The 144,179-nt window shown below is 44.8% G+C and overlaps 3 protein-coding genes across 7 annotated transcripts in view; 2 read left to right on the top strand and 1 right to left on the bottom strand.

Moving 5' to 3' along the window:
* Positions 1 to 22,145: 22,145 nt before the first annotated feature.
* On the bottom strand, positions 22,146 to 104,986 carry mrpl2 (mitochondrial ribosomal protein L2). The gene is made up of 8 exons (XM_084320148.1): positions 104,923 to 104,986; positions 104,451 to 104,539; positions 100,500 to 100,665; positions 98,778 to 98,919; positions 74,123 to 74,238; positions 44,767 to 44,877; positions 28,995 to 29,068; positions 22,146 to 24,967 (listed from the first exon to the last, which is right to left on the bottom strand). The coding sequence occupies exons 2-8, from the start codon at positions 104,520 to 104,522 to the stop codon at positions 24,758 to 24,760; spliced, it is 891 nt and encodes a 296-aa protein (XP_084176274.1). The 5' UTR covers positions 104,523 to 104,539; positions 104,923 to 104,986; the 3' UTR covers positions 22,146 to 24,757.
* Positions 104,987 to 105,020: 34 nt separating this feature from the next.
* Positions 105,021 to 108,041, top strand: zw10 (zw10 kinetochore protein). Its single transcript, XM_084319862.1, has one exon. It carries the CDS (start codon positions 105,150 to 105,152, stop codon positions 107,454 to 107,456), a length of 2,307 nt encoding a protein of 768 aa, XP_084175988.1. The 5' UTR covers positions 105,021 to 105,149; the 3' UTR covers positions 107,457 to 108,041.
* A 27,493-nt stretch (positions 108,042 to 135,534) lies between these two features.
* klc1b (kinesin light chain 1b) overlaps positions 135,535 to 144,179 on the top strand; it is an 84,024-nt gene continuing 75,379 nt past the window's right edge. For all 5 annotated transcript variants that reach the window (XM_084320885.1, XM_084320887.1, XM_084320886.1 and 2 more), the window contains exon 1: positions 135,535 to 135,596. The gene's annotated coding sequence lies outside the window, so the exon portion shown is untranslated. The remainder of the gene's footprint in view (positions 135,597 to 144,179) is intronic.

Consider the following 144,179-nt stretch of genomic DNA (forward strand, 5'->3'; position numbering starts at 1 on the left):
AAGGTTCCGACTGCTTGTAGGACAGCTGGAGGGGGGGGGGGGTTAGAGAGTCACTGGCTCGATCCCGTCTGGCCGAGGGTATCTTGGGAGAGTCCACAGTTGTGCGACACGGTGCCCAACGATCCTCGATCCACAGATGAATGCAGTTGGACCCTCTGTGGCCGGCGTCCTCCGGTCCACGACGGAGAGACGTGAGGCGACCTCACTGTGCAGAGCGCCGTCTCACCTGTCGTCCTCTCCGGGGGGGGTATTTCCAACACACCGCAGTGTTGGCCTTTATCCATAGAATAATCAAAGTACTCAAAGCATAATCCAAGCCGGGGAAGGCTAGCCGTCGTCGGTAGAATAATCCAATATACAGGTCCACTCGCTCTTTGGCCTGGAGCTCCTCGGGTGCAGCTTCACGTGGGGTCAACCACCCTGGATAAGCGTCCAGCTGATGCCCGAAACGATGGGGGTGCTGATTACTATAGAACTCTTACCGCACGAGGCACTATATATGAATAAACTATTATTAGCTTAATAGAATACGTCCAACTCGACGATATAGTGCCAAATATGACTATTCAAATATTAATATACACGATGTCTCAATGCCGATACTGGGCCGAATTGGCCTTACTGCCCACACGTGGTTCGCGGGGAGGCTTTTGCGTCTGTCACTCTGTTGGAGGGTAAGGAACTGGACTAAAAGAAAGTTCTACTTTAATAGCGCAGTATATATACGCACTATGAACAAATAGTACCATTAGTGGTGCGGTAGACATATTTCTACGCGGAACTAGGACTTGTCCATACATGTTGAGCGGTACGATTGAACTTGGTCTGAGGGGTATGGCGACCTGGCACCAAGGTCTCGTCCAATGGTAGAATGGAGACTATTATGGGATGTTCAGTAGACTAGAAGGGATATTCAATGCATATTGTACAAGGAATATACAAGGGATATCAGGGGATATACAAATACAATTAAATATATATATATAAATAAATATATATATTCGGTTTAATCTGATCCTTCAGAACACCCGCCCCCTAATTGGTCCCAACCTAATTAGTTAAGCAGAGACAGATTAACCGCACTGTCTACCACTCAAGGGTTCGCTGTAAGGGTCAGTCAACTCACAAAGTCATAGGGTCATGGTCATCATCGATTGTGTCTGGGAGTCGGGGCAGTTCTATGAGCCTCGCCACAGGACGGGTGTAAGTGCGTCCTTGGACGAGTACTTCAGCTGTTCGGACCTTGCCATCGGCACCGGTGATCACTTTGCTTACGCGGCCAGCCGGCCACATAGCTCTGGGTAGTGACTGGTCAATAATCATGACGACTGTTCCTTCCGTCAAATTGTCTCTCTCTTTTACCCACTTCTGGCGGGTCTGTAGAGACGGTAGGTAGTGCAGTAGGAAACTGCTCCAAAACTTGTCGGCTAATACTTGGCTGTACCTCCACATTCGTCGGCCGTTCGCTTCTTCAGGCCGGTACATTGTCTGGGGTAACGCGGGATCTAGCCGCCCCATCAGGAGGGTGTTGGGGGTGACTGGGTCGACATCTGCTACATCACTGGAGACGTAACCGAGGGGCTTTGAGTTCAATACTCCCTCAATCTCCGTGAGGACTGTCATTAGGACTTCTTCCGCCACAGTCTGGGCCCCAAGTACTGCGTACAGGGCTGTCTTTATAGAACGTACTTCTCGTTCCCAAGTTCCACCGAAGTGGGGTGCGTTTGGGGGGTTGAATTGGAAGTCAATCTGGGCTGGAGCGAGGTGGGTCTTAAGTTCTGGGCCCATAGCTTGGAAGCTCTCCCTCAGCTCTCTTTCTCCGCCTTTGAAGTTTGTCCCGTGATCGGACAATAATGTAGACGGTTTTCCTTTCCGTGATGTGAATCTTCGGAAGGCCATAAGGAATGAGTCTGTGCTCATGGTCGGAAGGAGCTCGATATGTATCGCTCTGGTGGTCATGCATTTGAATACAATACCCCACCGCTTCTCGGTGCCTCTTCCTTTCTTTATGTGCAGCGGGCCAAAACAGTCCATGCCTGTTGAGTGGAATGGCTTGTCGCCGAGTCGGAGGCGACATGGAGGTAGGTCAGCCATCCGTGGTATGCTGGGCTGCGCGCGCCACTTTCGGCAGTCTAGACAGGTTCGCTGGAAGCGTTGCACCGCCTCTCTTCCTTGAAGTATCCAGTAACGACGTCTGATCTCCGCGAAGACTCTCTCTGCTCCTGTGTGGTGTACATCCTCGTCGTATTTCTTTATAATCAGCTCTGTGACCTTGTGTCGGCTGTTCAATACGATCGGGTACTTAATGTCATCCGGTAAATTGGGGGCTCTCCGCAGGCGACCACCCACTCTGATGAGGGTATGTGTGTCACTCTCGGGGGCCAGATGAATCAATCTGCTGTCTGATGGGACGGGCTTTCCTCCCTGTAGACAGTCTAGTTCATCGGGGAACGAGTCTCTCTGGGCTCGTTGCAGTAGAAGCAGTTCTGCTTCCTCGTAGTCAGCTGCTGACATATCAGCGGGGGACTGAATCTCTGGGTGGTGCCGCAGGAATGTCCGTTGCTGCGCACTCTCTATGGTAATGCAATCGTCTATGTTGGGGTCTGCGGAGACAACAGTGCTCAATCCACAGAACATAGGTTTCTTATTCTCAGCCTCCTCGTCACTTGCTTCCCTCGGGGTGGGCGTGGGCCAATCTCCTTCCGGGAGCTTGAGGAATGCTGGTCCGTCACTGTAGATGTTACGACGGGTTAAGTCATCTAGGGACATTCCCCGGGTGATGACGTCAGCTGGGTTGTGTTTTGTATCAACATAGCGCCAGTTTGCTTCTCCGGTTAACTCTCCGGTTAACTCTTGAATCTCAGTGACTCTGACTCCCACGAAGACTTTGTATTTGCATGAATCCGATTTGATCCAGGCGAGTACTGTCGTGGAATCTGACCACAGGATTGTTCTATGCACCGGAATGGTGAGCTCACGTTGGATGAGCGTGGCTAGATGCGCTCCTGCGAGGGATGCGCAGAGCTCTAGACGTGGGATAGACTGTTGCTTGCGTGGGGCTATTCTCGAGCGGGCGAGGATGAATGCTGTGTAGATCTCTCCCCCCTCTTCTTGGGCCCGCAAGTAGGCTACTGATCCGTAGGCGACCTCGGAGGCGTCACTGAAGACGTGTATATCCATTTTACATGTCTCTGGCCTCACCGTGGGTGGGAAGTAGCTTCGGCGTATATTAACGCCTGGGAGTGAGTGGAGTTCCATCTCCCACTCTCTCCAGGTGGATGCAAGGTGTGCGGGAATGGGGTCGTCCCAGCCCTGGTCCTTGTCCCACAATGCTCGTACAATCATCTTTGCCCTGGTGGTGTACGGTAGTATACATCCTAACGGGTCATATTGTCGGGCGAGTGTTCTGTACACACTCCGTCTGGTGGTCGGTACTGCCGTCGACCTTCCCTGCTCCGTGGTCAGGGGTTTGTGTCTATAGTGGAGCGAATCTGTTTTGAAGCGCCACACTAGTCCTAGTGTCATCTCTTGGGCTTCTCCTGGGATTGTGGCCATCCAGGTCTCGCTGCTCGCTGCCTTGTCCTCGGAGGAGAGGCTGCGCAGTACGTGCGGATCGCTGCTGGCCCACTGCCTGAGATCAAAGCCGCCTTTGATCAGAGAGGCGCGGAGTTTAAGTAGGAGAGCCTCGGCTTCTTCCTGGGTCGAAACGCTTTGTAGACAGTTATCTACGTAGAAGCTGTTCTTCACACTGTGTCGGACCTCTTCGTCCGCTGCTGGGTCCTCTGCGACATGTCTCTGTAGTGCAAATGTAGCACAGCATGGGCTGCATGTAGTTCCGAAAGGGAGGACTTCCCATTGGTAGATGGCTGGGTGCTCATCTCCTGGCCTCTCTCTCCATAGGAACCGCAACAGGGGCTTGTCCTCCTCTACTAATCTCACCTGCAGGAACATCCCTTTGATATCCCCGCTGATAGCCACCTTGTCCTGGCGGAAGCGGAGTAGTACGCCTAGTAGGGAGGGGCCGAGTGTAGGACCGGGCAATAGCTCTTTATTCAGATTTTGGGATCCGATCTGGTAGCTGCAGTTAAACACGATGCGGTCTTTGCCGTTGTGATGAACCTTGTGGTGGGGCACGTACCACGATTCAGTCGTCTGGTCGGCCTCTTTAATGTCAATCTTTGTGACGTGTCCCGCTGTGATGAGCTTCTCAATCTCAGCGCGGTATACACTTTCTTGGGCGGGGTCCTTGGCTAAGCGCCGCTCTGTGTTTAGTAGGTACCGCTCTGTGGCGTCTTTCTTTGCGTGAAAGGTAGGCATCCCTTCCCGCCGCAGGAGTGGCGTGGCGTATCTCAACACGCCGCTGACTGGGACTCTCTTTGTTCCCGTCTCGAGGAGATTAATGGCGTAGATGTCGTCTTTAGAGCGAATGTCTTTCTTTTCGTTCTTAAAGGGCATTTGTTCTAAGGTCCATAGCCTCTCTACATGCTGCAGGAGTGCGGTGTCTCCCTCTGTGACTCGGGAGTGGAGACAGCTAGTGGCTGTGGTTCGGTTGAGAGATTTGGCGAGTGGGCCTTGGAGAGTCCATCCTAGGCGGGTCTCGACTGCTGCAGGACAGCCTCTGGGTCCGGTATGAACCCGGTCTATCGGGACAATGAGGTCTGCATGGTCGGAGCCTATCAACAGTGTCGGGGTAGCACCGTCTATGAGTGGGATCGGTAGCTTGCGTAGATGTACATATTTCTCCATCAGCTTGGCTACGGGGTATGTGTACCGCGACAGTCCTATTTCTTGGCTGGTGAAAGCGTCTGTAATCCTGTACCGTCGCTCGGGCTGGCCGCTTGCTGCGATAGAGAATGAGACATTCTCGCCCTTTATCGTTTTCAAATCTCTTCTTATTGTCCGAATTGTCATTTGGTTTTCGCTCCCCCGCAGCCCTAGCTGGGCCGCAGCAGACGCGAGCAGAAGGGTCTTCTCTGACCCATCATCAAGGACGGCATAAGTGTCCATGACTTTATTCTGGTAGCTCAATGTCACACGGACTACCTTTAAGAGCACTCTGGCTCCGCTGCTGCTGGCGGGGTCGATGTACATGACGCTTGCTTTGCTGCTTGATGGTGCGGGTGGAGGCCGCCGTCTGTTACTGTCGTGGAGTATGTCCAGATGGGCTCCATCGCACCGACTGCACTTTTTCTTTAAGCGGCATTCGGCTGCCATGTGTGATCGCGCACAGCGAAAACAGCGTCTGTTGGACTTTATCCATTGACTCGCTTCCTCCGCATTCATCTTGGGGAATGAGTCACATTGTGACAGCCAGTGTTCTTTCTCACAGTAGGGGCACACTATCTTCCACTTCTCCTTTCTTGAGGGGGTACTGTGGCTCCTACTGCTTGGCACTGACTCCGATTGGTGCATGACAGTCACCGATCTTCTTCCATCATTTAGTCTCCTGGTTCCTTCTCTGGAGCCAGGGGTGCTCCGTCCGAATGTATCTAGCCGTAAGCTGCTGACTTCTCTCGCCAGGAAGTGGGCTAGATCGAGGAGGTTCGGTTCGGGGCCATTAGGGTCTCGGTGGTCTCTCTGCCGCCTAAAGCGCTCCTGTCGGGCGGGCGGTAGCTTCTCCAAGATCCTCTCTACATTTGAGTTGGCGTATAGTTCATGCCTACCCTTTTCCCTCTGCGCTCCCAGCATCCCTACCAGGGACTGCACTCTGATGGACAGGTCGTCCAGTGCTCTATTGTCTGTTGCTGGGGGTAGGCGGTCGATGTGCCTGATCTCCTGGATCACGTAATCCCATATACGTCCATATCTCTGGTCCAACGCTACCAGCGCTGCGGTGTATGGGGTCGTGGAAGTGGCGTAGGCGAGCGCTATGTTGTGCGCGCGGGGTACCTTTAAATGCTTCAGTAGTATCGCGTATTTATGGCGTTCATCAATGACATCCACCAACATTGTCTCCAGACACATGCGGAGCTCCGTATACTGGGCCCGGTTCTCCTGGGTGAAGTCTGGTACCATAGGTGTGCCAATGTATGACGCGGATTGTTGATACATCGGCGAGCGTTGGGGGAGAGGCCTCCTAGGCGAGTCTCCTCCTGCTCCTTGGCGTGGGCTGGTACCGGCTGTGTACCATGGCCCGCTGGTCCAGGTGCTGTTCCTCGGTGCGGGTCGTGCGTCGTGCTCACCCGTGAATAGCGTCGGGGGTCTGTAGCGCAGCTCCGCGGGGGTATAGCCTGGGCTGTACTGGACCTCCTGGTCCGGTAGAGTACTGTGCTGTCGTCGGGCGTGGTTCTCCTCCTCTTCCTCTTCGTCTTCCGTTAGGTCATCCAGGGCTTGTAGTCTCTGATTTAGCCTCTCCGCAGTGTATGCTGCTCCTTCCCGGTGGCTGGGTCTCGCTTGGACCGGTTGGGGAAGGGGGTCTGCGGGGGGTATAGACCTCGTCTGTTGGTCAAGTTCAGGGTCGCTTACTCGGCTAGGGGATGCCGCCCTGGAGTGATGTCTAGACGAGTTCCTGGAGCCTCTGGTGGAGGGAGGGGGTGTTGTCCTTCTGATCAGCTGTTCTATTAGTTGCGCTTGTGCTCTGTTGCGCTCGGCTTCGCGCTTGGTGAGATCCGATTCTCTCTGGGCACCGGTGGCGGCGCGCTGGGCGTCGGCCCGGTCTCTTGCCATATTCTCTTCCATCTGAATGCGTCTTATTTCCAGGCGTATGTGCTCTTCTTCGCTCCGTTGCTGTATCTGCAATCGATCGCGTTCACCCTGGAGTCTATCGCGTTCAGTAGAGGCTTTCAGGCTGACGAGGAATGCCTGCTGTAGTGTCCTCTCTGCCTCGCTGGGAGAAGACGGTTGTATAGGGGAGCCGTCCCTTGGGGTACTCCGTGCGGAGTCTTGGAGCTCTATCTCCACGGTGCTCTCCTCATCTTCTTCCGTGCCGAGTTCTCTCTCGGTAGTGTTGTCTTCCTCCCGGGACTCGTCGGGGACTACTTCTTCGGTATTGGCGGGGTGTAAAGTCATGTCTGGTTCCCCCTGGTCCCCACCGTGAGCTTGGTCAGTTACATTAGAACCCATAGGGGCCTCTATGGTCGGGGTAGCCTGGTCGTTAGGGTTAGACATAATTTTACTTTCTAGTTTTACCGCGTTTACTGTTGGTAGAAGACTAGGTTGTTGACTGACAGCGTAAGCCTCTAGGTACTGAGGGAGCTGTCGTTTGCGCCGCGGGCGTTGTTGGTTAGGAGGATCGTTTCGTGGAGTGTTCATCATAGGCCATTTTAATATTAATAACACTATATTAATATTACACTGATTACCATCCGGCTCGAAGGACCAATTGTAACTGAGGGGTACAATTCCCTGACTGTATGGTTAGATATGATACTTACTACCACTACCTCTTGTACTTTAGACTCTGGCCACCCAGTACTAGGTATGAATATGTTGAACACTCCCACCTGATAAACGGATCCAACACAAATGTACCAAATCGAAAGTTTGAGTTTTAATACATAGCAAAAGGTATGTACAACGATCACTTAATTACATTTATGATTTGAAATAGTATGCACTTTTATGGCAAATGAGTATTCGTAGGTAGATCAATATCGAATGTCCAATCTCTGATTGCGCAGGAAGCAAATATACAACCTGGAATATTTAGGGAACAATAGCGATGATACTTGAATGATTATATAGCTGGATACACTAGGGGAAGGTTCCGACTGCTTGTAGGACAGCTGGAGGGGGGGGGGGGGGTTAGAGAGTCACTGGCTGGATCCCGTCTGGCCGAGGGTATCTTGGGAGAGTCCACAGTTGTGCGACACGGTGCCCAACGATCCTCGATCCACAGATGAATGCAGTTGGACCCTCTGTGGCCGGCGTCCTCCGGTCCACGACGGAGAGACGTGAGGCGACCTCACTGTGCAGAGCGCCGTCTCACCTGTCGTCCTCTCCGGGGGGGGTATTTCCAACACACCGCAGTGTTGGCCTTTATCCATAGAATAATCAAAGTACTCAAAGCATAATCCAAGCCGGGGAAGGCTAGCCGTCGTCGGTAGAATAATCCAATATACAGGTCCACTCGCTCTTTGGCCTGGAGCTCCTCGGGTGCAGCTTCACGTGGGGTCAACCACCCTGGATAAGCGTCCAGCTGATGCCCGAAACGATGGGGGTGCTGATTACTATAGAACTCTTACCGCACGAGGCACTATATATGAATAAACTATTATTAGCTTAATAGAATACGTCCAACTCGACGATATAGTGCCAAATATGACTATTCAAATATTAATATACACGATGTCTCAATGCCGATACTGGGCCGAATTGGCCTTACTGCCCACACGTGGTTCGCGGGGAGGCTTTTGCGTCTGTCACTCTGTTGGAGGGTAAGGAACTGGACTAAAAGAAAGTTCTACTTTAATAGCGCAGTATATATACGCACTATGAACAAATAGTACCATTAGACATATTCCTACGCGGAACTAGGACTTGTCCATACATGTTGAGCGGTACGATTGAACTTGGTCTGAGGGGTATGGCGACCTGGCACCAAGGTCTCGTCCAATGGTAGAATGGAGACTATTATGGGATGTTCAGTAGACTAGAAGGGATATTCAATGCATATTGTACAAGGAATATACAAGGGATATCAGGGGATATACAAATACAATTAAATATATATATATAAATAAATATATATATTCGGTTTAATCTGATCCTTCAGAACATCGTGCAACTGTGAATACCTTTGAATTTTCTCTGCGATACTTGTACAATGGGCGTTTCGCAGAGGACCAGTTCTTCAGAGTTAATATGGGATTTTCCTATGGGTAAAATGTGCACAAATTGTATAAAAAAAAAGAAAGAAAACAGCCATTTACCATTTCAAGAATAAGAATATAATTCTTTGTAATATAATTCTGTCTTTTGACAATAAAATCCCATAATTAACTCTGAAGAACTGGCGAAACGCTTGATGTACAAGGCACATCAGTCAGCTAAAGCCGTTTTGAGCAGTGTTGACCAGCAGTTTATAAAATAATATTTAAAATGTTTATTAGCAACGCCGAGCTTTCAAACCATTGCGTTTCTCTGTCCGAAACTCCCGTGCAACTGTGTACCTTTGAATTTTCTCTGCGATACTTGTACAACGAGCGTTTCACAGAGGACCAGTTCTTCAGAGTTAATATGGGATTTTCCTATGGGTAAAATGTGCACAAATTGTAAAAAAGAAAGAAAACAGCCATTTACCATTTCAAGAATAAGAATATAATTCTTTGTAATATAATTCTGTCTTTTGACAATAAAATCCCATAATTAACTCTGAAGAACTGGCGAAACGCTCGATGTACAAGGCGCATCAGTCAGCTAAAGCCATTTTGAGCAGTGTTGACCAGCAGTTTATAAAATAATATTTAAAATGTTTATTAGCAACGCCGAGCTTTCAAACCATTGCGTTTCTCTGTCCGAAACTCTCGTGCAACTGTGAGTACATTTGAATTTTCTCTGCGATACTTATACAACAAGCGGGATTTTCCTATGGGTAAAATGTGCACAAATTGTAAAAAAGAAAAACAGCCATTTACCATTTCAAGAATAAGAATATAATTCTTTGTAATATAATTATTTGTAATAATTCTGTCTTTTGACAATAAAATCCCATAATTAACTCTGAAGAACTGGCGAAACGCTCGTCGTACAAGGCGCATCAGTCAGCTAAAGCCGTTTTGAGCAGTGTTGACCAGCAGTTTATAAAATAATATTTAAAATGTTTATTAGCAATGCCGAGCTTTCAAACCATTGCGTTTCTCTGTCCGAAACCCTTGTGCAACTGTGAGTACCTTTGAATTTTCTCTGCGATACTTGTACAATGAGCGTTTCGCAGAGGACCAGTTCTTCAGAGTTAATATGGGATTTTCCTATGGGTAAAATGTGCACAAATTGTAAAAAAAAAAAAGAAAAAAAAAAAAAAAACAGCCATTTACCATTTCAAGAATAAGAATATAATTCTTTGTAATATAATTCAGTCTTTTGACAATAAAATCCCATAATTAACTCTGAAGAACTGGCGAAACGCTCGATGTACAAGGCGCATCAGTCAGCTAAAGCCGTTTTGAGCAGTGTTGACCAGCAGTTTATAAAATAATATTTTAAATGTTTATTAGCAACTCAGAGCTTTCAAACCATTGCGTTTCTCTGTTCAAAACTCTCGTGCAACTGTGAATACCTTTGAATTTTCTCTGCGATACTTGTACAACGAGCGTTTCGCAGAGGACCAGTTCTTCAGAGTTAATATGGGATTTTCCTATGGGTAAAATGTGCACAAATTGTATAAAAAAAAAGAAGGAAAACAGCCATTTACCATTTCAAGAATAAGAATATAATTCTTTGTAATATAATTCTGTCTTTTGACAATAAAATCCCATAATTAACTCTGAAGAACTGGCGAAACGCTCGATGTACAAGGCACATCAGTCAGCTAAAGCCGTTTTGAGCAGTGTTGACCAGCAGTTTATAAAATAATATTTAAAATGTTTATTAGCAACGCTGAGCTTTCAAACCATTGCGTTTCTCTGTCCGAAACTCTCGTGCAACTGTGAGTACCTTTGAATTTTCTCTGCGATACTTGTACAACGAGCGGGATTTTCCTATGGGTAAAATGTGCACAAATTGTAAAAAAGAAAACAGCCATTTACCATTTCAAGAATAAGAATATAATTCTTTGTAATATAATTTTTTGTAATAATTCTGTCTTTTGACAATAAAATCCCATAATTAACTCTGAAGAACTGGCGAAACGCTCGTCGTACAAGGCGTATCAGTCAGCTAAAGCCGTTTTGAGCAGTGTTGACCAGCAGTTTATAAAATAATATTTAAAATGTTTATTAGCAATGCCGAGCTTTTAAACCATTGCGTTTCTCTGTCCGAAACTCTCGTGCAACTGTGAGTACCTTTGAATTTTCTCTGCGATACTTGTACAATGAGCGTTTCGCAGACGACCAGTTCTTCAGAGTTAATATGGGATTTTCCTATGGGTAAAATCATGTGCACAAATTGTAAAAAAAAAAAAAAAAAAAAAAAAAAAGAAAACAGCCATTTACCATTTCAAGAATAAGAATATAATTCTTTGTAATATAATTCAGTCTTTTGACAATAAAATCCCATAATTAACTCTGAAGAACTGGCGAAACGCTCGATGTACAAGGCGCATCAGTCAGCTAAAGCCGTTTTGAGCAGTGTTGACCAGCAGTTTATAAAATAATATTTTAAATGTTTATTAGCAACGCAGAGCTTTCAAACCATTGCGTTTCTCTGTTCAAAACTCTCGTGCAACTGTGAATACCTTTGAATTTTCTCTGCGATACTTGTACAACGGGCGTTTCGCAGAGGACCAGTTCTTCAGAGTTAATATGGGATTTTCCTATGGGTAAAATGTGCACAAATTGTATAAAAAAAAAAGAAAGAAAACAGCCATTTACCATTTCAAGAATAAGAATATAATTCTTTGTAATATAATTCTGTCTTTTGACAATAAAATCCCATAATTAACTGGCGAAATGCTCGATGTACAAGGCGCATCAGTCAGCTAAAGCCGTTTTGAGCAGTGTTGACCAGCAGTTTATAAAATAATATTTAAAATGTTTATTAGCAACGCCGAGCTTTCAAACCATTGCGTTTCTGTTATGGTTTGTAACCGACCTCAAACGCAACGGCACAGACAGGTAGTTCAGAGTTAGCCAAATACTAGGGCGTATTTATTTACAGAGTCAAAAAAAGGGTAAAGTACTATTATCAAACAAACAGGGAGACTGCCTTCGGCAGAGTCATCTGCGGCTCTGCAGAATCCTCCTGGTGATAGCGGTGGGGAATTGGCATGTGACGTTGTAGCGGCTCTGCAGATACTCCCAGCTTTAACTCAAGGTGGAAAACGGAGAGAGAGAGAGGTATCAGAAACAGTCCAACGAAACACAGAGGCAGTGTGGTTCCCTCCTCCCTTAGCTGTGTCCAGAACCAATTGACAGTGACAGTCTTCAGTGTTCCCCACAACACACAACTTAGCTGAGTCAGTGCAAACAAAACGAAATCTTCAGTGTCTCTTCTAAAACACACAATCAGAATAATCCAGAACCAATTGACAGTGACAGTCTTCAGTGTTCCCCACAACACACAACTTAGCTGAGTCAGTGCAAACAAAACGAAATCGTCAGTTCTCTTCTAAAACACACAATCAGAATAATCCAGAGGGGTTTGGTTTCACTCACCCAAGCGCAACGCGTAAAGCGGGTAAAACGAGGCACAGCTCCAAACGGGGAACAAGGTTCTCAACAGCGGTTCTCCACAGAAAGGTCCTGGAGAGAAAGTAGACCAGGAACAGCAACGGGGAAAAAGCAGGCAAATGCAGTTGTATTCCAGAACGACCCGACAACGATAGAAGGAAGGTCCAGGTATATAAAGCCCTCTGGGGCGCTAATCACAAACTATGACAGCTGCGTGATGAAAGTGGCAATCGCTCAAAAAGCGTGTGGCGGGGAATGCACCAATCAGCACCGTACCTCAGGAGAGCGTGTGGCGGGGAACGAACCAAACCTCACAGTACCCCCCCCTCCACGGGAGCCACCCGGCGACCAGCCCGACCCGGCTCGCCCGGATGGGCACGATGGAAGTCGGTGATTAGGCCGGGATCCACGATGAGCTGGCGGGAGACCCAGCTCCGTTCCTCCGGGCCGTACCCCTCCCAGTCCACCAGGTACTGGAACCCCCGACCCCGCCGTCGAACGCCCATCAACCGGCGGACCTGCCACTGGGGGTGACCGTCCACCATCACGGGAGGAGGTGGTTCCGGAGCAGGAGGCATCAGGGGACAGAGAGAGACAGGCTTAACCCGGGATACATGGAAAACGGGGTGAATGTGCATGGACGCAGGAAGCTTAAGACTCACCGCCACCGGACTGAGTACCTTCAGAACCTCAAAAGGACAGACGAACCGGGGGTTAAGCTTCTTGGCCGAGGACCGAAGCGGAAGGTCCCTTGCGGAAAGCCACACCCTCTACCCAGGGTGGTACGTCGGCGCAGGGACCCGGTGCCGGTCAGCCCCACGACTGGCGAGCTCCGATGACCGGAGCAGCGCAGTCCTGGTGATCTCCCAGACCCGACGGCACCGGTCGAGGTGGTCCTGTACGGAGGGAACTTCCACCTCCGACTCCTGTGCAGGGAAAAGAGGAGGTTGGTAGCCCAGGGATACCTCAAAAGGTGAGAGGCCGGTGGCAGAACTGACCATGGAGTTGATGGAGTACTCGACCCAGGGAAGGAAACGGCTCCAAGAAGCGGGTTTCTCGGCAGCCACACACCGAAGAGCAGACTCCACACTCTGGTTCATCCTCTCCGTTTGTCCGTTAGTCTGGGGATGATAACCAGAGGAAAGACTGACCGTTGCCCCCAATCCCTTGCAAAAAGCCCGCCATACCTGGGAAGTGAACTGGGGCCCCCGGTCCGAGACGACGTCCTGGGGAAACCCATGGAAGCGAAACACGTGGCGTGTCTGGAGGTCCGCCGTCTCGGCCGCCGAGGGAAGCTTGGGAAGGGCCACGAGGTGAACCCCCTTGCTGAACCGATCCACCACGGTCAGTAGGCACGTGTTCCCCTGGGAAGAAGGAAGACCCGTGACGAAGTCCAACGCCACATGGGACCAAGGGCGGCTCGGAATGGGAAGCGGCTGCAATAGCCCGGAGGGTGCCTGGTGGGAGGCCTTGCTGCGGGCGCAGACTGCGCAGGCCAGTACGAACTCCTTGACGTCGTTCCTCATGGTGGGCCACCAGAATCGACGAGCCAGGAAGGAGAACGTGCGATGAACGCCTGGGTGGCAGGCGAACCGGCTGGTATGGCCCCACTGGAGGACCCGGGACCGGACTGAGTCGGGGACGAAGAGACGATGAACCGGTACATTGCCTGGAGCGCGATGGAAGCGTAGGGCACGCCTTACCACCCCCTCGATGCCCAAGGTGACTACTCCTACCACCCTGGCCTCTGGGAGGATGGGAGTCGGGTCCTCAGTGGTAGGAGCCCCCTTGGAGTGTAACCGGGACAGGGAGTCGGCCTTCGTGTTGCGGGAACCAGGGCGAAACGTCAGCGAGAAGTCGAACCGACTGAGGAAGCTGGCCCATCTTGCCTGCCGGCCATTGAGGCGCTTGGAAGCACGGATGTACGTCAGGTTCTTGTGGTCCGTCCAAATGGTAAATGGCTCCTCGGCCCCCTCTAGCCAATGACGCCACTCCTCCAAGGCAGCCACAACCGCCAGCAGCTCCCGATTGCCGATGTCGTAGTTCTTCTCGGCAGGGAGGAAACTACGCGAGTAGAAGGCGCACGGATGTACCTTCTGGTCCGTTGCCGACCGCTGGGATAAGATAGCTCCTAGTCCAGTATCCGAGGCGTCCACCTCTACGATGAACTGTCTCTTGGGGTCTGGATGGAGCTAGACCGGGGCGGAAGTGAACCTCTTCTTGAGGGAGCGGAACGCAGCACACGCTGCTGAGGACCAGTCGAACGGCAGGGCGGGAGAGGTCAGCCTGGTAAGTGGTTCCGCCACCTGACTGTAGTTCCGGATGAATCTTCGGTAGAAGTTGGCGAACCCGAGGAAGCTCTGTAACTCCTTCCGAGAGGTGGGTTCCGGCCACTCCTCCACGGCCCGGATCTTGCGAGGGTCAGCTCGGGTCAAGCCTCTCTCCACGATGAAGCCCAGGTAATCGACAGAGTCGGAGTGGAATCGGCACTTCTCTGCCTTGACGAAGAGCTGATTGTGGAGCAGGCGCTCCAGCACACGGCGGACATGCTGGATGTGTTCCTCAAGGGTCTTGGAGAAAATGAGGATGTCGTCTAGGTATACTACCACAAACTCCTCCAGCATGTCACGAAGGACGTCGTTCATGAGCGCCTGGAATACCGCCGGAGCGTTGGTGAGGCCGAACGGCATTACCAGGTACTCGTAGTGGCCCCTGGGAGTCTTGAAGGCGGTCCTCCACTCATCGCCCTCTCAGATACGGACCAGATGGTAGGCACTCCGGAGGTCCAGCTTGGTAAAGACGGTAGCCTGGGTGAGAGGCTCGAAGGTGGAGTTCATGAGAGGAAGAGGGTACTTGTTCTTAATGGTGATCTCGTTGAGCTGGCGATAGTCGATGCAGGGTCGAAGGTCTCCGTCCTTCTTCCCAACAAAGAAGAAACCAGCCGCCACAGGGGAGGAGGAAGGCCGAATGAGTCCTGCTTCCAAGGACTCAGAGATATATTGATCCATCGCTGCCTTCTCAGGGACGGTCAGACTGTAGAGGCGGCTGCCGGGAAGGGGAGCCCCTGAGCAGAGGTCAATGGCACAGTCGTAAGGCCGGTGAGGCGGAAGGGCCTGAGCCCTGGACTTACTGAAAACCTCCTCGAGGTCGTGGTACTCGGGGGGTATGGTCGAGAGGTCCGGAGGCGGCTCACAAACGGATCTCCGGGGCGAGGGACAGGACGCCGCCTGAAGACACTGGGCATGACAGGAGGAGCTCCACCCCCTGATGGTACCGGAGGACCAGGCGATGTGGGGCTCGTGCAGCGCGAGCCAGGGCCGGCCCAGGACTACTGGGACAAGAGGGGATCTGGTGATAAAAAACTGGAGTCTCTCAACGTGGTTACCAGCAATGGTGAGCAGGACAGGACAGGTGCGTTGAGTGATGTCAGCCAGGCGGTGTTGGTCCAATGCGAACACCTCCAATGGCCTCACGAGGTCCTCTAGTGGAATGTTGGCCCGGGTAGCAAACTCGAAGTCTAGGAAACTCTCGTCAGCACCCGAGTCAATGAGTGCCTGCACCGTGGCCCGTTGGTCCGCCCAGGCCAGGGTGACGCTCATCAGACGGCTAGGTGGTGCACGGCTCTGGGAACGAGAAAAACGGCTCACCAGGATCTCCCGGGGTCCCGGCGAGCATGGTCTTTTGGCCGGGTGGGGCAGTTGGAGATACGGTGTCCATCCCGACCGCAGTAGAGGCAAAGGCCGGACCTGAACCTTGCCTCCCGTTCAGCTTGGCTAAGATGTGAACGTCCCAGCTGCATGGGTTCCTCCCCGGGCACCGAACGGGAGGGGAAGGAACCACCAGTTGTGTTAGGAGCAGGGCGGACCGCAGTACCGTCACGAGTACGGGGGGTCTGGGGAACCTCTGGAGGTCCCGGTCGGGTTCTCTCACGTCTTCTCTCCTGGAGGCGTCCGTCGATGCGAATGGCGAGGCTGAATAGGTCCTCGAGGGACTCAGGTTCCTCACGGGTCGCGAGCTGGTCCCTGACAGCGTCGTTGAGCCCCCTCATGAAGGTGAGACGAAGCGCTTGATCGTTCCAACTGCTCTCCGTTGCCGCCAGTCTGAACTCCAGCACGTAGTCAGTGACCCCGCCACTGCCCTGCCGGAAGGTGCCCAACCGAGCTCCAGGGTGCTGGCCACGGGCTGGGTGGTGGAAAACCCTGCAGAGCTCAGCCACGAAGTCTGGGTAGGAAAAACAGAAATCAGCCCCCATTGCCCAGGAGGCAGTAACCCACTGTGCTGCCCGGCCTGAGAGCAGGTTAGTCATGTAAGCCACTCTGGCTCCCCTTGAAGTGAATCGGCTGGGTTGATGACGAAAAACCAACTCACATTGCATGATGAATGTGGCACAATCCTCGAAGTTACCATTGAACAACCGTGGTTCGGAGAGACGGGGCTCCCGAGGTGCGGGATCGGGAGGCGCGGGGCCTGCCACAGCTGCGGGTGATGCTCCGGCCGAGGCTCCTGTAGTAGGTGGGGTTACAAGCAAGGTGTTAACGGCTTCACTCAGCGCTTGTAATTGGTGGAGAATATTAGTCTGCTGATTACCCTGGGCTGTCTGCAGGCTAGCCAGAGAGCCAAGGGACTCCTGAATAGGCAGGACCTGGTCTCGGAGCTCCTGTACAGCAGCCGCAGCCGCACCAAGCTGTAGGCTGTGGTCGTTGATTAATTCAATCTGGACCGCCAACGCTGTTCTGACCCTGTCTGTGTCGGCTGAGGTCGTCATGGTCGGGTCGTAATGTTATGGTTTGTAACCGACCTCAAACTCAACGGCACAGACAGGTAGTTCAGAGTTAGCCAAATACTAGGGCGTATTTATTTACAGAGTCAAAAAAAGGGTAAAGTACTATTATCAAACAAACAGGGAGACTGCCTTCGGCAGAGTCATCTGCGGCTCTGCAGAATCCTCCTGGTGATAGCGGTGGGGAATTGGCATGTGACGATGTAGAGGCTCTGCAGATACTCCCAGCTTTAACTCAAGGTGGAAAACGGAGAGAGAGAGAGGTATCAGAAACAGTCCAACGAAACACAGAGGCAGTGTGGTTCCCTCCTCCCTTAGCTGTGTCCAGAACCAATTGACAGTGACAGTCTTCAGTGTTCCCCACAACACACAACTTAGCTGAGTCAGTGCAAACAAAACGAAATCTTCAGTGTCTCTTCTAAAACACACAATCAGAATAATCCAGAACCAATTGACAGTGACAGTCTTCAGTGTTCCCCACAACACACAACTTAGCTGAGTCAGTGGAAACAAAATGAAATCTTCAGTGTCTCTTCTAAAACACACAATCAGAATAATCCAGAGGGGTTTGGTTCCACTCACCCAAGCGCAACGCGTAAAGCGGGTAAAACGAGGCGCAGCTCCAAACGGGGAACAAGGTTCTCAACAGCGGTTCTCCACAGAAAGGTCCTGGAGAGAAAGTAGACCAGGAACAGCAACAGGGAAAAAGCAGGCAAATGCAGTTGTATTCCAGAACGACCCGACAACGATAGAAGGAAGGTCCAGGTATATAAAGCCCTCTGGGGCGCCTAAATATTAAAGGCAACCAACTTGTGTCTAACCACGCCCAACTTGCGTCTAGCCACGCCCCCGCGGCGACGCGGCAGCAGCAGAGCGGAGCTCGGCCGCGGAGCTCCGTCGCGGCAGCATTATATGCCAGTAACCGCCCCTTATTCAGTATCCAGAAATAGCTCAATTGGCAACGCTGCATGGCTGTGGATCCTACGGCTCGTTGCTGGCTAGTTCGATTCCCTTCAATTTTTTTTTAACGTGCATTCGCATTCTTTCGCCGTTAAGTTTAGGCATAACTATAAGCATTGTTTCGGAGTTGGTTAAGGTTAGGCATTGTTTCGGAGTTGCTTAAGGTTAGAAGGGTTAAGTTTAGGCGCTGTTAAGGAGCTGGTTAAGGTTAGAGTTTGACTTAGAGAATGGCAATATTTTTTAACGTGCATTCATTTCGCCGGTTAAGTTTAGGCATTGTTTCGGAGTTGGTTAAGGTTAGGCATTGTTTCGGAGTTGCTTAAGGTTAGAAGGGTTAAGTTTAGGCGCTGTTAAGGAGCTGGTTAAGGTTAGAGTTTGACTTAGAGAATGGCAATAGACAGCCTATTTCCGCGCTGCAGCGCGAGGCAATAGACAGCCTATTTCCGCGCTGCCGCTCTCTCGCGCTGCCGTGGTCACATGGGCGTATTGGCCAATCAGAGAAACGCTAAACACAAGTTGGTTGCCTAAAATATTCACGCCTCTGGGGCGCTAATCACAAACTATGACAGCTGCGTGATGAAAGTGGCAATCGCTCAAAAAGCGTGTGGCGGGGAATGCACCAATCAGCACCGTACCTCAGGAGAGCGTGTGGCGGGGAACGAACCAAACCTCACAGTTTCTCTGTCCGAAACTCTCGTGCAACTGTGAGTACCTTTGAATTTTCTCTGCGATACTTGTACAACGAGCGGGATTTTCCTATGGGTAAAATGTGCACAAATTGTAAAAAAGAAAACAGCCATTTACCATTTCAAGAATAAGAATATAATTCTTTGTAATTCTTTGTATATAATTCTTTGTAATAATTCTGTCTTTTGACAATAAATGCCGGCTTACCTCATTTGTGCGTTTGGACTGTTGTTTTTAATGTACAATAGCCTACATGCATTTTTGAAGTCCAGCTCCAGTATACTTCCTGGCAGAAGCTCACACTTTGGTTTCCTGTCGTGATTAATCACGTCATCCAATAGTATTTGACAGGAAACTATTGTATGAGCTTCCTCCAGAAGTATACTGGAGCTGGGGACTATACAGTTATCATTGTAAATTGACAGTTATTTTGCCAAATTATTTATAATTATATAATATAATAATTATTATTATTATTCAATAATTTTGTTGGCAAGTCTGAAAAGTAATGCAAAAGACTTGCCAACAAAATTATTGAAAAATTATTATTATTATATTATATAATTTGGCAAAATAACAGTACATTTACAATGATAGACATGCATAACTCTATAGTCCCCAGCTCCAGTATACTTCTGGAGGAAGCTCATACAATAGTTTCATGTCAAAATACAATAGGATGACGTGATTAATCACGACAGGAAACCAAAGTGTGACCTTCAGGAAGTGTACTGGAGCTGGACTACAAAAATACATGTAGGCTATTGTAAATACACAATACATTGTTGTAATATATATACAACAAAATAATGTGATATCACAGTAATTTCTTACAATTTGATGTTGTGAAGTCACAATACATTGTTGTAATATATATACAACAAAATAATGTGATATCACAGTAATTTCTTACAGTAAGAAGTTGTGAAATTACAACAATGTATTGTACTACCATTACTGTGAAATTACAACACATTGCTGTGAAGCCATTCACAGTAAATTATTGTGAATCTTACTGTAAAAGTCATGCAACACATTGCCAGTAAGTAATGATATCACAGTAATTTCTTACAGTAAGAAGTTGTGAAATTACAACAATGTATTGTACTACCATTACTGTGAAATTACAACACATTGCTGTGAAGCCATTCACAGTAAATTATTGTGAATCATACTGTAAAAGTCATGCAACACATTGCCAGTAAGTAATGTGATATCACAGTAATTTCTTACAGTAAGAAGTTGTGAAATTACAACAATGTATTGTACTACCATTACTGTGAAATTACAACACATTGCTGTGAAGCCATTCACAGTAAATTATTGTGAATCTTACTGTAAAAGTCATGCAAAATATTGCCAGTAAGCTATTGAAACTTTACGGTGACAAATCTTACAGTGTGCTCTTTCCATGTGAATAAAAAGAAACCATGCCAGTTCAGGTTCAAGATAGAAACCATGCCTCTTGACCACATTATTGTCGCCCTATAGCCGAATTCAACCAACAATAATTAATAATCGTGCAGGATCAGTCTCATCGACCTGTATAGACCATTGTCTTCTGTGCTAGAGACAAGGCATACAGAGGCTGCATTAGCGAAGTTTATGGAATTATTTACAGATGTCTGTGATGACAAACATGCTCCTGTAAAGAAGCTCTCCGTCAGAGCAATCAAAACACCCTGGCTGGATCCTGAATTGAAAAACTGCATGAAAGAAAGAGACAGACTGAAAAAAAGTAGCTATTGTATTAGATAATCCAGAAGATTGGCAAATTTACCGCTCATTGAGAAACAAAATTACCAAAATGAATAGGCAGAAGAAAAAACATTATTATCAAACCAGATTGGAGGAGTGTAAAGGGGACAGTAAGAGACTATGGAAAACATTGAATGAAGCTATGGGTAGAAATAAAATGGGCAAAACGCCATAATTTATTTAGTCAGATGGTATATTCATGACATTGCAACCCATTTCAACAACTACTTTGTTTCTAAGGTAAACACAATTAGAAATCAAATGTTGCCAATGAGTGGTAAGCTGTCACTCTGTAATTAAAAAACATATTATGTATGACAAGAAATGCCGATTTAAATTCAGGAGCACAAGTCCAAATGATATTGAAAAGCTCCTCCTAACTTAAACCAGATAAACCCTGCGGTATTGATAATCTGAATGGAAAACTGGTACAAATGTCTGCACATTTTGTGGCTAAGCCACTATCCCATATATTTAATTTATGTTTTGAAGAGAGGGTCTTTCCTCAGCCTTGGAAAATAGCAAAAGTAACTCCACTACCAAAGAACTGTAAAGAGCCATTTACAGGTTCAAACAGTAGGCCCATTAGTATTTTACCAGTAATAGGTAAGTTATTGGAAGGAATTGTTTTCAAGCAGATTCAAAAGTATTTCAACGAAAACAACATTAATTCTGATTTCCAGCATGCATACAAAGTAGGATACTCTACAGGAACTGCTTTAACATCTCTTACAGATAGCTGGCTACAACTGATCGATAGGAAGTTAGTTGTGGATACAGTGCTCTTGGATTTCAGTGCAGCTTTCGACATCATAGATCATGACTTATTATTATTGAAATTATACACATATGGGTTTGAAGACACTGCCATGGACTGGATGAGAAGCTATTTGTCTAATAGACAACAATGTGTTCAATTTAATGGTTCCATGTCAAATATGGTAACACTCCAGTGTGGTATTCCCCAAGGAAGTTGTCTTGGACCCCTCCTTTACTCTATATTTGTAAACAATATGCCTTATGTATTGAAAAGTGCAGGTATGGCGATTTATGCTGATGATACAACTATTATGCAATAAGATACTTCAGAGTGAATTATTTATGATTTCGAATTAGATAACTGAAAACAGACTCAAATTAAATGTAGCAAAAACTAAATGTCTTATACTCGTATGGAAGCAAATGAGTGCCAGAAGTATTTGAATTTAATCAGACACCGCATTTATAGCATTGAAAATAATAACTTTGAAAACATGTATCTGAATTTGAAAACATGCATCTGAATTTTTTCAGACACCGCATTTTTGTATCTGAATTTTTTCAGACACCGCATTTATAGTTTCAGACACCGAATTTATAGCATTGAAAATAAATACTTTGAAAATCATGTATCTGAATTTCTTTGCTCCGAATTTACCTATGCGAAATAAAAATGCAGTGTTAACACATTGAGTGCCAGCAGGGGGCGCCAGATTTAGCGCTTGAGTGCCAGCCTTTTTGGACAGATTTTCCGATATTTCATGATTTTCGCTGAGCTATTTCTATATTCTATATTATGGCTATGTGTCTAATACGCCCGTCGCTTATCAATGACTTGCTTGCAGTCAACATGTACGAAACGGATTGTTTTTTCATCTGTACATTTCCGTTTTATACCGTTTTGAAAAACTGATGTTTTTGAAAATTCCCAGAAAAAAAAAAGATTCTGTGATAATAGCTCTTTAGTTAGTGGAATACACAAAACACGTTGTCATTTTTCGGCCTATTTATGAATAGTTTTCAAATAAACGCTAGATTATCGATAGCATATGTGTACTTATGCACGCTAGAGAAGCGGGCTGAAAAATCGATTATCTATTTCCTGGTCAGCGCTAACGTCATACACGCACACATACACGTTGAGATATTATGTATTATGTGAAAAATACATCTGATTACCCCAAGACTGGTAACATAGATTCCTTACCTCACATAAGATGTTCTGCAAAAAGATTATTCCAATTCCTGATCGCCATTCCAAATATCGACCGCGTTTATTGATCCAACATTAGGTACTCGAAACACATATTCCACGCTGTTCTGAGGGTCCACAATGAATCCGATCGGCTCGGGTTACATGCCTGAGAAGTAAAATGTGGAATCCGGATAATTTTTTTCTCATACATTTTCATTGAGTCCAATCCAATGGGTGCATTACCATCCAGGAGACGATAGGGGCGGTATTTTCCCTGTTCGAGCTCATAGACAGTCCCAATGGTAACGTGAGGCTAGATTGATGAAAAATGAATGGATATCACTAATAAAAGCAATAACGATTAAATAACGAGATTTCTCATCATAGGCACTCAAAGTGTTAATGTCCATAGGTAGTGTGTTCCATAACTTTGGTGCATATTGAGAAGGCTGCATCCCCGATTCTCTGATTGAAAACTTTATTAACAGACTGCCGAATGGGTACAATACAGTATGGTGGCTCAATGCACACCTGGGGATGCAGACCAGAGAAAGACTTTCGTGTTGTTTACATCAGGGTCCCCCATTTTCAATTCATCATGATATACAAATATACAGTACTGTTTAAGAGACAGAGATCCTAAAAGAAAATATACATATATGTAAAGTTGTCATTTGATGCCCGAGACATAAAATCACAGTTTTTCACATTAGGATCTACATCAGGGTCCCCCATTTTCAATTCATCATGATATACAAATATACAGTACTGTTTAAGAGACAGAGATCCTAAAAGAAAATATATACATATATGTAACGGTTGTCATTTGATGCCCGAGACATAAAATCAGTTTTTCACATTAGGATCTAAAATCCCAACAGGCCACCTTGACCAAAGTCAATACCTTACCTGGCACTCTCTCAATTGCTCCACCCATCTGGTACTCCAAACAGGCTTTGGATAAATATAAATGTCAGATTATGCCTAGTGTACATCGGTTGCCACAAGGTGACCCTAAATGACTATTCCAAGGCTAATAAATGTAGGGTAAGTCACCAGTCAACCATCTGATGGGAGATGATGGTATGGTGCATGCTCAGATTGCACTGGTGTTCAGGGACAGAAATGTGGCTAAATTGTAACTTGCATGTGTCATTGTTTGACGTAATATGATGAGTGACATCTCCTGCTGTATTTAGGAATGTGCATCAGGCCCCTCTGAGACCCTGCCAGCTGGAGGGTCCATGTTCAGCACAGTAGATACATGGCTATTGATGTGGCCCAGAATCACCATCCAATTATCCAGATTTTATTAGTGCCTAATCATTTCCTCCCTGTAGACTAGTCAATTGACTCTCGCTCTAATGTCAGGTTGAAACATACATTTGAGATGACTTCTAACTAACCTTGCCTGTGGTGTTCAATATTCACTGATTTACACAAAATAGCATAAGCTTTGATGAAAGCCTTGAAGTGAAATGTTAGTTTTAATAAGACGATGGAAAGGTTTTGCAGAAGCAGTGTGCAGGTGTTATTCTTTTCCAAATGAAAACAGGGTAGTGTTTTCCTTCCAGCCACAAAAGGTTTAAATGTGATTTCTTCTGCCAATATATCCTGCTTTAGGCTGTGGTCACACTAGTCATTTCAATATGAAGTGTATCATCTGTCAGACCTGGACACATTCAGTGACCATCCAAAAACAACAGATTTCTGTCACAATGAAGAACATACATCTGATTAACCAGTCTAGAACATGATCGTACATCTACCTAAGGCTGAGACCACTTATCAATAACTGCGCGAAATCGATGAGTGGCATCACTTATAATTATTTTGCATGTGTAAAAATCTTTTTTGTTTAAAATACTTTTTTCTTAAAAAAGAAAAAAAATTATTTAACGTTAGTTTGTGTGTGTGTCGTGGGCCAACTCAGCATCGCAAAAATTACAGTGAGTGCACGTGACACACACAAAGTAACGTTAAATTATATTATTTTTCTTCACATGCACAATAATAAAAAAAAAATTATATTTATCAATTCTTCCAAATGGCATATCGTCTCAGCCTTACATCTACCTGTACATAGTTTTGACTCAATCCGACCACAAGGTACAGGATATATGATGATGTAGAGAAATTAAGGAGAGCTGGTTCAAAGTAATGCAAACACAAATTTACATAAATACAACACAAGGGACATTTCCAGGTCAACATCTCCCAGCTCCTCACATTAGATGTTTATGATCACATCTGAAAAATCACATTGAACTGAGGAAGTGGAACCTTATAGCCTTAGTCCAGTGAAACCGGCTATACTCCCCAGCCCCAAACATCTCCAAGCTGAAGGTGTTATTATTTAGCAGATATGGAGGGCAGGTTGACATAACTCTTCATCGGGGGCAGGGGTTTGATCTTGCGTCCCGCCCAGCCGCCCTTCCTTTGCCACAGACCGCTCGACGGACGAATACCGAGCCAGCGATTGCGACCCGCTTTACCGATGATTCTTTTGTTGTGGTCAATGTTGGACACGCGGCCCACAGTCGCCATGCACCTCTCCAGTACCTGTGTACAGACAAAATACAAGTTCAAGTGGAGATCAGGGGTGTCATTTAGGTGTCACCTTTATTTATACTCGAAAAGACAATTGAGGTCACCCTCATTTTCAATGTCGTCGAGACTTTACAGACATTTCAATGCACACATTTCTACAATATGTGTAAACACAATCACATAACCCCCATCCTCCACTCACTACACTGGCTCCCCGTCTCATCCCGGATCAATTACAAAATGGTAACTGTCACTCTGTGCTCAGTGATGCAGTGAGGCACAGTGATGCATTGTATAGTCTGATGGCTGTTGGAATGAAGGACTTCCTGTGCCGTTCAGTACTGCATTTAGGTAGTGTGAGCCTAGCACTGAACATGCTCCTCCTGTCAGCCAAGTCTGTGTATAGTGGGTGGGAGGGGTTTTCCCTGATGGCCTGGAGCTTAGCAAGGCTCCTCCTCTCCGCCACCCTCGCTAGAGAGTCCAGCTCCACCCCAACCACGCTACTGGCCTTCCTGATGCGAGAAATGATAGCAAACAAATATGGAATGTTTTTAATGAAATGATGGGTCGAAAGACAACTGTGTGCACACCCTTAGTGGAATCAAATGGATTTGTTCTCATGAAACCAGGTGAGATTGCAAATCATTTTAATGATTATTATGTGGGTAAAGTATCTAAACTAAGGCATGCTATGAATATTTCAAAAACCTTAAAACAAATGACTGTATTAAGTATATTATAATGAAAGACAAAATGTGTGAATTTGAATTTCATCAGGCTGAAGTCAGTGAGGTGGAGCGGTTACTCCGCTCTGTTCCCGATAGTAAGTTAGCAGGCCTAGATAACCTGGATAGTAAAGTGCTGAGAATGACTGCTGGTATCATAGCATCTCCTATATGTCATATTATGTTATTAGATGTTTGGAAGTGGGCCTATTTCCAAAGAAGTGGAAGGAGGCTAAGGTTTTTCCTTTACCTAAGGATACCAAAGCTGCTTTTAATGAGGGAAATTCTAGACCTATAAGTATTTTACCTGTCTTGAGCAAAATCATGGAAAAGTTGGTGCATTCACAAATTCAAGAGTATTTTGTTTCAAACAAGCTTGCAACAGATTCTCAACATGCCTATAGAGCTGGTCACTCTACTTCTACTGCCTTGATACAGATGACTGATGACTGGCTTAAAGCTATAGATAACTCTATGTTGGTGGGAGCTGTGCTGTTAGATTTTAGTGCTGCATTTGATGTGCTGGACCATTCTCTACTGGTTGAGAAACTTAAATGTTATGGTTTTAACTAGGGATGTCCGATATTATCGGCCGACCGATATTATCGGCCGATATCGGCAGTAAAATGTGATATCGGAAAATATCGGTATCGGTAAATTTTTTTTTTTTTTTACATTTATTTAACCTTTACTTACCCAGGCAAGCAAGTAAGAACCAATTCTTATTTTATTTATTGTCAAAAGTATGCATGTTGGTTTAATTCAACAACAAGAGATATGTAATGTTAATTTTTACTTTTTTAATGATCATATTTTGCACAGATAATGCTTACATTTAGAAAGCCTTTTGAATGCATCCAGTGAAATTATTAGTTACCTGAAATTATTCCGTTTTTTTGGGGGGAAACCCTGCATATATCGGTATCGGTTGATATCGGTATCGGTATCGGAAATTAAGAGTTGGACAATATCGGAATATCGGTATCGGTAAAAAAGCCAATATCGAGCATCCCTAGTTTTAACTCTTCTGCTTTAAAGTGGATACTAAGTTATTTGTCCTCTAGATCACAGAAGGTGTATCTAAATGGCAGCCTGTCCAGTAGCAGAGGTCTAGAGTGTGGCGTGCCGCAAGGAAGTTGCCTAGGACCTTTGCTCTTCTCTGTATTTACTAATGACCTATCTTGGGCTACCAAATGTGCTACAACAGTTCTTTATGCAGATGATTCAACATTGTATTACGCTGCACCATCATGCAATGTACTTAATGAAGTTTTGAGTAGAGAACTTAAAGTTGTGCATGACTGGGTAGTATGTAATAGACTTGTCCTTAATATCTCCAAGACTAAATGTATTGTGCTGGGAACAAGGCACAGGTTATCTACAAATCCAAAGCTTCATTTAAACTTGTGTAATTCAGCAGTTCAACAAGTTGAAAGTACTAAACTCCTTGGAGTGATGCTGGATTGCACTCCGTCTTGGTCTCAGCATATTAATTATATTGTTTTAAAAATGGGAAGAGCAATTGGTATTTCCAGGAAATGTGCTTCTTTTGTTGCCCGTCCCCTTTTATGTCAGATAGTGCAAAGTTTAGTTTTATGTCATCTTGACTATTGCTCTGCGATGTGGTCATCTGCTGCCAGTGGTGACCTCAGGAAGCTCCAGGTGGTCCAGAACAGGGCAGCACGGTTGGTACTGGGCTGCTCACTAAGGTCTAATGTGAGCCGTATGCATGCCCGCCTCTCTTGGCTTAACGTTGAAAATAGATTGTCTTTTAATATACTTGTGCTGTTCAAGTTGGTCATGAGCAGTAAAACTCCTGTTTTTATACATAATCAGATTGCTTTTAGTAATACTGTGCACGAGCATTACACTAGAGGTTCCAGTAGTGGGCAGCTTGAATTGCCAGGTCCTAGAACCAGCGCTTTGGGGAGATCTTTTATTTTTAGAGCATTAACTCTTTGGAATGGCCTGCCTCGGAACCTCTGCTGCATTTACAGTAGATTCACTTTTAAAAATAATCTTAAATTGTTTTTAACACTGTAAAGTAATTTTTTGTTTTAGTTTACACTAATGTAATTTTAGCTATCTTAATTGTTACAGTAGTTTCATTATGCATTGTGTGTACTGACTTTTAATCATTTTGTTTTTGAAATAGTGATTGTTTTTGTATGTTTTTTTGTGTGTGGACCCCAGGAAGACTAGCTGGTTGCTATCGCAGCAGCTAATGGGGATCCCTAATAAAATCAAATCAAATCTGACCAGCTTATCCAGCCTGTTTGTGTCCCCTGCTCTCAGTCCGCTGCCCCAGCAGGTCACAGTGTTACTTAGTTTGAGTTATTTATAGTGTTGAAGAAAGTGCTGAAAGTGCTCATCTCGACTCCCCTTTCTCTAAAGTCTAAAAACCCAAAGTCAGAAATCTTCAACTTGATTGATTCAGATCTAAATTTAGTCAATAACAAAATCAGCCTATTTACAATGGACTACATTTATATAGTGCTTTTATCCAAAACACTTTGCAACCTATGCCTCATATTCACAGAGTCACACACCGACGGCAGAGGGAACCATGCAAGGTGCCAACCTGCTCATTGGGAGCAATTAGGGGTTAAGTGTCTTGCTCAAGGACACTTTGACAAGCTGCCGGGAGGACCCGGAATCTAACCAGAAACCTTCAGATCACCAGACAACTGCTTTACCTCCTGAGCCACTGTCGCCCCACCTCTCTTAAAAATATAGTAGCAATTAGATATATGTACAAACAAGACTTGGTATAAGCAGCTCATTCAGAATTCTGCTGCTAGAGTTAAAAACAGTAATAAGAACCACACACTACACAGCTACAACAGCATCCACACGCTACTGACTGTTTGTTAAAGGGGAACTATCTTATAAATGGCCTTTTTCAGTGTTTAGCATTGTTTCCTAGCTATGTGGACTTATATTAATAGGATCTATGTCTCTAATTCTCATATTGGCGCATTCTTCCAATTCTCCTCTCACAATATTCACCCTCACTGAACTGAGTCATCTGAAAATGTGCATATCTGTGCTCAGCTGCATAATAATGTGGCAGTTGATGTGGCAGTTGGCACCAGGCCACACAGTGGTTGGAGCCCAGCCTCAAAACGGCTTAAGATCTTGAGGTAGAAAAATGCTGTTTTTGAGTACTTGATTAGAAATACAAAACAATAAAATCTTTTGAAAAAAGACTGTTGAGGCCGTTCAACCATTCACCCCCCCCCTCACTCGCACTAATGCGACCAAGTCAAAGTTCCCAAAAGAAAAGTTGCATGACGTGATCAATAGAATCTCACCTGAACCTGCTGTTTTGAAGGAAGCTGAACGATGGCAGTTCCATTGACTTTACGCAGCAGAACTCCACTTGTACCTGAAAAAAGTACAACAGTGTGAGTGAGTGAAAAACAATAATGTATAAATACCTCAGTAATTATTTTGTGGATAAAATATTTGTATTAAACATTAAAAGGTAGAATCTGTAATGTTGTGAAACAGTGACATCTATGCAAAAGAGCCCCACTTCGTACTGCGCATTTTTTGTCCGATGCGTTTTTGTCTGGCTCTGCCAAGAGAGGTCTGGAGATCATAAATCAGATAAAATAAAATGTATTTGTAAGGCCCGACAACACACGTTAATGTCCCCATGGGTCGGACACGTCTTCTTTAAACAAGTCAAGAAGAAACATCACAATAAATCAAGAACAAAGACAAAAACACCAGGAAAAACCAAAATAAAATGTAAAATAAATAAATAAATTAAATTAATGCAACACTCCCAGACATACCCCATGCGAAGGTAAGGAAAAACTCACTAAAAACCTAGCAATAGGAAAAAAGCACCACAGGCAATGTGGAGGCAATGTGTAGTGAGGAGCTATCTAATGTGCAGACATGGCTGTCAGATAACAAAATATCTCTTCATCTAGGGAAAACAGAGACCATCCTGTTCGGATAAATTGAAATGAAGGTAAGAGTAGGTGAAAAGCGGGAGCTCCCGTAGCTCACCGCGTATCTCGGCGCTATTTCGGCGTCGGGGACAACCGTGCTCGTCACGGATCTGGGGTACACGAGTTCGACTCCCGGACTCGCCGTATTTTCTCAGAGTGTCTTCCCCTGATCTATATCCCATTCAACCTGTTTCTGTCGGTCATGCTTGACCAGAAAAAGCGATAAACACTAAAAATGAAGTTAAAAAAAAAAAAAAAAGTAGGTGAAAAGCAAATAACAAACAAGGATTCTGTAGTATATCTAGGCTGCATACTTGACAAACATCTTACAGGGCCATGGCAAGTTATAGAGGCCATGGCTAAAAAAGCCCACACTAAAATCTGCCAGAAAACTAAATTCCTAGCTAGAAAAGGGGAACTACTGGACAAGGCAACACTTAAAATGCTAGCGGGCGCATTAGTACAAAGTAGGGATGTCCGATATTATCGGCCTACCGATATTATCGGCCGATATCGGCATTAAAATGTGATATCGGAAAATATCGGTATCGGTTTTCAAAACATTTCTATAATCTTTATTTACCCAGGCAAGCAAGTAAGAACAAATTCTGATTTTATTTATTGTCAAAAGTATGCATAATGTTGTGTTAATTCCACAACAAGAGATATGTAATGTTAATTACCTGAAATTATTCAATTGTTTGGGGGGGGGGAAACCCTGCATATATCGGTATCGGTTGATATCGGTATCGGAAATTAAGAGTTGGACAATATCGGTATAGGTAAAAGAAGCCAATATCGAGCATCCCTAGTACAAAGTCATTTTGACTATGCTGCCACCTCCTGATTTAGTGGCACTCCACAGGTCCTAAAAAACAAACTTCAGACAGCTCAAAATAAATGAATGAGATTAGTCCGAGAGTAACACGTTGGGTGCCATTCAGAGCATGTGAGCGGAGCGGAGCGCTCGAGAAATCCGCTCTTCGCTCTAGACGTCTGGTTCCGCTCTCATTCGCTCATGTTGGCCCGCCCCCCCAAGTCGCTCACCGCTCAGCTTCATTTACGAATCAAGCGCTCCCCGCTCCACAGCTCGCTCAGCAGAATATTTTTTTTTGGAGCATGATGTAAATTAGCTTGATTTGACCAAACTACAACAGTCTACACCCCCTGGGCCCCTTAACAATTGTTTGTATTGAGCCGTATTGTAATTGTACCCATTCTGCAATGTTAAATAACGTTTATCCATTCAACTAGCTCTACTAAGCCATGGTAGCTAGCCTAGCCGAAATGCTATGGTCGATCCCATACACGTTAGTCAAGTCAAGTCAAGAGTTTTATTTGTCACGGCATACGAGTATACAATGAAATGCGGGTGGTCTTGCCCGCAACGATGTGCAATACAGTGGTACAACATATAATAGAATCCAATACAAAAAACATTGTGCAATAACAGGTAACATGGTGTGACATCTCGGTATTTGTACATAGTTATTTACAGAGCATATAGGACATGCTAGGTAGCTTTGGTAGTGCAATACACTGTTACTGTTGCTAATACTAATTTAAAGTGGCCTTTCCTTTTGGCAATAAGTGTGGGTGTGTGCGGCATGAGTGTGTGCCCGCTCATGTTAAAGTGTTAAAGTGGCTGCTAGTGTGTGAGCGTGCACAGCGTGCGTGTCGTGTGTGTGCTCATGTGTGCTTATGTGTGGATAGTTCAGTGTTCTGTGGTACTCAATGTTCATTGTTCAAGGCTCTGATGGCCTGGGGGAAGAAGCTGAGCCTAAGCCTCTCTGTCCTAGTAGCTGGGGTTCGCAGGCGTCTGCCTGACCTCAGCAGCTGGAACAGGCTGTTATTGGGGTGGTGGGGGTCTTTCATTATTCTGCAGGCTCTGGATTTGCACCTCTTGTTGTATAGAACCTGCAGGGGAGGTAGTGCAATACCTGTGGTACGCTCGGCTGAGCGCACCACTCTCTGTAGGGCCTTCTTGTCCTGTGCCGTGCTGTTTCCATACCAGGCAGTGATGTTTCCGGTCAAGATGCTCTCTACAGCTCCTGAGTAGAAGGACTGGAGTATCTTCCCCGATACTCTGAACTTCCTTAACTGTCTCAGGTGGTAGAGGCGCTGTTTCGCCTTCTTTACTACTGTGTCTATGTGTGTTGACCATGTCAGATCCTCTGAGATGTGGACCCCCAGGTACTTAAAGCTGCTCACCCTGTCCACGGTAGCCCCGTTAATCATCAGTGGTGTGTGTGTCTCCTGCTGTCCTCTCCTATAATCCACGATCAGCTCCTTGGTTTTACCATTGTACTACATGTATATTACATCAGTTTCTGTGTGATCGTGTGCACTGTGCACTGAGCGGCCTGGAGCGGATTGGAGCGGAGGAGAACTCTCGCTCCGGAAGTCGCGCCGACCCATTTTAAAACCCACTCCACCGCTCACTTCAAAACCACCCGCTCCACTCCCCGCGCCGCTCACATGCTCTGGTGCCATTCACGTAATATTACGTGTTTGCTCGCCAGCGGTTGGGTGCCAGACACGTAATATTACGTTTTTGGTTAGTTTAATTTTTTTTCCAATTTTAATATCCTATTCAATGCCAGGGACCCGTATGTTGCCGTTAGAAGGCCTACTGCGACGCCCAGGGTGCAGTACCGGCCAGATTCCCCCAGGTGGCGGTATCGAGCTGCAGTAAACCCTGTTCCAGACCCTGTTACACTAAAAGGTCTACAGGCGCAGATTTTCAGTAGACGACAAGGCTAGAGGTTCAATCGGTCGCATCCAAACGTCTACAGGACATCCGACTACGGGACCGTCTACGGGACATATGCTGTGGTGGGTTATATCGCTTTTTCATGGTCAGACATGACCGACAGATGAGGAGAGGATGAACGGGAGAAGAGGCGGGTATTATATATGTGTCCCCGGACAATGGTAGCATATTAATCACATGGAATACGCTGTTCACAGGTACCACAGACCATGGCTGTAGCTAGCTTTATTGCCATAACAACAACGCCCAAAGCGGCCTGAGCTGTCACCTTAAGAAGTGCTCGCCCTCCCCCTAGAGGGCAGGAGTAGGAATGGTGAGGTAGTCAAACACCCACAGCCACATACATCACACTCCTCCCCACTTAATTGTATTGCTGTCCCCACTTCCAAACCCGGTACCTAATACAGTGATATAACACCAAAATACAATAGTGCAATAACCCCCATAGCCCAACTGAGCCTGTCAGAACGTCCCGCTCACAATGTGAGGCAATCAGGGGGCCTAGTTACCCTCACCGGGTACCTCCTACTAGTCTCTGTGGATGTTCTGGCTGGCTCTGAGTCAGTTGCCTCAGTGTGCGTGACTGAGGGACCGGTTAGGGAGGACTCTTGTCCGCCCGCTGGGGAAACGGTCACTGGATCTGGCATAAGGACTGTAGCAGTTTGAGCCAATGGGGCTGGTGGTATTGGCTCCCCTGAGGTGAGTAGCATCGGGTCACAGGCCCGCATCTGTTCTGTGTGGCGTTTCCAATGCCCCGGCCCGAGCCGACCCAGACTGTGTAGGACACTGGCCCCTCCTGGGAGACCACCACCCCTGGCATCGACTTATCCTCCCCCCGTCTATAATCACGGACCAGCACCGGGTCTCCCGATGCAAAGTCCTTGTCTCTGGCGAACTGGGCTTTGCAACCCTGCTGGATTGTCTGAGCCTGATCCACCACCGCCGCCACACTGGGTTTGAGGAGGACAAGGCGGGAGCAGAGTTGGCGGTGAAGGAAAAGCACTGCAGGAGATTCATTAGTCGTGGCGTGGGGAGCATTTCTGTAGCTGAGCAGAAACAAATCCAGTCTGTGCTGCACTGTCGTTGATCCTCGGGACGCTTTCAATGAGCGTTTTAGCGTCTGTACAAAACGCTCCGCTTGACCGTTCGTGGCCGGGTGAAAAGGAGCAGAGCGCATGTGCTTCACTCCATTTCCCTTGAGAAAAGACGCAAACTCATATGAAATGAACTGCGGCCCATTGTCGCTAACCAGAACTTCTGGCAGTCCATGGCGACTGAACAACCCCCGCAGCACTTGAATAGTCTTAGTGGTTGTGGTGGAGCCCATCAGCTTCACTTCCGGCCACTTGGAGTGGGCATCCACCACCACCATAAACATATGACCCTCAAAGGGCCCTGCAAAGTCCACATGTATCCTCTGCCACGGAGTGCCTGGCCATGGCCAGGAGTGAAGTGGGGAGAGACCGGGAGATTTCTGGTTGCGCTGACATGACTGACACTCTGGCCTGTTGTTCTATTTGAGCGTCAATCCCCGGCCACCAGATTTAACTACGAGCCACAGCTTTCATTTTAACTACTCCCGGGTGGCCTGCATGCAGCTCCTGTAGCAATTGGGGTCTTAATTTTGGAGGCACAATCACCTGATTTCCCCACAACAAACACCCCTGTACCACTGAGAGTTCATCTCTTCTTGTGTAATAGGGAGTCAGTGCACTGTCCTGCCCTTGCGCCACAGGAAAGTGTCCTGACAAACTCATGTCCATCACCTGAGCGAGCACTGGATCATACCTCGTTTCCTTACGAATGTCAGTGCTGCATACTGGCAGCGATTCAAGGTGATGTATCAGTACGGTATACACTGAACCTGGTTTGTCCTTATGCTCAACCGGCAGTGGCAGGCGTGAGAGGCCGTCTGCATTGCCATGTTCCGCCGCCCCCCCCCTGTACTGAATCGTGTGGTTGTGAGCAGCTAATATTAGGGCCCATCGCTGTAGTCTTGCAGCCGCCATCGATGGGATAGCTTTACTGGGGCTCAATATTGTAGTCAGGGGCCTGTGGTCTGTGAGCAGGGTAAAATGGCGCCCGTACAGATACTGTAGGCGACGTGGAACTTGCGCACGCCAAATATGATCCCCAGGGCCTCCCTCTCAATCTGAGCATAATTTTGCTCCTCTTTATTCAATGTCCTGGAGGCAAACGCTATGGGCCTCTCTTGACCCCCCGGCATCACATGCGAAATCACCGCGCCCACGCCATAGGGCGAGGCGTCACATGCCAGTATGATTGGCAGTTGGGGGGGGCGGCTAGGTGGTGTAGTGGGCAAGGCACTCGCCACCAGTGTGGAGACGCTAGGATTCGCGTGTTCGAATCCAGCTCTCCACATTGTTTTTCAGTTTGGCTGGTCGTCCGCAGTAATACACATTGGCCGTATTACGGGGAGGGAAAACTGAAGGGTGGGGATCGAACGTTGTGAACAAGCGACTCCTACAAGTCGGTTGGTGCGCCTGCGCAGTAGAATCAGGAAGTGTCGGGGGCAGCGTGAGCCTCCCACGCGTTACTCCTCGACACTGAGAGATCGAGCTGCGCAGGTGAAAAGATGCGACTGCTGTTACCTCAAGTACCGGAGGGGACTTGTGCTATGTATGACTTAGTCCACATTGCAGCCGGCTTGTGGGAGGCAAGAAACAGCGTTCGTGACAGGGGAGGGTTGAATTGGATGATACGAAATTGGGATGGGAGAAAATATGGAAAAATGGGAGAAAAAGTGGATAAAAAAAAAAAAATTATTGGCAGTTGGGGATTGTAATGTGTCAATACCCTCTCCGAGAGCAGTTGATCCGTAGCTGAGCAGAATGCCTTCCCACACTCATGTGACCATTTCCATGGTGTCCCCTTGTGTAGTAATGCGTGAAGGGGGCTGAGTGTCGTTACCATGTTTTGAACAAACCAACCATAATAATTTATCAATCCCAGGAAGGAGCGCAGCTGGCCAACATTTGTCGGGTCTGGGGCCTCAGCAATCACCCTGAGCTTTTCTGGGGATTTATGAAGGCCCGTGGCGTCAATATAATGTCCCAGGTATTCCAGTGAGTCCTTGAAACTCACATTTTCCACGGTGCGCCCTGAGACCAAACTTCTCCAATCGACCCAGCACTACTTCCAGATTCTTCAGGTGCTCTGCATCATTACATCCCGTTACTAAGATGTCATCCAAAAAACAGTGCACATTGGGAAGCCCCTGAAGGACTTGATCCATAATACGCTGAAAGATAGAGGGCGCTGACGTTATGCCGAAAGGCAGTCGGTTATAGCAGAACATCCCCTTGTGCGTTGTGATAGTGAGATATTTGCGTGAACTCTCCTGCACCGGCACCTGCAAGTATGCATGAGCCAGATCCAGTTTGCTGAACCGCTGCCCCCCGCTAGGGAAGCAAACATATCCTCTATCCGGGGTATTGGTTAATGTTCAGCACAGAGGGCCGGGTTCACAGTCACTTTAAAATCCCTGCAGATGCGCACACCCCCATTCTTCTTAGTGATAGGCACAATGGGGGTCGCCCATTACTGAACTGCACAGGCGAAATCACATTTAGCTGTTGCAGGCGCTCTAGCTCAGCGTCCACCTTCGGCCTAAGTGCATAGGGAACCACCCGGGCCTGACAGAACTTCGGATGATGTTCTGGCTTGAGTGTCAGAGCTACTTCAAAGCCCCCAGTTCGTCCTTAAATACATTGGCATGCCTCTTTAACACTGCTTCCAGCGTGTTCCCCTGCATGCGTTGTCCAGATCTAACTGTTTTTATGGCTCTCCAGTTCAGTCTCACTCTTCTCAGCCACTCACGGCCGAATAAGGGGGGTGCATCGCCTTTCACCACATATAGTGGGAGCCGTGCTTGTTCTGTTCATTTGAACTTTCACCTTTACCACCCCCACTGGTGCGATCACTTCACCTGTATATGTTTCCAGCAGGGTGTGGGTGTGGCGCAGGCGAATATGACTGAATTTTTCACTATACATTTTCTCTGACATAAGTGAAACAGCTGCCCCCGTGTCTAGCTCCATGTCAATCATTTGCCCCTCCACTTTTGGCCTGACCCAAATTACTGATGAGGCTGAACTGCCCTGCTGAGACATATCATCTGCTGCATGCACTCTGTGCAGGGTTAATTCCACATCTGAATCCGTATCGCTCTGCTTCTCCCTGGCGTTCATCTTATTTATCCGCCTTTTTCACCTTTCTCCCCCTCAGTCTCTTTGTTCCCACCTTGTGTTACTTGCTGCTTTATTTTCCTGCTTGCTCTCTCTGCATGTACGTGCAATGTGGCCCCTCTTACCGCAGCGGTGACAGTTCTTGTCCTTGTAGAAGCAGTCACTCTCCATTAGGGCTGACCTTCGAATTTTTTTTGGCAATCGAAGCTTCGGGGGCTGAGCTTCGATTTTAATTCGAAGCTTCGAATAAATTTTTTTTAAATTTTTTTTTATAATTTTTTTTTTATTTTTTTTTAATCTTATGTTGTGGGACTTGTACAGCACTTTGGTAAACTTTGTTGTTTTTAAATGTGCTCTATAAATAAAGTGGATTGGATTAATGAATTAAGTAGCCCCTTTCGTGACTGTGACACAGCCAACACGGCTATGTGATTTAATTCAAGGTGGATCGCTGTTGTCGTTTGAACAACTTCAGATTTCATGGGAACTACCAATCCCCCAAATCAAGAATGTTTAAGATGAATGAAGTAAGATTTTGATTATTTGAAATATGGCCTGTGTAGACTAAACTATGCACAGAATTATGTCAGTCTACAAGGTCCGGCAATGTAGACCTTGTAGACGCCACTACAGACCAATTATCAGTGAATGTTCATGCATTTTTAAGAAGGGCTACTTCCACAAAAAAACAAAGAACTCACCAAAACATCTCAGTAGCACCTTATCTAAATGTTCTATTTCATATATGGAGATTCATATTTATTTATATATTGCATGCATTTCTACATTTTATTTCCTATTTTGTTTATTCATCCCAGTATCTTTCTTTCTTATGTGTGGAATTCTACAAGGCATTTACATTCACATTTACATTTAGCGGACGCTTTTATCCAAAGCGACTTATAAGTTCTGTACGACAGGTCATCAGGAAGGATACAACTCTATCAGCTGAGTAACAATATTCATCAAAGTGTTGCGTGTTACAGTGTAGGTTAGTTTATTAGGTGCATGACAGTAAGGTTAGTTAGGGTTCGATTTTTTTAATTTTATTTCAGATAATGGTTGAAGAAGTGCGTCCTTAGTCGATGGCGAAAGATTGGACGGGATTCGGCTGTCCTAACTGGGGTGGGTAGTTCATTCCACCATTGTGGGGCAAGGACTGAGAATAGGCGTGTAGGTGGTGTATATGTGTTTGAGGATGATATCCTTCAAACAGGCAATAGTGATGATATAATTTGGGCAGTGCTGAGCTGGGTTACTTTCCTCAAGTGTATTTGTCCCCCGGCCCCACCCAATGGCCCCATGCACACACACACACACACACACAGAAGTAAAAAAAATAAAAATAAAAAATTGAACAAATTGGAGAAATCTTTTTTTTGAAATTTCTTTTTATTTATTTTTTAAACTTCGATTTTTTTTTTAAATGTTCGAAGCTTGTGCCATCGAACGAAGCTTCGAAGCTTCGAAGTATTTAAGACAGCCCTACTCTCCATATGGTTGGTCCTTCCACACCGGGTGCATTTTCTCCCAGGTGTAGATGAGACATTGCATTCACCTTTACGGAGCTGCCGAGTTGTTGGGCCTCCCTCGCCACTGTTTCCATAGCAACAGCGATTTCCACTGCTTTGTGATAGGTGAGGGCATTCTCGGTTAATAGTCTCTTCTGTATGGACTCGCTGATGAGCCCACACACGAACCGGTCCCGCAAAGCCTCCGACAGGTACGCGCCAAACTCGCAGTGCTCCGACAGCTTTTTCAAATCTGCAATATACTGGGCGATTGTCTCCCCCTCTAATTGATGTCTTTTATGGAAACGGAATCTTTCCGCAATCACAATGGGCTTGGGAGAAAAATGGGCTTGCAATACTTGCACAGTCTGAGCATAATTTATATCCCCCGGTTTATCCGGAGCAATTAAGCTGTGCAGTAATCCGTATGTTGTTGATCCTATTAGACTCAAAAACACCGGGAGCCTCTTCTCATTGGAAATGTCATTTGCAGCCACAAAATGTTCAAACCGTTCCACATAAGTCGCCCACTGCTCCGTCAATTCATCAAAAGCCACGATATGCCCGATGATACCAGCCATCTCTCTGTGTGATTGCCCCGTAGATATGCCGACGTTAGGTCCTTCGCTAGCCGGCGTTAGCGTGGTTTCCTCATCAACCTGTTCCGTCATTAAACCAGCGTTAGCGTGGATTCTCTTCAATCAGTGCAGTCACTGGATGAACCGTACTCGTCGCCAATTTATTATATGTATCCCCAGACAATGGTAGCATATTAATCACACGGAATACGCTGTTCACAGGTACCACAGACCATGGCTGTAGCTAGCTTTATTGCCATAACAACAACGCCCAAAGCGGCCTGAGCTGTCACCTTAAGAAGTGCTCGCCCTCCCCCTAGAGGGCAGGAGTAGGAATGGTGAGGTAGTCAAACACCCACAGCCACATACATCACAGCGGGGAAGACATGGGACAAATGGAAGTCACCGGGAGTGGGAAGCGAACCCAGGACGACCGATTCGCGACACAGCGCAATACATGGTGTGCTACTAGAGCGCCCCTGATCAGCGTTTTTAGCGTTCAATACTAATGCCGTTACTGGCAATCAATCATCAGAAACTACCCCCCCCCCCCCTTTCATGCATTCATGATGAAACATAATAGCTACTAGGATTGGGCGATATGACGGTATTACGGTATACCAGGGTATTTCGCAATCCCGCCGGTATGATTCTCAATACCGTGACATCACAGACTGTGCGCCAAATCACAAATGGGATGGGTTTCCTTCTAGACACGGAGTTGATTGTAGTGCACAGCACGCGCCAGCAGAGGGCAGGGCAGTCTGTCTTTCCATCTCTCAGTCAGAGCTCAGCAGAGCAGGATGACGCAACGCGCGTGTTCCTTTGAAATTGATTCACATGAGTGGACTCGGGACACGTTGTTTACCGGTAAGTTATGTTTTTTTTTTGTATCCACTTTTTCTCCCATTTTCTATATTTTCTCCCATCCCAATTTCGTATCATCCAATTCAACCCTCCCCTGTCACGAACGCTGTTTCTTGCCTCCCACAAGCCGGCTGCAATGTGGACTAAGTCATACATAGCACAAGTCCCCTCCGGTACTTGAGGTAACAGCAGTCGCATCTTTTCACCTGCGCAGCTCGATCTCTCAGTGGCGAGGAGTAACGCGTGGGAGGCTCACGCTGCCCCCGACACTTCCTGATTCTACTGTGCAGGCGCACCAACCGACCTGTAGGAGTCGCTGTCCACAACGCCCGATCCCCACCCATCAGTTTCCCACCCCCTAATACGGCCAATGTGTATTAGTACGGACGACCAGCTAAACTGAAAGCAAATGTGGAGCGCTGGGCTCGAACAGGAAAGCCCAGCGTCTCCAGATTTCGTGGCGAGCGCCTTGCCCACTACGCCACGTAGCCGCCCAGCCGGTAAGTTATGTTATGGTTAAGCGATTGGAAGATGAACGTATGAGATATGAATGCTGGTAGTGTATGTTTGGTAAAGCGTTCCAGTTCGACTGTGTGTGTGTGCGTATTGGCTTTGCGATTCACTACATTGGTTTAATGGCTTAAGCTGGGTTTTGATTATCACTTAATCAATGCAGAATACATTTTGTGCGTCTGTATGTGTAGTTGTGTACTACTGTCGTGAGTTTGTGAGTCATATTGCTCTAATGTCAGCCTCCGTTATACGTTCCTTATGACTCGTTTCATATGTGTGTCTATCGAATGTGCGCGCTGGTTTGGTTACATGGTAACACGGGTCGCCAAGGAATTTAGGTTCGAGGTTAAAGAGACTGCACTTTTAGGTTGAAAGAACGGCCCTAATGTCAACGTGTTTCAATATAAGTGGTATGTATGGTGATAACGAGTATATTGTTAACTTAGCTCGGCTCCGCTCCCCCCCCCCCCACTGATGAAAATTAAAGTCATACCGTCATATACCGTATACCGGGGTATTATGTTAGCAAGGTATGACGGTATGAAAAAAATGATACCGCCCAAGCCTAATAGCTACTGTATATATTTGATTCGGGAATACTAGCGTGTATAGGCAAGAAACGCCAACGCAAATAGTAGAATTTACCTATATGGCTATTACGCAGCCTTTCAGGAATTACCCCATACCGCTGTAAAACCATACTTATATTCACCACGGTATAACACGGGAATGTATGCATGGAAAAAAATATCTCTTTTTTGCATCTTGACCGGAAGAAACACAGTGTCAAATGACTATAATATTGTATCCATGGCTATAATATAGAATATAGATTTAGCTCTACAAACAAGGTCACGCAGTCATATCTTTTAACGCTTGGCCCAGCTACAGCGGTCCGCATCTAATGGCTGGCATCCATTGTGTTAAGCTACCTCCACGCACTCACCTAGGGCCAACTTTCTTTAGGCAACTAAACTGGCTTCCGGTCAATAAAAGGGTCATTCACATCAAATTAGGTCTTACACACAAGATAGTTCAAAATACGGTTCCGAAATATCTATCCAATTACTTCAATCGCTTCCATGACACTCATTCATATTCCACTAGAAGGAGCAGTACTGATTTTATTCTTCCTAAATTCAACTCACTAATCTCTGCGGCATTGGAGTGGAACAAGCTTCCAGTGGCCCTGAAAAACATCGAAGAGGGGGGAAGCTTTAGACGTGCCACAAAGAAATGGCTAGCCAGTGAATTATAGAGTAGCCACGTCTAGGAAGGAGAGGGTAGGGCATATGTGTTAGTCTCTTGATAGTAGATGTAGAAGTGAAATACAGGTTAATGTTTTTTGGGGTTGCTATATGTTTTATTATGATGCTCTATGTTTTTATTATGATGCTCTGTTTTATTATGAATGATGCTCTATGTTTTATTATGATGCTCTATGTTTTATGATGTCTGTCCATGTCCAAAATCACCATGATGGAAATAAGTGCTTGCACTCTCATGTTTTTATCCCTTGGATGCTGTCTTTTACTCCACAATAAAAATCAATCAATCAATCATATATGGGTCTTCTTCTTGGCCCCTTAACTCCAAGCGGAGCATAGGCCATCGACGACTCTTCTCCATCCAGCACGGCTTTTGGCGGTCTTCTCCGCCTCTCCCCAGCTGGTACCAGTCTCTTCAGCTCTGCCTCAGTGTCCCGCCTCCAGCTGTTTTTGGGCCTTCCTCTCTTCCACTTCCCCTGGGGATTCCACGTCAGGGCCTGGCGTGTGATGGTAGCTGCTGGTTTACGCAAGGTGTGACCAATCCATCCCCACTTCCGTCTCCGGATCTGGCTCTCTACTGGGTCCTGGCTTCCTCTCTGCCATAGCTCCTTATTGCTGATTTTATCCGGCCACCTGATTCTGAAGATACGCCTCAGATAGCTGTTAATGAATGTCTGGATCTTCTGCAATGTCTTTTTTGTCATTCTCCATGTCTCTGAATCATAGTGAAGGACGCTTTTAACGTTAGAGTTGAAGATGCGCACCTTCGTTGGTGTAGCTATTTCCCTTGTGGCCCAGATGTTCTTCAGGATAATGAAGGCTGCTCTAGCTTTGCCTACCCTGGCAGTGGCATTGCTGTCTGTGCCACCCTGCTTATCGATAATGCTGCCAAGGTAGCAAAATCCAGGTCATCGAGTTGTGCCCAGAGGGTCCACTGTATGCCGGTTTTCCTTCCTGTTGTGGTGGTCTTCATTATCTAGTCGATAACAAGGAGAAACAGGAAGGGCGACAGTAGACATCCCTGCCGAACTCCAGTCTTGACCTCAAAACTGTCTGACATCTGGCCTGCATGTAAGACCCTGCAGGACATTCTCTGGTAGGTGTTCTGGACCAGTGAGATGATCTTTTCAGGGACACCGTAGTGCCTCATTAGCTTCCACAGAGTCTCTCTGTCCACGTTATCAAACGCCTTTTCATAGTCGATGAAATTGATGTAGAGGAAGTTCCATTCTATTGATTGTTCTACTATGATGCGTATGGTGGAAATCTGATCAGTACAGGATCTATTACTCCGGAAGCCTGCCTGCTGGTCTCGAAGCAGGGGATCAACTGCTGTTTTCATTCTCTCCAGTAGAATTCTGTTCAGGACTTTGCCTGGTACAGAGAGGAGCATGATTTCCCTGTAGTTGTTACAGCTGGTGAGGTCTCCTTTCTTCGGAATTTTGATGATCGTTCCCTCCCTCCAGTTCTCCGGTATATTCTCTTCCTCCCATACTTTGGTGAAGAGGCTGTGGAGCATGTCCGTGGTGGTTGTTAGGTCAGCCTTGATTGCCTCTGCTGGTATTCCATCCGGCCCTGCAGCTTTTCCTGTCTTCAATGCCTTGATAGCCTTTCTGATATCTGCCTTGCTGGGTTTCTTAGTATATTGGCAGAACCGTGTCTGCTGGTGGTATGTCTGGTCTTTCTACTGGGTCAGGTTGATTCAGGACTTCTTTGAAGTGTTCGGCCCATCTTCTCCGCTGGTCCTGAATGGTAGCAATTGGGTTTCCCTGTTTATCCTTCACTGGCTTGTCTGTCTGATGGAACTTGCCTGCTAGCTTCCTGGTGATCATGTAAAGGTCCTTCATATTCCCCTGTGCTGCAGCTGTTCTGCCTGTTGGGCCAGGTTGTCTATGTGGGCCCTTTTGTCCTTTCTAATACTTTTCTTTACCTCTTTGTTAACCTTCTCTTCCTGTGCCCTCCCCTTTGCTGCTCTAGTTTTGCTTGTGTTTATCTTCTCTTTCTTCTCCTTCCTTTCAGTTTCTGAAGTGTTTCAACGGAGACCCAGTCTTGGTGTTTTGTTTTCCTTTTCCTGAGGATTTCCTCGCAGGTGTCCAGCCAGATCTTTTTTGACTGTTGCCACTGGGTCTCTACATCTCCATCTCCATCCAGTCCTTCAGACTGCAGTATCTGGTATCTGTTCTTGAGGCTGATCTGGAATCTCTTCTCTACTTCTTGGTTCCTGAGAAGTCCAAGGTCATATCTTGTTGTTGTGCCGCTAGTGGTGGAGTGCCTTTTAACACATTCGGGGCCATTGGGCTTAGTCTAATTAATGGCAAGAGGACCGGGGAATGTAAACAAACTTTTTGTACAGCTAAATCTATACTTTATAGTATTGCTATCTGTCCATTCTCATTGTCAATTGAGTCCATAAACCGTCCCTTCAAAATGGCTTAAAGAAAAAAAAATGCATCAATAGGTTCTCATTTTATAGCACCGTGAATAATAAGCTTTATAGCGGATTTGGTCTAGTATATTTCCTGGAAGCCGAGATACAGGGCTAATAGCTGCTAACGTTATATCCAATGGCATTTCCGTTTTACAGATGCTACAGAAATAACTCAAACTGCATATGATCGGGACTGTCCCAAAGCATGTATGCATGAAAGGGGGGGGGGCGGGGGACGTCGTTTATTATTATTTATTACCAATAACCGTGTTCGTCTAACTAGCCACATAGGCCGATCGCCTGGATGGCTATCAGAACGGTGTCCGATTGGGCTGTAATTTACGTGAAGCGGATCTTACCGTGGTCGGGGCTGATCCCCCCGAGCATTTCCCCGTTATCGATCGCCATCTGGTAGATCGATATGTCCATTGGCTGATGATAAATCCCCTTATTGCATGGTGAAATCTGCAATTCTAAACGTAATCCAAGCTACATGATGCACATCCAGAATCCTGCTACTGGAATCTCCGTTGAAAGAAAAAAAAATAAACGGATCCCTTCAGCCACAGGGCACACTGCAGTGGCGCGATGGCGCCCCTAAGAGGATCTGGCCGGTATTGCACCTTGTATTGAAAATATGCAGTGCCGCTCGGCGACCTTGAATAGGTTATTAAAATGGAATAAAAGCAATAACAACTTCCCACGGATTTATCGTGCTTCTGTCCACAACGCATGGATTCGAAACACGGATAAATACGTGGCCCGTCCCGAATGTGTTAAGACGTAGCTTTGCTGTCATCAGAAGTGATGACATAATACGTGTAATGAAACACAAATAAGTACATGCAATAGTGTGGGGTACACATTCATAGTGTAATAAGTTACTAAACTCAAACATCAAAACAAAACAAAAAAAGTAAACAAAGTGCTATAATACCAAGCAGGGCTCTTTATGCCTAGAGTAAAGTGAATGACCTGCAGCACGGATGTACTCGGCTCCTTTCCCAGGCTGCAGCTCCAGGCTGTTGATCAGCGTGCCAACGGACAGCGCTCCTAGCAGATGGGCATCACCCTCACTGGCAGCGACTGGGGAATGAAAAATACAGGTGCCATCAATGTAACACAGGCCAAAAGCTGTGACGGACAGTTTATGGTTGTGCGACTTGCAGGTAAAAGCAGCTGTGCCTAGCGCTGCACACAGGGGGTTATGGGTAATCTGCAGCTTTCGGAAACTCTGTGCATAGGGTGCTACTATCAAAAATATCCATAGAGGCCTTGTACAAAGTGTTAGTTCTCTTTCTTCCAGTTTTGCTGCCTGTAACCATTGGTAACCGCTTTCAAAAGGAAATGCATCATTTCTGTGTATAGTAGGTCAAACACCAGAAAAACATGATATTACTGTTCTACTGTGACTTGTTTACAAGATCAAGTAATAAGACACCACATTATGAGGAAGGTGTGAGGAACAATTTGTAAAGTGCTTTGGATAAAAGTGGTATATAAATGCAGCCATTTACCATTTAAGCAGCATTCGCTTGTGACTGGGCTTGTAGTGTACAGTGGAAATTATACCAAAACATAGTCTTGTACCCATGACCCTTTTTTTGTCTTCATTACGCTCCCGTCAAATTTCAGATCAATTGAATAAGTGGAACCATATAAACCCAGCTACCAAAAGAAACACCCTATAGTAGAGACGATTTATGGCCCCAGGTCGCGTCTATGCTTTTACCAACGCGTTCGTGTTTCCGGGTTCCCGTTTTGCGCTCTGATTGGCCACTGACCTACGCTAGTACGCCCCCCTCGCTATGAGCATAGCAGGACGCTGAAATGCAAACACGTATCACAGTACTGCCTCCAGGAACAGCTGTATTTTATACATAATATCCCAGCGTTTCAAACAGCTGCACATTATACTCACATTATGTGCTCATTAGAAGAAAAGAATTGACGTATATTGGTCAGGAAATGGCGAAACGCTAATGTTATAAAATACCCTGACATTGGGTAGAAATGTAGCGGGGTTAGGGTGACCTATTGACGGGTCTGGGAGAGAGATGCGGGGGGGGGGGGGCTGCCTCGCATGTGCACTACCTACTATCTGTTGATACAATTATATACGATATATTGTATATAATATATTTTAGGCAGTTTCGTGGCATGAATTGCATTTCGCTGTATTTAGCTGTAGACCGCAGCAGCTGGTGATAGAAATATAGCCTATATTTCTATCACCAGCTGCTGCGGTCTACAGCGAAATGCAATTCACGCCCCCAGGTCTACTGCACATTGGTCTTACAGACACAATGACTACACAATAATTGTTGTCCGTAAAAAGAAGGCAAACCTAATTGTCATTTGAACATCAGTCTGACATGCTATCAACAGTGGGTAATGCATGGGTATAAATTAGGGATGCACCAATCAGATTTTTTCAGTCCCGATACCGGCTTTGGGTATCGGCCGATACCGAGTACCGATCCAATACCCATTGTTCAATTAATAAACTGTATGCCTCACTGTGTTGAAGAGACTGGGATCATTCTTTTGTGCAAGGCAACATCAGGCTTGAGTTTCCTAACTTAGTGAAACTAAATGTAACAAATTAACATAGATATATGTTTTATGATATTTTAGTCATATCGGGGCTAGTGTATAAACACAGCTAGAGATGATAGCAAAGCTTGGACAGATTGGACAAGTTGCAATGTCTAACAGTGGCAGTTTAGGACATCTATTTTAGGTGAGCTTCTCTAATATTGTACACACAAAAATCTACAGCATGACAGGGAAATATATATGAATTGTTTACGGTATATATCAGTGTGATCCATAGATAGAATAATCACATACATACAAAAGCTAAAAGAAATGTAAATAAAAGCTGTGGTAAATAAGCAAACCATCAGACCATCGACGAGTCACTGACCAGATGCACTAATAGACCTGCATGACAAGTCACTGACTAGATGCACTAATAGACCTGCATGACAAGTCACTGACTAGAATGATGCACTATTAGACCTGCATGACAAGTCACTGACTAGATTCACTATTAGACCTGCATGACAAGTCACTGACCAGATGCACTATTAGACCTGCATGATGAGTCACTATTAGACCTGCATGACAAGTCACTGACCAGATGCACTATTAGACCTGCATGATGAGTCACTATTAGACCTGCATGACAAGTCACTGACCAGATGCACTATTAGACCTGCATGACAAGTCACTGACTAGATGCACTATTAGACCTGCATGACAAGTCACTGACCAGATGCACTATTAGACCTGCATGACAAGTCACTGACTAGATGCACTATTAGACCTGCATGATGAGTCACTATTAGACCTGCATGACAAGTCACTGACAAGATGCACTATTAGACCTGCATGACAAGTCACTGACTAGATGCACTATTAGACCTGCATGACAAGTCACTGACAAGATGAACTATTACATTTAGTAATTTAGCTGATGCTTTTGTCCAAAGGGCCTTACAAGTTATGTACGACAAGTCGTACTATTAGGCCTGCATGACGAGTTACTGACTAGATGCACAATTAGACCTGCATGGTGTTTTTTTAAGAATGTCAGTAATTTTTTATTTCAGCCACTAGGAGTGAGTGTTATGTCATTTTCAACATGTTCTGCCTGGCCTCTGGCCTGCATGCACTACCCTCCCACTCAGGGCATTATGGGGTAGAACACATAGTAGCATACTACAAAAACCTAGGGGTCTGCAAAGACGACTTCAAACTGGAAATGGTAACAACAGATGAGGTACTCAAAAAACTGAGCGCCCTCCAACCTAACAAGGCCACTGGCCATGACAACATCCCCTCCAGGTTGGGTAGGAGTGGGGGGGGGGGGGGGGGGGTGGGTAGGAGGGGTGGGTGGGGGACACTGTACAACTGTACAAGCAAAACTGTACATTGGAATATTGTCAAGACCATACTTGGTAATTTTTACTGTACATTGGAGGGGGTTGTGTTAGGACATTTACAGGGGCCAGTTTCGAATTGCAGTCTCCCGTAGGTGTTTTTTTAGAGTGTTTTTGAAAGTGGGTTTCCTTTACAGCTTTGGGTAGGGCGTTCCACATTGATGTGGCATAATTGCGAAACATGTTTAGTCCCTTGTTTGAGCCGAATCTGGGTTTAACATGATTTGTGGAGCTCCCTCTGGTGTTGTGATCGTGGTATTCACTGACCTTTGGGAAGTATTTTGACATGTACATGGGTACCTTGGTCGTGTAGTGTATCTTGTAGACCAGGCCCATTGCAAGTTGCTGTACTCTGTCGTCTACTCTAAGCCATCCATTCTGATGACAACAGCAGAGAGGGTAGGATCTTTTAACTGAATAATACTGTGTACATCATTTTGAAGTGTGTGACTAAATTGTGTTGTGGAAATTGTTTGTAATTAGTTTCACCCAGCTGACAGAAACTGGAGGTGTGGCCTTTGTGCATGTGGCTTTTGTAGTTAAGTGGGCACTTGTGACAATTTTTTTTGGGTTAAATACCAGCTTTTTCTCTGTTGGAATCATTCTGATGACAACAGCAGAGAGGGTAGGATCTTTTAACTGAATAATACTGTGTACATCATTTTTAGTCAAGTGTGTGACTAAATTGTGTTGTGGAAATAGTTTGTAATTAGTTTCACCCAGCTGACAGAAACTGGAGGTGTGGCCTTTTGCTGCAGGTGTCACTCATCAGTAATTAGTGATAGTGATTTAAAGACTTGCTGGCTTAGCGTCAGCGAAGCGTCGAGAAACGAAGAGGGACAAAGAGGAGGAGTTTTCCTGGAGGAGGAGTTTTCCTGGAGTTCTTCGCCGAGGGATCCACCGATCCACCCAGTGCTAAGTACACCATAATCCTATATTTCCCTCCCACTCTGCTATTTCCCTACTATCTCGCTTCCTCCCTACAACCTTCTCCCTGCCACTCTTGACACCACAATGTGCCTCATACCTATATCCACAATCTGCTCCTCCAGAACAGACTCAACCCATCCACGCCAGTTTGCTAGCAACCCAGCTAATCTCTCCTACCCTCCTACAGCCACTAATACACCTGTCACAGTACGGGGAGGCTTATGGAATTGTCAATCAGCAGTAAAAAAAAGCTGACTTCATTACTGCCTACGCCCATAGTCTAAATCTGCAGCTCCTGGCTCTAACTGAGACCTGGATAACCCCCAATAACTCATCAACACCTGCAGCATTATCTACAAACTATAACTTCACTCACACACCTCGACCCTCCAGACGGGGTGGAGGCACTGGCCTCATGACATCTCCTTCATGGGCTACAAACCTAACACAACTCCCAGAACTGTCACTCTCCTCCCTCGAATATCATGCAGTATCTGTCTCTAATCCTTTCAATCTCACCATTGTTACACTCTATCGCCCTCCAGGTCCCCTCGATCACTTCACAGATGAGCTGGACATGCTTCTAAACTCCTTACCGGAAGATGGTACCCCGCTCCTTCTATTGGGCGACTTCAACCTGCCTGACTCATCTCAGTCGGTCCCAGTGGTCTCCCTCCTACAACAATTTGACCTGACTCCCACTGCCATGCCTCCCACCCACAAAGCAGGCAACTCCTTGGATCTCATATTTTCCCGTAACTCCAGCATCATTAACACCACGGTAACTCCCCTACATGTATCTGACCATTCCTTCATATCCTTCTCACTAACTCTCATGCTTAACCGAAAGGTCTTCACCCCAACTCAAACAGTCTCACTCAGACGTAACCTGCCCTCCCTATCCCCCTCCACCCTCTCCTCTGACATAATATCCGCTCTACCTTTGAGTGACACCTTCTCTGCTCTCCCCACAGAGATGGCAACCTCCACCCTCCTCTCAGCCCTTGCAACCTCCTTCGACAAGCTCTGTCCCCTCGTTGAGAAACCTGCCCGCCGTTCCCCACCCAGTCCATGGCTGACGGATGCAGTGAGAGAACAAAGACAGGTCCTGAGAGCGGCTGAGAGGAAGTATAGAAAGTCACGCCTCACTGCTGACATCGACACATATCACAACCTCTTGTTAACATTCTCCAAAACCATTACTAATGCCAAAGCTTCTTTCTTTCACCATAGGATCGAGGCCTCTGCCAAGAATCTTCGCAAACTGCATGCTACCATGTCCTCCCTCCTCACTCCCCCCCCCCCACCCCCTCCTCCCTCATCTTTTTCTGCCGAAGGCGATCTTCTTTGAGGAAAAAGTAAGTAAGTAAGTAAGTAAACTTTATTTGTATAGCACCTTTCTCAGATAAAATCACAAAGTGCTTCACAGAAGTAAAACAGAGCAACATAGAGATGAACGCACTACACATAAAACAATTCTGACACATCGTAAGCATAGGCATAGTTACAATTAAATAACTAAATATGAGTGCAACTAAAAACAAAACAACAATTATAAATAAACAACGTATACAACCAGGAATTATTTAAAAGCCTGTCTGAATAAAAACGTTTTCAACTGTTCCTTAAAAGTGGATAGGGAGTCAAGTGAACGCATAGAAAGGGGGAGGGTGTTCCAAAGGGTAGGGGCCATAAATTGGAAGGACCGGTCACCTTTTGTTATTAACCGGGTCCGTGGGACAACCAGGAGATTTTGGTGGGAGGACCTAAGTGCACGACTGGGGGAGTAGGGGCGCAGTAAATTAAAAATGTACACAGGGGATCTACCTTGGAGGGCTTTAAAAGTTAAAACAAGAATTTTAAAATGGACACGATAATTAATGGGGAGCCAATGTAGAGTGGATAAAATAGGGGTGATGTGGGCACGCCTACTTGTCCCAGTTAAAAAAGTGGAGAACATCCGCAGCTCCTTCTCCCAACCCCCACCCATTCCAAACGCTGAATCGAGAACCTCATCCTTCACTCTGTCATCTTTCTCTCCCATTACAGAAGCCGAGACCCTGACACTGGTAACGTCGAACCGTCCGACTACATGCCAGCTGGACCAGCTACCCTCCCCACTCCTCCAGACCATAGCACCGGACATCCTCCCATTCCTAACTGCAACCATCAACTCCTCACTCAACTCGGGGGTGGTCCCCACCTCCCTAAAACAAGCCAGAGTCACGCCCCTCATAAAAAAAAAAACCCTGAACCCCACCGTCATAGCCAACTATCGTCCTGTCTCTCTTCTCTCCTTCCTTTCTAAAACACTTGAACGTGCTGTATACAACCAACTTACTGCTTATCTCTTACAGAATGACCTCCTAGACCCCAATCAGTCTGGCTTCCGGACTGGCCACTCCACAGAAACGGCCCTCATTGCGGTCACAGAGGCACTTCACTTAGCAAAAGCGAAAGGCCTCTCCTCTGTTCTGATTCTCCTAGATCTATCTGCAGCCTTCGACACAGTCAACCATCAGATCCTCCTCGCGGCCCTCGCAGGAATGGGAGTGGCTGGATCTGCGCTGACATGGCTGACATCATACCTCAACGACCGCTCCTACCAAGTGTCATGGAGAGGGACTCTGTCGGCCACCCGCCCCCTCCGGACGGGTGTCCCCCAGGGCTCGGTCCTAGGACCCCTTCCCTTCTCCCACTACACTAAATCACTGGGTAACATTATCACGTCTCATGGCTTCTCATATCATTGTTATGCCGATGATACTCAACTCTTCCTCTCCTTCCCTCCCTCAGATATCCACGTCTCTGAGCGGATCTCGGCCTGTCTGTCCGACATCTCCGCCTGGATGACGACCAACCACCTCAAACTGAACCTAAGCAAAACAGAATTGCTCCACCTGCCGGCCAAATCCTCCCCCCTGACCGACCTCTCCATCACAGTCGAGAATGCAGCTGTGACCGCGTCCCCGACCGCCAAGAACCTTGGTGTTGTCCTCGACGACCAGTTGAACTTCTCTGCTCACATCGCAGCGACAACCAGAACCTGCAGATTCCTCCTGAGCAACGTCGGAAGGATACACCCCTTCCTGACAAAAGAAGCCACCCAACTCCTCGTCCAATCAACAGTCATCTCCCGCCTTGACTACTGCAACGCACTGCTAGCTGGCCTCCCGGCCACTGCCACCAAGCCTCTTCAACTCATTCAAAACGCAGCGGCCCACCTGATCTCAAACCTACCGAAGTCTGCCCATGTCACCCCACTTCTTAGGGACCTGCACTGGCTCCCCATTGCTGCACGTATCCGCTTCAAGGCCCTCGACCTAGCATACAGTGCGGCAAAGGGAACCGCTCCCGCCTACCTCCGGTCAATGGTCTCTAACTACACACCCTCAAGACCCCTACGCTCTGCATCTTCTGGCCGCCTCAGACCTACTCCTATCCAAGCTCCCGGAGGGTCATCAAAGAGAAGCCGCCTATTCTCACTCCTTGCCCCACAATGGTGGAATGAACTACCCATCCCAGTTAGGACAGCCGAATCCCGTCCAATCTTTCGCCGTCGACTAAAGACTCACTTCTTCAACCATTATCTGAAATGATATAAAAAGAAAAGAAAAAAATCTAACCCTGACTAACCTTACTGTCATGCACTTGTCCTAATAAACTAACCTACACTGTAACACGCAACACTTTGATGAACATTGTTACTCAGCTGATAGAGTTGTACCCTTCTTGCTGTCTTGTCGTACAGAACTTGTAAGTCGCTTTGGATAAAAGCGTCAGCTAAATGACTAAATGTAAATGTAAATGTAGGTTGTCAAAGTGGGCAGGGGTGAGGTGGGTTCTAGGAGTAAGGTCAAGCAGTAGTCTGACCAGTTTGTTTTGAGATGTTTGTAATTTTGTTTTTAGCGCCTTTGAGGTGCTTTGGTACCATGAGGTGCAAGCATAGTCGTAGTACCCTTGAATGAGTGCTCCTGCCAGAGTCTTCAGGGTATTCTTGTTTACCAGTGAGGAGATCCGGTACAAGAATCGAGTTTGTTGGTTGATTTTTTTTTATTACATTGGATGCCATTTTGTCACAGGAAAGATTTTCCTCTAGGATGGAACCCAGGTAGGTAATATCTTCTTTCCTTGTGACAATATTGTCACCCACTGTAACTGAGAAGCCGTCGGTCTTGCTGAGTTTGTTATTTGAACCGAAGAGAATGGACTCTGTTTTGCCCATGTGTAATGATAGTTTGTTATCAGCGAGCCATATGCAGATTTTGCCTAGTTCTGAGCTGAGGGTTTTTTCAACCTGTAACTTGTTCTTGTCAGAGACCAGCAGGGCTGAGTCGTCCGCAAACAGGAACAAGTTGCAGTCACAAGCTGATGACATGTCATTTGCATAAATTAGGAACAGTAGCGGACCTAGTATGCTTGAGGACCTTGAGGGGAGAGAACAGATGGTGGAGGTAAACGGTACTCTCTCCCCCCCCCTCAAAGTGAGCTGTGGTGTTCCACAAGGAAGCATACTAGGACCGCTACTGTTCCTAATTTATGCAAATGACATGTCGTCAGCTTGTGACTGCAACTTGTTCTTGTTCGCGGACGACTCAGCCCTGCTGGTCTCTGACAAGAACAAGTTACAGGTTGAAAAAAACCCTCAGCTCAGAACTCGGCAGAATCTGCACCTGGCTCGCTGATAACAAACTATCATTACACCTGGGTAAAACAGAGTCCATTCTCTTCGGATCAAATAACAAACTCAGCAAGACCGACGGCTTCTCAGTTACAGTGGGTGACAATATTGTCACAAAGAAAGATGAAATTACATACCTAGGTTCCATCCTAGAGGCAAATCTTTCCTGTGACAAAATGGCATCCAAGGTAATAAAAAAAGTCAACCAATCGCATTGCTTAATTGATAATTTAGTGTATGCTATGGAAATTTGGCCCCATAATTACTCACGCGATCCGGATATGGCGTGAAACACAAAAAAAACATTCTAATCCACATAAATGGCATAATCATACTCCCTTATTCAATAACAATGCACTCCTGATTGGAAAACGACCTATAAGATTCCCTATATGGGAAAAGCAAGGCATACACTCATTAGGTGATGTTTTTAACAAACAGGGTTTCTGTAGCTATGAAGAAATACGCAAAAAATGTAATCTCAGAGTCCACAAATTTTTTTTACACAGTTATCGTTATGTTTGAAGTCTCACGGTGTTCCATTAAAGATACCAATTGAACACCACAGATACCACAAATTCTTCTATGAAAGAGAGACATCGAGAGGTTTTGTTTCAGATTTTTATCATCAATTACTAACGTCCTCATATGAAACCCTCCACCTAGACTCCATCTGGAGGAGGGATATACCAGACCTGGAAAGCGATTTTGATTGGCAAGAAGCCTGGGCAAATGTTCGATTTACATCAAGGAACCCGGACCATCAACAAATAAATCTTAACTATATTCACAGGACATACTTGACTCCTATAAGACTGAAAAAAATGGGTCTTAAACAAGACTCCAAATGCTCCGTATGTACAAATGGGGACGAGGGGACTGTTATGTACCAGGAGCTGATCACTCCTGTGTCACTGTGCAGGCAGGTGAGGGCTGCCAATTAGCCAATTAGTGCTGATTGGTTACCTGCTGGGAGCTTTAAAGCCAGCCCTAGTAACACACATGCAGAGTCGGTGTTTAGAGGGAGAGCTGTCACATTCTTCCAGTCCGTGTCCGTTGGGTTTACATTAGTACTTTAGTTTACATTTACATTAATAGTTCCTTGTTATAGTAGCATTTTGAGTTAGAGCACAGGGTTTTGGTGTTGGTTTGCACATAGGTTGCGTGCCCATGAGCCAGGGTCGTAACTAGTGATGGCGAGATGAAGCTTCATGAAGCATTGAGGCTTTCCATCCAATAGTACCACACATGTGTTGAAGCTTCATGGTGTATTTGCTCTACTGTGCCATCAAGTGGACAATAAATGTAGAACAGGCAGAGTGATGATGATGCCAATAAACAAATAATAATGTGTCTGTTTTTCTAACAGAATGATGGCAGGGACAGAGGAGAAAGTGCTTGTGTTACTACAACATTCTATAATTTAATATAGTGTGTTTTTCTAACAGAATGATGGCAGGGACAAGTGCTTGCTTCATTCATTTTTATTCAGAAAAAGCAACTCAAAATAGACATGCCATCCTGCATTTGGATCATACAGATGTGATCAGATTAGGCACAGCAAGTTAGACATTACAGCAAGTTTATATGTAACGGAGATGATATGGTCACCTTTTTTGAGTTGTGTTTAACTTTCTTCAATGCCCCGAGGGAGTTTAGAACCCGGGTCTGCCGTGACACGGGCGACAGGTGACAGCACAGACCGCTACACCAAGGTGAATTCACTCTTCATGACGTGTAAAGTGTGTCTTTTTAAGTGGAGTGAGTTTAACTCGCAGTACCGCTTGTAACTGAGGGGTACAATTCCCTGACTGTATTGATAAGTATGGTATTATTAAACCACTACCTCTTGTACTTTAACTTCTGGCCATCCAGTACATGATATAGATATGATGAACACTTTCCCACCTGATGAAACGAAGTCCACACAAATGTATAAATCGAATATTTTATATAGCAAAGGGTATATACAACGTTCACTTAATGACATTTATGATTTGAAATGCACTTGTATGGCAAATGAGTATTCGTAGGTAAATCAACATTGAATGTCCAATCTCTGGTTACGCAGGGAGCAAATATACAACCTGGTTCTTTAGGGAACTATAGCGATGGTACTTAAATGATTATAGCTGGATACACTAAGGGGGGGGGGGGGTCCCGCTGGTTGTAAGACAGTAGGAGGGGGGGTCCCGCTGGTTGTAAGACAGTAGGGGGGGGTTTAGAAGAGCCGCTGGCGGTATCCCATCTGGCCGACGATTTCTTGGGAGAATTCAGAGTCCTGAACACGATGCCCACAGAACCTCGGTCCGCAGATGAATACAGCTGGACCCTCTGGTGGACGGTAGCTGCCGGTCCACAGATGAAGAGACGTGAGGCGACCTCACTCGGGGTAGAGCGCCGTCTCACCTGGACTCCTCTCCGGGGGGTAGTTCCAACACTCAGCAGTGTTGGTCGTTATCTATGGAATAATCAAAGCACCCAAAGCATGTAGATAATCCAAGCCGTGGAAGGCTCGCCGTCGTCCGGGTAAAGTAATCCAATGTACAGGTCCACTCGTCCTGGCCCGGAGCTCCTCGGATGCAAGCACCACACGTGGTCTGCCCAGCCTGGTTAAGACTCCAGATAACGTCAGGAACGATGGGGGTTACTGCTCACTTTATAACTCTAACCGAACGATGCACCATACATAATAGACTATTATTAGCTTAATAGAAATACGTCCAACTCGACGGTATAGTGCCAAACTATGACAATTCAACTATTAATCCACACGATATCTCAATGCCTATTCTGAGGCCAAGTAGGCCTTACTGCACCACACGTGCGTCGTGGGTGAGGCTTTGCGTCTGTTACTTAGTTGGAGGGTAAAGAACTAATGGACTAAAAGAAAGTTCTACTTTACTTGCGCCATATATATATGCGCTGTGAACAAATAGTACCATTCGTATTTCGCCAGACGTATTCCTACGCGGAACCGGGCTTGCCACGACATGTTGGTCGGCACGATTGAACTTGAACCTAGGGGTATGGCTGCTGGCGCCAGGTTCTCGTCCAATGGTAGAATGAAACTATTATGGGCTGTTAGTAGACTAAAGGGATATTCAGTGCATATTGTACAAGGAATATACAGGGGATATCAAACGATATACAAATACTATTAAATATATATATATAAATAAATATATATATTCGGTTTAATCTGATCCTTCACAACACCGCTACTCGCCAGTCACTTCACAACGCTTGAAGTCCATCGTGACATCGCGCTACCATCTGTTATATATATGTTGGGATTATTAGGATACACATTTATTTGTCTTTCCCAGTACTCCACGGGATTCTCCAACGCAAAGAAACTCGTAATGAATTCCTATGTCGACACTTGTGTTGCGGGGATGTTCCGGGGAACATAGGGATGATCCCGTGTTGGAGACGCGTTGCGCACCAACCCCGAAGCCATTTCCTGAATCAGTGACGCGGAGTGAGGCTTCGGGGGCGGTACACCCCCGACCGAGGCTTCGGACGTCATCAGTACGTCACCTGATACACGCCTCGATACAGGCTCCACTTAAAAAAAACTGAATTACCCGACACAAGCTCCGAAGCCTCGCTTCAAACGTCACATCACTAGTCGTAACAGTTGGGCGCTCGTCCGGGATCTTTTACCCCTAGAACTTTGTTTGGTGTTTTTTTTTTTGTGTTACACAGGGTGTCATGGTATTATGGTTTGGGTGGTGTTCGTTACATATGGTGTAACGTGGGGGCTTGAGCCATTTCATCAGACAGGTGAGTATGCCGTATTTGTTTGTAATTTGATGTGACTACTTATGCTGTTAAAATATATAGTTTAGTGGGCACCACATGTAGATAGGGACAGTATTTTCTGGTTGTTGGTTAGCGTCCTGTGCACCACGTACTCCTGGGGCAGTCAGGGAAGGGATTAGCACCATCTGCTTGTCTGGTACCGTATCATGTACTGGACGGGTGGATGGTCAAGTATGATCTTTGACTGGTAGCAGGTGTGGTTGAAGATGGTTAGGTCTACAGGGCATTCGTTTAAGGGTAGGTAGATTAGGGCGGCCAGAAAACACAGGTAGTGTGGTAGGGCTTGATTTAGTGTTTCTTAGGGTAGACATGTGGTGGGCCGGTTTTGACTGCAGTTTAGACGTAGAAGCATATGTAGTCATATCAGGTTAGAAGGCGCACCTGTTTGGAATTGTTTGTTGGATTTATTTTGTTTGTTTGAGTGTTTGGTGAGCATACCTGGTAGCACCTAACACCCTGCGTGTATGACACGTCTATTTGGGGTGGGTGTGTTTTATTTTTATGTTTTTTTTGCGACCTAGTAAGGTGCGCTCCGTAGCACACATTTCCACCGCGTCCCTTTATGGTTATTATTAGTGGCTTTGGCATTCTTTATGGTTCTTCAGTGGTTCTGTAGTGTGTCTTCGGTGGTTCTTTGGTGGCTCTTTAGTGGTTCTTCAGTGGTTCGTCGTGGTTCTTCAGTGGTTCTTCAGTGGTTCTTTAGTGTTTCTTTAGTGGCTCTTTAGGTAGGTTGTGTGTGTGCTAGGGTGCTTTTGGCAGCTTTTGTGACTCTAAAGTGAACGGGTTGTGGCGCTGGTGCAGGAAAGATGGCTTCCATTAGGGATTTTGTTGATCTCCCTTCGCATGACATGTTGGAGAGGTTTTCCAAAGAACAGCTTCTGGAGCTTGCTGTGCACTACAAGGTGGAGCTTTCTCCCAGTGAGAAACGTTTGAAGCCAACTGCCTTGAGTGCTTTGAGGGTGTTACTCATTAGAGAGCAGGTGCTTGAGGAGAGGGTGGGGGAGCCTCCTTCGTCTGGCGCGTCTCCGCTATTACCTGGTGTAGAGGGTGAGTGGCGGATTAGGGAGTTGGAGTTTAAGGAAAGGCAGCTAGAGCGAGAGCGTGAGGAGAGGAGAGAGGAGCGTGAGCTTAAGGAGAGAGAGAGTAAAGAGGAGCGTGAGCATAAGGAGAGAGAGAGGAAAGAGGAGCGTAAGCTTAAGGAGAGAGAGAGGAAAGAGGAGCGTGAGCATGAGCGTGAGGAGCGTGAGTTTAAGGAGAAACAAATGTTGCTGGAGCACGAGCGTGCACAGAAGGAGCTTGAATATAAGCATGCTGCCTTGCAGGCGGGTGCTCTGCATCCAGAGTCACGTTCCGGTTTTGATGTAGGCAGGAATATTAGGATGGTACCTCCATTTTTTGAGAAAGACGTGGAAAGATATTTTCCCCTTTTTGAACGGGTGGCAACCACATTGAAGTGGCCTGATACCGCCTGGACACTGCTGCTGCAATGTGTTTTAGTTGGTAGGGCACAAGAAGCCTACACTGCTCTGTCCCTTGAACAAAGCGCTGATTATGAGCTTGTTAAAGCTTCCATATTGAGGGCTTATGAGTTGGTCCCGAGGCCTATCGTCAGCGTTTTAGAGGTTATCGCAGGTCGGAGGGGCAGTCTTATGTTGAATTTGGAAGGGAGAAGGAGAACCTGTTTGACAGGTGGTGCACTTCTCAGAAGGCAGAGTCAAGAGAGCAGCTTAGGCAGTTGATTCTCCTAGAGGAGTTTAAAAGATGTGTTCCTGATACCGTTTCCACACATCTAAATGAGCGTAAGGTATCGAAGATAGGCGACGCCGCTGTCTTCGCTGATGAGTTTGTGTTGACACACAAGTCAGTGTTTTTGGAGGACTACCGTGTTGAGTCCGGGGATAGGCGTCCTGTTCAGGGGGGCCGTTTCCCAAAACCTGTGTCTGCTGGTCAGTTAACTTCACCTCCTAGGCGGGGTGGTTCTGCTGGTGCATTCCCAGAAGGGATTATCTGTTTCTACTGTAAAGAACCTGGTCATATCGTTGCTGGGTGCCCGGTGCTTGAGCAGAAAAATTTCAGAACCGTGGCTCTGGTAGAAACCATATGCAGAACGCCTATGCCAACGTTAGATGGTGATGGGGGGAGTATCAAAAGTGTGGACAAAGAGCTCGAGGGTTCCTCAAGGTTTATGATGGATGGGTTTGTTTCTCTGACTAATGCACTAGAGTCCAGACAGGCTATAACAATTTGGAGAGATACCGGTGCTTTTCAGTCCCTCATTCTGGAGGGGGTTTTGCCGTTTTCAGAAAACTCTTCTTTGCATTCCGGTGTCGTTGTTCGGGGCTTTGGGGGTGGATTTGTGGATGCACCTTTGCATGAGGTCACGCTCAATTCTCCCTTAGTATCAGGCAATGTTGTTGTGGGGGTATGTTCTCACATTCCCATAAAGGGGGTCTCATTCATTCTAGGGAATGATTTGGCTGGTGACAAAGTGTTGGCTACTCCGGTTGTAACTCCCATTCCTGTGGTTTCTGAGGTCCCTAATGAGCTGGCACAGAAACATCCAGGAGTGTTCCCTGTGTGTGCTGTGGCACGGGAAAGGTCAAAGGACAAAAGTGATGTTGTTGATATTTCGACTTGGGACATTACACTTAGTGACACATTCTTTGTTGAATTAAAATGTGTACCTGTTGAGAATTTTGGAAAGCACACTGTGGATGTACCTCTGCATAATGATTCTCTTGATCGTGGCTTTGTGTTAGGCCCGGTGGTGAAACCCGAGTTGACATGCGTGCCGGAGAAGCATGTGACAGGAGATGATATGGCAGCGCAGTGTATCAAGGTCTTCCCAGCCTGTACGGTGGCTGAGGCCACGAACGAATTGGAGGATGAGTGTGGGAAGGATGCTATGAGAGGTGCTGTTGTTTCATGTGACACCGTTCTAGTTGGAGAGGCTACTAAGCCTGACTTAGGCTGCCAGCCTTCCCACAGTAGCTCTATTGTCCCTAATGTTTCACTTGTGGGCAGGGATGGTCCCAATATGTCAGTTGATGATTCTGACATTGATCCACATGCCCACACTGATTCTCTGCCATGCACTAGGTCTGATGGTCAACCTAGTTACCTGTGTCCTGTGGAGCAGGAGCCGCCTTCGCGACCTGGTCTGTTGAGTGGCAGCCATTTTGATTTTGATCAGGACAAGATTATTTTGGGTGACGCCATTTTAGATGGTGTTCCAGACGTTTTTGTGACTGTCGTACTGCCATGTTTCCGGTACGCTGGGGCTGTACCTGAGGCGGTACATCCTACTCTGGATGTTCACGGTTTGCAGTATCCTGAACTGCCAGTGCCAGGTGGGATGGATATGGGCGCGGTGGTGGTATCAGTGATCTATGGTTTTTGTTGTGCTGTGTTCTGTTCTGTTGAGCGCAGTTCTCAGGTTGATTTTGGTTTGCAGTCTATTTTTGACAAATCGGTATCGGTGGAGGGGCCTGTTGAAAGGGAGCATACAACACGGTTGGTGGTCGTGTTCGACAGGGGCCGACCCGCTATCGCTGTTGTGGTAGTGGCCCTGACAACTAATGGGTCACAGTTGTTTTTTTTGTTTTGTTTATGGGTTGTTGTGTGGTGGTTGCCTTTGGGGCAACCAGTTTGGTGGGGGAGGTGTTATGTACCAGGAGCTGATCACTCCTGTGTCACTGTGCAGGCAGGTGAGGGCTGCCAATTAGCCAATTAGTGCTGATTGGTTACCTGCTGGGAGCTTTAAAGCCAGCCCTAGTAACACACATGCAGAGTCGGTGTTTAGAGGGAGAGCTGTCACATTCTTCCAGTCCGTGTCCGTTGGGTTTACATTAGTACTTTAGTTTACATTTACATTAATAGTTCCTTGTTATAGTAGCATTTTGAGTTAGAGCACAGGGTTTTGGTGTTGGTTTGCACATAGGTTGCGTGCCCATGAGCCAGGGTCGTAACAGGGACATTTATGCACATGTACTGGGACTGCCCACCAGTTAAAATATTCTGGAAAGAGGTGACTCAGCAATTATCAAATCTCTTAACTCTGAATATACCTGTACACCCCTCTGTATTACTACTGAATGATGTTTTTGAGTATGCAGTACATCCACAGCTAAAGAGATTGGTTTTATCGGGTATCACAGTGGCTAAAAAGCTGATAGCATCACGATGGTTCCAACCGGAAAAAATTTGCCGAAAGGTCTGGATTATTACATATCTCGATGTGATTTATCAAGAAATATCTACAGCAAGAATTTTGGGTCTCAATGAATCCAAAATGACAATGTGGTTAGAAGTGGTGGAGAAAATAAAAGCTAGCATATAATGGTAGTGTCTGGTTAGGAGCGAGGGATAATGGATGGATTATCCAATGGGGGGTCCGGGAGGGGGGGGTACGAGCTAGAGCATATGTGTGTAGGGTATTAGATAGCAGGTATTGGGGGTATATATCCTGTATAAGACATTTAACTATATGTTGATTTCATTGGATGTGCACTGTTAATAATGCTTGTATATCTTATCGTGTGTTGTCATGTTTGTTTATATGTTTGTTTAAAAAATAAAAAATAAATAAAACACACAAAAAAAAAAGTCAACCAACAAACTAGATTCTTGTACCGGATCTCCTCTCTGGTAAACAAGAATACCCTGAATACTCTGGCAGGAGCACTCATTCAAGGGTACTACGGCTATGCTTGCACCTCATGGTACCAAAGCACCTCAAAGGCGCTAAAAACAAGATTACAAACATCACAAAACAAACTGGTCAGACTACTACTTGATAGGGGTGCACGATATTGATTTTTTTGACCCCGATATCGATAACTTTCTGCTCCTCAAGGTCGATACCGATAACCGATATATATATATTTATTGTATTATAATATTTTTTTTTAAATGTATATTCCTGTAGTTTTGACCTAACCAGATTTATCATGATATGAGCGTTACTACTATGAACAAAACAAAGCCAAGAGAACAGTTGTGACTCTTCAAATAAAGTGACTATATTTATTTTTCCAAATAAATATAATTTGAGTCAATCACAAAATTCACAATCCGTCAATGTCATTAACAATGTGTTTCCCTGAACAATGAGTGAACTAAAAACCAACAGGTTTGCTTTGTCAGTAGGGATGGGTACCGTTCACATTTGAACCGATACGGTACCGGTACCTGTGAATCGATACCGGTACCCAACGGTACTTTTTTTCTGTACTTTAGTCTCTAAAAATGTAATCTACCTACCTCAGTTGTGAAAAAAATTATCCAAACTTCAAATAACCACATTTTCGACCGTTTTCGGCTTGCCATTGCCCCGACTGCTTTGTTGTTGAATCAAGTCAAATCCTAAGTAAGCATATATTGTGCGTGTGAACGTTGACATGAAAAAAAAAGTTAAAAAAAGTTTAAAAAATAAAAAGATTATTTTTTTTATCTACGCTACTACTTGACCTTACTCCTAGAACCCACCTCACCCATGCCCACTTTGACTACCTAGGATGGCTTAGAGTAGACAACAGAGTACAGCAACTTGCAATGGGCCTGGTCTACAAGATACACTATACGACTAAGGTACCCATGTACATGTCAAAATACTTCCCAAAGGTCAGTGAATACCACGACCACAACACCAGAGTGTAGATCATTGGCTAAATGATTATCCAGTTTGACTAATGACTACTACGAGCCACCGTGTAGTGCTACTGCTTACAAACTGCCTCGCTACTGTGAACCTGCTCTTGCCGTCACGTCATATCTAGATGTTAAATAAACCTACGGTTTGGTAAACCCGAGTGTGTTCATTGACCCACACGCAACTGATGTACATATTAACACGGTTTACATGGTGTCAGAAGACAGTACGGACTTTTCGCCCGTGAGTAACGCGTTTTTTCGTCGTGTTTTTACTAGCCTGTGATAGCCTAGCCTAGCTAACCTAACCACGGACGCGCTAGTAGACGGACACTATGGCGGATGGATTTCGCAGACCCGACCCTGTTGTGTTTGATGAAAATTACGCAGAGAATTGGCAGATTTTTGAAGGGGAATATGACATTTTTATTGCCGCAGCCCACTCAGAGAAACCTGCAAGGACAAAGGCTTACATACTCCTCAACATTGCTGGACCTGAAGCCATAGAGCGGGAGCGTTCTTTTTTGTATGCAGCTGAGGTGCGCGCGCCCGGTGAGTCCAGCGGAGTCCAGAGAGGACCCGGACTGCCTGAAAAGAAAATTCAGAGAGATAGGTAGCCCCTTTCGTGACTTTCGGTTTGCAAGCCTGTGGCTTTTGTGACCGGAGTCACTTGCCCACCCGCCCCGATCACCCAGTAGCGAAACGACCAAGCGTCGTCAAGGGGCTCGCGGTGTGTCAAGAATACATCAGATCTGAATTTCAAAGATACCCAGCGTACAATATGGGTCTAACACAGCTTCACGATGGGGTCTGGAAGCTTGGAGTTGCTAATAAACAGTTTAAAACATTGTTACTCGACGAGTGGTATTTACAGACCGAACGTCCATCTCCGCCGTTGGTGTCACAGCGCATGCGCACCATGCCGCGTTCACGTTACTGGGAAGAAGCGGAAGAACCAGAGGACATCTCGTTGCTACAACTAGGAAGCCTTCACGCTTTGACTCTATATATATCTATGGATGAAACGCCCACATCCATACTTCCGCAATTCGTGACGCGAAGTGGGAGATATGGGGTCTATAAAAGAATCCCATATGTCCTAGTAGGAATTACCACTAGGAGGCTGACGTGAATGGTTTTTCCCAGTCGGAAACTGGTTCTTCCGCTTCTTCCCAGTAACGTGAACGCGGCATGGTGCGCATGCGCTGTGACACCAACGGCGGAGATGGACGTTCGGTCTGTAAATACCACTCGTCGAGTAACAATGTTTTAAACTGTTTATTAGCAACGCCGAGCTTCCAGACCCCATCGTGAAGCGGTGTTAGACCCATATTGTACGCTGGGTATCTTTGAAATTCAGATCTGATGTATTCTTGACACACCGCGAGCCCCTTGACGACGCTTGGTCGTTTCGCTACTGGGTGATCGGGGCGGGTGGGCAAGTGACTCCGGTCACAAAAGCCACAGGCTTGCAAACCGAAAGTCACGAAAGGGGCTAAGAGATAGGCAATCCCCAAAGCAACAGGACGATGGAAAGACACAAATTTCATTCGAGAAACCAGAAACAAGGTGAGAGCATTGAATCCTTCATCAGTGACTTGAAGATCAAAGCAAAAAATTGCCAGTTTGGAACTTTGACTGAAGCTGTCACTTCACTACAGCGTTTCCTAGGGATGGTAAACTACCTGGCAAAGTACATCCCCAGCTTCAGTGACATAGCAGTGCCACTGAGGAAGCTGACCCACAAGGAGACGGCGTGGTGCTGGTACCAGCAGCACCAGGAGGCATTTGAGCGCCTCAAGTCGTGCCTATCCAGCCCACCAGTGTTGGTGTACTACAACGTCAAGGAGCCAGTCACACTCACATGTGACGCGTCATGCTATGGACTCGGAGCAGCATGCATGCAAAGTGGCAGGCCAGTAGCATTTGCGTCGCGTACCCTCACAGATACAGAGACAAGGTACGCGCCCAAATAGAAAGAGAGCTTCTAGCTGTCATGTTTGCCTGCACAAAATTCAAGGACTATGCATATGGAAAGCCCACAATCGTGGAAACAGACCACCAACCTCTGGTGACGATCCTGAAAAAGCCCATTCACACAGCCCCAGCCCGTCTCCAGAGAATGCTACTCCGTCTACAGAGCTACGACATCAGCCTAGTGTACAAAAAGGGCAAGTACATGTACCTGGCTGAAACCCTCTCCAGAGCTCCAAACAAACATGTCACCCAGAGCTAGAGCTGCCGCGGTATTGATTATTTCCTTACCGCACAAATTTGCAAAATATTTCCTACCGCCGCAGATATTACCGCATGCACACAAAAAATTTAAAAAAAAAGTTTGAATGCATTTTTTTTTTAGTAGTAGTCTACTCTTTATAGCATATAGCCTGCCTCTAGTCTAAATGTCTATTTTTAGAGGATGACTTTGCAGCATGAATATTGTTTGGGATTCGGCAAGCACGCATTAGTTATTGAAAGTGAAACACGGATTCGAAGTTTCCACTCTGGTCGTGCGCCGTTCACTCGGTGTCGCGGGCAGGGGTGGTTACCCCTAACCCCCCCGACCCTTTCTTATTATTATTACTATAAAGTTACTACTTTATAATAAAGGCATTCGTTTTGTGGCATTAACATTATATAGTTATACGTTCAATAACATCAGCGTATTTACCGGACAATAGCAAGGCAAGCAATACTCTATTCATATCTCAGTTCCTTTCTTTGCTCAGAGCGTGCTGAGTTGTCCCATTCTGCGGTCTGTTAATAAAGTTTTCAATCAGAGCCCTGCTGAAAACGGTGCTTATGAAGTCATGTCGGTGAGTTGCATCTCCACTGCTCGCCTAGAAGAACTCAGAAAGCACACAGCAGAGGATGGGATGTTACAGACCCTCAGCACGGTCATTCAGAGAGGATGGCCCCACAGAGAAAGCCAGCTCCAGCCTGCTGTCATTCCCTTCTTCCCTTACAGAGACGAACTCGCAGTGGAGGATGAATCATCATGAAAGGCCACAAGACAGTCATCCCCCAGTCTCTGCACAGAGAGTACATCAACATTGTGCACAAAGGTCACCCAGGTATTGAAGCCACAAAGCGCAGAGCTAGAGGCATCATATTCTGTCCGGCAATGTCGCTGAAGAGCTGCTCTCATGTGCAACGTGCAACAGCACCAAGTCCCACCAGCAAAAGGAACCTCTGAAACTTCAATCAGTTCCAGACCGCCCATGGTCTACAGTTGCTTTGATTGATTGATTGAAAAGTTTATTAACAGGGAGCTCCCGTAGCTCACCGCATATCTCGGCGCTATTTCTGCGTCGGGGAAAACCGTGCTCGTCGCGGATCTGGGGGACACGAGTTCGATTCCCGGACCCGCCGTCATTTCTCAGAATGTCTTCCCCTGCTCTACATCCCATTTCAACCTGTTTCTGTCTGTCATGCTTGACCAGAAAAGCGATAAACGCTAAAAAATAAAGTTTTAAAAAAGAAAAGTTTATTAACAGATTGCAGAATGGGTACAGTACAGTACAGCTCAATACATACAATTGTTAAGAGGATGCAGACCTGAGAAAGACTTTCGTCTTGTTTCCATCAGGGTCCTCCATTTTCAATTAATCATATGACACACACGACATACAGATAGACAGTACTGCTACATCTATACATTTATGACATACCAGATTTTCAAATACAGTACTGTTTGTGATACTAAAAAAATTCAGAAAAAGAGTGTATATACATTTGACATAGAAACTGTGCATTGGGGGAGGTTGGGTAGGTGGGGTGGGGCTGTACATTGGAGGTGGGGGGGGGGGGGGGGGGGTTGGGTAGGGGGGGGACACTGTACATTGGAATACTGACCTACATTTGACATAGAAACTGTACATTGGAGGAGGTAGGGTAGGTGGGGTGGGGTTGGGTGGGGCTGTACATTGGAGGTGGAGGGGGGGGGGGGGGGGTTGGGTACATTGGAATACTGACAAAGCCATGCTTGGTCTTTATTGGACAACTGGGTTAGGACATTTGTAGGGGCCAGTTTTGAATTGCAGTCTCCCGTAGGTGTTCTTTGAGAGTGTTTTTGAAGGTGGGTAGTGATTCACATTCCTTTACAGCTTTGGGTAGGGCGTTCCACATTGTTGTGGCATAATTGCGAAACGTGTTTAGTCCCTTGTTTGAGCCGAATCTGGGTTTTACATGATTTGTGGAGCTCCCTCTGGTGTTGTGATCGTGGTATTCACTGACCTTTGGGAAGTATTTTGACATGTACATGGGTACCTTGGTCGTGTAGTGTATCTTGTAGACCAGGCCCATTGCAAGTTGCTGTACTCTGTCGTCTACTCTAAGCCATCCTAGGTTGGCAAAGTGTGCAGGGGTGAGGTGGGTTCTAGGAGTCAGGTCAAGCAGTAGTCTGACTAGTTTGTTTTGAGATGTTTGTAATTTGGTTTTTAGTGCCTTTGAGGTGCTTTGGTACCATGAGGTGCAAGCATAGTCGTAGTACCCTTGAATGAGTGCTCCTGCCAGAGTCTTCAGGGTATTCTTGTTTACCAGGGAGGAGATCCGGTACAAGAATCGAGTTAGTTGATTGACTTTTTTTATTACATTGGATGCCATTTTGTCACAGGAAAGATTAGCCTCTAGGATGGAACCCAGGTAGGTAATTTCATCTTTCCTTGTGACAATATTGTCACCCACTGTAACTGAGAAGCCGTCGGTCTTGCTGAGTTTGTTATTTGAACCGAAGAGAATGGACTCTGTTTTGCCCATGTGTAATGATAGTTTGTTGTCGGCGAGCCATATGCAGATTTTGCCTAGTTCCGAGCTGAGGGTTTTTTCAACCTGTAACTTGTTCTTGTCAGAGACCAGCAGGGCTGAGTCGTCCGCAAACAGGAACAAGTTGCAGTCACAAGCTGACGACATGTCATTTGCATAAATTAGGAACAGTAGTGGTCCTAGTATGCTTCCTTGTGGAACACCACAGTTCACTGTGAGGGGGGGGTATAGGGTACCGTTTACCTCCACCATCTGTTCTCTCCCCTCCAGGTAGGATTGTATCCAGCTCACTGATAAAGGGATGTCCCGATCGCCTTTTTTTGCTTCCGATCCGATCCCGATCATATGATTTTAAATATCTATCGATCCGATCGTTTCCGATCCGATCTTTCACATTAGTAATCAATTTTGACGCATTTTTGTCAGAAACTGGCAGAGTGAGACAAGCCCATCTGTTGCCTATAATAGGGCGCGAGAGCGGAGGCTTTTGTTATTACATTCACCCTGAGAAATGTGCTTCTGCTTCATATGAGAAATATTAAAAGTTTCAATATATGTTTGCACATTAGTATACATTCAGTGTTCGACTTACGTAATGGTCCATTCTGGTCTGAAACGCCGATGATAATCCTCAGTCACGTAACGTTATCCTCCAGTTGAAAAGTTAGTCTGAAAACTTCGCCTCCAGCCTGCTGCTTCATGAGTTTTTCCTCCACGCGGAATCTCCTCCTTGCAAACATTGCAACTGGCTTGACTCTCTATTTTAAAATGCTTAGTTCCAAACCTCTGACATTAAGTCTAGCTGCTCAAGTCAGTGGATATTAACCGTGTTTCGGGAGCGACGTGTTGTTGTTGTGATGTGGTCGCGACTCGCGTGTAGCGTGTAGCGTCTAAATTAAAGGGAATGTTTGTTGCAACGGTGAAAATTAAAGGGGAATGTGTTTGTTGTGGATAATTATTCTGCTCTGTGTGACAATAAATACATTAATGATGATATATTATATGTAATTTAAAACCAAAACTAAGGCCTCCGTATGAGTTTAAGACGTGGACATGGTCATGTTTGTTGAATAAAATTTTTCTTTTTTTGACTGCCGATTTTTATTATTATTTTTTCCCGATCCCCGATACTCTGAAAAGCACGTGATCGACGCCGATTCCGATCACGTGATCGGATCGGGACATCCCAAAACCAATTGCTTTTAGCTTGTCAATCAGAATGGTGTGATTGACAGTGTCGAAGGCCTTTTGTAGGTCTAGCATGTTTGAATGGCATGGTAAACACTACCAAGTGCTAGTAGATTCGTATTCTGGCTGGTACGAAATCGACCTTCTCCACAGCCTGACATCATCGGCTGTGATATCTAAGTTGAAAAGACATTTTTCAGTCCACGGCTCACCGCACACCCTCTTCTCTGACAATGCTAGACAATACACCAGTCAGAGTTTCAAGGACTTTGCCAAACAATGGGATTTTGTCCATACCACCAGCAGCCCAGAGTTCCCACAGTCTAATGGGCTCGCAGAGAGGGCGGTCAGAAGTGCCAAGCATCTGATGGAGAAATCTCATAGAGATGGAACCGATGTGGGGCGGCTACGTGGCGTAGTGGGCAAGGCGCTCGCCACGAAATCTGGAGACGCTGGGCTCGGCTGTTCGAGCCCAGCGCTCCACATTTGCTTTCAGTTTAGCTGGTTGACCGTACTAATACACATTGGCCGTATTAGGGGGTGGGAAACTGATGGGTGGGGATCGGGCGTTGTGGACAGCGACTCCTACAGGTTGGTTGGTGCGCCTGCGCAGTAGAATCAGGAAGTGTCGGGGGCAGCGTGAGCCTCCCACGTGTTACTCCTCGCCACTGAGAGATCGAGCTGCGCAGGTGAAAAGATGCGACTGCTGTTACCTCAAGTACCGGAGGGGACTTGTGCTATGTATGACTTAGTCCACATTGCAGCCGGCTTGTGGGAGGCAAGAAACAGCGTTTGTGACAGGGGAGGGTTGAATTGGATGATACGAAATTGGGATGGGAGAAAATATAGAAAATGGGAGAAAAAGTGGATAAAAAAAAAAAAAAAAAAAAGATGGAACCGATGTTTTTTTCAATCTCCTAAACCTCAGGAACGTCCCCCGTGACTCAACACTAGGCTCCCCTGCTGAACGTCTGATGTCACGGCAGACACACGCAGCCATTCCAGTGTGTAGCAAACTACTGGAACCAGCCCCCAAGGACGCCCGGCGAGTCAGCGCCCAGCTCAACAGAAGGCTCACTCTAAAGCACCACTTTGACAAGTCAAGTCGCCCACTACCACCTTTAACAGAGGGACAGGTGGTCCGTATGCAGACCCCGAAAGGGTACGACCGACTTGGGACTGTGAAGGAGAAGAGCTCCTACGTCATCCAGTCCAACGGGAAGACATACAGGAGGAATCGCAGTCACATCCTTCCTGTCACAGAACCACCACGGTTCCACGCAGAGGACCCAGACTCCCAGAACACCAGCTCCTCTACAGTGAACAATGCACCCTTCACGCCACTATCACCAGGGCCAAACAACATGCAACACACACACTCTACCCGGCCAACACACCCAGCATGCTTCCCAGCTGAGAACAGTAACGCACAATATACAACTCGTGTAGGCCGCATCTGCAAGCCAAACCCCAAGTATATACAGTAGATTGTATTAAAAATAATAATAATAAAAAAAAGAGTAAAGAAAACTGCTGTGTATAACATGGTTAACACTTTGGTCGCCAGGCTTAAATTCATAATATACCATCCCACACCAGCTCTATTTGTCTATGGAGAAGTTCCCCTTCTTTACAGTGCAGGGTAGGGCTGGGCGATATAACGATAACGATAAATATCGCGATATATTTTAATAATCGATATCGAATATCGAAATAAAAAAATCGAAAAATCGTTTTTTTTTTTTTTTTTTTTTTATAATTTTTTTTTAACCTGCAACAGGGCAGTTTTAAAACCAGAGACAGTGGACAGACTTGTCTTTCTTGCCTGCAACTTAAAATAATGGCTTTGCTTGTCCAAATGACAATACTGACCAAATTCAGATTTCTTTTTCTCTTGTCCATTTATTTTGTTTGCTTTCTAATTTAAAATACATTTTGAAACCGTCTGTACACAGTAGGCTATGTGTGCTAGCAGAACTAGACTCCAGTCACGAGTCACAGTGCACATGTGCAGTGGTTTGTCCACCAAAAAAGCGCCAAAAGATCGAAAATAAACTAGCATAAATAATAAACTGGAGCCACAGCCAGCAGAGAAGCCGGTTTACTTTAGCTTTTAAACCAGCTGCAGCCTGAGAACTGGAGTGTGAGGGGATGTAACACTAAAGATGGCGGCAATGACAAAGAATTGCTGCAAAATAAACATACATTATGTTGTTTAAAAAAAAAAAAAAAAAAAAAAAAAAAATTATACTTATAACAATTCGATAATTATCGATATTGAGAAATAAAATAAAATTATCATATCGTTATCGCGATATGATTTTTTTCCATATCGCCCAGCCCTAGTGCAGGGCTATAACTTTTTAAATTGTATTGCTAAATTGACATTACTATGGCCCATTCAACATCAAGTATCTATTGTTCAGGGTGTAGCAACGTTATACTTTTTCATTCACATATTCATACTAAAATACGGTCTAAAGTATAAGTATGTTTTTATCGTTTTCTGCAGCTTTCTCCAGAACGTGATTTATAGCCCTAAATGCATTATATTGATGATTGTATACAGTTTGATAGCAATCGGCGCAAGATAAAAAATTTCAAATGGACGTGCTTCTAGAAGTTACTACTTATCATCTGATGTTGACCGGGTGGGGGGGGGGGGGGTCGTTTATAATTCCGTGACCAACGTTAGATGATTCATCTAGTGTGGGTGATATGATCATCAGAGCAGTTTATATCGAACACGTTAAAAAATAATGCTGAAACTAACCGTAGCTTCCTCGGGCCGTTGGGCGATGAGCGTGGAGCAGAAAAATCATGTTGTTTATCGAGTTATTGGTAACGGATTGCTAACCATTGTGTCTAGCCCGAGTCCTGGGACTATTAGCGAGTGATCGGACCGAATTGGAATGAGCACCAGCTTCCATTTCCGGTTTCCGGTTTGAGCGATCCGCCACCAGATGGCGCTCTTGAACCGTTGGAGAGTTGAGAGGGGATCAACAGTAGATCTCAAGTCTCCGGGGGAGAAATATGATTTCGATCACAGATTTTTGAAATATTGATATCAAAGACGTGTTACGGCGTCATTGGCAGAATGAGCATGGCGGGGAATGACGTGGTAAGGGGTTTTTGGCGACCATAGTGTTAATGTAAAATGCTATGCCAATGTGTCAATGTTATTTGCACTAAGTTGTTCCACTTATGCACTTATGGTGATTCCATGTTTTATGAATGCACTACTTCTCAAAGTGATATATACTCGTCCACCTTTGTCTACAGATGGATAGTTTCAAGTTTATCTAAGAGTATCTTCATTAAGGGTGGTCAGGTGGCGTAACGGAGATTGCGTTTGTCACCAACCCCGGAGCGGCTGGATTCGCCTGTTCGAATCCAGCTCACAGCTCTGGGGTTGTCACCAGCTTGGCTGGCCGTTCACACTAATACAATTGGCAGTATTAGAGGGTGGGAGAAGCTGGCGGGGTGGGTCCAGGTCGTTGTAAACAGTGACTCCTACAGTTCGGTCGGGGCGCCTGCTAAGCGCGGATAGGATCTAAGTGGGGATAGTGTGATCCTTCCACACGCTACGCCCTCTCAGTGAGAATCCGCGCTGCCAGGTGAAAAGAAGCAGTTGATTGGCTGGACGTGTGTCGGAGGAAGCACGTGGTAGCCTCCACTCTCCCAGACCGACTGTGGGGGGTAAGTGCGCAGCGACCAGGAAGGGGATTGGGAATTGGCATAACGACTAACATTGGGATGGGAGAAAATCGGAGGAAAAAGGAGGGAGAAAAAGATCCTAAAAAAAAAAAAAAAAAAAAAAAGTGTATCTTCATTAAATTGTTTACTGGAAATTGTAGAATTTTAAAGTAAAAGAAATGTTCTGTGATGTTAACATTTACCTAGTGATACAGTATTTTGTTATATGAGATTTGAGCTAAAAGGAAGGGATGTAGATCATTGGCTAAATGATTATCCAGTTTGACTAATGACTACTACGAGCCACCGTACCTGTAGTGCTACTGCTTACAAACTGCCTCGCTACTATGAACCTGCTCTTGCCGTCACGTCATATCTAGATGTTAAATAAACCTACGGTTTGGTAAACCCGAGTGTGTTCATTGACCCACACGCAACTTAGGTACATATTAACACGGTTTACAAGTTTTTTGTAAAAAAAAATTACAAATTTGTTGAAGCTCAACAAATCATGTTAAACCCAGATTCGGCTCAAACAAGGGACTAAACACGTTTCGCAATTATGCCACATCAATGTGGAACGCCCTACCCAAAGCTGTAAAGGAATGTGAATCCCTACCCACATTCAAAATCGCTCTTAAAGAGCACCTACGGGAGGCTGCAATTCTAAACTGGCCACCGTAAATGTCCAACCCCCCCCACCCCCTCCTAATAGACAGTCTCCTCCCCACCGTATGTATATATTCTCGCCCCACCGAATGTATATTTCTCTCCCACCCACCCACCCCCTCCTAATGTAGTCTCCTCCCCACCGTATGTATATATTCTCCCCCCACCGTATGTATATTTCTCTCCCACCCACCCACCCACCCCCTCCTAATGTACAGTCTCCTCACCATCATATGTATATACTCTCTGTCAGGATCTATGGGTAACAGTACTGTATATTTGCATATTGTATATGTCACAAATGTAACAGCACTGTATGTCACGTATGTCCCTATACCATAAATGTCAAGATGTCATATATGTTGTGTATGTCATAAATGTCACTATGAATTGAAAATGGGGGACCCTGATGTAAACAAGACAAACGTCTTTCTCTGGTCTGCATCCCCTTAACAATTGTGTGTATTGAGCCGTACTGTATTGTACCCATTCTGCAATCTGGTAAATAAAGTTTTCATTCATTCATTCATTGTTGTGGGACATGTGAACCGGAATTGTCCTACCATGGCACCAAAGAAAACATCAGTTTATGCAACAAGTGAGGACGATGGACCTAGCATGTCAAATGAGCCTAGCATGATAAGCAAGTTCCATGGAAGAGTGCCAGATGGTGTGGTGAATTTATCTTAATTTTTTTAACTTGTCATCTATTGTAGCCTTTGTGAATGTCTGCACACACCGAATATTTGGTTATTTGTTCAGACCACCCACCAACTAACTGACCATGAAAAAGTTATATGTAAACATCTCTTTGAATGTTTGAATCCACAGAAGAGGGTGGCTTATTTATTGCCTATCTATTCATTATTCTCTATGGTACGTATATGGAACACAAGTAGTTATTTCCTATTTATTCATTATTCTCTATGGTACATATATGGAACACAGTAGTTGAACCAACATGCTGTTGAAGTCATACCTGCCATCCGCCCAATGACTCCAGATGTTTTTATGATGTCTCCAACCTGCATGTTCTCCGTGGCAATGATCCACCGCTTCCGGTTTCCTCCAGCTATCAGGGCGATGTCTGCAGATCTGCCCAGAAAAACACCAATTTGTTTCTGATGAGAGGAGCCCATGTCTGGTTATGAGGAGAGGAGCCCATGTCTGGTTATGAGGAGAGGAGCCTTTATCACACAGAACTCACTGCATTATACTGCGATATAGATTCTCTTACGCCCCCAATCTGCCCGCTTTGGGTTGTCCACACTGAACCTAGCAAAGAATGCTATGATGCCGTGTTCCCGAGTCGGATAGATGGAGACAGTGTGCATAGAATAGACGCAGCACATACCGAAATAGGTCTCCAAAGGCACACGCACGCAATGATAAAATTATCAAATTGACATGCATAATTCGCAATGATTGATTAGTTAAGACAAGCTTTCTCTAGGCTTTTGAAAATATAGAGGAGACCTTGCTGGTAACGGAGCAGTCGATAGGAGGAACCTCCACATCAAGAGTCTTTTTTACGAGTCCAGGGGCCTCATTTATCAATGCTGCATACGCACATAAATGTGCGTAAACCATGTGTACGATAATTTCTAAGCAAAGTGTAAGATAAAGTGGGATTTATCAATATGAACGTGTGCTTGAGATTGTGCGTACATCTACGCACAGCTCTGACCGTGCGTACATGGCACCAAAGCAACTTAATTGTTGTCAAACTCAGAGATAGGGCAGATCTATTTGCCGAGAGCAAGTAGAGTCCGCTACCCGAGACACATTTTCTTTGATTTGTGCCGCAATTAGGGACCCAAATTGGAGCGTGAAACAAAACACACGAATGCTATCCCTGTGCACATTCAAGATCTCTCCACCCTGGGATTTCTTGGCCACTGGCACGTTCCAGCGTGAGATTAGAGTGGATTGTGTTTAATATTTCATCAACTAAAATATACGTCAAACCCAGCGCCTCTCCCTGCCGTCTGCAGGTGGATAATCTTGAGTTTCCGACCCCCCAGTAAGCTAACCATAGATAAATCCAAAACAATAAAAGTCTTGGAGGAAAATATTAATTTGCTTCCGCTACTAACGATGCAGGCTTGTATGCTTAATGTGTGGCGAGAAATTAGTGAACAACAAAAAGACTTCTCACGCCAAAATCAAAAGCATGTATTTAACAAACTCAAATTTTCCAAACACGGTTGTATATTAACTAAATAACAGATACACAGAACCGTTATGCGCTAGCAGCGTGTCTGACGGACGAATGTGTCTGATGGCCAAATGTGTCTGACGGCCGAATATGTCTGACGGCGCACAGATGATATGTAAATGTCATGAAATTATATGAAATATATAAATATATGCGTTCGTTAGAGAAAACGAATTCCAATAACATATGCCTTAATCTATGCGCATATATCCCTCTCTATATATAGTATAATATATAAAACTTTATACACTGTTATCTTAATTTTAAGGGTAAATTGGTTTTGCGGCTCCAGATAATAAAAAAAGATTCGTGCAAGAGGGGGCAAAATGGCTCTTTAAATTTTTTGAAATTTGTAATTTGGACATGTACTACACAAGACTTAGTTCAGGCTATGGACCCAGGCTGTTTTTTCAGCCATACCAATGTTTTTGGAAATACTACTTCTGGACTACTAACTACTACAGAAAGTTTTTCTACAACTCAAGTTCAGACTTATGTGACTCTATTTCATTAGCACTAAAAGTTGTATCAGAAACTTCAAAATGTCATCTTTCAAAAGAGACCAGGCCCATGCATGTGCTATAAGTATAAAGTATAGTATTTTGGTTTGCAAAATGCAGTCCTCAAGTTCAAGTAAAAAAATTTGCCACTTTTGGGGGCGCCTGTTAACTCATTGGCCGCCAAAAACGAGTATCGTAAATCCTCAAATAGAGGAGGGACCTCCAATAAAGGAGGGGCCTCTTATAATGGACGGGGTGTTGATGCATTTAGACAAACACAGGCCGGTCTCTAATATAAGGTCGCAAAAAAAGTATTTTCTTTATTTTTCGTGCCGTGATATAGAATGAGATAAACTCTTGCCAATGGAAATCAAGTGCTGCCTCCCGCTACACTGACTACCGTACATTAACGTTTCCCTCTGGTTAGCTTTAGCGCTAGCTAACGTTGTCATGATATCTAGATCTGTGGTGTCAGCTGGATGACGTTGACTTCGTTTGCAAACGTTAACGTTCGCTATCTATATGGCGTTGGCAGACGGGGCTGGCGTTGTCCAGTTGACACATTACAGACCATGATGGCTATGATAACGTTAGTAGCTAAAGCTACTGCATGTCAACAAGTCGATTTGATTGAGGAAGTCGAGAAGGTACCACACGCTAAACCGTCCCCGGACCCCACAACCTAGTATACAGTTCCAACTTCAGTGTGTGAATTACATTAATCCCACAATTACTCAACTGCACTCAATATTTAAATACCAATGCTAGTCTAAATAAATGTAGACAGACAATGTACGTATTAAAAAAAAATTATAATAATAATAATAATAAGTCTGAAAATGAAGGGATTATGTCCATGAGTGTCATTTTTTTAAATTAAGGCCTGCCTCTTATATAAGCCTCTCTCTAATAAAGGCCTGGTGCTCTTTGCAGCTGAGGTAAATAGAAGACCTGTCCTATATTTGAGGATTTACGGTATTCGTGTTTCGTCGCCAACCGCTCAGCGCCAAAAACGAGTTTTTTCGTTTTTAGAACCGTTAATCGTTTTCCTTTGATCCCCATTCTAAACACTCGCTCTGAGCTGCCTGTGTCTCCCTGGCACCGCTGCCTATGTTAAAATTGCAATGACGATCGAATCCCGCCAGGTGACAGTATCGCCTACCTTTTGAACTGGGTACTGTCTTGTCTTTCAGTACTGAGGTACCTCCGGCTGCTTCCCCCTCAAAGTGAAATCAGGACATAGCAATTGGTCGGAGATTTGATGCCTCAAACCTATTGTTTCCCATATGATAGCCATGCCCAATGACTTACTTGACTTAATACTCTTTACCCCGTTGGGGGGCATAGGGCGTCCACCAGAGCTCTCCATCCAGCCATGCCCAATATACACGAGTAATTGCAATCGCGATGGGACGACTGGGATTTATTCATTTTAGAGTACCTTCTGACTAAGGTAAGGTCTATTTTAGGTACAACCTGCTGGTATTTTTTTTACCAAAAACATGCTTTTGTATCGATCAGTGTCGTGTTTTACCGAACCTAAAACATGCTTTTGGTAACGATCGCAGTTTCGAGGTAAAACGACATATATATGGTATATACCTTTGATTTGGAAATATTTGGAGTTTCAGGCGAGCAACCCGAACGATTTTGGCATATGCGTATAACACGTCATATCTCGTGATCTAGAAAGAAATACTGGATTATTTTAGAAAGGGGAGATGTTTAGCATGGAATAGCGCACAAAAAAAAGTATGTAGAAATGAACTGGTTAGTCAGTGTTGGACTATAAACAATGCCTGTCAAATGAGCCATACTATTCAAGATTCAAGATTGTTTATTGTCATATGCACAGTTAAACGGACAGTTTGCCATACAATGAAAATCTTACTTTGCTAGTCCGCCCTTCACACAAAATACTTAACTAAAACATATTTAAATACAAGTGAGTGCTAGAAAATAAGGTAAAAATAGATAAATATAATATATACAAGGCACAGTGAGTAACATTGCACGTTCCGATCAGTATTTACAATATACATGGAGGTGACCGTGGGTCACAGTGGCAGTTAAAAAAAAATATTTAGTGATTAATAGTTCGGGGGAAGGGTGACAGTGTGGTCACAGCAGCAGTCAGGTCAGAGTGTCTGCCTGGAACAAACGCAGGTGGGGGGGATCAGTTTCAAGAAGGTGTGTGTCTGTGGGGGGGGGGGGGGGGGGGGGGGTGCTAGGTGGGGCAGCTGGCATTCACAAGCCTGATGGCCTGTGGGTAGAAACTGTTTGTCAGTCTCGTAATTCTGGCTTTCAGACTCCTGTATCGCCTGCCTGATGGCAGGAGGTTGAAGAGTCTGTGCTGGGGGTGTGTACTGTCCTTAATTATATTATGTGCTCTCCTGGTGGCCCTGGTAGAGTAAATGTCCTGTAGTGAGGGGAAGGCTGCTCCAGAGATGTACTGAGCAGTTTTAATAACTCGCTGGAGTGCCTTCCTCTCAGAGTCCTTAGCAGTGCAGTTTCCATACCAGACCGTGATTGAGCTGGTAAGGACACTCTCAACCGTACTTCTTTTTTTTTTGATCCACTTTTTCTCCCATTTTTCTATATTTTCTCCCATCCCAATTTCGTATCATCCAACCCTCCCCCGTCACGAACGCTGTTTCTTGCCTCCCACAAGCCGGCTGCAATGTGGACTAAGTCATACATAGCACAAGTCCCCTCCGGTACTTGAGGTAACAGCAGTCGCATCTTTTCACCTGCGCAGCTCGATCTCTCAGTGTCGAGGAGTAACGCGTGGGAGGCTCACACTGCCCCCGACACTTCCTGATTCTACTGCGCAGGCGCACCAACCGACTTGTAGGAGTCGCTTGTTCACAACGTTCGATCCCCACCCTTCAGTTTTCCCTCCCCGTAATACGGCCAATGTGTATTACTGCGGACGACCAGCTAAACTGAAAACAATATGGAGAGCTGGATTCGAACACGCGAATCCTAGCGTCTCCACACTGGTGGCGAGTGCCTTGCCCACTACACCACCTAGCCGCCCTACTCTCAACCGTACTTCTATAGAAGTTGCTGAGAATTTTGGGTGGCATGCCAAATATTCTCAGCCTTGTTAGGAAGTACAGTCATTGGTGGGATTTTTTTTATTATCTGTTGGGTGTTGTGAGCCCAGGTGAAGTCCTCGCTGATGTGGGTACCGAGGAATTTAAAGGTTTTCACCCTATCCACCTCTGTCTCACCTATGTACAGAGGTGTGTACTGTACACTCCTCCTCCGTGGGTCAATAATCATCTCCTTGGTCTTGTCTGCGTTCAAGGAGAGATTATTGTCCTGACACCAGGCCACCAATTCCGCCACCTCCCTTCTGTACGCCTCCTCAGCTCCCCCAGTGATCATCTGCGAATTTGATGATACTGGTGTTGTTCTGGGAGGCCACACAGTCGTGTGTGAAGAGGGTGTACAGTAGGGGGCTCAGCACGCAGCCCTGGGGGGTTCCTGTGCTTAGAACCTTTGTGCCTGATGTCCGGTTGCCGACTCTGACTGACTGGGGCCTATTTGTAAGAAAGTTCAGCACCCAGTTACAGAGAGCCGGTGTCAGACCCACAGTGAGGAGTTTAGTAGAGAGTTTGTGTGGGATGACCGTGTTAAATGCAGAGCTATAGTCGATGAATAATAGTCTGGCATATGTGTCCTTGCCCTCTAAGTGGGTGAGGGTGGTGTGGATGATGGTGTTGCTCCATAGCTATAATACAGAACACACGATGGGTCCGCAAACATCAATAACACTGGCGCCATTGAGTAGAGATGGGAAAACAGTAGGGATGTGCGATATTATCGGAAATTAAGAGTTGGACAATATCGGTATATCGGATATCGGTAAAAAAGTCAATATCGAACATCCCTAGAAAACAGTGTGGCGGTCAATGAGTTAAGAGGTTAATTAATTTGGAAGAGGCGCATATGAAACATTCAAAATATTCAAAATTATTATATTTCATATTTTCATTTCAAGTGGTAAAAAATATTAAAATAAATTAGTGGGCAGGTTAGGGTAATAGGCACAAAATCCTGTCTGTCATTTAGGCTGCGTCCCATTTCTCCCCTTGGCCCTACCCCCCCATTTTGGAGTGCCCTCGATGGGGAGTCACCCTTCAGAGCTGCACTACGAAATGGGACAGCACTAGCACTCACAAACGTAAACAGTTGCCGACAGCACAATGATGCAACTCACCCATGCGCCGATTGTTTACATTACTTACAGGCAGCTTACATCAGAAGGACCATGAAGCTTGCTCTGCATACCATGTAAATTATAACGAATGTCTTCAGTGTTTATGCTTGTATATAAAAAGGTTTTTGGTATTGTCACGTACGTGGGTTGTTCATTATCATTATTGCCATATATTTTAACACCATGTAACATCAGAGTAATATATTATTTGTGTTTTCTATGTGTGGTGTTGTGTCATCTCCTAATCGCCTGTTTCTGTTTCCGCAGATGCCACTCATCTCCCTGATTGGATTGGTTGCCCCTGATTGGTGCATCTTCAAGACAGGCAGTGGAGATGGGTGGTTAATAGATTGGGAGGTGGCACACATCGGGGCGTCTCTCTCTGTCATTTGCGGGTGATCATCGTGTTGAGAGGTTGCCCTTGAATTGCCACTGTTATGTGGAATGGTAGTTATGCTGCCCTGTGTTTCCACTGTTGTGTGGAACTGGTTAAATGTGACTGTGTGATGTAGCTTCCAAGGTGAGTATATATATATGTATATATTGTGGCCTCTGTAGCCAAGCCACTGTTTATATATGTATGTTACGACCCTGGCTCATGGGTACGCAACCTATGTGTAACCAACACCAAAACCCTGTGCTCTAACTCAAAAATGCTACTAAACCAAGGAACTATTAATGTAAATGTAAACTAAAGGACTAAGGTAACCAACGGACATGGACTGGAAGAACCTGACAGCTCTTTCTCTAAGCACAGACAGTGCATGTGTGTTACTAGGTCTGCCTTTAAAGCTCCCCAGCAGGTAACCAATCAGCACTAATTGGCTAATTGGCAGGCCTCACCTGCATGCCCGGTGACACAGGAGTGATCAGGCCTCTAGTACATAACACCTCCCCCACCAAACTGGTTGCCCAAGAGGCAACCACTACACAACAACCCATAAACAAAACAAAAAACAACTGTGACCCCTTAGTTGTCAGGGCCACTACCACAACAGCGATAACGGGTACCACAAACACCGGTACTATGATCGTGAGAGGGCGTCTGCTAGCACGTTGTCCCTCCCACGATGTGGCGAATATCCAAGTTATACGCCTGGAGGAACAAACTCCATCGCATCAAACGATGGTTCGAGTTCACCATGCTGCGAAGAAAAACCAAAGGGTTATGGTCTGTATACACAACAAGGGGTAAACTGGAGGATCCAACGTAAACATCAAAATGGTTCAAGGCAAGAACCGGGTCGGCCCCTGTCGAACACGACCACCGATACCGATCTGTCAAAATTATACTGCAAACCAAAATCAACCTGAGAACTGCGCTTAACAGAACAGAACACAGCACAACAAAACCATAGATCACTGATACCACCACCGCACCCATATCCATCCCACCTGGCACTGGCAGTTCAGGATACTGCACACCGTGAACATCCAGAGTAGGCTGTACCGCCTCAGGTACAGCCCCAGTGTACCGGGAACATGGCAGTACGACAGTCACAATAACGTCTGGAACACCATCTAAAATGGCGTCACCCAAAGTAACATTGTCCTGATCAAAATCAAAATGGCTGCCACTCAACAGACCAGGTCGCGAAGGCGGCTCCTGCTCCACAGGACACAGGTAACTAGGTTGACCATCACACCTAGTGCATGGCAGAGAATCAGTGTGGACATGTGGATCAATGTCAGAATCATCAACTGACATACTGGGACCATCCCTGCCCACAAGTGAAACATTAGGGACAATAGAGCTACTGTGGGAAGGCTGGCAGCCTAAGTCAAGCTTAGTAGCCTCTCCAACTAGAACGGTGTCACATGAAACAACAGCACCTCTCATAGCATCCTTCCCACACTCATCCTCCAATTCGTTCGTGGCCTCAGCCACCGTACAGGCTGGGAAGACCTTGAGACACTGCGCTGCCATATCATCTCCTGTCACATGCTTCTCCGGCACGCATGCCAACTCTGGTTTCACCACCGGGCCTAACACACAACCACAATCAAGAGAATCATTATGCAGAGGTACATCCACAGTGTGCTTTCCAAAATCCTCAACAGGTACACATTTTAATTCAACAAAGAATGTGTCACTAAGTGTAATGTCCCAAGTCGAAGTATCAACAACATCACTTTTGTCCTTTGACATTTCTCGTGCCACAGCACACACAGGAAACACTCCTGGATGTTTCTGTGCCAGCTCATTAGAGACCTCAGAAACCACAGGAATGGGAGTTACAACCGGAGTAGCCAACACTTTGTCACCAGCCAAATCATTCCCTAGAATGAAGGACACCCCCTTTATGGGAATGTGAGAACATACCCCCACAACAACATTGCCTGATACTAAGGGAGAATTGAGCGTGACCTCATGCAAAGGTGCATCCACAAATCCACCCCCAAAGCCCCGAACAACGACACCGGAATGCAAAGAAGAGTTTTCTGAAAACGGCAAAACGCCCTCCAGAATGAGGGACTGAAAAGCACCGGTATCTCTCCAAATTGTTATAGCCTGTTTGGACTCTAGTGCATTAGTCAGGGAAACAAATCCATTCATCATAAACCTTGAGGAACCCTCGAGCTCTTTGTCCACACATTTGATACTTTCCCCATCTAACGTTGGTATAGGCGTCCTGCATATGGTTTCTACCAGAGCCACGGTTCTGACATTTTTCTGCTCAAGCACCGGGCATGCAGCAACAATATGACCAGGTTCTTTACAGTAGAAACAGATAATCCCTTCTGGGAATGCACCAGCAGAACCACCCCGCCTAGGAGGTGAAGTTAACTGACCAGCAGACACAGGTTTTGGGAAACGGCCCCCCTGAACAGGACGCCTATCCCCGGACTCAACACGGTAGTCCTCCAAAAACACGGACTTGTGTGTCAACACAAACTCATCAGCGAAGACAGCGGCGTCGCCTATCTTCGATACCCCATGTTCATTTAGATGTGTGGAAACGGTATCAGGAACACATCTTTTAAATTCCTCTAGGAGAATCAACTGCCTAAGCTGCTCTCTTGACTCTGCCTTCTGAGAAGTGCACCACCTGTCAAACAGGTTCTCCTTCTCCCTTCCAAACTCAACATAAGACTGCCCCTCCGACCTACGATAACCTCTAAAACGCTGACGATAGGCCTCAGGGACCAACTCATAAGCCCTCAAAATGGAAGCTTTAACCAGCTCATAATCAGCGCTTTGTTCAAGGGACAGAGCAGTGTAGGCTTCTTGTGCCCTACCAACCAAAACACATTGCAGCAGCAGTGTCCAGGCGGTATCAGGCCACTTCAATGTGGTTGCCATCCGTTCAAAAAGGGGAAAATATCTTTCCACGTCTTTCTCAAAAAATGGTGGCACCATCCTAATATTCCTGCCTACATCAAACCCGGAACGTGACTCTGGATGCAGAGCACCCGCCTGCAAGGCAGCATGCTTATATTCAAGCTCCTTCTGTGCATGCTCGTGCTCCAGCAACATTTGTTTCTCCTTAAGCTCACGCTCCTTAAGTTCACGCTCACTGTTAAATTCACGCTCCTCTCTTCTCTCCTTAAGCGCACGCTCCTCTCTCCTCTCCTCGCGCTCTAGCTGCCTTTCCCTAAACTCCAACTCCCTAATCCTCCACTCACCCTCTACCCCAGGTAATAGCGGAGACGCGCCAGACGAAGGAGGCTCCTCCACCCTCTCCTCAAGCACCTGCTCTCTAATGAGTAACACCCTTAAAGCACTCAAGGCAGACGGCTTCAAACGTTTCTCCCCTGCAGAAAGCTCTACCCTGTAGTGTACAGCAAGTTCTAGCAGTTGTTCTTTGGAAAACTTGTCTAATAAGTCATGAGACGGACGATCAACAAAGTCCCTGATGGAAGCCATTGTCACTGAACTAGACACCCCAAGCTACACACCCAACCTCACAGACACGAAGAACCACTAACGAACCACGAAGACCCCCCCAACAAACCACTGAAGAACCACGAAGAACCACTGAAGAACCATGAATAATGCTAAATGCCAATAATAACAACCAGAAGGGAACGCGGTGGAAATGTGAGCTCTACGGAGCGCACCTTTCTAGGTTGCACAACAAAAATAATAAAAAAAAACACACCCACCCTAAATAGACGTGTCATACACGCAGGGTGTTAGGTGCTACCAGGTATGCTCACCAAACACTCAAACAAACAAAATAAATCCAACAAACAATTCCAAACAGGTGCGCCTTCTAACCTGATGACTACATATGCTTCTACGTCTAAACTGCAGAAGAAGAAAAAACGGCCCACCACATGTCTACCCTAAGAAACACTAAATCAAGCCCTACCACACTACCTGTGTTTTCTGGCCGCCCTAATCTACCTACCCTTAAACTAATGCCCTGTAGACCTAACCTTCTTCAACCACACCTGCTACCAGTCAAAGATCATATACCAATCATTTCATTGACCGCCCCAGGAGTACGTGGTGCACAGGACGCTAACCAACAACCAGAAAATAATGTCCTTATCTACATGTGGTGCCGACTAAACTATATATTTTAACAGCATAAGTAGTCACATCAAATTACAAACAAATACGGCATACTCACCTGTTTGATGAAATGGCTCAGCCCCCACGTTACACCATATGTAACGAACACCACCCAAACCATAATACCATGACACCCCGTGCAACACAAAAAAAAAACACCAAACAAAGTTCTAGGGGTAAAAGATCCCGGACGAGCGCCCAACTGTTACGACCCTGGCTCATGGGTACGCAACCTATGTGTAACCAACACCAAAACCCTGTGCTCTAACTCAAAAATGCTACTAAACCAAGGAACTATTAATGTAAATGTAAACTAAATGACTAAGGTAACCCAACGGACATGGACTGGAAGAACCCGACAGCTCTTTCTCTAAGCACAGACAGTGCATGTGTGTTACTAGGTCTGCCTTTAAAGCTCCCCAGCAGGTAACCAATCAGCACTAATTGGCTAATTGGCAGGCCTCACCTGCATGCCCGGTGACACAGGAGTGATCAGGCCTCTAGTACATAACAATGTATCTATGTACTGCATCTCTCTATATATATGTTGTGGCCTCTGTAGACACTTTGTGCCTTGTTTGCCACTATTGTGTGGAGCGATTGTTATGTTTACTTGTCACTTTGTGTGACTTACCCTATTGATGTGGGAGTATCCTATTGTTGGCTTTTTGTGCCTAATTGCTACTGTTCCACTGGAACTATTTATTCACTGTGTTGGCTTTAGTGCTGGGTGATAACCCAGTGCCAACCTGGTTGGCTGGTGTCTGAGGACACAGCCCATATTAGCCTTAATTATTATATTTACTTGTCTGTTCTCCAACTACCTTTTTCCCTATTTGTTATATGTTTGTGGGATTACTTCCCCTCTTTTCCCAATAGCCAAGTGAAGGTTTGAATCCCTTCCCTGAGAATAAATATAATTTGAGTGAAGGTTTGAATTCCTTCCCTGAGAATAAATATAATTTACTATTTGAAACAACGCCTTGTGTTCACTTTCTTACCTGCTCGGGACCTTGCTTAATGCACTGCTGGAGGGGCTGGTTTTCACATACGGCCCGCTCCAGCTTATATTCTATATTGTCATTAGACATTACTATGTGACATGGGGGTTCATTTCCGGTCTTTCATGTCCTTGTGACATGGGGGGCTCAATGCCGGTCTGCTGTGTACGTTTGACATAGGGGCTGATGGTGTCAGGTAAAGTGGCGTTGTTGTTTATTGGTATTTATGTATCCATGCCGTGTTTTTTTCATAATAATTAACCATTCGTGTATGCTCTTAACCAGATCTCTTTTTTCTACCACATAGGTAACAGGGGGGTCGCCTGCCTGGCTAGGGGGTGGGGGGCACGAGTCGTGATTCCGGTGGAGCGCGCAATGAAATCGGTAAGCGACTGAAGATATGTGTAGCCCTCATCCCGTTAGGGGAGTAGTTTAGCTGGGATAGGCTAGAGTGACACAGGTGACCCTAGTTGAGTGGTTAGGAACATTTGTTATTGTTTTCATTGGTAGTAGATGTGGTCAGTTGGATTGTTTTGGTTAAGAGGTATAAATGCAGAATGTGTCTATTATTATTGCGCACGGTTATGGTTGGCTAAGTGAGGACGTTATATATATATTTTTTTTTGTATCATAGTCACGCATAAGGACATATTATGGCTGCGTCTGCGTTTGTTTTGGAGGTCTTTGTAGTGGATCCGTCAGAGGATCATTTGGACGGTTGCACTAAGGCGGAATTATGCCTTATTGCTAAACATTATAATATTACTGTGCAAAGTTCCCAGTCCAAGGCTGATATGAAGGCGGCTGTAATAGCTGGGTTAGTGGAGCAACAGGTGTTTAGCACGGCTCGGGGAGTGGTAAGTCATAGTGACTCACTGTTAGTGGACCAGGAGGTTAAAAACACTGGCGATAAATCTCCCTTAGGTGATCTTAACCCAGAGGGTGGTGCTATTAGGAAGAATGGTAGTGCTCCCAGAGTTGAGAGTGAGGGGGGCGATTCAGATAAAGAATCGACGTCTTCTGGCCATAAGCGTTCTAGCCTGCGTTTTGCCCGTCTCCAGATGGAGAGAGCGATTTTGCGCAGGGAGGAGCGAGACAGGGAAGAGAGAGCAGCTGTACGAGACAGAGAGGACAAAGCGGCTGTGCGAGATAGAGAGCAGAGAGGGGAGGAGAGAGAGAGGCTGGAGAGAAAAGAAAAGGAGGAGAGGGACAGGCTGGAGAGAAGGGAGATGGAGGAGAGACAGGCTGCAGGAGAAGGAGGAGAAGGACAGGGAACTTCAACTGACCATAGAGAGGATGAGGTTGGAAGCTGGTAGTGGTAGTGCTACCTCCTCTCCAGCTGGGGTTCCCCCGGCTCACTTTAATATCGGCCAGCACGTTTCTCTGGTGCCCATGTTCCGAGAGTCAGAGGTAGAGGCTTATTTTTCTGCTTTTGAGCGGATTGCACAGGCTCTGCATTGGCCGGAGGATATGTGGGTGATTTTACTTCAGACCAGGCTCACTGGCAAAGCCAGTGCAGCGGTTGCGTCATTAACTATGGATGACAGTCAAAATTATAAGCGAGTGAAGAATGCTGTTTTACGTGTGTATGAGTTGGTTCCCGAAGCATATAGACAGCGTTTTCGCTCGCTCAGAAAATCCCCTTCTCAGACAAATACAGATTTCTCCCGTGAACAGAGGAATCTTTTTGAACGATGGTGCGCGGCGAGTAAGGTGCAGGATCTTGCAGCCATGAGCGAGTTAGTACTCATGGAACAATTTAAACTCTGTATGCCCGAACGAACCGTGGTGTATCTGAATGAACAGAAAGTGTCTACTCTCCAAGACGCTGCTGTTTTGGCGGATGAATTGGCGTTGACGCACAAACATGCTTCTGTGCGTAACGATACTGTGTATGTTAAAAGCAGTGCGTTTCCCTCTCGGGAATTACCATTTCGGGGAAATGGCGAGCGTGCGTATCGGCCACGCTCGCCTCCGTCTGAAAAGAGACATTGTAATTACTGTAAGAAGCCAGGTCATTTGGTGGCGGACTGTTATGCATTTGTGCGCGATCGGCAAGATACTAAAAGGCCAGCTCAGAAACCAAAGGGGGTGGGGTTGATTATCACTGTCTCACGCCCAGAGCAGGAGAAACCAGACAGTTTTGTGTCACTGTCGGGTAAAGTCTGTGACCAACGCGAGGTGAGGATCCTTCGTGATACAGGTGGTTCTCAGTCCTTTATTCTGGCGGATGTATTGCCGTTAAATGAGAAGTCGTCTTGTAACTCAAGTGCTATTGTGCGCGGGATAGAAATGGGCTTCACACCCGCTCCGTTACATATGATACATGTGAGATCAGAACTAGTCACAGGTTGTTTTTCCGTGGCGGTTCGTTCCTCTTTTCCGGTAGCCGGAATTGATTTTATCATGGGGAATGATATAGCTGGGGGGAAGGTAATTCCATTTCTGGAGATGGTGGACGCCCCAGTGTCTGAGTTTCTGTGCGATGCGTTGATTAAAAGTCACCCAAATGTTTTTCCTATCTGTGCTGTGACTAGGGCTCAGGAGAGACGAGAGCAGGCGGTGACGCTGCGTGACTCCATCTGTGGTGAGGCTCTCGCTGAGGACAGGTGGCCGTCTAGTGGCGAGATGAAAAGGGGTGTGAGTAGCGTTCAGGGGAAACTGGTAAATCCCAAGTTTTCCGACGTGCCGTTGCCTCTAACGCTTCAAGCGTTGATTGACGCTCAGAAAAATGATTCCTCCCTAACAAGTTGTTTTGCGGCAGTAGCCAGCACTACTGATAGTAGGAAACACACCTTCTTAATAGAGGAAGGGGTGTTGATGCGAACTTGGGTAGCTAGGCCAGGTGTGACAGGCTTAGAGTGTGGGGATGCCTGGAATGTAGTGCAACAGGTTGTATTACCAGTGGAGTGTAGACGTCACGTTTTGATGTTAGCTCATGAACATATTTGGTCTGGGCATTTGGGTATTTCAAAGACTTATGACAGAATACTGCAAAATTTCTTTTGGCCCGGTCTGAAGGCCGATGTGGTAAAATTTTGTAGTACTTGTAGTACATGTCAAATTGTGGGAAAGCCAAATCAGGGGGTTCCTTTAGCTCCCCTGCACCCCATTCCAGCGATAGGGGAACCTTTTGAACATGTGATCATTGACTGTGTTGGCCCCCTGCCTAAGACAAAGGCAGGTCACCAATACATGTTGACTATTATGCGTCTTGCCACCCGTTTCCCAGAGGCGATACCTCTGAGGAAGATTACTGCCCCAGCAATTACCAAGGCATTAAACAAGTTTTTTGCAACTTACGGTTTACCAAAAACCGTGCAAAGTGATCAAGGCTCGAATTTCATGTCTAAGACCTTTAATCAATCGTTACAGGCTTTGGGTATCTGGCACCAGACGCTGAAGGCGATGCTAAAAAAGTTCTGTGTTGATACGGGTTGTGGTTGGGACGAGGGTGTGCCATTTGTACTGTTTGCTATTCGGGATGCTAAACAGGAGTCACTTGGGTTTAGCCCAGCAGAGTTAGTGTTTGGTCACAGTGTGCGTGGTCCATTGAAACTGCTCAAAGAGAAGATGTTGTCTGGTTCTTCTCCTAAATCGACTGTGTTTGATTTTGTCTCCCAGTGCAAGGAGCGTCTCCGCTGTGCGTCCTCGCTGGCTAGGGAGGCCCTCGCCTCTGCCCAGGGGGAGATGAAGGTGAGGTTTGACAAGAAGGCGGTGGGGCGGCAGTTCGAGGCTGGCGATGAAGTGCTGGTTTTGCTGCCCATGCCTGGGTCAGCTCTCTCTGCCCGGTTTGCAGGGCCCTATAAGGTGGAGAGGAAAGTATCAGACACCAATTATGTTATATGTACGCCCGAGAGGCGCAGGAAGACACGGTTGTGTCATATTAACATGTTGAAGAAGTATCTCACCCGTGCTGGTGAGGGTGAGCAGGAGGTGCAGTCTGGCAGCCCAGGAGCTGTTCCAGCTGTTTTGTTAACGTGTGTTAATCCCCTGCCGGACGACGATTTGAAGGCGTTGTCCGAGGGTCAGCAGACGGGGCGTTTGACTAACTCGGAGTTCATGAGTGAGGTCACTGCCCATCTGTTGTATCTGCCCGAGTCACAGAGTGATGATGTACGTCAACTGTTGTTATCCTATCCTGTGTTGTTGTCTGATGTGCCTTCCAGAACGACCGTCCTGGAGCACGATATTGATGTGGGGGGTGCGACCCCCATTAAACAACACGCATATCGGTGTCCGGTGGCGAAGAGGGAGGTGATGAGGAAGGAGGCTGAGTATCTGATGGAACATGGGATGGCTAAGGATAGCCGTAGTCCCTGGAGCTCTCCTTGCCTTTTAGCTCCCAAGGCTGATGGGTCTCCCCGGTTCTGCACTGATTACAGGAAGGTGAACGCGGTGACGGTGCCTGACTCGTTCCCGTTGCCCAGAATGGATGACTGCATCGACAGTATTGGTCCCGCTGTATTTATTACGAAACTCGATCTCCTGAAGGGGTACTGGCAAGTTCCCCTGACAGAGCGAGCATCTGATATTTCGGCGTTCGTTACACCAGACCGTTTTTTGCAATACACCGTTATGGCCTTCGGAATGAGAAACGCACCGGCCACGTTCCAACGTTTGATGCACATGGTGTTGGGGGGTGTGTCTAAGTGCAACGTCTATTTGGACGATGTGGTGGTGTATTCGGACACTTGGGGGGAGCACATTGATAAATTACGGGTGGTTTTTGCACGCTTGGCGGAGGCTTCGTTAACTCTGAACCTCGCCAAGTGTGAGTTTGGGAAAGCCACGGTGACGTACTTGGGGAAGCAGGTGGGTCACGGACAGGTCCGCCCGGTGGACGCTAAGGTGACAGCGATCCTGGCGTATCCGGCTCCTTCCACGAGGCGCGAGCTACGGCGTTTCCTGGGGATGGCAGGGTATTACCGGTGTTTTTGTAGGAATTTTTCTGTGGTGGTGGCTCCCCTCACTTCTTTATGTAGTCCTATAGTACCTTTTGTGTGGTCCGAGGAGTGTCAGTGCGCCTTCGAGGCTGCTAAGTCTCTCCTATGCAGTGCTCCTGTTCTGGCAGCCCCTGACTTTGCGTTGCCCTTTCAGCTGGAGGTCGACGCGAGTGCTGCTGGGGCTGGAGCTGTGCTGTTGCAGGCGGGAGAGGGCGAGGTGCATCATCCGGTTTGCTACTTCTCGGTGAAGTTCAAGCTGCATCAGTTGAACTACTCGACCATCGAGAAGGAGACGCTGGCGATGCTCCTCGCTCTCCAGCACTTCGAGGTGTACGTGGGTTCCAGCGCTATTCTGGTGTTGGTCCACACGGACCACAATCCCCTGGTGTTCTTGGCTCATATGTATAACCACAACCAGAGGTTGATGCGTTGGGCCGTGTTGGTGCAGGGCTACAACATTGTCATCCGTCACAAAAAGGGGGTGGACAATGTTGTGGCCGATGCCTTATCCAGAGGGTAGGTCTGGGGGTACTGCTCTGATGTTGGTTGTATGGGGGAAATAATGTTTTGCTCAACCGGTAGGTTCGCTTCTATGGGGGGAGGTGTCACATACGTGGGTTGTTCATTATCATTATTGCCATATATTTTAACACCATGTAACATCAGGGTAATATATTATTTGTGTTTTCTATGTGTGGTGTTGTGTCATCTCCTAATCGCCTGTTTCTGTTTCCGCAGATGCCACTCATCTCCCTGATTGGATTGGTTGCCCCCGATTGGTGCATCTTCAAGACAGGCAGTGGAGATGGGTGGTTAATAGATTGGGAGGTGGCACACATCGGGGCGTCTCTCTCTGTCATTTGCGGGTGATCATCGTGTTGAGAGGTTGCCCTTGAATTGCCACTGTTATGTGGAATGGTAGTTATGCTGCCCTGTGTTTCCACTGTTGTGTGGAACTGGTTAAATGTGACTGTGTGATGTAGCTTCCAAGGTGAGTATATATATATGTATATATTGTGGCCTCTGTAGCCAAGCCACTGTTTATATATGTATCTATGTACTGCATCTCTCTATTAGAGCCATATGAAATCCGTTTTATTATTTTCCAAATTCCATTTTATTTTTTCCCAAATTCCATTTTTTCCGTTTTAATATTTCAGAATTCTGTATTTTGCCTTTTATGCTCATTTTACCATCAGAAATAGTGTCTAATAAGTGGGAATGAATAAATGTCCACAATTGAATAAGATATAACAGTCCATTTAATGTTTTTAAGTGCTGCAACTCAGAAATACAGTTCAATTTTACACAATATTTTTCAATTAATATTGTGACAAAATAAAAATACATATTTCAAGTGTAAACAATAGATACAGCTAGCTACTACTGACATTATCACAATGACAATGTCAGTAACCTAGCTATATCTATTATATTGTGATGAAATATAGTAATGCATAATTTAGGCACCTTTAGTTTAGTTTATTTCGTTTATAAAGGACAGTGTATAATGGCAATCGTTTGCATTAAACAAATGGATGGGTGCACTAGATTTAGCAAGAAGCTATCATTTCCATCTATAGTCCTATGTACTGTAACGTTTCATAGCTATTTAAGTTTATTTAGATTATAAAGGGCAGTGTATAATGACAATAGTTTGCATTAAACAAATGGATGGGTGCACCAGATTTAGCTAGAACTTCTAGAAGCTATCATTTCCATATAGTCCTATAACGTTACATAGCTATTTAAGTGTATTTAGTTTATAAAGGGCAGTGTATAATGACAATCGTTTGCATTAAACAAATGGATGGGTGCACTAGATTTAGCTAGAAGCTAAACGTCCTAACGTTATAGCTATTTAATCACAATAGTGTCGCAAGTGTTTTTGCGGGTCCAGTCCACGGAACGTTGACAGAATTAGCAAAACACCTCATCACCGGAGGCATAAAAGTCATTAGGATACTGTTCTGCTCTGAATTGAGGGCTTATTGTGGAATTGTTTAGCTTCTTGACGATGTTAACACTGAAGCAGCCAGACGCTTGAGCACCGCGGCTGTGTTGTGTGTAACACGCTGTAGAGTCCCCGCCTCCCCGGTCGCGTGTGCACCAAACGTTCCACCCAAAAACGAAATTTCAGTCCAGATTAGGCCAAATTCTGCAATATTCCACGTTTTGCAGTTGATTCCATTTTTATTGGTTAATTCCGCGATTCCGTCCGCGATTCCGTGAACGCGGATTTCATATGGCTCTACTCTCTATATATATGTTGTGGCCTCTGTAGACACTTTGTGCCTTGTTTGCCACTATTGTGTGGAGCGATTGTTATGTTTACTTGTCACTTTGTGTGACTTACCCTATTGATGTGGGAGTATCCTATTGTTGGCTTTTTGTGCCTAATTGCTACTGTTCCACTGGAACTATTTATTCACTGTGTTGGCTTTAGTGCTGGGTGATAACCCAGTGCCAACCTGGTTGGCTGGTGTCTGAGGACACAGCCCATATTAGCCTTAATTATTATATTTACTTGTCTGTTCTCCAACTACCTTTTTCCCTATTTGTTATATGTTTGTGGGATTACTTCCCCTCTTTTCCCAATAGCCAAGTGAAGGTTTGAATCCCTTCCCTGAGAATAAATATAATTTGAGTGAAGGTTTGAATTCCTTCCCTGAGAATAAATATAATTTACTATTTGAAACAACGCCTTGTGTTCACTTTCTTACCTGCTCGGGACCTTGCTTAATGCACTGCTGGAGGGGCTGGTTTTCACATACGGCCCGCTCCAGCTAATATTCTATATTGTCATTAGACATTACTATGTGACAGGTATCCAAACTCTTGACATTCTGTGTTGTTATTTTGTAGCACAAGTGTTAATCAAATGTTAGTCCGGTTATTTATATTCATGCAGTATGTCAGTCAAATAGAAAATGAATGGGTGAGACTATAATAAAGCATATACAGTAGTACTACATGGTATTGCATGGTACTACATGGCAGTATAGCGTACTACATGATACAACTAGGGATGGGCATTAAAAAAGAAAATCCAGATCGATTGATCGCATGATGTACTTGAGTAGTGATCGATTACTCGTGGAGGAACACAAGTTACTTAACGTTACACAGGTCGAGCTATGCACGCTTAGCTTGCTAATGTTAGATAGCAGTGTTTATAAGGAGTCGTCTGCCAACAAATATGTTGTTTCAACAAATGTTCACAAAATGGATTACCATTCAAATGTTATTGAAGACTCCTATGACCAGTAAGTAGGTACTACATACGTCTTAACTTTTATTAACTACTTTTGACCGCAGAAATATGCGCAAATGTTCTACGTTATATGTGTAAATGTCCGCTATGTGCCGAAAGTCAAGACTCGACAGTGTGTGTGTCCCGACCCCACTTCTCCATGTCCACACGTAGATGAGTTTGGATGTATCCATGAAAAAATTATTTTATCGTATGCACGTTTCGTCCACACGGAACCTCAACATTTGTATCCTAGAATTTTTTTATTTTTTTATATATATCTTTCCCCCCCGCCTAAATATTAAAGGCAACCAACTTGTGTCTAGCCACGCCCAACTTGCGTCTAGCCACGCCACAGCGGCGGCGCGGCAGCAGCAGAGTGGAGCTCCGCTCTGCCGCGGAGCTCTGTCGCGGCAGCATTATGTAGCAGTAATCCCCCCTTTTTTAACATCGACAACTAGCTCAACTGGTAGTGCCGCCTTGCTGTGGATCCTGCGGTCCGTTGGTGACAAGTTCGATTCCCTTCAATTTTTTTTTCTTTTTCTTTTTTAACATGCATTCTTTCGCCGGTTAAGTTTAGGCATGTTAACTTTAAGCATTGTTTCGGAGTTGGTTAAGGTTAAGGTTAGGCATTGTTTCGGAGTTGGTTAAGGTTAGAAGGGTTAAGTTTAGGCGCTGTTAAGGAGCTGGTTAAGGTTAGAGTTTGTCTTAGAGAATGGCAATATTCTTTCGGAGTTGGTTATGGTTAAGGTTAAGGTTAGGCATTGTTTCGGAGTTGGTTAAGGTTAAGGTTAAGGTTAGGCATTGTTTCGGAGTTGGTTAAGGTTAGAAGGGTTAAGTTTAGGCGCTGTTAAGGAGCTGGTTAAGGTTAGAGTTTGTCTTAGAGAATGGCAATAGACAGCCTATTTCCGCGCTGCAGCGCGAGGCAATAGACAGCCTATTTCCGCGCTGCAGCTCTCTCGCGCTGCCGCGGTCACATGGGCGTAGTGGCCAATCAGAGAAACGCTAAACACAAGTTGGTTGCCTAAAATATTCACGCTCCCCCCCCCCCCCCCCCCTCCTTTTTCAGATTTTTCTCCCATCCCACTGTTTAGTCGTTATGCCAATTCCCAAGCCCCTTCCTGGTTGTTGCGCACTCCCCCCTACTGTTGGTCCGGGAGGCCGGAGACTGTCACATGCTTTCCTCCGACGCATGTGCAGCCAGCCTGGCAGCGCAGATTCCCACCGGGAGAGTGTAACGTGTGGAAGGTCACACTACCTCCCTCCAGATCCTACCCTCGCTGTGCAGGCGCCCCGACCGAACTGTAGGGGTCGCTGTCCACAACGCCCAGGACCCACCAATCAGCTTTCCCACCCCTAACACTGCCAATTGTGTTAGTATGAACGACCAGCCAAGCTGATAGCAACGCCGAGAGCTGGATTCGAACCCAGCGTCTCCAACGTTGATGGCGAGCGCCTTGCCCACTACACCACCTAGCCGCCCTATCCTAGACATTTTCAACAAGTCAAAGGAAGACAAATATTAGCTAGCTTAACCCTTTCTCTGCCACGCTTATGTACATTCTTATACCATCCTCTGCCAGCTCTATTTGTCTATGGAGAAGTTCCCCTTCTTTGCAGGGCTATAACTTTTTTTAATTGTATTGCTAAATTGACATTACTATGGCCCATTCAACGTCAATTATCTATCGTTTAGGATGTAGAAATGTTCTACTTTTTCATTCACATATTCATACTAAAATACGGTCTAAAGTATAAATATGTTTTTATCGTGTTCTGCAGCATTCTGCAGAACGTGATTTATAGCCCTAAATGCATTATATTGATGATCAAATACAGTTTGATAGCAATCGGCGCCAGATAAAAAATTTCAAATGTATGTGCTTCTAGAAGTTACTACTTATCATCTGATGTTGACCGGATGGGGGGGGGGGGGGTCGTTTATAATTCCGTGGCCAACGTTAGATGATTCATGTAGTGTGGGTGATATGATCATCAAAGCAGTTTGTATCGAACACGGTAAAAATAAACGCTGAAACTTACCCCAGTCGCCTCGGGCCGTTGGGCGATGAGCGTGGAGCAAAAAGATTGCTATTATGGGATGTTGAAATATGCGATCCATCTCCAGGTTGTATAATAGTATATACGTCCAAATCATGTTGTTTATTGAGTTAGGGTGAGCGATCGATTATCCAGTGTGTCAAGATGGAGTCCCGGGAGCTATAGCGAGTGGTCGGACCGAATTTGGATGAGCACCAGTTTCCGTTTCCGGTTTGCTGTTTGGGCGATCCGCCGATCGGCCACCAGATGGCGCTCTTGAACCGTTGGAGAGTTGAGAGGGGATCAACAGTAGATCTCAAGTCTCCGCGGGAGAAATATGATTGCCATCACAGATTTTTGAAATATTGATCTCAATGACGTGTTACGGCGTCATTGGCAGATTAAAGGGGAACTCCACTTTTTTGGGAAATTAGCTTATTTAACATCTTCCCTGGAGTTAGACAAGAAGATGCATACCTTTTTTGTCTCTGTGCGTGCATTTTAGCTTTGGGAATAGACGCTCCGTTAGCATAGCTTAGCTTCATCACTGGAAGTGAGGCAGGACAGTAGCCTTACAGTGCCTTACAGTGTATTGCAAGGTCTGACATTGACCAAACTTGATATGCATGACCTTGGTGGGCTCTAGGTCAACTCCTGAAAAGGGGGTCAATGTCAGACCTTGCAATCAAAAGTTAGGGGGCGCACTGAAATTATGGCAAGGGTTATTAGCCCCCTAACTTTTGATTGCAAAGTCTGACATTGACCCCCTTTTCAGGAGTTGACCTAGAGCCCACCAAGGTCATGCATATCAAGTTTGGTCAATGTCAGACCTTGCAATACACTGTAAGGCACTGTAAGGCTACTGTCCTGCCTCACTTCCAGTGATGAAGCTAAGCTATGCTAACGGAGCGTCTATTCCCAAAGCTAAAATGCACGCAGAGACAAAAAAGGTATGCATCTTCTTGTCTAACTCCAGGGAAGATGTTAAATAAGCTAATTTCCAAAAAAAGTGGAGTTCCCCTTTAAGCATGGCGAGCAATGACGTGTTACGGCGTCCTTGGCGATTAAAGGGTTAACTAGCGTTAGCTCAAAGCACAGAACCAGACGACACAAGTTGTCAACAATAATACTTCCGGTCGGGGGGTTTCAAAATAAAAGAGCAAAGTCTAAAAAAAAATTTAAGATCGGGTTTTCTCATAGCCGTGAGTAATCGATCAATCGATTACTCACGCCCACCCCTAGATACAACAGGGTACTTCATGTTACTAAAGGATGCTACATGTTACAACTAGGGCTGTCAGTTTATCGCGTTAATTAGATTAATTAATCACACAGCAAATTATCGCGTTATGAAAATTAACTCTAAATGAATTAAAAAAAAAGAATAATAAATCTCATTCATTCCATAAGAACGTAGAATAAACATTTACAAACCCTTTTTTTTTTTTTTTTTAAATGGTCCATTTGCATGTTCTTGGTATCTGATTCTAGGGACATCTATGGATCTCAGGAATGTATTCCCAGTGTCAGAAATATTGTGTCTGTTACTAGGCTTGAGTAAATTGTAATGAACCAAATGAGAATATCAATTCAAATTTTTTATTTTTTACTGTGAATAACACACAAATCTAAGCAAATGAATAAAGGGAAGATTATTAAACAGAGTTTTGTAGATACAGTACTGAATTCTGCCATCTGGACACATGCTATTTGAAATATGATTATAGAATACAAAATATCAGGCCTAAAATGGTTAATGCGATTAAAATGCGATTAATTACAAATCCAGTAATTAATTAGATACATTTTTTTAATCGCCTGACAGCACTAGTTACAACAAAGTACTACATTTTACTAAAGGACACTACATGTTACTAACCTTTTGTATTATGTATATTATTTATGCTTAGCATACACAAAAACCTAACACAGTATTTACCAAAGACAAAAAACATTGTTATGCCAGCCATATTGGATTTCATCTGCAGTCTTGGATGAATTGTGGTATTAATCTTTCCATGCATTATTAATATTGGTCTTGAAATTCTGAAAATAATGATGTATAGGTTTATGTAATAAAAAAATAATAGTTTAAAAGATAAACTTGAATTTCATAACTTTTGAGTTCCATCTCTGCATAGCAGTGAGAGATGGAGAGAGAAACCATATGGATGTACTGAGGTTCAGACAGGTTAAATTAGCGATTTTTTTATTGTTTGTCATGACAAACCAATTACCGGTACATAATCCAACATATGTGTAAAAAACTAACATTCGAGTTGACTGTATATTTTTTTAATGATTCGTTACGAAGAAATCAATACTTCCATTTGTATAAATTACTGGTACCGCTCTGCAATTTTATTTTTCTTTCGATTTGCACTGCATTCTGGGAAATACCATCTCTCCCTTGAAATCGAGCCTGCATCTAGGCACACTCCGTTTGTAGGGGCATCTGGAGGGCTGAAATGTCACTACCCCTTGATCCAAAGTGAAATGGGACAACCCTACACTTCGTGGGAACGCAAATACAGAGGGGTAGGGCGAAGTGGTAGGGCCAAGGGGAGAAATGGGACGCAGCATTAATGTCAGTGTTGAAGGAGGGGTGTTTCAGCTGCAGGGTTAGGGTAATTCTAGGGCAGCGGTTCTCAAACTACGGGTTGCGACCCAGAGTGGAGTCGCGGGTAGGTGACAGTGGCAAGTAAAAAAATGTCTGGCAACATATTTTGGCTAAATATGCCTCGTTTTATAAATGTGTATTAATTAATTCCACTTTGACATTCCATGATACATTAAGTGTGGGGGGTCGCCAAAAAATAAATTCCTAAAAAAAATGGGGTTGTGGTATAAAAAAGTTTGAGAACCTCTGTTCTAGGGAAATCCTATCTGTCATTTAATGTCAGTGTTGAAAGGAGGGGTGTTTCACCTGCAGGGGTCATAACGCACTTCAACCACCTTCTCGTCAAAGGCCTGGTCCTCTTTACCAGCCTCATAGTTCAGCCTCTGGAAGTCTATCCACCGATATCTCTGCTTATGGCCTCCACCAATACCCTGAGTCCGTATCCTTCCTGGAAGACAGTGAAAGATAAGGCAATTATACTACACAGGGTTCCCACAGACATTGCTAAATGAAATTCAAGGACTTTCAAGTACTTTTCCAACACAATTATTTATTTTAACACTTTGAGTGCCATCCACAAGAAATCTCGTTATTTAATCGTTATTTTTTTTATCATCGATTTCCATTAATTTTTCATCAATCTAGCCTCACGTTACCAGTGGGGATCTGTCTGAGCTCGAACAGGGAAAATACCGCCCCCTATCATCTCTCCGGATGGTATTGCACCCATTGGATTGGACTGAATGAAATGGATGGGGAATCCACATTTTACTTGTCAGGCATGTAACCGGAGACGATCCCAGTCATTGCCCACCCTCAGAACAGCGTGGAATATGTGTTACCAGTACCCAGCGTTGGATCAATAAACGTGATCGATATTTGGAATGGCGATCAGGAATTGGAATAATCTTTTTGGAGAACATCTGATCTGAGGTAAGGAATCTATTTTACCAGTCTTGGGATAATCAGAGCTCTTTTCACCTATATCTCAACATGTCCCATATGTGTGTGTGTGGCTGTGAGTGTGTGTGCTGATCAGGAAAAAAGATAATCGATTTTTCAGCCCGCTTCTCTAGCGTGCATAAGTACACATATACTATCGATAATCTAGCGTTTATTTGAAAACGATTCATAAATAGGCCGAAAAATGACAATGTGTTTTGTGTATTCCAGTAAAGCGTGATTCCTGCAGAACCTGTAAAGAAATTTGGAAGTTTAAAAAAACAAGCGTTTTTCAAAATGGTATAAAACGGAAATGAACAGATTAAAAAACAATCCGTTTCGACAATATTGACAGGAAACAAGTCATTGATAAGCGACGGGCGTATTAGACACAGCCATAATTTAAGATATCGTTTATGCGTTCGCAAATGTGATCGCCCTCCCATTGACTACAGCGCTGGCACTCAATCGCTATTTCTGGCACCCCCTGCTGGCACTCAAAGTGTTAAAAGGGCATTTAAAAGGATACAATTCACTTTTAAATGCTGTTTTTATTTATTTTTAAATCTGACCCAATATGTATGGCTTAAAAAAAACAATTTCTTACAATTAGTTATACTTTAGATAAAAAAAAATTATTTCTTGATACCGAACTATTTTATCATGGATGAACAAAACTTTCAATGTGAATGATTGATTCGAATTTCAAGGACTTTTTAAGCACCTTGTTAAAAAATGGGCCGTTTATGGAATCCAGGCCTTGACTTTTTTTGGTAAAAGATCAAGCACTTTAAGCACTTCAAGGACCTTGTGTGAACCCTGACTACACCTCTCTTCTGGTGAAAAGCAGAGTAATGTTGAGAATGCCACGACCACTAACTTATCAAATTAAGACGAGGCGTAGACAAAATAGGGATGAAGACTGAGACCATGAGAAACTAGTCGCCAGACTAGTGTGTAGATTAAATGTATGCATCCAAGTTGCTTGATGCCATCAGCCATTTACATTTACACTACCAGGCTAACGAAAACCATAGATTTAGCCTCCACCCCAGGCCTGGGTGCATCTTTTAGGTCCATTCTGACCTGAGTGATCTCTGCCTCCGGTCTTCTTCATGCCAATGGGCCTGATGGTATACTTCGCTCTCTCTTTCCAGCGGGTTTTGTTCTGCTCCAGGGAGGCGGTTGTGAGGAAGCCTCTGCAGACAGTGTTGTAGACGGACTGAGCTATCAGCATCGTCTGCCCAGCTCCCTGGAAGCACAACACACAACGCCGACACCTTGCTCGTTACAGGGTTCCCACAGACATTGCAAAATGAAATTAAAGGACTTTCCAGTATTTTTCCAAGCACTATTTTTCATTTTAAATGGGCATTTTAAAATGATACAATTCACTTTTAAATGCATTTTTTTCTAAAAAAATATCAAATCCAATATGTATGGCTTAGATTTCTTGATATAGAACAATTTGATCATGGATGAACAAAACATTCAATGAGAATGGTTGATTTGAATTTCAAGGACTTTTGAAGCACCTTGTTAAAAAATGGGCTGTTTTCAAGGAATTCCAAGCCTGATTTTATTTTTTTTTAACACTTTGGCTGCCGGAGGTTAAATTCATGATATACCATCTGTTGCCAGCTCTATTTGTCTATGGATAAGTTCCCCTTCTTTGCAGGGCTATAACCTTTTAAATCCTATTGCTAGATTGCCATTATTAGGGCCCATTCAAAGTCCTATATGTATTGTTCATTGTGTAGCAACGTTAAACTTTTTCATTCACATATTCATAGTAAAATATGGTCTAATGTATAAGTATGTTTTCATCTCTTTCTGCAGCTTTCTCCAGAACGTGATCTATAGCCCCAAATGCATTATATTGATGATGAAATACAGTTTGATGGCAATCGGCGCGATATAAAAAATTTCAATTGGACGTACTTCTAGAAGTTTCTACGTATCATATGATGTTGACCGGATGGGCGGGGGATCGTTTATAATTCCGTGGGCAGCGTTATATCATTCATCTAGTGTGGGTCATATGTTCATCAGAGCAGTTTATATCGAACACGTTCAAAAATAACGCTGAATCTTACCGTATCTTCCTCGCGCCGTTGGACGATCAGCGTGGTGTAGACCGTTTTCGATTATGGGATGTTTATCCAGATGAACCATTTTCAGGTTGTATAATGGTATATACGTCCAAATCATGTTGTTTATCGAGTTATTGGCAACGGATCGCTGTGTGTTGTGACGAGCTCGAGTCCCGGGACATGTACCGAGTGCCCGGAAGTGGTGTGGGTGAATAGCACATCGTCCAAGTGGCTTCCTGTTGGGCGATTGCGCCGATCGGCCACCAGATGGCACTCTTGAACCGCTGGAGGGTTCGGTGGGGCTTTTTGGTGGGTCTCAGGCCAGCGGATGGGAAATATGAATCCGATCACAGATTTTTGAAATATTGATATCAAAGACGAGTTACGGCGTCTTCGGCACCTTGAGCATGGCGGGGAAGGACGCCTAAAACGTCTTCTGGCAGTTAAAGTGTTAAGCACTTTAAGCACTTCAAGGACGTTGTGAGAACCCTGTTGTTAATAAGAGTACCAACTCCGTTTGACCTTTTCAGTTTTCAAACTTTATTTGTACTTTCTGTACAGAGTACTTTCTGGTCATATATCACATTCAAACTCCCAAGTGATTTGGATTGGTTTTACAACTGCAAATACATGGGGTATCCAAAGAATTTCAAAACCGACTTACATGGTTCTTCAGTACAAGGGTTCAAGTTATCTGAATATTGGAAAGGGACAATTGTTGTTGTTTTATCATTTTTATTGCTTTGTTAGGAATCAACATTGGCAAAGTGCAGTATGCAGCCAAGCTGCTGATGAAGCCTACACCTAAGTACACAAAAACAACCCCCCTCCCCTGAATCCCATTTAGTAGCTAGTTATTTTCCTATCAATTAATCGTGCATGTGTGGATAACTGAATGGATCAGTTGAGTGACTGAATGAATGAATGAGAGGGCTAATTGTTTACATACAAAAAGTAAGAGTTCATCATGTGGGCAGCTGTTTACATGTCTAACGACCATGCACTCCACCTTTCTTATGCACAGGTGTGTGGATGAAATGCATACATTGAACTTCTTTGTTACAATCAGTCAATTACGAAAAGCTATAAGGCTAAAATAAAATGTTTCCCCTTGAATGCATTTTCAAAAAGGTACACAAGATCCTTCAAACTGATCAACATGTAAATCTGGTTGAGTTTCTCATTGGCTACATCAACGTGCACAGCAATAATGTGACTGTAATGCCATTAAAAAGGAACACACCAATGTTATGCCAAACTGGTATCCATCTTCTTGTATGACTCTGGAGAAGACGGCTCATTTCCCATAATGTTGGCCTGTTCCTTTAAGCCAATAATACAAGTATGGCACAAGCCATGTAAACATCATACTCTGATTATGTTAATGTGAGTAGCATTACGCAGTAACACATGTACAGTTTCTACGTCAAAATGTATATACCGGTACTCTCTTTTCTGGACTCTTTTTGTATCACAAACAGTACTGTATTTGCAAATCTGGTATGTCATAAATGTATAGATGTAGCAGTACTGTCTATCTGTATGTCGTGTGTGTCATATATGTTATGATTAATTGAAAATGGGGGACCCTGATGTAAACAAGACGAAAGTCTTTCTCTGGTCTGCATCCCCTTAACAATTGTATGTATTGAGCTGTACTGTACCCATTCTGCAATCTGTTATTAAAGTTTTCAATCACTCAATCAATCAATGGTTTACTCCAATCATAATTTGCATTATAAAGACATTTATACACATTAGTCACATTTCTCCAACTGTGGTCATGTTACGCATGCTGCCTGGGAATGGGAACAGTTGATGCTACAAAAGTTTAAGAATAAAAATCTAGGGCGGCTAGGTAGTGTAGTGGGCAAGGCGCTCGCCATTAACGCTGGAGACGCTGGGTTCGAATCCAGCTCTCGGCGTTGCTATCAGCTTGGCTGGTCGTTCATACTAACACAATTGGCAGTGTTAGGGGTGGGAAAGCTGATGGGTGGGTCCTGGGCGTTGTGGACAGCGACCCCTACAGTTCGGTCGGGGCGCCTGCTCAGCAAGGGTAGGATCTGGAGAGAGGTAGTGCGACCTTCCACACGTTACACTCTCCCGGTGAGAATCTGCGCGGCCAGGCTGGCTGCCGGCTGGCTGCACATGCGTCGGAGGAAAGCATGTGACAGTCTCCGGCCTCTCGGACCAACAGTAGGGGAAAGTGCGCAACAACCAGGAAGGGGGTTGGGAATTGGCATAAAAAGAAGGTGGGGGAAAAAGATTAAAAAAAAAAAAAAAAAAAAAATGAAATTAAATGTGAATGTCCCACGGTTGTGGCAAAACAAATTCTCAAAGCTCAAAAATCACCTTTCACGGGCTTCCATTGTCCTTTGGCCGATTGTCCTACGGATCGACATAAAACACGAACTGCGATACATTTGACAGGAGAGCATACTGAGACCGGTAAGATTACACCCCGAGCTTCCCTTCTCAGAAAAGCACATTTATCGTTGTTTTTGCAAAGGATTTATGATTGCCTATTGTTTGCTATTGTAGCCCAGTGCAGGGAAATTGTAGTTAGCTCAACCCCCCCCCCCCCCCCCCCCACGGCCCACCCCACCTACCCAACCTCCTCCAATTAACAGTTTCTTCCCCCTCAAATGTATATACTTTCAAATGTATAATGTATATACTCTCTTTTTAGAAACTATGTCTATTAATCAGAGTTTCCAACGCCAGGGTCTATATGACAGGCGTTGTACTCTATTTGTAGATCTGGAATGTCTGGATGTAACAGTACTAGATGAATTGAAAATGGGGGACCCTGATGTAAACAAGACGAAAGTCTTTCTCTGGTCTGCATCCCCTTAACAATTGTGTGTATTGAGCCGTACTGTATTGTACCCATTCTGCAATCTGTTAATAAAATGTTCATCAATCAATCAAAGCCATTGTGTACCTGTGGAGACAACAGAGCAGGCTGGGAGACAGATAGGCAGCGCAGGGCTCCAACTAAAGATGACAGCAACATGACGGTGGTGTTCAACCCTAGACATGGGGGACAAAGAAAACACATTCTCAAATGTTAGTCCAGTAATAATAATAAATCATATAAGTAAAGTTATAGAATTGATTGATTGATTGAATTCAATCGATTGGATAACCTTCGTTACGTTACGTAGTGGTTTGTGATTGTCCTGAACGGGGCTACTACTATTATTATTAACGCATCAACATGGAATCAACATAAATGTATGGTAACTAACAACCACATCAGGGTCATATTCTTGAGGACAACGCTAAGCTACAAAACACCGTATTCAAGTAACGTAACGTAACCAGACATTTGCTAGCTATATTGTTAGCGAACTACAATAACTAAATAACAGAGATATGCATAGTTTGATTTGACCAGCTAACGTTAATCGTACAACGGGTTAGGGTTTCATCCTCTCCTCTGGCGACGTCCTTCCTTCACTACCAGCACGCTATGTCGCACAATTGATGACGTCTATTTGATGCACCGGGGTAAATACGTGGATCTGAGCGCCAACAGTTGTTATTTTACAGGCTAAGTTTGGAAAGCACAGCATATTACCGGAGGTTTGATTGAATTAGTGTACTCGTGTTATTGTTTGTAAACGTTTTAAAGGGCAACATGACATCATTTGTGACCGACGTGCTTGCTAGCTCTGGAAAACTAGAGAAAGAGGACCTCTCCAGTAAAATAGGCAAGATGTCCCGCAAAGTGGAGGACACCAAGGCAGAAGTGTGTGACGTGATCAACAGGAGGTACAGTGAATTTCTGCCCAGTCTCCAAAGCTCTGAGCAGCTTATGGGAAAAGTGAATGATGTGTCCAGAGAAATGGATGCGCTCACGAACTGCATTGGGACTGAGTTGCAGGATAACATACATGTGGCTGTGGCTGATTATACCTCGCTGAAACAGAAGTTGGAAAGAAACAGCAGAATTCTGGCCATGCTAGGACACCTATCAGAATTTCACTGTGCGATGGAAGAGTACAACAGAGCCTTACAGGAAAAGAAGTATGTAACTGCAGCCAAACAGTTACAAAAGATGCAGGGCAGCGTGGAATCTCTAAAGTCCTGGAGAAACCAAGAGCAGGCCCTGCCGAGAACACTGAACTTTGAACTGACCGTCATGAGGGAGAACTTAATCTACCACCTGGGAGATGAGTGGAAGAGCCTAGTGGTCTGGAAACTACCTGCCTCTAAAGCGACGACGGGCATGGAATCCTTTGTGAACACAGAGCTGCAGCTGACCCTGGGCAGCGGTAAGGAAGGCGACCAGGCTCCTCACACCCTCCTGTGCTCAATCCTCCAAGCGCTAGCCATCCAGGGAGAACTCCAGCACAAGATAAAACTCTTCAGTCAGGTGCTGTTGAAGAACATACTGAAGCCGTTGGTGGTCTACCCAGCACTGGAGGTCACGGTGAGCGAGCAGCGGGGAGAGGGGACCACCTTGGCCTTACAGTGTCTAGGGGACAGCCACGAAGAGAACTCCTGCCCCTCTCAAGTCTACATCAAGCTGCTGTTGGTGTTCCGAACACTCCACACGCACCTACTGGACGTGTCAGCGGGACCATATATGGTCTCTACCATCCTGGGAGAGCTGATCTGGGAGGAACTGTCCCACTGCCTCATCCACGAATCTCTGGTTTACTCCATCCCGACTAACATCAATCAGCTGGAGGATTATGGCATGGTGATCAAAGAGACGGAGGAGTTTGAGAAGTCACTGAAGGAGATGGGATACCTGCAGGGGGATTCTACGGAGCTGCTGGAGTACGCAAGGAATGTCAACTGTCACTTCGCCAACAAGAAGTGCAGGGATGTCATCGTGGCCGCGCGCAAGCTCATGACCTCCAAGATGCACGACACTGTCAAACTGATGCCAGACTCCAAGCTGCCCCTGCCCAAGCTGTCCCATTCAGGTTCAGGCCAGAAGGGGCAACAGAAGGCGCCTGCCAGAGAGGAAGTGAAGCTGGAGAATGAGAAGCAGCTGTCTGACAGAATCCTGGGCTTGCCTGCCTGTCGCATCAGCACCTCTGTACAGCAGCTGATGGAGCTGGCCCTCGCCACCATGTCTGAGGCCGTGGGGAGCTCCAGGCAATGCTCCATTCAGCTGTTTTTCACCGTGAGAGATGTATTCCAGCTGTTCTTAGATGTGGTGCCCACCTACCACAAAGAGAACCTTCTGAAGTTCCCCCACCTAGCTGCTGTCCAGCATAACAACTGCATGTACCTGGCCCACCACCTCCTTACCCTGGGTCACCAGTTCAGGCCACACCTACCAGCGCCCCTCAGTGACGGAGTCACCACCTTCGTTGACATGGTGCCCGCTTTCAGGAAACTGGCCGCCCAGTGCTTCCTGGCCCAGCTGAACGTCCAACGAGCTGAGATACTGGAGAGACTGTCCACCGCTCGCAACTTCTCCAACTTGGATGACGAAGGCAACTACTCCACCGCCAGCAAGGCAGTCCGACAGGTGATGCACCAGTTGAAGCAGCTGGGCACGGTGTGGCAGGATGTCCTCCCAGTCTCCATCCACTGTAAAGCCATGGGAACTCTCCTCAATACAGCCGTCTCTGAGGTCATGGCCAAGATCATGATTCTAGAGGATATTTCATCCGAGGATGGAGAGCACCTCCACATGCTCTGTCAGTCCCTGATTGACGAAGGTCCTCTGGTCTTCACCCCCCTGCCTGAGGAGAAGAAGAACAGAAAGTACCAAGAGGAAGTGCCCCTCTATGTCAGAAAGTGGATGGCCTTCAAGGAACTGGCCATTGTACTGCGTGCCAGCCTCCAGGAAGTTGTCAACAGATGGGCGGAGGGCAAGGGGCCCTTGGCAATGGAGTTCTCCAGCTCTGAGATGAAGAGTCTAATCAGGGCCTTGTTTCAGAACACAGAGAGAAGAGCCCTAGCACTCGCCAAGATCACATAAACATCAAAAACAATCTCTCAAAACCTCTGCTTGTTGATGACTATTTTCTTTATATCATTTAGGTGACTTTTAACTTTAAAAAATTTAACTCTACTCTCTTTTTCCACTGGTGATGATGATAGTGACTACTAAGTATTGGCTGATGATCAATTGCTTAAAACTGGAGTTTGAGAGACTTAAGACCATTCGTTTTGGTTAACTGGACAAGAATTATTTAAATATATTTAAATAATCTATTAGAGAGATCTAACATCCTTCTGTGTGGAATAAAAAAAAAATCATGAAATCGATTATCTTTGCTTTGATTGCTGACTGATAACAGATGACTCTCTGTATTGGACTCTTGCTGTCAAGATATTCTATTGGTTCGCTATCAGTGCATCCCTAGTTGATGACGCTAGTACTCATTAAACCAAAACACATTGTTTAATTTATCAAATGCATGGGCATCTGAAAATAACCCTAACCCAGTTCACTTCACTTTGTGAAAATATAGGATTTGCATTTGACAGCAGTGGGGGCTTAATATAACTTCTCGCTTTTTTGTTAATAATATCTTTAATATTATCTCAATAAAAAAATATTTTAAAAGGGTAGTGTTCTTCCATCCTTATTTTACATTGCCCAAAACAACGATTCATCATTAATAGGCTTTTATTTGAGACATCAGATTGGTCTACCTAAGGATTTTAGGTTTGGAACTGTTCATTTGTCATGAGAATAATCTTTACAAGATTAAGCAGGTACTGTTACATCTCACTTGGCCACTTATATGCCTTGGAATGTCAGAGATTAATAATTAATTAGACCCTGAGAGGATTTTCAATTATGTATTGAAATATTTGTGTGTGTAAAGCCTCTTGCCAGGCTATCGTTGCAAATAGGAATTATATATATATATGTTTAAATGTCTATATCCATTTTTCCTATTTGCAATGATAGCCCAGCAAGAAGCTTTTTTGGGAGCCATTGTCTATTTATCCAGCAAAGGACTGACTGAGCACATTTGCTCTCAGCAATGTTCTACTTCACTCAAACTTATATCAATGTAATGCAATAATAATACAGTAGATATACTTCACTCGCATGTTAAGGTAATGTAATAATACAGTAGATACTAGATATACTTCACTCGCATGTTAAGTTAATGTAATAATACAGTAGATATACTTCACTCACATGTTAAGGTAATGTAATAATAATACAGTAGATATACTTCACTCACATGTTAAGGTAATGCAATAATAATACAGTAGAGATATACTTCACTCGCATGTTAAGGTAATGCAATAATAATACAGTAGATATACTTCACTCACATGTTAAGGTAATGCAATAATAATACAGTAGATATACTTCACTCACATGTTAAGGTAATGCAATAATAATACAGTAGATATAGATATACTTCACTCACATGTTAAGGTAATACAATAATACAGCAGATGTACTTCTCACATGTTAACGTAATACAATGATAATACTGTAGATGGCAGTAGTGCAACACTTTGGTACTTGGGTTGTTTCAAGGAAGTTACAGTCAGTTACTGTTTGACATGAGCATTCCACTAAATAAAGTGTGTTAGGATGGTGGAAGTGACTGTTAAAGCACTCTAGGGATTTATATGTATATTAATATTATTATTTATTTAATATTTTAGAATATATAATACTTTTTGGAGTTCAGAACTGATAATACTACTATAGAATATAGCTCATTTGGGTAATGCAAATATTCTGTGTTCACAAAATAATTCTGTTATATATATTGATCACATCACAGGTTTGAGTCTTAGTTCTCTAGTTCCTGGCTTTGACAGACAGTTGTTTATGTTCAGACATATTGATTAGGCTGTACTGATGTCCTTGACCAGCGGTTCTCAAAATACAGGTCGCGACCCAAAGTGGGGTGGTGGGTAGGTGAAAGTGGGGTCGCGCATTGGCAATCAATATTTTTTTTGGCAACATATTTTGGCTAAATGCCTAGTTTTATAAATGTGTATTGATAACATAGTGCTTTAATTAAATGTTCTAGTAAATATGCATGATCATATTCAACAACGTGTGCTTTTATTTTGATATTCCTTAATTCCACGTTGAATCCTATAATAAAATGGGGTCATGGTATAAAAAAGTTTGAGAACCCCTGTCCTAGACCATAGAAATAACATTCATTCTTAAAAATGATTGCATCTCTCACTGTAAAATGCGATGTATAAATGATGGTCGCTATTAGCAAGCACAGGGACGCCAGAGGTTGCTACTACTGTTTGCCGTTTCTCCCTCAATTGTATATTTTCACCTTACTGCAGAAATGTAGTGTATACAGACAGATGTGGATATATATATATACACACACACAGTAAGAATAAATATCTCGGCTAAGAACCTCACATCACCATGTCCTCCACCCCCCCCCCCCCCCCCCCTCTCTCTCTCTGCCGAAGACTTTGCCATATTCTATGAGAAAAGGGTAGAGAATAGCCGCAGTTGCTTCTCCCAACCCCCACCCATTCCAAATGCTGAATCAAAAGCCTCATATTTTACTCTGTCATCTTTCTCTCCCATTACAAAGGCCGAAGCATTGACACTGGTAACGTTGAACCGTCCCACTACATGCCAGCTGGACCAGTTACCCTCCCTCCCCACTCCTCCAGAGCATAGCACCAGACATCCTCCCTTTCCTAACTGCAACCATCAACTCCTCTCCCAACTCCGGGGTGGTCCCCACCTCCCTAAAACAAGCTACGTAGATTTACATCGCTCATCAAAAAAACAACCTTGAACCCCACTGTCATAGATAACGTCACCGATCTCTCTTCTTTCCCTCCTCTCTAAATGATTTGAACGTGCTGTATCCAACCAGCTCACTGATGATCTCTTACAGAACTACCTCTTAGATCCTAATCAGTCAGGCTTCAGGACTGGTCACTCTACATAGACGGAGTGAAAGGCCTCTCCTCCGTCCTGATTCTCCTCTACCTGTCAGCAGCCTTCTACACAGTCAACCATCAGATCCTCCTCGCATCCAGAGTTGTAGGCTCTGCACTGGCATGGCTGTCATCCTACCTTGACAACCGCTCCTACCTAGTATCATGGAGAGGAACCCTGTCAGCTCCCCGCCACCTACAGACAGGTGTTCCCAAGGGCTCGGTCCTTGGATCCCTCCTCTTCTCTCTACACTAAATCTCTGGGTAACATTATCACGTCTCATGCCTTCTCATATCACTGCTTTGATTGATTGATTGAAAACTTTATTAACAGATTGCAGAATGGGTACAATATAGTACAGCTCAATAAAAAACAATTGTTAAGGGGATGGAGACCAGAAAAAGACTTTCGTCTTGTTTACAGCAGGGTCCCCCATTTTCAATTCATCAAGACATTTATGACATACAAGATATACAAATATACAGTACTGTTTAAGAGAAAGAGATCATAAAAAAATATACATTGGAGGGGGAAGAAACTGTACATTGGAGGGGGTTGGGTGGGGGGATCGGTTGGACATTTACCGGGCCAGTTTCGAATTGCAGCCACCCGTAGGTGCTCTGTTGAGAGAGGTTTTGAAGGGTAGGGATTCACATTATTTTACGGCTGTGGGTAGGGCGTTCCACATTGTAGTGGCATAATAATTGCGAAACGTGTTTAGTCCCTTGTTTGAGCCGAATCTGGGTTGAACATGATTTGTGGAACTCCCTCTGGTGTTGTGGTCGTGGAATTCACTGACCTTTGGGAAGTATTTCGACATGTAGGCTACATGGGTATCTTAGTGGTATTGTATCTTGTAGACCAGGCCCATTGCAAGTTGCTGTACTCTGTCGTCTACTCTAAGCCATCCTAGGTTGTCAAAATGGTCAGGGGTGAGGTGGGTTTTAGGAGTAAGGTCAAGCAGTAGTCTGACCAGTTTGTTTTGTGATGTTTGTAGTCTTGTTTTTAGGGCCTTTGAGGTGCTTTGGTACCATGAGGTGCAAGCATAGTCGTAGTACCCTTGTATGAGTGCTCCTGTTACCAGAGAGGAGATCCGGTACAAGAATCTTGTTTGTTGGTTGACTTTTTTTATTACATTGGTTGCCATTTTGTCACAGGAAAGATTTGCCTCTAGGATGGAACCCAGGTAGGTAATTTCATCTTTCCTTGTGACAATATTGTCACCCACTGTAACAGAGAAGCCTTTGGCCTTGCTGAGTTTGTTATTTGATCCAAAGAGAATGGACTTTGTTTTACCCAGGTGTAATGATAGTTTGTTATCAGCGAGCCAGGTGCAGATTCTGCCGAGTTCAGAGCTGAGGGCCATGCCAATGACACTCAACTCTTCCTCTCCTTTCCTCCCTCAGATATCCAAGTCTCTGAGCAGATCTCGGCCTGCCTGTCCAACATTTTCGCCTGGATGACAACCAACCACCTCAAACTTACTTCACCTGCCGGCCAAATCCTCTCTGCTGACCGACCTTTCGATCACAAGTGGAGAATGTAGCTGTGGCTTCATCCCAAATCGCCAAGAACCTAGGTGTAGTCCTTGATGACCGGCTGAACTTCTTCACTCACATGACCGCAACAACCAGAACCTAAACCCCTCCACTTTACATCTTCTGGCCGCCTTAGACCCACTCCTATCCGAGCTCTGGGGGGCGTCATCAAAGAGAATCCGGCTATTCTCGGTTCTTGCTCCACAATGGTGGAACGAACTTCCCACCACAGTCAGGACAGCCTAAACCCGACCAATTTTCCGCCGTCAACTGATATTGATTGAAAGTTTGAAACATTTATTCAATCAATATCTGAAATGGAAAAATAAATAAATAAGAAAATTAAATATATATATTTTTTTAGTAACCTTTGTACTGTCTTTTACTATCATGCACTTTGTTACTAAATACTCTTCCTTGCCTATATATATTACCTACTATGCTATTATGTCTTTACTACTATGCACTCAAGACTGTAGCACCCAGGCTCAACACTGTTTGACGAACATTGTTACTTAGCTGAAAGAGTACCCTTCCTGCTTACCTGTTGTTGTAAGGTTGAGTAGTCAACAGAGTTCATATGGTATAGGTTGAGTATAGGCAACAGTTCATATAGTATACAGTAGGTTGCAACAGAGTTCATATGTGATAGGTTGACTGGCAACAGTTCATATGGTATAGCAGGGGTAGGCAACCCTAGGCACGCGGGGGCATTTTCATTGGCACAGGGGGCAGCATAAAAAAATAACAATTTTTTTATTTTTTATTTTTTACTTCGCTTTGAAATATTATAGTGAAATATTTTGCACTGTTGTCGCATTTATCTTGTTGAAATCCTCCTACAGGTTCTTTTTTGTAAGTCGACTGTTTTGCACACCCCTATGACAGCTATACAGCTGTTCCCATGGTGCTCAGCTGTCAGCAGTCAGCTGGCCTCCCGCGCCCGCGCACAGTTCCCAGGTAATCACACAGTGCTGCGGTTGCATTCTGTATGTGCCATCTTTCATGATGGCAACCCCGCTAAGAAAGTTAAAGCAAAGGAAATTCGGGCATTCCAGCCCTCGTGGACAGACGACTACGGGTTTGTGTGTCAGAAGGACCGTGCTGTGTGTACTTTATGTTTAGAAAATGTAGTTTGCAGAACATCAGGTGTGAAACGCCATTTTGAGACGAAGCATCAAAAAAGTTAAGGCAGAATCGATTAAACGTGCTGTAGCCAGGTATGGAAAGCAAGCCAGCACCCTCAAAGTGTTCACGACTGCTAAAAACCACGCAACTGAAGCAAGCTATCGCATTGCTCATGGCATTGCGAAATGTGGAAAGCCATTCACTGATGGCGAGTATATCAAGGAGGCTTTTCTCTGTAGCTCAGATGTTTTGTTTGAAGGCTTTCCAAACAAAGAGACAATCAAATCAAGGATAAAAGATATCCCCATGTCAGCTTGAAGTATCGAGCGACGCATCAACGAAATGTCAGAAAATATCAGAGAACAGCAAACAGCTGGATTAAAAGATGCTCCGGTATGCAGCTTAAAGTGACCAACTACAGCCCCCAGATAACGGAGCTCAGTAAAGCAAAACTGTTTGTCTGCATTGCACCCCCGCCCAACTCAGATTTAGGGTTGATACAACCATCATAATAATATTGTTTTTTATTTCTTTTGATTATCTTTTCCCCCCTCCTTTTTCCGATTTTTCTCCCATCCCACTGTTAGTCGTTATGCCAATTCCCAACCCCCTTCCTGGTTGTTGCGCACTTTCCCCTACTGTTGGTCCGAGAGGCCGGAGACTGTCACATGCTTTCCTCCGACGCATGTGCAGCCAGCCTGGCCGCGCAGATTCTCACTGGGAGAGTGTAACGTGTGGGAGGCCGCACTACCTCTCTCCAGATCCTACCCTCGCTGAGCAGGCGCCCCGACCGAACTGTAGGGGTCGCTGTCCACAACGCCCAGGACCCACCGGCCAGCTTTCCCCACCCCCTAATACTGCCAATTGTATTAGTGTGAACGGCCAGCCAAGCTGGTGACAACGCTGGGAGGCCTAAATATTAAAGGCAACCAACTTGTGTCTAACCACGCCCAACTTGCGTCTAGCCACGCCCCCGCGGCGACGCGGCAGCAGCAGAGCGGAGCTCATTATATGCCAGTAACCGCCCCTTATTCAGTATCCAGAAATAGCTCAATTGGCAAAGCTGCATGGCTGTGGATCCTACGGCTTGTTGCTCGCTAGTTCGATTCCCTTCAATTTCTTTTTTTTTTAACGTGCATTCGCATTCTTTCGCCGTTAAGTTTAGGCATAACTTTAAGCATTGTTTCGGAGTTGGTTAAGGTTAGGCATTGTTTCGGAGTTGCTTAAGGTTAGAAGGGTTAAGTTTAGGCGCTGTTAAGGAGCTGGTTAAGGTTAGAGTTTGACTTAGAGAATGGCAATATTTTTTAACATGCATTCATTTCGCCGGTTAAGTTTAGGCATTGTTTCGGAGTTGGTTAAGGTTAGGCATTGTTTCGGAGTTGCTTAAGGTTAGAAGGGTTAAGTTTAGGCGCTGTTAAGGAGCTGGTTAAGGTTAGAGTTTGACTTAGAGAATGGCAATAGACAGCCTATTTCCGCGCTGCAGCGCGAGGCAATAGACAGCCTATTTCCGCGCTGCCGTGGTCACATGGGCGTATTGGCCAATCAGAGAAACGCTAAACACAAGTTGGTTGCCTAAAATATTCACGCCGCCGGGAGCTGGATTCGAACAAATAATAATATTGTTAATAATAACAATAACAATAATGATGTAATAATGTAAAAATTATCATTAAAAATACCTGATTATGAGAAAAAAAAATTACGATGCATGGACTATTGTTGATATGGCACAGGCACACTAGTTACAACTATATTTCAAACTGGCACTTCATGTCAAAAAGGTTGCTGACCCCTGTGGTATAGGATGAGTATAGGCAACAGAGTTCAGAGTTCATATGTGATAGGTTGAGTATAGGCAACAGTTCATATGGGATAGGGTGAGTATAGGCAACAGAGTTCAGAGTTCATATGGGATAGGTTGAGTATAGGCAACAGAGTTCATAGTTCATATGGGATAGGTTGAGTATAGGCAACAGAGTTCATATGGAATAGGTTGAGTATAGGCAACAGAGTTTAGGGTTCATTATCACACATAATAAACCTCTCCATAAAACAGGGACACGTACCCAAAGACTTCAAAATTGCGAGAGTAACCCCCTCCACAAAAAGGGCAGCAAATTGGACCCAGGCAACTACCGCCCTGTTTCTATTCTTACCTCCATCTCGAAAGTCATGGAAAAAATAGTATACGAACAGGTCGAAAAGTACCTTGTGGAAAAAAATCTAATCTATGAATTCCAATCTGGCTTCAGAACATCCCACTCCACTGACACATATAATAATAATAATTCATTTAATTTATATAGCGCTTCTCAATAACCCGAAGTCGCTGACAGTAGTCGGGAGCAGGGGTACAAACAAAGAAACGAAAGCAAAGAAACAAAAACAAAACAACAAAGAAACAAAAACAAAAGGAACATGAGACCATGGGGGGAACGGGGGAGACAGCCTGATGGCACAAAAAAAAAGACTGGAGACATATCAATCAGGTTGGAGGGGAGGGGGGGGTTTAGGGGTGGGGGGGGTTGAAGGCAAGGGAGAACAGGTGGGTTTTGAGGCGAGCTTTGAAGGTGGAGAGTGTAGGGGAGTCTCTGATGGACTGGGGGAGGGAGTTCCAGAGTCGGGGTGCAGTGCGAGAGAAGGCCCGATCTCCGAAGTTTTTAAGCTTGGATGTCGGGACAGTGAGGGAGGCAGTGGAGGAGGACCGGAGGGAACGGGTGGGGCGGTAGGGGAGAAGGAGATCAGTCAGGTAGGGGGGGGCCAGGCTGTGGAGGGCTTTGAAGGTGAGGAGTAGTGTTTTAAAGTTAATGCGGTGTTTGATCGGGAGCCAGTGGAGGGAGTGGAGGACAGGAGTGATGTGTTCGCGGGACCGGGTGTTAGTGAGGAGGCGGGCGGCTGAATTTTGGACCATTTGCAGTTTATGGAGGGAGCGGGAGGTGATACCAGTGAGGAGGGAGTTGCAGTAGTCCAGGCAGGAGGAGATGAAGGCGTGAATGAGGGATTCAGCAGCGGGGGGGGAGAGGCAGTGACGGATTTTTGCCTTCTCTATTTGAACGACCACATCAAACAAGAGGTGTACGCGGGCAAATACTGTGGCATGGTCATGCTGGACCTACAAAAGGCCTTCGACACTGTCAATCACTCCATTCTGATTGACAAGCTAAAAGCAATTGGTTTAATATGAGAGCTGGATGCAATCCTACCTGGAGGGGAGAGAACAGATGGTGGAGGTAAACGGTACTCTATCCCCCCCCCCCCTCCCAGTGAGCTGTGGTGTTCCACAAGGAAGCACACTAGGACGTTACTGTTCTAATTTATGCAAATTACATGTCGTCAGCTTGTGACTGCAACTTGTTCCTGTTCGCGGACGACTCAGCCTTGCTGGTCTCTGACAAGAACAAGTTACAGGTTGAAAAAACCCTCAGCTCGGAACTTGGCAGAATCTGCACCTGGTTCGCTGATAACAAACTATCATTACACCTGGGTAAAACAGAGTCCATTCTCTTCGGTTCAAATAACAAACTCAGCAAGAGCGACGGCTTCTCAGTTACAGTGGGTGACAATATTGTCACAAGGAAAGATGAAATTACATACCTGGGTTCCATCCTAGAGGCAAATCTTTCCTGTGACAAAATGGCATCCAATGTAATAAAAAAAGTCAACCAAAGAACTAGATTCTTGTACCGGATCTCCTCTCTGGTAAACAAGAATACCCTGAACACACTCTGGCAGGAGCACTTATTCAAGGGTACTACGACTATGCTTGCACCTCATAGTAACAAAGCACCTCAAAGGCGCTAAAAACAAAATTACAAACATCTCAAAACAAATTGGTCAGACTACTGCTTGACCTTATGTAACGGTTCTCATTTGGTCAGATATTGAAGAGACTGGGAACTGCTTTCGACCATTATTTCCTATGAAAGACATGAAATAAAACAGCTGTAGTGTTTTTCCTGGTCACTGCACATCTTGTAGACAGGTACAAGACTGCTGGGTAGATACAGTATCCCAACAGGGACATGCAGCGTGATATACAATGACCTCAACACGTCACAGGTGGCTCCCAAAACAAATACGGTATGAGGTTTCTCAATTTATATAAAATTCACATGCAAACAAATATAATTTCTAACTCTGTTACACCCACCACCACTGAATTTTGGCGACATTGAGCACCAACTACGTACTACTTACTAAAGGCATAGTACAACACAATCACACATACACTGGGTCTTCAAAATAACAAAACCAACTCTAAAAGTATCCCATAAGGATGAAGTGGTATGAGGACAACGCTCTCAATCCAGCTACCGGCGGTAGGGTGCCTTGTACACCCCACAAGACTCTCACACACTGTGTAGTAAAAGCCCATGAAAATAAATCATCCCAACATAAAACAAAATTATGTAAGATAAATGACCCTGGACCCAGTCAAAGCCTAGAACAAGGACCCTGTGTCGCGAACAAACTCCTGCCGTGACATGGTCTGTATTAACCTGTTAACTGGCTTGATAAGGCGGCCAAATCTAGACCGAGCCCGATCAGTGTGCACGGGTGAACTCTGTATGTCACTGCACTGCACGTTTCTTGCCCTATCAGTCCGTGTCACAGTGTCAAGTGAAGGATCCGCCTGCACTATGTGTACAGAACTGTCAGCATCAACAGTGACATTCACTGGTCCATAGTCACAGCTCACAGACCGAACCTCCATCTGGTCCTCAGGTCCCTCTGAGATGTCTGGAGACACAGAGGCTGTACTGCTTATGTCTGTAACGTCGGCCTGTGAAAGACTAGGAACGGACAATTGTGTAATCCATTCTCGGGTCCTTCCTTCAGAGTCCACAGATGCTGGGCCAGTCAAGAGATCCCCACTCCCTTCCTCAGAGATGTTCTCCGTGTTCTCTCCCATACCGTCGACAGTTGGAATGGAAGATTGGGTCACAGGCATGGATGAGGCAAAGTCGGACACTTCACTCATATCATCCACAGGGATAAAATTTACAAGCATCAGCAGGTTCCTACGGACCACCTTCTCACGTACAGCAACTGTGTCACGGATCTTGTATGTGTCTCAGCATTCATGCCCACCACAGTGTAGATGGTTGATTCCCATCGATCAGCGACTTTACTCTTTCCCCTTTCTCTCTTGTTCGCCAAGAGCACCCTGTCGCTGACCTCAATGTCAGACCCCTTCGGGATTTAAGATAAATTGGCCGAAGTCGGCTTTCCTTCCACTTAACACCCCTGCAAAAAAAGATATAACCCTCCCAGGAGAGATACCGATGGTAAAACATTTTAGATGCTTGGGAGTGGAAATATTCCCCACCATAAGACAAACGGTGAAGCACAATTACACAAAAATCCAAAACAAAATCAAAGACGACCTTGATAGATGGGCAAAACTTAAAAACACAGTACAAGCACGGATATCAATAGTTAAGATGGATGTACTACCTAGAATCAACTTCTTCAGTTCAATGCTACCGTTACCCCCTCCAGAGGGTTACTGGAAAAGATTACACTCCTCCACATACAAATTTATTTGGAATAACAAACCACCACATATAAAAAGATCCACCGCACAGAGAAATAAAGCAGATGGTGGCATGGCATTTCCAGATTTTTTCCAATATTTTAAGGCGTACACATTAAGACCATTGACAACATGGTTTGATCCCCAAGCATTAGTATCCTGGAGAAAATTAGAAGAAAACATAGTAGCCCCACATAGACTGAAGGACATAGCATACACTAAACTACCAATCAAGCACTGTGAACGGAAATTTGGCCCCATAATTACTCATGCGATCCGGATATGGCGTGAATCACAAAAAAAAAATCCTAACCCACATAAATGGCACAATCATACTCCCTTATTCAATAACAATGCACTCTTAATTGAAAAACGACCTATAAGATTCCCTATATGGGAAGAGCAAGGCATACACTCATTAGGGGATGTTTTTAACAAACAGGGTTTTTGTAGTGATAAAGAAATACGCAAAAAATTTAATCTCACCAAGTCCACATGGCTTTTTTACAAACAGTTACAGCTATGTTTGAAGTCTCACGGTGTTCCATTAGACATACCAATTGAACACCACAGATACCACAAATTCTTCTACGAAAGAGAGACATCGAGAGGTTTTGTTTCAGAATTTTATCATCAATTACTAACGTCCTCGTATGAAACCCTCCAACTAGACTCTGTCTGGAGGAGGGATATACCAGACCTGGAAAATGACTTTGATTGGCAAGGAGCCTGGGCAAATGTCCGACTTACATCAAGGAACCCGGATCATCAACAAATCAATCTTAACTATATTCACACAGGACATACTTGACTCCTATAAGACTGTGCAGAATGGGGCTTAAACAAGACTCCAAATGCTCCCAATGTACAAATGGGGACGAAGGGACATTTATGCACATGTATTGGGACTGCCCACCAGTTAAGGCATTCTGGAAAGATGTGACCCAACAATTATCAAAACTCGTATCTTGGAATATACCTGTACACCCCTCGGTATTACTATTGAATGATGTTTTTGAGTTTGCAGTGAATCCACAGCTAAAGAGATTGGTTTTATCGGGTATCACAGTAGCTAAAAAGCTGATCGCATCACGCTGGTTTCAACCGGAAAAAATTTGCCGGAAAGTTTGGTTTCTTACATATCTCGATGTGATTTATCAAGAAATATCTACAGCAAGAATTCTGGGTCTCAATGAATCCAAAATGTCAATGTGGTTAGAAGTGGTGGAGAGAATAAAAGCTAGCTTATAATGGTAGTGTCTGGTTAGGTGCGAGGGATAGTGGAGGTACTTCCCAAGGTGGGGTCCGGGAGGGGGGGGTTCGAGCTGGAGCATATGTGTGTAGGTTTTTAGATAACAGGTATTAGGGGTATATCTTATATAAGACAATTAACTAAAATGTGATCTCATTGGATGTGCTCTGACAATTAATGCTTGTATATCTTATCGTGTGTTGTCATGTTTGTTTATGTGTTTGTTTAAAAAATAATAAAAAAATAAAATACAAAAAAAAATGTCAGACCCCTTCACTCTCCTGTTGTAGAGTCAAGCATGCCTGTTCTGTTCTTTTGTGGCATGTTCCTGGGCAATGACCATGGCCTCCCTCAGATCTTTAGTGAGAGATTCTACATACTTGTCATAACTCGTCACACATGAGTCATTCTAGACGGTTTGGAAGAGGACATCTACAGGTAAACGGGGAATGCGGCCAAACATGAGATAAAAGGGTGCGTATCCCATCGTCTCATGGACCGTACAGTTGTACATGAATGTCAACGTCTGCAAACATCGCGGCCAGTCAGCCTTTGCTTCAGGTGTCAGTGCACGGATCATCCCACCCAGGGTCCTATTGAATTGTTCCACACTACAATTTCCCATTGGATGGTAGGGTGTTGTGTGCGATTTCCTGATGCCTGAAACTCTGAGAAGCTCACTGATTAGCTGACTCTCAAAGTTTGCCCCTTGGTCGCTATGGATCCGTTCTGGGAATCCGAAGACACAGAAATATCTGTCCCAGAGAACTCTCGCTACTTGCTTGGCTGACTGGTTTCTGCAGGAAAACGCCTGAGCCATCCTCGTAAAGTGATCGGTCACCACCAAAACATCGACTGACCTGTTTCTGGAATCTTCAGCCAACCAAAAGTCGATACAGACAAGCTGCAGCGGTCTGGTTGATGTTATACTCTCTAAGGGAGCTCTCCCCTCAGGTTCGACTGTCTTGCTGACGATGCATCGCTGACAGTGGCGCACATAGTCTCTCACATCCCTGTCAAGGTTTAGCCAGAAGAACCTCTGTCTGGTTAAACTGAGACTCCCGAACTGGCCCTGATGTCCTGCATCGTCTTGAACACCCTTCAGAACATCAACCTTGAGTGAATCAGGCACGACATACTGAGACCGCCTTGCCTTGGTGATCTGGTCTCTTGAAACTTTGTATAGCACACCATTGCTCACAGCGAGCTTCTCCCAGTGTTTCAAGTATCTCATGACTGTGACAGATTCTTTCACTCTTTCTCTCCTGTAAGGTCTCCGACATCTCTCCATGTAATACAGGACACAGGAAAGGGTTCTATCTTCTAACTGCCTATCACGGAGATCCCCCTCTGTGTGGGCAGGCAAAGAGTCTTGTCCAGGCGGAACCAACTGCGGCAAATACTGCAGCGCTGCCACAGCACGAGCCCTTGAACCAGCCTCCCATTCCACATGTGATTGTACAACAGCAGACACATCTTCCATCTCAATGGATTGAGTATGCATGTGAATGGGACTGCATGAGGTCTGAGCATCGACACTCATTGGAGGGTGTTCCCTGTGACCACTGGATACCCGAAAAGCATCTTGAACAGAGCCACTCGACATATCCCTGACTTGGGATAGGAGACTCAGGTAGGGCTCTTCCAGCAACCTATGACCAACACTGTCCTTAACAAACGGCACATGGCTCAGGGCATCAGCCACAACATTCAGCCGACCTGGCACATACTTGATGTCAAAGTCGTAGCTTGCTAATTTAGCTACCCAGCGCTGCTCACAACAGTCCAGCTTCGGCTTTGTCATTATGTGAGTCAGCGGGTTGTTGTCAGTCCAGATTGTAAATTTGTGGCCCTTCAGCCAGTGACTAAACATGTCACAGACTGACCACTTCAAGGCCAGAAACTCCAAATGGTGAGCTGGATAGTTATTTTGAGACTGAGACAAGGACTTGCTGGCGAACGCAATAGGCCTGGCTCTGGTTTCGCCTTCCTGGACTTGTGACAGAACAGCACCAATACCATCCAGGGATGCATCCGTTGACAGCATGAAGGGGCGATTGAAGTCAGGGTGAGCCAGGACCACCGTGTTAACAAGGGATGCCTTCAGCTTCTCAAAAGCCTGTTCCTGGTCTGAGGTCCAGTCAGAGGCACTCAACTTCTTGTTCGACAGTCTGTTCTTCCCCCCGTTCCCTTTTCTTCTCTCACCCTTTAACAGAGAGAAGAGAGGCTTGGCAACGGCGGAGTATCTGGGGATGAAGTGCTGGTAATAGTTGATCATCCCCAAAAATGATCTTATCCGCTTCTGTGATGGGTTGACCCCATTGGGCTCCATGAGGTCAGCACTGGTCATTTTTGCAATGCTCTCAACCTTGCTGCGGTCTGTTGACACGCCCTTCTCATCTATTATGTGACCGAGAAATTTCACAGACCTCCTAAGGAAGAAGCATTTCTTTGGGGCCAACTTCAGGTTATGGCCACACAGTCTGTCGAACACCATTTTAAGGCGCCCCAAGGCAGTCTCCTCATCTGGTGCAAACACCAACAAGTCATCCAAGTAGCACAGTAAACTCAAGTAGTTCTGGTCCCCGAAGATACTGGTCATCATGCGCATAAAGCTCCCGGGGCTATTGCAGAGGCCCTGCGGAAGGCGGTTGTACTCATACAAGCCCATAGGCGTGGTGAAGGCTGAGTACTTTCTGTCGTCCTCATGTAATGACATGTTATAGAACCCGGAGGTCAAGTCCATTGTAATGAAGAAACAGTTGCCACCAAGCGCAGCCAGGCAATCCGCCTGGTGAGGGAGAGGATGAGCATCCTTTAGGGTCCTCTTGTTCAGCCAACAGAAATCTGTACACACACGGAGATCGCCATTCTTTTTCCACACAAGTACCAGAGGAGACACGTATTCACTGGTGGACTTTCAGATGATTTCCTTCTCCTCCATCTCACTCAGTACCTGGCGTAATGTCTGATACTGGCCAGGGGGCACTCGTCTAAATGGGAGCCGGAATGGTCTGTGGTCAGAAAGGTGAATGCGGTGTACGAAGTCCTTCGCTTCTCCACAGTCAAGATGGTGGCGTGAGAAGATGTCTTCATACCGCACAATCAGGTCAGCCATCTTCTGTTTCCAGCTCTCTGACACATCACAAGACTGGACGTCAAGACTACTCAACCCAACTGACTCTTGGGTTTGTCATCAGTGGAACGTACCTCGGCAGAGGCGGGCATCTCCACTTGAGTGCAACTGACCAGGGGGACCTTTGGAGGCTCAGCAACATCCATGTCCTCAAGCGCCATGCAGGGGAAGACATCAGCCAGCTTTGCATTACGCCTCACCAACACAGGCCTGTACGGTATTTGTAATACACTGTTTAGAACAATGCTGTTTGCAAATAGTCTGTTTTACTTGTGTGTACCACAATATAGTTCCAATTCTTTCACGAAAGTTGTTTACCAGGTATTCAATTGAGATCATATACCCCTCTTTTAGCTAGATCTGGTCCAAATGACAGATAAAACATAACCAAACACCTAAAAATACACAAAAAGTAGATTGATAAAAATGAAAACAGGAAAACGAGTCTAATCACTGTAATTACAACCTCAAACTGCTTGTCTTACAAAATAGGGATATGTCATGGGGGTGATATATGCCAACCCCTTGACAAATTAACATTATCCTTCTGTCTAATGATTCAATCTACTAAAAATCGACCTGTTTCATGATTTTAGATGTCTATTTCAAGTGTATCATTGACCCTCCGCCTATAAACAAAGAATTCAGAATTCAATAGGATTATGGGTTATCACGTAACGAGCAATAACACTATACAACAAACATCAAATGCACTCACAACACACACATCCAAACGCATACATTCACTTTAAACAAACAACACATTGCAGCACCCATTCTCCACATTTTAGAACACTTTATATTTATTGGTATTGGATTTGCAATGCACCCCATACCTTTGTAGACCTTACTGTAAATTGTACCTAAATTGTACCTCATCCCATTTCTGCTTTGCACTATATAGTATTGTATATTAGTACATTGCATAGTATATTGTATGGTAACTCTGTTACTTCTATTATGCATCGCACATTGTACATATGTCTATACTGAACACTGTGACCTCTATTTTTACTTCTATTTTACATGGTATACTATTTTATTTCATAAAATAACAGAAAGCGTAGCAGATAGAAGCATTTTGTATAAAAGTATTCTGTACTTCTGTATGAAGTTGTATGAAGTTTTTACATGCACCAAAGTACATTTACCATAGTTTCTGCAATATGTTTTCAGGTGACAATTATATAATTGTATATTGTCTACATTAGATACAAAGATTTTGTAATACACTGGGGTAGATGTGTTGGTGAGGTCTGAACCATGCTAAAAAGGGTATTTGACCTAAAAATGTAGGTTTAGCATTGATACAGTGTATGGACATTCAGGCCTTGAGGTGATCTATATCCAAAAATAAGTCTTAATTAAAGATGGATGAAATACCCTATTGAAACAGTTAGAACAGCTTGGACAGACAGACCCTTACAAGTTATCACAAACAGTGCTGTATTTGTAATCTGGTATGGCCTAAATGTCTGGATGTAACATTAATGTCTATCTGTATGTCATGTATGCCCTGATGTATTGAAAAGGGGTGACTCTGATGTAAACAAGACAAAAGTCTTTCTCTGACCTGTTACCTCTTAACATTGTGTGTATTGAGCTGTACTGTATTGTACCCATTCTGCAATCTGTTAATAACGTTTTCAATCAATCAAAACACACACACACATACACACATTGGCGTAGGGGAGGCCCTTTCGGCTGTAAGTTCCCCACCCTGCCCCTGCCACCGCTGGCAACCCTCCGGTCAGCACCGCGTCCAGGCTGACATCAGACCGACATCCCTCCCCCCTGGACACCAGCCCCGCTACAACAGCCCATACTGGTTAGAATAATAGAACGTTTTATTAGCCATAACCACTGGTTAGGCACTCCACAGGTCCTGAAAAACAAACTTCAGACAGCTCAAAACAAATTAATGAGAGTAGTCCTTAAACTACCTCCAGGCACTCACCTAGGGCCAACTTTCTTTAGGCAAGTAAACTGGCTTCCGGTCAATAAAAGGGTAATTCACATCAAATTAGGTCTCACACACAAGATAGTTCAAAATACAGGTCCGAAATATCTATCTAATTATTTTAATCGATTCAGTGACAATCATTCATACTCCACTAGAAGGAGCAGTACGGATTTTATTCTGCCAAAATTTAACTCCCTAATGGGCACATATACTTTTTTATATTCAGCAGCACTGGAGTGGAACAAGCTTCCAGTGGCCCTGAAAAACATTGAAGAGGGGGAAGTTTTAGACGTGCCACAAAGAAATGGCTAGCCAGTGAAGTATAGAATATAGGAAGGAGAGGGTAGGGAGTGTTTTTATTGTAGGGGTTGCTATTATGTTTTATTCTGTTTTTTATTATGATGCTCTATGTTTTATTATGATGCTCTGTTTTAGTATGTTTTATTATGATGCTCTATGTTTTATGATGTCTGTCCATGTCCAAAATCAGGGACCATGATGGAAATAAGTGCTTGCACTTTCTCATGTTTTTATCCCTTGGATGGTGTCTTTTACTCCACAATAAAAATCAATCAATCAATCACTGTGAGTAGGATAGAGGTTATAGTGGAATTGGAATCTAATCCGTAAATTTTTTAGTACCTGGTTTAAATTGTGTTCATAACGTTCCATAAGTTCTATGATAGATAAGAAATTACCATTATCTATATCACTTTTTTTTCTCTCACTGACTCCGGGGAACAGAGTTGTGAGAGGCCATTGCTAGTCTATCAGTTATTCTAGTTAGGACCTCGATCCAAAACCCTTACTCTCTCTTAAACTATCAGATGCTATTTACGCTTCAATGGTCAGATTATGTTACAGCGATAAACAATATTCATCATAGGTTTGTAGGCTCCTTTTCTTTTATACAGAATTATGTTATGTGAACCATTCCATTGTGTGAACTCAAATTATGTTATGGCTATAACGTTCTACAATACCTTCATGTTACAAAAATACAAAGCCACTTGTATCTGTCATTGAATGATGCCTGAAAAAAGATGTCAGAGTTTTGCTCTAACAGGGCCCTATGCATGCCCTCCCCCTAAAACTGATGGCCTTTTCTCCATCAGTGAGCCTTAAAACCTAGGGGCCTAATCACCCACACAGACACATATACGCACAACCACACCTTGGGGGCCGTTTTTTCTGCAGAAAGGGGGAAGTCGGAGGGTCGTAAATCTGCTTTGACAGAAGCTGCATATAGTAGTTTTAGGCTTCCCTATTCGCCAATGTCATTATCCCGCCTTCTATGACAACGCAGGGGGCTGTCACTTCAGAGAAGCTGCAGTTTGACAGAGGGAGAAATATTCAGTCTACTGAGAGGTAGACAGAAACAGAGGGGAGTATGCTTTCTGCTCAAACATTTTCTTTCTACTCAAACAAATCTACACTCACTCACAAACAGCATACTGACATAAGATACACTTATTCTTAAGATTGTTGTGAAACTATATTCTGAAGATACACACACACACAAAATACCTTCTGATGATATTGTATTTTTCTTAAGACTTTTGGAATACATATTGTGAAATGTTTAATCTGAAAACCTTGGAATACATATTGTGAAATGTTTAATCTGAAAACCTTGGAATACTTATTGTAAAACTATATTCTTAAGACTTTTGGAATACATATTGTGAAATGTTTAATCTGAAAACCTTGGAATACATATTGTGAAATGTTTAATCTTAAAACCTTGGAATACTTATTGTAAAACTATATTCTTAAGACTTTTGGAATACATATTGTGAAATGTTTATTCTGAAAACCTTGGAATACACAAATACATATTGTGAAAATACACACAATCTGAAAATTAAAAAAAACGTTTGAATCTGAAAAAAAAAACTTTTTGAATCTTTTATTTCTGACAATAAAAAAAAACTTATTTTTGAATCTTTTATTTTGAAGAACTTTTATAAAGTTCTTCAATAATAAAAATAAAAAAATAAAAAAATAAAAAATTTAAACTTTTATTTTGAAAAAAATCTGAAAACCCCTCCCCTTCCGTAACCAGATGTCCCTCCCCTTCCGAAACCGGATGTCCCTCCTCTCGAAACCGGATGTCCCGCCTCCTTGAATCCTCGACCAATCAGAGAAGGGGGTGGGACTTAGGGGTCATAAATCATCTCAAAGGGGGCGTGGTTACAATCAATCAAACTAAAAGGGGTGTGTTTTGCATAATGTGACACATTGTGCCTCTGACTTCTCTCTCTCTCACGTCCCTGATCTATTCTGGTGTAGTTTTCGTCCACGGAAAATGGAGGCTCTAATTATTATTATTCAGAGACTCTCTATGAATAATAATAATTAGAGCCTCTATTCCCCCCCGCCTAGGCCTTCACCCAAATCGACTCGTATATCTGACTATATTCAATATCCAAATTGTCATGGTTATCAATAATATCCAATAATGAAAAGTAGAAACATATTTCAGAAGGTTTATTCAAGGTGGAAGTGAATCAGCAATTTACAGACAGGAAAATGATACTTGCAAGTGTAGCAGGGTGGATTATCCCTGCTTCGTGGGAACGGTTGCTGGCAGTCACAAGGTAGCTGGACACAGTAGAGCTCCGTCTGACTGCACCCTCGTCTTTGGGCCTGGAGCGTCGACTGGAGGCTGGTAGTGTGAGTGGATGGGGCCCGGGATTTACCAACCAGGGCCCTCATTCATCAACGTGGACGTAGAACTTGACCTACTTCCACACGTAAGCACGGAATGTAGAACTAGCGTACGCACAGGGAAGTCGGCATTCATCACACGTGCGTACGCAGGCTCTATGGTCCTCCGTGTTGATGAATACCACTTTGTTCTACCGTCAATGCTCGTGCATGATTATCCATATGGTCATGAAAATGAGGAAACACCCCCCATGGGATGTGAAATAATGGACGGACCCGAGCGGAACCCTGAGAAACTCCACGAAGATTGTTCACTGCTGTCGAACCAAGAAGACACTATCGCGTATTGTGGGATAAATAAAAGGCGCACTCGTAAACGGTGATGTCAGATATCAACGGCTCCCTAAGACCATTGCTGCAATTCTGCCTGGACAGCTCAAAATACTAATAAAGACCGTTCGTTGACCACTGTTTGGCGTTGGTTGTGTGTCATTATAACCGTGCTGTAATATGAATGCCTTTATTAGTTGTGTTCGATTGGCTATATGATTTTTAGAGGCATCTATTTTGTTGTCGGCTAATAAAGACCGCGCTGGAATATGACCGTGTTGTTTGATTAATACCCCAGGGATTAAAGTTCTCCTCAATTTGATTCCAAATCGCGATGGATCTCCCGTCAATCTTCTACCTGCTGCATATGATTTCTAGAGGCATACTACAATCTATTTTGATGTCAGTATTGGGTAGCCTATATAAACAATATAATACGAGAGCATATACAAGAACAATGAATCTCACTGCATGTATGATAGCCTGCCTTTCAATACATGAACTTGAATTCCATCATGTCTGTGTGCGGGTCACTGCGGGAACTCACAAGGCTGTTGTCACAATGTAAATAAGAACGTGCACTGAAAAGTTACAGTATGTAGTTGGTTGATCATTTGTATGACAGTCAGTAAACCCTTGCAAAAAGTATCCGTTTTATTTAATGAATTGAAAACATTCAGCATCGCCTTCCTCCCGGCATCCAGCAATAACATGTATCAGGCAAATGCGCATCGCAACATTGACTGAGTGGAATCCCTTTCTATTCACATAACTGCATTTGTGATGGAGCTTTGACAGCTACAGTAACAGTCTATTGGTCGATCCATCTCCAATATCACGATGGACCGTGCCGCGGTGGCAAAGACGTACCCGAGGGTGGAGAGGATCTTGAATGAATTCCATCATCATATATATATATATGTTGTGTGTCTGTCCACTATGTTTGTTACTTCGTTATTCCCCCCCCCCTATCTATGTAAAGCGACATTGGGTCTCTTGAAAGGCGCTATATAAAATGAAGCTATTATTATTATTATTATTAATTATTATTATTATTATTATTATTATTATTATTATTATTATTATTATTATTATTATTATTATTATTATTATTATCATCACATCTGTGCGGGAGCTCACAAATAGACTGTTAGTCTCAGTGAAGTTTCAACGGAGGTCATCTATTCTAACCAACAAATTGAAGTAGAAAGCATTTCGTGACCAATCTTATTTGGAAACATGACACACATAATAATTTGCTTTTTATTTGAAACAATATCTAATCGCGTTTGGAGGTTGGTGTTTTGCGTCTGCCCCCCCGTGCCAAACAAGCAGGCCAACCTCTTGTTCGCGTGTGAGCCCGTTATAATTACACTACTGTCGCTATTTTGCAATGAACTATAATGAATTACGGGTCATACAGAAGTTGAACACTAGCACGGAAGCTTATTTCCGCCTTGGAACTAATGCAGGAGACTGAGGAGTGCTTATGCGTAGTAACGATATTCTACCACTGGGAGCTAGGTACGCCAGGTCTGACCTGTGCGTAGATGTACGCACAAAGTCAAGTTCAAGTTGAAATTGATGAATCCCACTCTTTGCTTAGAAATGATCGTACGCACAGGGTAAGCACAGATCTGTGCGTAGAACACGTTGATGCATGAGGGCCCTGGTCTGGTACTCTGGTCTTCCTCCCCTGCAGCAGGGCGGTCAGCAGTACTCCCCAACACGCTCCCACTTCCCCCGGTGGCTCCTTAAACCCTCCCACACCTAGTGACTGAATTGTAAATAAATACCCTGGGTTCCCCCCGCAAGCAGTACCCTCCCTCAATGACCCTAGAAACCTTACAATGAAAAGGGAAAGGTGGAATAGGAAGGGGTTAATTATGTTAACGTTACCCACACCAAAAGAGTTGTTAAACGGCTCATGGATAGACACGCACACAGAGCTCCCATCTAATTCTTTAATGTTATTGATACTGGTCAGTTACAATGATTTACTACTAGTGACCAAATGGACTGAAGTCCCACTATAGTACCGTTGGTAACTCCATACCTCATAAACACGTATATTATACACCCACCCCTGGGTTAATATCAGGGATAATATACTTCAATGTGTTTGACTCATCGCCCATGTCTGGGTCTTCACCCTGTATAATACCTCCAAAAGGCTTTAATTATACGGCAAGAATAATACCTCTCTAGGCTTTATTTATAATCCACCAGGTCTGTACCTTCCCCACAGGGAAAGGATTAATTAGATGGGAAATTATCATTAAACACAAACATGTTATCACACTCAAAGAAAATGAACAGAAATCAAAAGGTGGGCCCACAAATACCTTAAAAAAGTTGTATCTTAATGCCGGCATATATTGTTTGGGGTTCCCCTTATGAACTGTAATAGCAACGTTAACTACGCCCGCAGGCTGCACCACACTGTGTACGGTGTAATAACTCCGGAGCATAGATGCTCATTTGTACTCATCCAAAATGGCGGCCTCGCCGCGCCACCGTCGTCCAGAAGGCAAGATGGCGTCGAACGCTCTCGGCGGGGTTGGAGCAGAGGGCAGTGTTGGGCTGAGAGCGTGTGTTGGGTGGTAGCGACCTCTGCCGGTCGGGACGATCTCCCGTGTTGGCCTGAAGTCAGCCGGTGCAGAACGGTTGTAAACAGCCGGTGCAGACTCGACGGCGCGCATTCGTAAGCTTGCCCTCACTCACACTGAAGCTACACTCTGGGTCCCAAACAGCCCACCTGCTACACGATTATACTGTGGCGCAACGTGGTTGACTATACCACCGGTCGTCTTCAGCGCCTCGCGCTAGGGTTGCACTGGAGTCGATATAGCCTTTAGCCGCACGCTAATTATACCGTCACACTGCTACTGTAACCCGACAACTATGGATGTCAGTCCCGTGGCTCAGTCTCTCTTACTCACGCACTATCACGGATACTCCTATGCAGGGGCGTAACTGACGCCGGGGACATCGGAAAGTGTCCCCCCCACGTTTTACCGTCCAAAGAGCTGAGTCTGACTACCTGTCCTATTATTATGCAAAGAGCAGTAGATGGGGGTCGCATTCTTGCCCTGCACGGTACCCACTCGCTAAAGTACTTGTCTTTGCATAATAATAGCTCGGGTCGTCAGCCTAGGTGTGTGTTAAAATACGTCAAACATATTGTTTACACTGTCTTTCTTCTATTATAACCCTCCCAAATCATATTCAGAAAGTATCACAGAGACTTCTATTGACCAAGGAATTAGTTATTATTTCGCGGTTTATTCACATAACGTTATATTGTTTACACTGTCTTTCTTCTATTATAACCCTCCCAAATCATATTCAGAAAGTATCACAGAGACTTCTATTGACCAAGGAATTAGTTATTATTTCACGGTTTATTCACATAACGTTATATTGTTTACACTGTCTTTCTTCTATTATAACCCTCCCAAATCATATTCAGAAAGGCACACACAACATATTCCAGTTAACGGTATATTTTTTTTAATGATTCGTTATGGCGTAATCAATACTTCCATGCGTATAAATTGCGTTCGCGACCTCCGTGTTTTGGGGGTAGTCATCAGAAACCTCGGATCCGGGATTCGCTCCCATCCATCGGGCAAGAACTGTGGGTTTTCAGCCTCTCTCTCTGGAGCTTAACGGAGTTTCCTCCGGAGTTTCTGGAGGAGCTTGTCGCGGCTCATGCGCATGCGCACGCTCAACCAATCAGAGAGGGGCTTCGCTCAACCAATCAGAGAGGGGTCTGCAGAAATAGAGTTCAACCAATCAGAGAGGGGTCTGCAGAAATGCGGCTATGAAATGTAGAGACGCAGAGGGGGGGGGGGGCATAAAAGGCATTGATTGATTGATTGAAAACTTTATTAACAGATTGCAGAATGGGTACAATACAGTACAGCTCAATACACACAATTGTTAAGGGGATGCAGACCAGAGAAAGACTTTCGTCTTGTTTACATCAGGGTCCCCCATTTTCAATTCATCAGGACATATATGACATACATGACATACAGATAGTCAGTACTGCTACATCTATACATTTATGACATACCAGATTTGCAAATACAGTACTGTTTGTGATACAGAAGGAGTCAGGAAAAGGGAGTATATACATTTGACGTAGAAACTGTACATTGGAGGAGGTTGGGTGGGGGGGGTTGGGTACACTGGGATATTGACAACCATACTGGGTAATCTACATTGGAGGTGGTTGGGGGGCACACTGTATAAACAAGCAAAACTGTACATTGAGGGGGGGGGGGGGAGACACTGTACAAACAAACAAAATTGTACATTGGACTATTGACAAAACCATACTAGGTAAATGACTGTACATTGGAGGGGGTTGGGTTAGGATATTTACAGGGGCCAGTGTTGAATTGCAGTCTCCCGTAGGTGTCCCTTGAGAGAGGTTTTGAAAGTGGGTAGTGATCCACATTCCTTTACAGCTTTGGGTAGGGCGTTCCACATTGATGTGGCATAATTGCGAAACGTGTTTAGTCCCTTATTTGAGCCGAATCTGGGTTTAACATGATTTGTGGAGCTCCCTCTGGTGTTGTGATCGTGGTATTCACTGACCTTTGGGAAGTATTTTGACATGTACATGGGTACCTTGGTCGTGTAGTGTATCTTGTAGACCAGGCCCATTGCAAGTTGCTGTACTCTGTCGTCTACTCTAAGCCATCCTAGGTTGTCAAAGTGGGCAGGGGTGAGGTGGGTTCTAGGAGTAAGGTCAAGCAGTAGTCTGACCAGTTTGTTTTGAGATGTTTGTAATTTTGTTTTTAGCGCCTTTGAGGTGCTTTGGTACCATGAGGTGCAAGCATAGTCGTAGTACCCCTGAATGAGTGCTCCTGCCAGAGTCTTCAGGGTATTCTTGTTTACCAGAGAGGAGATCCGGTACAAGAATCGAGTTCGTTGGTTGACTTTTTTTTATTACATTGGATGCCATTTTGTCACAGGAGAGATTAGCCTCTAGGATGGAACCCAGGTAGGTAATTTCATCTTTCCTTGTGACAATATTGTCACCCACTGTAACTGAGAAGCCGTCGGTCTTGCTGAGTTTGTTATTTGAACCGAAGAGAATGGACTCTGTTTTGCCCATGTGTAATGATAGTTTGTTATCAGCGAGCCATATGCAGATTCTGCCTAGTTCCGAGCTGAGGGTTTTTTCAACCTGTAACTTGTTCTTGTCAGAGACCAGCAGGGCTGAGTCATCCGCAAACAGGAACAAGTTGCAGTCACAAGCTGACGACATGTCATTTGCATAAATTAGGAACAGTAGCGGTCCTAGTATGCTTCCTTGTGGAACACCACAGCTCACTGTGAGGGGGGGGGATAGGGTACCGTTTACCTCCACCATCTGTTCCCTCCCCTCAAGGTAGGATTGCATCCAGCTCACTGATAGACTATCAAAACCAATTGCTTTTAGCTTGTCAATCAGAATGGAGTGATTGACCGTGTCAAAGGCCTTTTGTAGGTCCAACATGACCATGCCGCAGTATTTGCCTGCGTCCACCTCTTGTTTGATGTGGTCATTCAAATAGAGAAGGCATGTGTCAGTGGAGTGGGATGTTCTGAAGCCAGATTGGAATTCGTAGATTAGATTTTTTCCCGCTAGGTACTTTTCGACCTGTTCGTAGACTATTTTTTCCATGACTTTCGAGATGGAGGTGAGAATAGAAACAGGGCGGTAGTTGCCTGGGTCTAATTTGCTGCCCTTTTTGTGCAGAGGGGTCACCCTCGCAATTTTGAAGTCCTTGGGGACGTGTCCCTGTTTTATGGAGAGGTTTATTATGTGTGTGATGATTGGGGTGATGGCGGCTGCTGAGTCTCTGAGGAATTTGGAGGGGATGTTGTCATGGCCAGTGGCCTTGTTAGGTTGGAGGGCGCTCAGTTTATTGAGTACCTCATCTGTTGTTACCATTTCCAGCTTGAAGTCGTCCTTGCGGACCCCTAGGTTTTTGTAGTAAGCTACTATGTGTTCTACCCCATAAAGCCCTGAGTGGGAGGGTAGTTTGTTTACCAGTGTTGTGGCTATGTTTGTGAAGAAAATGTTTAAGTAATTGGCTACATCCAGCTTGCAAGTCAGCACATCTGGATAATAGGCATATTTTCCAGGTTGCTACACAAGGAAATAAATAGGATATTGCAACGGGCAGACATTCTAGGTTCTGCCAAGAGCAGGAAGTAACAAGTGACTTTTATGTCATCTCACTAGGCCAATGAGAATGCTTCTTCAGAACAGAAATAGCGGCAGAATACAAGACTGACACAAGACCAAATAGAGAACAGGTATTGGTCACTAGTTAGGATTGGATTACAACAATTTTAGAACACAGACTCTTGTCTCCTAACAAGCATGTGTAACGGAGGTACCGCAGTATATCCACAGTCACGGGTACAAGTAGTGACGTGGCTGTGGATGGTAAGCGGTACTGCAAGTAAACTCACTCCCCAGAGGCATCCAGACCCGGAAGCAAGAAGTGAATTCACTTCTTGCTTAGTGGTCTGTGATGCCGCCCGCGACGCGGGCGTCCGGGGTTCAACTCCCACTCAGGGCGATCCCTTAACAGGGGTCGAATCGACTAAAAACACAACGCAGACAAGATCACACCGGCTACACGTGGTGCCGTGACCCGGATGCCCTGGGTGGAGTGAGTTTAGGGGGGTGAGTGTAACGGAGGTACCGCAGTATATCCACAGTCACGGGTACAAGTAGTGACGTGGCTGTGGATGATAAGCGGTACTGCAAGTAAACTCACTCCCCAGAGGCATCCAGACCTTAGTGGTCTGTGATGCCGCCCGCGACGCGGGCGTCCGGGGTTCAACTCCCACTCAGGGCGATCCCTTAACAGGGGTCGAATCGACTAAAAACACAACGCAGACAAGATCACACCGGCTACACATGTATGGATTTTACATTCCCTGTGTGCACACATCAGAATACACAGGGACACAGTAAATAACAGTTGATTGTACACACTTGTTTACAATACAGTATGTCTTTTACAATATGGAATTATAGACGGATAGATAGATTATAGGTACTTTTATGGATTTAGTCTTATATTAGCAAAAAACCTGCTAGATCCTGACAATAGGCAACAGAGTTCAGAGTGTACATGGTAGGCTATAGGTTGAATATAGGCAATAGAGTTCATAACATAATGGTATAGGTTCAGTATAGGCTTGATTGATTGAAAACTTTATTAACATATTGCAGAATGGGTACAATACATTACGGCAAAGAGGATGCAGACCAGAAAAAGACTTTCGGCAATACAGTTCAGAGTCTTTATACTATAGTATAGGTTCAGTATAGGCAACAGAATTAATATGGTATAGGTTGAGTTTAGGCAACATACTAGTTAATATGGGATATATTGAGTTTAGTTAAATTAATAATATATTACAACTGCTGATATTCCCAACGGCCTCATATTTTCCTTCTGTTATTATGCCTTTCGTTTAGTTAGCTAACCTCGGTGGCGTCAAGACGCATTGGCTAGTTGGTCCGTGTACGTTTTGATAGTTATCTGTCCTCGCCGCAGAGACTTCTGGGAGCTGACTTGCTGGAGGACATTTTGGATTTAAAGGGGCTGTTCCAGCTGTCAGTCCAAGCTCTCGGTAAGTTTGTGAGATTTTCATGAATATATACACATTTCAAGCTTGAGTGTGACACTTTTAATACTCCAGGTGCTTCCAGAATATCTAGTTGCTGTGGGCATTCCGTGTGATTATTTGAACAAAGGGAAGTTCTCAGTTTGGGAGTGCTAATGCTAGTGCTAAGTGACTAAAGCTAACCGCTGACAACAAAAATAACAAGCAAGCGGCAACCAGCAGTGTTCATGAAGAATTAAAGTACTAACGTAACGTTAGGTTGAAGTTCAGTCTCTGTTGAGAAAAAAACCTTGACATTTTCGCGTCTTTTCCAGTCGTTACTTGATAAATACAATGTATGCTGATGTCATAATGAGGCTGCTGCCTGGGCTCAGTAGCTTCTAGTGTCTGGGAATAAACCCAACAGTCTACTTTCTTAGTGTGGTTTATCTACAGTTATTAAGACACAATCTATTCTCCCATACTATCTATTCAATTTATTGTCTTAATGTTACTTCCATAATTAAGTAGCTAATTAAAGTTTAACTCAAAACCAATGATGGCACTCCAGCATAATGTCGAGCTTAGATAGAGAGAGCAGCTCTGTGTTAATATCCTACCACCTTCTAAGACTTCCTATAAATGATGGATATGGTGCTTCCCATCAGTGAAAGTACTAAACACGGCAGGTCAGTTATAATGGATAAGAACATCTCTGATGGATCTCAGAATGGGTGCTTCCCTCCTCGCTGTGTCCTGCCACACCCTCCTGTTGGCTGGCACTTCTTTGTGTCTGGTACGAGAAGTGTGTGTCTGTCTGAAGATGAATGCTCCAGTGGTGTCCACTAGGAATTAACTGATGTCACTCTTTCGCTGCTGATGCAAGTACATATTGGCTGATATGGAATACTAATATTATTAATTACTATTGCAGAACAATAATAGACATGGATGATACAGGGCCTACGATTCAATATATTGTGATACTGTAAGCAAGGTGATATATTGTTAGCAAGGTGATATATTGGGATATTGTTAGCAAAGTGATATATTGTGACATCAACACATCTATACCATGTTTAAACCTGACATCAACACATCTATACCATGTTTAAACCTGACATCAACACATCTATACCATGTTTAAACCTGATATCAACAGGGGGTTGGGTGGGTGGGCGGGTGGGACATTTACCGGGGCCAGCTTCTAATGGCAGCCACCCGTAGGTGCTCTTTGAGAGTGGTTTTGAAGGAGGGTAGGGATTCACATTATTTTACGGCTGTGGGCACTGGGTAGGGCGTTCCACATTGTTGTGGCATAATTGCGAAACGTGTTTAGTCCCTTGTTTGAGCAGAATCTGGATTGAACATGATTTGTGGAACTCCCTCTGGTGTTGTGGTTGTGGAATTCACTGACCTTTGGGAAGTATTTCGACATGTACACATGGGTATCTTAGTGGTGTAGTGTATCTTTTAGACCAGGCCCATTGCAAGTTGCTGTACTCTGTCGTCTACTCTAAGCCATCCTAGGTTGTCAAAATGGTCAGAGAAGACCAGAACAGACCTGCATTACTTCACAGAGGTATGGGGTAACGCATACAAAACAACCATAAATACATTGACTATACGGGGTGTAACGATGCGACTTCACAATGAATAATTTCGATTACGATTATTCAGGCAACGATTCAATGCATCATGAAATCTCTTCATTTGACCACGATTCAATTCGATTCATTTTCGCTAGATTTTCTATCAGTTTATTCCCCAAACAATTTTGAATACACAAATGTGGCTGGGGGAACTGATTCACTCAGCATGAATGGACTATAGGTCAATAAAAACAATACACAAAAAAAAAAAAACATAAAAAATATTTCGATTAATTTCGATTATCGATTCTAATATTTTCAAATCGATGCATTTGAATCGTCACATTAGAATCGATGCATTTTGATTAATCGTGGAATGGCATCCTTGCTGGCGTCTAGCACATGTAGTAACCGTCTTATATTATCTGTGATCAGGCGGCCTCTTATGAAGCCAGTCTGATCAGGATGAACTAAAGATGTCATATGCTTTTGAAGTCTGATGGCTAGTACCTTGGAATACAGCTTGATATCGGTTCCGAGGAGGCTCAAGGGTCTATAACTACCACAATCGGTGGGGTCTTTGTCTTTTTTAAGGAGGACATATATGAGTGCAATATTGTCGATCTTAGGGCTGGGCGATAACGATAACTATCGTGATAAATTATTTCCTCGAAATAAACATGAAACGTGGTCGCAAAGTTTCGATATATCGATTTCCAAGCTTGGCTCCGTTCAGCCTCGGCTCAGCACACTCACTAACAACAACCAACGTTACGTGATGACGTGCATACGCACAACAGCTAACAACCAATCAGTGAAGGAGATGGCCGAGAGCGAACGAGATCCGGAAGGAGACCCAGAGGTACTTGGACTCACTCAACAACAAGGCTTGCTAGGCTAATTAGATTGCACGGCGTTGTTTTATATATTTACGTGCCGAGTATGTGTGTTTTGAATTCTGAGGCCACGTTTAAGTAGTGTGGGGTATACAGTGGACGTCGTTTCAATATATTGTGGCGGAAGAGAGTATTTTAGTGTCATATTTAGCACATTGTCATGGAATACACCGCTTATAAACAACAGGCTGTCTAGGCTAATTAGCTTGCACGGCGTTGTTTTATATATTTACGTGCCGAGTATGTGTGTGTGTTTTGAATTCTGAGGCCACGTTTAAGTAGTGTGGGGTATACAGTGGACGTCGTTTCAATATATTGTGGCGGAAGAGAGTTTTAGTGTCATATTTATTGTCATGAGATACTCCGCTTGTCGGCTACTGCTAACGTGCGCGGACTGATGACGACATCAACTCGACTTGAGACATTCGCAGCAGCATAAGAAGTTAATTAAACTTGACAGACATTATATCGACGATAATTATCGATATCGAATTATATGAAAATAATTTTATAGCGATAACGTTTTTGGTCATATCGCCCAGCCCTAGTCGATCTTATGGAAATTCCCCTCCTTGATTGAGTATAAAATCATATTAAGTAATATGGGTCCAATTACATCCCAGCATGAGAGGTACAATTCTGGTGGGATACGAGCTGAGCTCTCTCTAATGATTTTAAGTAGCCAAACGTTACATTATAAAAACGAACTGGATAGTTGATGATAATAAGGCCATGTAAAATAAATAGTTTGGTTCCGGTTGCTGACCAACCCTGCTGATTTATGTGCGACATGCATTGCTATTCCTAGCACTATTTGGGCAACTTTACACAATTCCTGTGAGTCTATGGAAGACATCTGTAAGGTTTAGGGATGCCCCGATCGATCGGCCAGCGATCGGTATCGGCCGATACCAATATAATATTTTTTTTATACCAAAACTATCTATATCGATATTGGTATCGGCCGTTATGGCTCAAGACGATCGGTGATCGGTATCGGTGGCAAAAAACATGATCGGGGCATCCCTAGTAAGGTTTATTTAAAAAAAAAAATCATTGTTTTATATTTCTAATGGAGTACTCCAAAGCATCATTTTCCAGCCTCAGGATTTCAGCCTGTTATTGGCTGGGCTACGCCCATAAGCACTTTCAGTGACAGTCATCCACACAGTCTGCGAGTGGCAGAGAGAGAGAGAGAGAGAGACACGGAGCACTGTGTAAACACAGCTGCGTGTGTGAGATACGCAGGTCCCCTTCTCAGGGCTGTACACTGCGATGATCTCGTCGCAAATTGCCCCTTAATTTGGCCGTTGCGAGTTGGAAATATTATTTGGGAGCAACGTTGCGAGTTGTGATTTCAACCCTTCATTCGCATTTCACTCCTAAATTAATCCATACAAATTGGATACATTTTTTAAAAAACATTAGCCTACAACCAAGGCTGTACAGTGCGACACAATGTCGTGGTGCTATGAAAGAATCTGTCTGCAATGAATGAACTTACTGCGATCACCGATAGCCTGAGTGAAAAAAAAAGATTTGCGTGTGGAGTGAATCTGGGTCACGCTATATACTTGGTACTTGTAGTCTATCGTGCGATTAAAGACCATGTCCCTATCTGCGTAGTCTATACATCCAACACCAAATCCCATAATTCCTAGCAAAACGAAACTGAATGTGGCCTCTCTTCCTTTCAATATGGGCTATTGCATCGCCAAAGAAGCACCTCATTTCAATACATTTAAGACGCAAATTTTGCTCTGCAAGAACAACGGAGTGGATATCAGTCCATCTTATGACAACCACGTCCGATGTGGAGAGATGATAAGATGATGATGATGATTGACGTGATGATGTGATGATTGATTGACGGGGACACGGACACTTCTAACGTTCAGGTTCAGCTATGCATTAGGTGAGTAGTCCTACCGTAAGAGCCTCATACGGGTCAATTAAACCTTTTTGATTAGTCTTTCCTTCCAGCTAAGTTGGACTGAACATTTCACTGTCAAAAGCGCAAATGTAAATAAGGTTGCGTCGCAACACGGTTTTCAAAATAAAGGTCACATATACAAATACCTCTCAATTCTTATTAAAAAAAGTCCCGGATATACATAAACATTAATTGGCATAGATCTCTATAAACGGCCCAACACATTGATCACTTTAGGCACACACTGAAACCAGTAACATCACAAATATGAAGCAGGTAATTACCCATACAAATAATAAACCTTTCATGGGGTTATTTACAATAATAATTAATTTGATTTCTAAAGCACTTTTCATTCTCTTTCTCTCTCCCTCTCCCGTTTGAGGAAGTCTTCCACTGTGCGCTACAGCTATAGACGGGGTGTTAGTTATGCTCCCGAATCGAGAGATAGAGAGGGGGATAGAGAGAGAGACGGACCGAGAGATGACAGCGCCACGCGCGCGTGTGTATTTGTGCGCTGTCGCAAGGGTGTATCTGTTTCTCCCTCTCTCGCTCTCTGTCAAACCCCGTTTGGTGCGCTACAACCACAGAGCCAATCGGATCACTATCCGCTCCATCCTCGCCACATGACGTCACGATGCGAGTCAAATCAGAACGACCTGATTAAATGGAGCAGGAAATAAATGACCTGAATGACGGCAATCCGCCAATATGGTATTTAGAGACACAGACACATTGATACTAACTCCGATTACTATAATACAATGCTAGACACTGAAAAAGGACATTTATAATGCATGTCCCCTTTAAATAATTATTTTTTTTACAATAAAGTTTAATAAAATCTTAGTAAGAAAGTGCAGTCCATGTCAATAATGAGAATATATAAAAAGCAAGTATTTCCCAATATTTGCACAGCTCTCTGACATCAGGATATTTATTTAGAGTAGTATTTAGGGGTGGCATTTTTAATACTACTACCTTTGTACATTGTACTTTTGTAGTACAGTGTCTTTGTATTTTAACCTTTAGTATTTATGGATATTAAACATGCTGGCAGAGTACATGCATCCATGTTGACGTGAACATTTTTATTAAATAAAAAAATTCCCTATTTCGCCGTGGGAAAAAATCAAATAAAAAATCAAATCAAATAAATTCCCTACCTACTAGGGGTGGGAATCACCAGTTTCATCATGATACGATACGATATCGATTCTTTGGACAACGATACGATATTTGCCGATATCACAAAGTCTCTCACGATACAATACGATACGATTAGATTCGGGTGCCTGCGATCGATATGAGATGATATCATATGCCCATTTAACACAATCGGTAACATTTAGATCAACAAAAAAAAGGTAATGAAAATATCATTTGACATTTGTATTTTTGAGCTTTTCCAGACATTTAAAGGAAAATCAATCTATTGTTTTTAATACAAATAGACCTCCTGTTCACTGTAAAGTGCCACGTTTTTATATATTGAGCTTTAAACTTTAAGCTACATTTTTTGGAACTCAAAACTCACAACCTCCCTCTCCCAAACCGTTCCTACAACAATTTGTTGATGTTGCATGATCATGTATAGGCCTACATTTATTATGTATTATATTGTTTATGTTTAAATAACATTTAAACATCAAACTCCTCTGACCTCATCTGGTCTTTCCAAAGACGCGCGCACACACACACACAGAAAGGGAGAATGCTATGCTGTAACATCTACACACACGGAGCTACTGCTGTTGTTCTTGGGCAGATATGAGACTCGCCACAGGATTTTCAAAATAAGAGTATCGATATGAATCGATCTTATTACATCGCATCGATCCGATTCGATTGTTGATAATTACATCGATGTATCGATCTGGATCGATGTATCGTCCCACCCCTACTACCTACCCATGGCCTTAACTGACAACCAACAGGAACCAAACAATTTATTTTGTTAGGCCTAATAAACATTTAACTTCATTAGCTGAAATATTCTTTGATTATCCACGGTTCTGCTTAAACTGGTGTGAACACAGGCTGCAGAAAGCACCAAGGTTTTGAGACTCTAGAACGGAACCAGAACCGTGTCTGCCTGAAAGCGGTGACTGCCATACCAACATAAGGTCTTTGTGTAATATTGGGTGTACACTGTACAGGCGCCACAGAGATTCTATTTTTTAACCTTTTTGTTGTTTTGTGTAAACAGCCTGTTTTGTTGTTCCAGTATGGAACGTGCCGCACAGGCCTTCTCAGCTTGTAGATCTATAGTCTCATTAGAGTTAGAATGAGGTGAGGAGGACCTTTAAGAAAGTGAATATCAGGAAGGCTGCAGGACCGGACGGCATCCCCGGCCGCATCCTAAAAGTCTGTGCCGACCAACTGGCCCCGGTATTCACTGACATATTTAACCTGTCCTTAGAACAGGCTGTCATCCCCACCTGTTTGAAGAAGTCCACCATCATCCCTGTACCCAAAAAATCTACGCCCACTTGCCTCAACGACTACCGCCCTGTAGCTCTCACCTCCATAGCCATGAAGTGCTTTGAGAAGCTAGTGAAGGGCTACATCTGTTCCTCCCTCCCCATCAACCTCTGCAATTTGCATACCGCCCCAACAGGTTCACGGAGGACGCCATAGCCGATGTGCTGCACACAGCAGCATCACACCTGGACAAGAGGCAGGGGAACTATGTGAGAATGCTATTCATCGACTACAGCTCAGCATTCAATACCATAGTCTCCTCCAAACTCATAGCCAAGCTCAGGGACCTGGGCTTGAAGTATGACCTCTGCCAGTGGGTCTTGGACTTCCTGACGGGCAGACCCCAGGTGGTGAGAGCAGGCAACTGCACCTCCTCATCCATCACCCTCAACATAGGGGCCCCACAGGGCTGTGTTCTGAGTCCCCTCCTCTACTCCCTGTACACACATGACTGTGTGGCTAAGCGGAGCAACAACACAATCATCAAATTTGCTGACGACACAGTAGTGGTGGGCCTGATCTCTGCAAACGACGAGAGGGCCTACCTGGAAGAGGTCAAGGTCCTGGCGGGATGGTGCCAAGAGAACAGACTCTCCCTGAACGTCAGCAAAACAAAGGAGATGATTGTGGACTTTAGGAGGTCGGGGTGCAGGGACTACAGCCCCCTCAGCATCGACGGGGCACCGGTTGAGAGAGTGAACAGTTTTAAGTACCTCGGAGCCCACATATCCGAGGACTTGACATGGACCACACACATTGACAATGTTGTGAAGAAGGCACGACAACGCCTCTACTTCCTCAGGCGCCTAAGGAAGTTCCAAGTCAGTCAGAAGATCCTTAAGAACTTCTACTCATGTACAATAGAGAGCATCCTGACTGGCAACATCACCTCCTGGTTTGGGAATAGCACTGCACAAGACCGAAGCAGACTACAAAGAGTGACACGTTCAGCGGAACGCACAATTGGAGGGGGGCTTCCCACCCTCCAGAACATTTACAACAAGCGGTGCAGAGGTAAGGCTAAGAGAATCATCAAGGACTCCAGCCACCCGAACAACTGCCTCTTTGAACTGCTGCGGTCAGGCAAGCGATACCGGAGTCTCAAGGCGAGCACAGAAAGACTCAGAAGAAGCTTCTATCCCCAGGCCATCAGGCTGCTCGACGAACAATAAACACTATGCAACAACCATCAAATGCACACAGCACACACATCCACACGCACACACTCACTTTAAACAAACAACACACTGCAGCACCCACTCTCCACACTTTAGATCACCTAAACACTAGGGCTGACCTTCGAATTTTTTTTGGCAATCGAAGCTTCGGGGCCGAGCTTCGATTTTAATTCGAAGCTTCGAATTAAAAAAAAATTAATTAACGTTTTTTTTTTATAATTTTTTTTCTTTTTCTTATGTTGTGGGACTTGTACAGCACTTTGGTAAACTTTGTTGTTTTTAAATGTGCTCTATAAATAAAGTGGATTGGATTAATTAATTAAGTAGCCCCTTTCGTGACTGTGACACAGCCAACACGTCTGTGTGATTTAATTCAAGCTGGATCGCTGTTGTCGTTTGAACAACTTCAGATTTCATGGAAACTACCAATCCCCCAAATCAAGAATGTTTAAGATGAATGAAGTAAGATTTTGATTATTTGAAATATGGCCTGTGTAGACTAAACTATGCACATAATTATGTCAGTC

Source organism: Notolepis coatsorum, assembly GCF_963971535.1.
Source record: "Notolepis coatsorum genome assembly, chromosome: 8".
Taxonomy (NCBI): Eukaryota; Metazoa; Chordata; class Actinopteri; order Aulopiformes; family Paralepididae; genus Notolepis; species Notolepis coatsorum.

Bases quoted from the DNA above. Each gene is read 5' to 3' on its own strand.
- mrpl2 (XM_084320148.1), bottom strand. From the start codon at position 104,522: ATGTTGCTGTCATCTTTAGTTGGAGCCCTGCGCTGCCTATCTGTCTCC. The intron at 100,666-104,450 runs GTACACAATGGC...TTGTGCTTCCAG, and splicing joins CTGCTCTGTTGTCTCCACAG to GGAGCTGGGCAGACGATGCT. The intron at 74,239-98,777 runs GTGAAACACCCC...TTTTCTGGGCAG, and splicing joins GTGCGTTATGACCCCTGCAG to ATCTGCAGACATCGCCCTGA.
- zw10 (XM_084319862.1), top strand. From the start codon at position 105,150: ATGACATCATTTGTGACCGACGTGCTTGCTAGCTCTGGAAAACTAGAG.